Source organism: Apium graveolens, chromosome 6, assembly GCF_009905375.1.
Source record: "Apium graveolens cultivar Ventura chromosome 6, ASM990537v1, whole genome shotgun sequence".
In the NCBI taxonomy this organism is placed as follows: Eukaryota; Viridiplantae; Streptophyta; class Magnoliopsida; order Apiales; family Apiaceae; genus Apium; species Apium graveolens.
In genome coordinates this window covers 292,520,824-292,665,002 of record NC_133652.1, presented here as the reverse complement: position 1 = coordinate 292,665,002, position 144,179 = coordinate 292,520,824, and the positions used below count along the sequence as shown (strand labels likewise).

Sequence of the window (144,179 nt, the reverse complement as noted above, 5' to 3'; positions counted from 1 at the left end):
TGTTGTGTGCAGGGAAAAAGAAAGAAATTGAAGACAAGAGTGAAGATGTAGGTATGGGGGATATGTTTAGTGATGATGTGGGAGAAAGAAGTAAGGAAAGAGAGGAATGGCAGAAAGGGAACAGAAAGAAGGCCAATGCAAAAAGAAAGATGGTAGATGAGACTGAAGAAACCCAATCAAAATCCAAACCACTACCTTATATTCCTGAACCCATTGTGCCTAACCCCTTCATAAATATCCATGGTGAAACAATCACTCCTAAGGAGGAACCAATTGATTGGGACACCATCAAATTGTCCACCTTCTTAACCACTTCTCCACCAAAGAAACAGAAAAGGAAAATCAAATCAACACCTCCTCCAACCTCAATCAAATTCACTCAGAAGCCTAAGCCTAAGCCACAAGCCTCTAAGGATGATTATGTTCACATTTGTGACATAAAAGAATTTTCAGACATTGAACTCTATCTGGATGAGCTAGAGGAAGTAAGGGGAATAGATGCCTACAGACAACTACCAGAAAGACTAGTGTTCAAATACAAAGGAAGTGGGGAAAGAACTTGGCCTCTCTACAGGATTCTGAATGAAGGCTACTCTACCTTGGTTAGAGTCTACTCAGCCATAAAAAGGGATTCTGGCTTTACCAGGACTGCCAAGACTGAGATTCTCAACAAGATTGCCAACATAAGGAAGACTTGGTGGGAGCCCAATGCCTTGCCTAGAACATTACTCATTCAAGAAAGAGGAATTACAGTTCACAAATCACCTCATTGGTTGATGGAGTTTAGAGACAACAAATGAGTCAGAAGATTTTTCAGACTTGAAGATCAGCTCAAGATTGCCAGTAATGAAACTCTCAAGGATATGCAATCTAAGTTGGACATCAATGAAGAAGATGAAGCTGAGTTCTACAGACAACTTCAACTTCAAATAGAGGAGAATGACAGGAGGCTAGGAATAGAAAATAAGAGATCAAAGGAAAATAAATTAATCTGCTCAGGCTAAAGGAGCACCCTTGGAAACAATGTAATTCTTCAATTCTATCTCAGCATACATATTTTTGCAGCACTTTTGAATTTCTGCTTTATTACAGTTAATATGTTTGTCAAGTGTTCTATTATCATCAAGCTAAACCCAAATTTATGCCTACAGTTCTAGTAGACATAAATAGGGGAGATTGTTAGGAATATGTGTATTAGTTTGATGATAAGTTAAACAAAACACTTAAGTAGAATTCTAGTATTTGTAGCCTCAACGGATAAGACCATCTTGGCTATCTGTTGAAGGAGTAGCTTTACTTAGAAATATGTTTAGTATTGTAGCACATTTCATTCTCTGGATTCAAGTTGTAACTCTTAGACGTTGTAGGAAATTATCAGTCATGTTGACTACTAGTGGATATGCAAATATGAGGGCTAATTGTAAATATTTCATGCCTTGTAATTTTGTATAAGTGAAGAAGTATCAACTGATATTGAAGACCTTCAACAGATAAGAAACAAAGCTTCAACGGATGTCTCTAAAGCTTCAACGGATAATATCCATCAACGGATAAGTGCTTCAACGGAATAAGACTTCAACTGCTAATGCATCAACTGGATAAAGTTTCAACTGATAAAGCCTCAACAGATAAGGGATCAACGGATGAAAGCTTCAACGGATGCTTAGTTCAATAGCAGTTGATAGTGACAATTCATAAGCTGACAGAGGCACATGGGTTGACTTTAGCTATTTTTCAAGTTTTGCTTGTGCTCTTTTGTCAGTCTTTAGCTTTTTGGCTTCTTCCTTCAACCTTCTGGTTTCTTCCCTCTTGGCTATTGAGAATTTGGGATGTCCTTTCATCACACAGATGCTCTTTCCCTCCCTAAAGATAATAGCCATACTCATCCTTTCAACCACATCCATGGTCTCATTGTGCTTTATGATACTTCTACCCTAAAACCTTGTCTTCATCAGGCTTTGGAAGAGGAAAGTCCACTTCTTTCATCTGAGCAAGGCTTAGAGGATTCTTTGTAGAGTCCTTATTGGATCCGTTGTTGAGTCCTTGAGAACCATAGGTTTCATATTCTTGGAAGAAGTTTCTCCAACCTTATTCCTCCTAACTGGCTTGAGCTCCAAAATGATTGATTCCACCTTTATGTTATGCTTCACAGATTGTGATTTAGAAGTTGTAGAACCAAAAATTTGTTGCATCTTTTCATCAATTTTCCTCCTTTGCTCTTTGACTTGCAATTCAGATGCTGCTATCTGGATTAGATCAATTCCATCAAACTTTCCTTTGATTTGAATAGTTGGTGAAGTGGTGATGGCAGGAACTAGCACTTGAGATATTTGAACTGTTGTTGATGGCTCTCCTTCCTCTTCCCTTTTATTCTCCCCCTTTTTGTTATCATCAAGGGTAGGGGTCAAGCCTTGTGCTTTTGCCAGCTGCATTAGTAGATTTGTCTGAGTTTGTTGATTCTGAAGAATGGTGACCATAGAGTCTTCAATGATCTGAACTCTGTTTTCCAATCTGGCCAGCCTCTTGTCAGCATCAGATTCTTTCCTCAGTCTCCCCAACAAATCTTGCATAGTACTATAAGGCATGACTGAATCCAACTTCTCAGCATTGTAGGATTTCAGATCAGCAATGTCCTACTTGAGTTCATCCACACTTAGATTCTGTTTGAAATGCTGCAACTGCAAAAGATGCAGAGAGTCCAGATGAGCTTGAAGAATTGCCTTGGTACCAGCATCTGTAGTCTCCTGAAGGGCCTTTTGAATAGTCATTACTTGCCTGACCAAGGTGACACCAAATTCTCCTGGTGTAGATGCCTTTGCCCATACCCAATCAGGTAGATCTGGAACAGAACTTGGGCCTGCTTCTCCCCCTAAGTTCATGCTCTCATCCAAAGAATTAGAGTCATCATCATTAGAATTTACTCCAAATTCTTCAGATGGCTCACCAGCTTGAGAAGGCAGCCTGTTAACAGCAGCTTTGTCTCTGAGAAGAGATTCTGAAGTGTGTACAATGTTCAAAGTCTGTTCTGCCTCCACATTGCCCTGAGTAGCCAACAATTGATAGGCTGTAACAGGGTGAGTAAAAGTGTCAGCATCCAAGGAAATGTTATCAATTACAGCTTTGTAATGTTGCTGAAATTGTCTTTCCTTTTCTGCATCATCCACTATCATTAACTCACTAGCAATGGCTGGATCCACCCTTATAGCTTCTGTACCTGCCTTTCTCTCATTTTCTCTATTTTCTTGCATCAGGGGCTCCCCCTGGCTCACACACACCTTCACACCCTCACCCTCACCTTCTAAGGTGGCACTCCCCTCACTCACTTTTGCCATGCTGGAAGAAATAACATGCATATGGTGACTCTCAACCTCTCCTTTTACCTGGGAGCAACCTAGCCTCTCACTCAAATTATCACTCCTTTCCCTCAAACCTAAAAGTGATTGTACAGTAACCATGTCCTCTACAGTTGGAATTGTTTCTGTTATATGAGTAGAGACCATCAACGGATAGGGAGTATCCGTTGAAGTGGAAACTGATGATATCAACGGATAACTGCTGTTAAGCTTATCCGTCGAAGAAAAACCACTCGTCAACGGATGAGAGATATCCGTTGAAGAAGGAAAATATGCAGATATTGAAAGTGACATAATTGTTGAATCTGTGTGAATTGTTTTTAAGTGAGGTGACACAGATTCTTCAACTATATCTGAAAGAATTGGCTGATGATCCAACAAATCATCTAAAAGATGATGATCATAAGGTTTTGAGTGGGGCTCATCCCTGAGTTTTAAGGAGGGAGAATCATGAATTGATGTGAATATCATATCCACATCCAGAGAGGGTGATGGAGAGTTTGATGATTGATGTGTTTCTATTATGAGAGAATGGGGTTGTGACTTCACATTTGTTGGAGTCACATCAAGCTGAATTTGAGAAGGCAAAGATACTAGGTGGATGTATCTGTGCTGTGTGTGCCCCCTGTGTGGAAACTAGGGTCTTGGCCTTCTTCTTCCTTGAAAAGGCTTTGATTGGTGAATGTGTGGCTCCAGTGTCCCTCCCTCTTTGTCTGTGTCCTGGTGGGACTATTTTCAATAGCTGCATCCTTTTGGGAGGATGCAACTAGGGATGTGTTTGACTCCTTTTGAACCACCACAGTCTTTTGAGAGACTGTGGCTTGGCTGGCTGGGGTACCACTCACCTCTCCCACCTTATCCTGGGGGGTTTCTTGATGTTCACCCCTCCCCTCACCACTCATACCCTAGTTCACTCCCTTCAGGGTTTATGATAGTTGTTACAACTGTTGTCTTTTGAGAAACAACAGAGGTGGTTTTCTTTGACTTGTGTTTTGAAATTTTAGTTTTGGTGGCTTTGGTAGGAACCTGTTTGGACAGAGACATAGATTCCATTGCCACACTGGAAGGCAAAGAAACAGTGGGGTTGGAAATATTAGGAGTTATTGAAGTGTTTACCTCACTTACCTGTGGTGCATTCATGATTGACAAATATACCAATGGCACCTGGCTGTTGAGGTTGATTCTCAAAAGGTCTGCAATGACCCTTTTCTCTTGTGCCCAGCATTTGAGTTTATTGCTCTCATTAGATATAACCAGTCCTTCAGCAACATGGTTAGCCAATAACATAAAGAATCTAGCATAGTAGATGTTATGTGGTCTATTAGCTTTGTTACCTAACCTGGAACCTAATTCTAGCATGACATAGTTGCTAACATTAAAGTACCTATCAGAAACTAGCATATAGAGCATATTAACAAGAGATGAAGTTATGGCATCAAAATTGCTAATCTTCCCAGAGAAAACCTTGATAAAGGCATCTCTAAGAAAACTCTATTCTTTCCTAAGGCCCTTCCTTCTAATACTACCTAAGCTAGCAGAATCAAAAGCATAGCCTATGGAATCTAACATAGCAGATACATCTTTATCAGTGTGTGGTGTCATGGCATTATTCTCAGGCAACTTAAAGCAAGACTGTATATCATCACAGTTAATGCAATAATCCTTACCTTTAAGAGAGAAGGCAATAGTCATATATGTGGAGTTGAACTCTGCAGTTGTCCAAATCTCTTCATCTACCATCTTTCTTTTTGTATTGGCCTTCTTTCTGTTCCCTTTCTGCCATTCCTCTCTTTCATTACTTCTTTCTCCCACATCATCACTAAACATATCCCCCATACCTACATCTTCACTCTTGTCTTCAATTTCTTTCTTTTTCCCTGCACACAACAAAATCAATCAAGTTAATTTTGGTACCCAAGTTTCCTTTCCAATCATCGTGAGTGAGAAAAACTCTTTCCTTTTATTTGAGCAAATCAAAATACTTCTTTTTGTAATCAACTTGCTCAAATTTCTTCTTATCAGAGGTTGGCTTCCTACACTCACTTGTAAAGTGTCCACTAATGCCACAAGTTATAACATTTGAACTTGGATTTGTCCACCATGTTTTTGTTTGGCTTAGTGAATTTTGTATTTTTCCTGAACTTCATCTTTGCAAACCTCCTGGACAGAAAAGCCAGATGTTCATCAACATCATCAGAGTCATCCTGACTGGAATTGTCTTCATCCTCAGCTACTTGCTCTTTACCCTTGCTTGATTCTGATTTGCTTGTGCCAATTTTGAGACTTGGCATTGTCTTCTCCTCATTCCTGGCTTCAATCTTCTCACTGTCAGCTACAAGTGCAACTGTTCCTCCTTTTCTCTTTCCCTTTTCCAGCAGCTCATCCTGCTCCATTTCAAGTTCATAAGTATTCAAAATTCCATATAATCTTTCAAGTGTGAAGTTCTTATAATCTTGAGAATTTCTCATAGAGACAGTCATAGGCTTCCATTCCTTTGGTAGACACCTCAGAAATTTTAAGTTGGAATCCTTGACTTGGTACACTCTGCCATACAGCTTCAATCCATTTAACAGTTTCTGAAATCTGTAGAAGGTGTCATTTAATGATTCTCCTTCTTCAAAGTGAAAATATTCATACTGTTGAATAAGAAGCTGCATCTTGTTCTCTCTAACCTGCTCAGTACCTTCACAGATGATTTGTACAGTATCCCAAACTTCCTTTGCAGTTTGGCTATTGATGACATTGTCAAACATATCTTGATCTAAGCCATTAAACAAAATGTTCATGGCTTTCTTGTCCTTGCGGATTTCTTCCATGTCTTCAATGTCCATTCTGCTTTTGGCTTGGGAATGGACTGTCCAACAGCAACTGTTGCAGTAGCAGCTGTGGCCACTTTGTGAGGGATGTGAGGAGCATTTTCAATACAGTTGATGTAGCTTTCATCTTGAGAAAGAAGATGTAAATGCATCTTCACTTTCCAGTGATGATAATTATCTTTTTCCAGGACTGGAATCTTTATCCCAATATCCTTCCTACTCATGTTGATAGCAGGAGGATTCTTCTGTGCACTCATGATGTTAGCAGAATAGATCTTTAAACTCTTTGTATGTTAAGAGCTTGCTCTGATACCAATTGTTATTCCCAGTGGACTAACAATGAGATTTACAGAAGGGGGGTTGAATGTAAATCTCAAAACTTTTTCAAGTTTTGAGTAGTTTCTAAGGCTAAGTGTTTCAGTGAGCAAATGTGTGTGAATGGCTTGAAGATGATACAGACAGATATATATTCAAACACAAATGTAAAGAACACAAAGAACTTAAAAACTTTTCTGGTGGATTTGTTGTTCCACCAGAGATGTGTTATTTCAGAAAATCTGTGATTCAAAGAATTAAATCACAGCTGCTTCCTAGTACAAACTAGATGATTTTCTCTCTGGATTTTTCTAAACAGCACTTGAAAATTCACACCTAATTACTAGCTGCTACTTGGTTTATATATCACCAAGTTTACAAGTGAAGACAAAATTGTAAAATATAATTAAAGAGGCTCTTCACATATTTCTTCTTCATTTCTCTATCCAATGCAATTTGGGTTTAGCTGTTGATCTTTGAATACTCTCTTGTTTGCACCAGAATGGAAATGCTGCATTTTCTTGATTCCTCCTAGAGGCTGCCACATTCCAGTTTGTCTCTATCAACCCATGTGCCTCTGTCAGCTTATGAATTGTCACTATCAACTGCTATTGAACTAAGCATCCGTTGAAGCTTTCATCCGTTGATCCCTTATCTGTTGAGGCTTTATCCGTTGAAGCTTTATCCGTTGATGCATTAGCAGTTGAAGTCTTATCCGTTGAAGCACTTATCCGTTGATGGATATTATCCGTTGAAGCTTTAGAGACATCCGTTGAAACTTTGTTTCTTATCCGTTGAAGGTCTTCAATATCAATTGATACTTCTTCACTTATACAAAATTACAAGGCATGACTCCTATTTGCATATCCACTAGTAGTCAACATGACTGATAATTTCCTACAACATCTAAGAGTTACAACTTAAATCCAGAGAATGAAATGTGCTACAATACTAAACTTATTTCTAAGTAAAGTTACTCCTTCAACGGATAGCCAAGATGGTCTTATCCGTTGAGGCTACAAACACTAGATTTCTACTTAAGTGTTTTGTTTAACTTATCATCAAAGTAATACACATATTCCTAACAAATTCTATCTGAAGCCCGGGCTTGTTCGTCTCTGTAGAGCCTGATTGCTTCAGCAAGTTCATGGCTTGTTAAATTAGCCATATGCTCCTCTGCAACCGGAGCATTGGTGTACTTGTACTGATTGAGTTCTATGACATTTCTGGCATCCCGGGGTGTTACTAGCCTTTCCAAGACTGGGGTGTGCTGTGTCAATGGTTGCTCCTGGAGGGTCTCTCGATCTCCCCCAGGTTCACGAGCCTGAGAGTGGTCCTGATCCTGGACTTGGGTACTGGCGGAGGGCCTACCAGCCGTACTTTTTCCTGCTCTTGACATTACCACAATTGTACAAACAACTGACCAAGATTTGAGGCTACAAATGTGGATCCGAGGTTTCTTTTTTGAAGACTACAAGAAATTTCCAGAATAACAGCAAACAAACTTTCTGGGCTTTGCTAACAATAATACCAAACAAGAACAGCAGGCTCTAGAACACAAAGGAAAATATGCAAGCTAAAACAGTTCCGGGTTTTAAAATTATCAAGACTATTAAACCCCAAGTTTCAAGACTATCAAGTTTATCAAGTCCTAAACAACCAAAAATTAACAAACAAGAGCGGGCTCACACAAACCTGGCCTAAAGTAACGAGCTCACATAAACGTGGCTAAAATGAAAATTCATATTCAAGAAAGGGTTTGGTTGTTTATATTCTTACAGGCTTAAAATTGGACTCTATTAAGAGTTTGCTGATGAAAATGAATCCAGGGGCACCGAGACCTAAGGATGGAGCCCCCCTCCTTCTAGCGCCAAATGATAACTCCGGTGAGCGGGCGGCTCCGTCCGACGTCGTTCCTGGACCTTCTAGGTTGGGATGAGGTGTAACTGTTGGTTGGGCGCCTGCAAAACAACACCAGAAGGGGGGTTTGGCTCCCACGGCGCCTCCGGTGTAAGAATAAGAACAGGGTTTTGGAGAAGATGAAGGTGTATGTATGTGAATAGAGAGGCTGTTGTGTGTGTGTATGGATATGAGAGAGTGAGTGTGCAAGAGTGAATATATTTTTCTAACCCCCAAACCCTTCAGCCTTGGGGGTATATATAGCCCCAAGGTAGGGTTTAGGGGTAGTTACCTCTAAATTTGGGCCGTTGGATCTTGGGAGCGGAGGACGCCTGGCTTGGGTGGATTGCTTACACGTGTCCAGAGGAGGACCACCTCCAGAGTGTCCTAACGGCCTTCTGATACGCGCCGCGCTTGTCTGGTGTGTTGGTTGTTGATAGCTGTCATAGTCACGTGCCCATGTACCCTTTCTTGGCGGGTTGTGGGATGCGCATGTGTTCGATGGGACCCCCCTCACGGTGGTCTTAGTTCTGATCCGGATCAGGGTATGCTGGTGGATCCGGATCCGGGTAATAGGATAAACCCGGGCCTCGGCTCCAATATTTGATTGGCCTGGGGGGGGTCTTAGCTGGTTAGTTGAGCCTGTATTCCTTTAGTTCAGGTTGACGCCTATCCGAGTCTCTTATTCCCTATCAATAATCAACCTCTTGATGTTGGCTATTTGTTGAACCACTACAGACCTATAAGAAATCTGTAGAAAAAGTAATCATTTATTACCATATTGAAGTAATATATTATATTCATAACAACATAAAATTTTAATAACATACTATTTTTAAAATATTGTTAACTAATATAGCAAATACCATCGAAGTTCAATGCCTTACAGGTTCAACAAATTTTACATATTTTCCTACAGATCCAATTTAGCCAACTAATTATAGCTAACACCGTTGAATTTCAATGCTCTTACGAGTAGAAAAGGCAGGAGCAGGCTTACGATTCTGGGTTTCGCGTCGCTTTCGTATTTTTAAACGAGTTAATTTCAGGTTAAACTAAAATTATTTTAAATTAAAAGAGAATTGAATTTCTAATTGTCAAGGAATAAAATTCTAAAATTAGATCATATCAGGCCTGTTAGGTCACACTTTCACTGTAGAGGGGGTGAATACAGTGTTTATTACAATCAAATCAAACTTCAAGAACTTATGTAACAGAAAACAAACTTTATTGAAACAATAAACTCTGTTACAATCTGGAACTGTTATCTCTCAGTGATGAACAAAATATCACGAGAGCTGCTAGGGTTACAGTAAATAATATTCTCGATAATGATAACACTTATAGTATAAACCCTATGTCTGTGTTTATATATTACACATTTACAAGATAATCGCTAATTAATATGGAATATAATTCTGCTTCCTAATATATATCAATCAGATATCTTTTCTTCCAAGTATTCCATTCTTTACGGAATTCCTTCTTCATGCATATCTCTTCTTATGTTTATCTTGATCTTCTTAACTTTAATCAGCTACTGTCCTTATCTGATCGTCCTTCAGCACTTAAATTCTGATATCTATCTCCTGATGCTTATCTCCTGATAACATAAGTACTGATATCCCTTAAGTCCTGACGTCCAGTATAAGTACTGATCAGTTAAGTACTGATTTGTCCTGTTCAAATAAGATCTGAAATCTAAACATAAAATATATTAGCCATGACATTATCAAATATATCTAACAATCTCCCCCAACTTGTAAATTAGCAAAATATACAAGTTTAACAGATATTTGATGATGTCAAAAACATTAAGTACAAATGCATGAGAATTAGACAAGATAACTACAACCTACAGTCCTTAAAGCTTTTACCAATTCAACTTCTGATAACAACTTTAGTCTGTATACACATCAGAATTTAAGCAGTTGTAGATCTTTGACTTGGCTTCATCATTTTCTGATCTCTCTGATGTCAGGAGTTGTTCTGAGATAATTCTTCAACAAACATTTCTCAGCATATCTGAGTTCATCAATCATTCTCCGTTTGACATCTTTAAGCTCTGCAGTATCTTCACCAGTTTGAAATATTGCAGCTCTGAGATCATTAATCTTTGCTTTTCTCAACTCCTGATCTAGTCTTATGACATAAGCTTTGTCAGACTCTAGATTAAATTCAAGCTCCTTAATACCAAGATATGTTCTGATCTGTGCAGTATTAGGCTTCATATCAACAATATCACCATTGTAATTTCTGTACTTTGGAACATATATGCTGTCAGACTTAACAGAATAAAGTCTTTTCTGTCTCTGAATCTGTTCTTTCAAATAGTTTGCATCAGTCCCTGTCAATCTGTCATCCACTTGAAGTAAGAATAATACATGCTCCAATTCTTCAAAATACTTCAATGGAATGGCATTTTGTCTTATATGATAAACCCTACCATCTGTCATGAAATACAACAAGATGTGTTCCTTCAAGTAGGTATGGTAAACCATTTGTACAGATTTCAATTGATTCAATCTTTCAGGAGTTGCTCCAATTCCTGGTTCACTCAAGGAAGTTGGATCATTGGTAGTGTTGTGTACTCTTCTTTCATCAGCACTTCCCAATCCAGTTTTATCTCTTGCTTCCTTTCCAGTAACTACTCTAGCTTCAAAACGACTTGCAGTAGTCTTCAAAGATTGAGTTTGTTTTGCCTTAATGAATCATGGTAGGAGTGTTTTTGATCTTCCTTCTGATATCAAGTTAACTTGAGCTGTGTCAGAGGTTACTTGCTTCTTTTGAATATCAGAACTTACAATTTCTTGACTCTGAACAACTTGAGCCATGTCAGAGGTTGTTTTAAGAACTTTCTTGAAGTCAGAGCAAGATTATCTTTGTCATCAGTAATTTCTTCATCTTCAGGAGGTACATAAACTTTAACAGGTTCACCAACCTTTTCTTTACCCTTGGATCTTGGATCTATCTTTGGTTGTGATTTAGCAAATGTTGCTTCAGTTTGTGCCTTTTCTTTAATCACAATACCTTTCAGTTTTGGAAGTGACTTTTTACCAGAAGCTTCAGATTTAGATGTGGTTTTCTTTGATTTAAGTCTAGCTTCTTCTTCCTTTAAACTTTCCAAGTCCATTCCTGGATTTTCTTGAAGAAATAACTGTCTTGACATTTCTTCATCAAGATCTAGAAGTTCATCAGAATTTATTCTTTTACCAGTATCAGAACTTATTCTCTTCTCAGTATCAGAACTTATCCTGTGACTTGCAATTTCAGCATTTCTTGATGAGAATCTTTTACCTTGACTATGACCTCCACCCATTCCAGAGTTTCCTTGGTCATCTTTTTCATCATCCTTTCCTTGCAGTATCTTGTCATCCTTGCATTTGGACTTAATCACTTTCTCCCCCTTTTTGGCATCAGCAGGAAGTAGAAGAGAGATAAGCAATTCCACTGAAGATTGGATTTCAGTCAATTGTGATTGCTGAGAAGCTTGATTTTGCAGAATTTGATCAATCTGTGCTTGTTGACGATCTTGAGTCTTCTCAATATAAGCAATCCTGTCAATAGAAGGTTGAAAGAACTTTTTCTTATCAAGTTTCCAAACTTGTTCCTGCTTGATAAAGTTCTCCTGAATCTTGTGTATTTCTGCATGAGTGGTTGAATGAAGACCTTGTAGATGTTTAGTACTCAATGCAGTGACACGAAGCTGGATTTTGAAATCATCAGAATTTAACATTTCATCAGCTTTAGTCAAGTGCTCAGTAAGATGTAACGCAGATGGAATACATGAAACTGAGTTCCATTCCTTAGTCCACTCCTGACCTGCAGGAGTTTCACTCCAAGGCACTGGTGGTTCCTCTGTAACAAACTTCTTTACTAGTTCAGACTTAGAAAGAGGAATGTGTCCTGAAGGACCTGCTGCATCAGTATTTGCAGTTGGAGCAGCATCACCAGTATCTCCAGCATGTGCAGCATCAGAACTTATAGAATCAGTATCATCTGATATAATAGCAGTGTGAGTAGTAATGGAGGCGTCATCATCCTCTAATTGCTGATCTGATGCTAAGTTCTGATCAACAGCCATATCCTGATGCTCACCTAAAGTCTGATCATCAGTGTCTAGATGCAGAGAAGGTGACGTAGATAATTCCGGAGTTTGAATAGCATCAGTAACAGGTGTTGGCAAAAGATTTGTTGCTGTTGGAGCTTCTAAGAAAATTACTCCAGGCACAACTAAGTGTTGATCAGCATTATCAGCACTTGTGCCTTGATTACCAAGAGACACAGATGGGAAATTAGCCTTGTCAGATACAGTTTCCTGAGATGGAGTAGATGGAGAAGAAGTAACTGGATCAAATTCTTTTTCTTGTGAGATCAGAGATTCCTGATCCCCTTCCTTAGCTGCTTCCTCCTCATCATCTGAAACTGGCCTTTTTGCCCTCTGTTTCTTGTATTTCCTTGGTAATTTAGAGTCCTTGGAAGTTTCAGGAATTGTCATTTTTCTAAGCCTCTTGATAAGCTTAGATCCTCCAAGTTCAGAATCCTTCTGAGAAATCTTTTTCTCAGCTGCAGTTACCACAGGTTCTGAAGAAAGAATCTGTTCCTCAGAATCTGATTCATCTCTCAAAGTAATCCTCCTCTTCTTCTGAGGTGTTTGAGAAACAGTCTTTGTTCTCTTTGACTTAGAAGATGTAAGCTTCACATAAGATGTAACAAGAGTGAACTGAAATCATTCCAAGTTCATTTACCAATCTTGTAAAGGTAGCTTCACACAGTGGTTTTGTGAAGATATCTGCTACTTGTTGATCTATGGGAACAAAATGCAATTCCACTGTACCTTCATCCACATGTTCCCTGATGAAATGGTACCTGATGCTGATGTGCTTTGTCATAGAGTGTTGAACTGGATTACCTGTCATAGCAATAGCACTTTGATTATCACGGTAAATAGGGATTTTGAAATATATTAACCCATAATCCAGTAACTGATTCTTCATCCAAAGAATCTGTGCACAGCAGCTTCCTGCAGCAATATACTCTGCTTCTGCAGTTGATGTGGAAATTGACTTTTGTTTCTTGCTATACCAAGAAACCAATCTGCCTCCAAGAAATTGGCAGCTTCCACTTGTGCTTTTCCTGTCAATTTTGCAACCTGCAAAATCTGCATCTGAGTAACCTATTAATTTAAAATCCGATTCTCTAGGATACCATAATCCTAGATCAGCTGTTCCTTTAAGATACTTAAAGATTCTTTTTACAGCTGTTAAGTGAGGTTCTCTTGGATCTGCTTGAAATCTTGCACAAAGACAGGTAGCAAACATGATATCTGGTCTACTAGCAGTTAGATAGAGAAGTGAGCCAATCATACCTCTGTAATCAGTAATATCTACTGAATTACCAGTATCCTTATCCAGTTTTGTTGCAGTGGCCATGAGAGTGGATGCACTTGAACAGTCTTGCATTCCAAATTTCTTCAGCAAGTTTCTGGTGTACTTAGATTGACAAATAAAAGTGCCTTCTTCACTCTGCTTGACTTGAAGGCCCAGAAAATAACTAAGTTCTCCCATCATACTCATCTGATATCTTGACTGCATTAGTTTGGCAAACTTTTTGCAAAGTTTGTCATTTGGAGACCCAAAAATGATATCATCAACATAAATCTGGACCAAAAGTAAGTCCTTACCATGGTTGAGATAGAACAGTATTTTGTCAATAGTTCCTATGTTGAATCCACTTTCCAGAAGAAATTGAGCTAAAGTCTCATACCATGCTCTAGGAGCTTGCTTAAGTCCATAAAGTGCTTTATCAAGCCTGTAGACATAATCTGGATGTTTGGAATCTACAAAGCCTGGAGGTTGTTCAACATATACTTCCTCCTCCAATTCTCCATTGAGAAAAGCACTTTTCACATCCATTTGAAAGACAGTAAATTTTTTGTGAGCAGCATAAGCCATGAATATCCTTATGGCTTCTAACCTAGCAACTGGCACAAATGTTTCATCATAGTCAATTCCTTCCTGTTGAGAATATCCTTTTGCAACCAGCCTTGCCTTGTTCCTTGTAATTATGCCATCACTATCAGTTTTATTTCTGAATACCCATTTTGTACCAACAACAGATCTATTCTTAGGTCTTGGCACTAAGGTCCAGACTTTGTTTCTTTCAAATTCATTCAACTCTTCCTGCATTGCTTGCACCCAATCAGCATCTTGAAGAGCTTCTTCCACTTTCTTTGGCTCAGACTGAGAGAGAAAAGAATTGTAAAGACATTCATTAGAAGTACCTGTTCTAGTTCTGACACCTGCATCAGGATTTCCAATTATCAAATCAGGTGTATGTGATTTTGTCCACTTCCTTGCAGATGGAAGGTTTTCTCTAGAACTGGAAGCTCCCCCATGATTCATGCTGTCTTCGTTTTCATTTTCTGATGCTCCCCCTGAAACTATGCTCTCTGAGTTGGATTCTTCAGCATTTAGATTTTCAGCACTATCAGTACTTGGCTTATCAGAACTTGACGAATCAGAACTTGAAGAGCCAGATGTGTGTTCTGATGCTTCTTGAGATGTGATAATATCTTGAGTATGCTCCCCCTGCATTGGTGCATCTTCCTTTGACGTAGTCACCACAGTTTCAATAACATCAGAGTTTAATCCATCAGAGTTTACAGTATTAGAACTTAGACTGTCAGGATTTAAGGTATCAGAATATGAATCTTTATTTTCAAATCTCAGCTGATCATGATCAATGCAATCTTCAAGTCCAGTGATCTTCTTGTCATCAAAAGAGACATTGATAGATTCCATGACCACTTTTGTTCTCAAATTATAGACTCTGAAGGCTTTTGTGGAAAGTGGATATCCAACAAAGATTCCCTCATCAGCTTTTAGATCAAACTTGGATAGCTGTTCAGGATGAGTCTTGAGAACAAAATACTTACATCCAAATACATGAAAGTATTTCAGATTTGGCTTCTTGTTCTTCACCATCTCATATGGTGTTTTTCCATGCTTGTTAATGAGTGTTGCATTTTGAGTAAAACAAGCAGTCTGCACAGCTTCAGCCCAGAAATAGGTTGGAAGCTTTGCTTCTTCAAGCATTGTTCGTGCAGCTTCAATGAGAGTTCTATTCTTCCTTTCAACAACTCCATTTTGCTGTGGAGTTCCAGGAGCAGAAAATTCCTGCTTTATTCCATGATTTTTGCAGAACTCTTCCATTATCAAATTCTTGAATTCAGTGCCATTATCACTCCTCAAAATTTTCACAGAATCTTTGATCAATTTATCCAGATGTTTGACATGATCAATCAGGATAGATGCAGTTTCACTTTTTGTGTGCAAGAAATACACCCATGTGTATCTGGTGAACTCATCTACTATGACCAACGCATATTTCTTCTTTGCAATAGACATGACATTCACTGGACCAAATAGATCAACATGAAGTAGATAATAAGGCTCAAGAATTGATGATTCAGTCTTGCTCTTGAATGAAGATTTTCTTTGTTTGGCCTTCTGACATGAGTCACAAAGACCATCAGGAGCAAACACTGATTTTGGCAGTCCTCTCACAAGATCTTTCTTGATCAGTTCATTTATCTTGTTGAAGTTTAAATGAGAGAGTTTCTTGTGCCAATTCCAGCTTTCTTCAATTGAGGCTCTACTCACTAAACAGATTGCAGAACCATCAGAACTTGTTGAAAGCTTAGCTTCATAAATGTTACCACGCCTGAATCCCTTCAGAACAACTTTTCCTTTAGATTTACTAACTATTTCACAATGTTCTACAAAGAAATCAACATGATAACCTCTGTCACAGATTTGACTTATACTTAGTAAGTTGTGTTTAAGTCCTGAGACCAGAGCTACATCTTTAATGATGACATTCCCAGGATTGATATTGCCATATCCCAAAGTTTTTCCAATGTTGCCATCTCCATAAGAAACACTTGGGCCAGCTTTCTCCACAAAGTCTGATAGCAGGGCCTTATTTCCAGTCATATGTCCTGAACATCCACTGTCCAGAACTAAAATATTTTTCCTGTTGCCCTGCAATCAAAAAGACCACTAATTATTAGTTTTAAGGACCCAGACTTGCTTGGATCCTTTGGCCTTTTTAGGTTTGTTAACATTTGCAGCGGATTTAGCATCAGATTTTATGTTAACAGTTTTCTTATCAGAACTTATACTACCAGACTTTGAATCAGAACTTACACTAGAAGGAACAACAAAAACTTTCTTTAAAGAAGGTTTTATTTGATAATAATCATAGTACAAACTATGATATTCCTTACAAGTATAAATGGAATGCCATAAACTACCACAATGAAAACAAGGATTTTGTGGTTTGTATCTAACAGACTGACTCTTAACTCCTGATTTTGAAGATAAGGAGTTAATATTCTTATTCTTCCTGCAAAAAGAAGCCAGATGGTTAGAACTTCCACAGTTATGACATGCTTTCCTAGGAGCATCAGGAACAGATTTATAGTTATTGCTTTTATTCACACCTTCCTTTCCATTCCTGTTTTTCCTAGGTGATTTTACCTTGTTTGCATTCTTAACATCTTTCAGCTTATGCTTAAGCTGCTTCTTTGTCATTAAGCCTATGTTAACTTCAGCTGTCTTTTCCTGTTTTAGTTTGTCAGAAGCTAATTCCTTTTTAACTTCTGATTTCTCATTTTCAGATTTTTCAGTTACAAACTTAACAGGTTTTAACTTCGGATTTTGCTTATCAACAGGCTTAATTTCTACAGTTCCTTTTTCATTTTTATTTTCTCCATAACCTAAGCCCTCTTTCCAGTTTCCACTGCTTAGCAAATTTTGAGTTGTTTTGCCAGAGTTAGTCCAAGTCCTAATAATCTCTCTCTCCTTTTCTAACTCAGTTTTTAGAGATACATTCATTTTTAGCACTTCATCCCTAATATAAAAAGCATCATCTCTATCCTTCTGAGTTTGATGGAACATGACTAACTCTTTTTCTAAGAAATCATTTCTTTTCCTAAAAGCAAGATTTTCAGAAGTTAATCTTTCACATGTTAAAGTTTGATCTCTATAACTAACAAACATGGTTTTAAGATATCTTCTCAACTCATTAATATCATCAGTATGAAAAGCATAAGTAGTCTGAGGTACCTTTGTTTCAGCAGCTTCAGAACTGCTCTCAGAACTTGATTTATCAGCATTTGCCATCAATGCATAGTTCTCCTCACTTTCAGAGTCCGAGGTGTCTGTCCAGCTTTTCTGCTTTGTGACAAGAGCTTTGCCTTTGTCACTCTTGGTCTTCTTGCAATCAGGAGATATGTGGCCTTTCTCACCACAATTATAACATTTAACATTGGCGTAATCTCCTCTGTCAGACTTTCCTCCTCTTCCTTCAGATCTTCTGAAATTCTTCTTATCAGAACTTATGCCTTTCCTGGAAAACTTCTTTCCCTTCCTGAACTTCCTGTATGCAATCTTTGTGATTCCTTTCACCATAAGAGCACACAGCTTCATCATCTCCTCATCAGCATCAGTTTCAGGCAAGCTTTCAGAATCTGAGTCATCATCACTCTCAGAACTTGATGACTCAGTATCAGACTTTATGAAAAGAGCTTTACCCTTGTCTTTCTTTGAGGAAGGTGCTTTGGGGGATTCCTCTTCAGCCTTGAGAGCAACTGTCCTTGACTTTCCTCCTTTCCTCTTGCTTCTTTGTTCCATCTCAAGTTCATGAGTCTTGAGCATTCCATAAATTTCATCAAGAGTTGTTTCATCAAGATTGTAGTTGTCTCTTATTGTTGTTGCCTTCAAATCCCAGCATTCAGGAAGAGCTAACAGGAATTTTAGGTTGGTATCTTCAAGATCATACTCTTTATCAACCAATGACAAATCATTCAAAAGTTTGACAAATCTATCATATAAATCATTCAATGACTCATTAGATTTTGAGTCAAAATGTTCATACTCTTGAGTGAGTATTGTCTTCCTGTTCTTCTTAACTGTTTCAGTTCCTTGACACCTTGTCTCCAGTGCATCCCATATCTCCTTGGCAGTCTTGCAGTTGATTACCCTGTTTGACATTACATTATCAATGGCACTATGCAGTAAGTGTCGTACCTTGGCATCCTTAGCAATAGATGCTATATCTTCAGCAGTGTAATCACTCTTTTCCTTTGGTACAGTCTTTGCTGCTTCACCTGCAACTACAACAGCGAGCTTGGTAGGTTTGTGAGGCCCTTCCTTGATTCTATCAAGGTATTCTGGATCTGTTGCTTCCAGAAACATGGTTATCCTTACCTTCCATATGGGATATTCAGATGGTCTCAATATGGGAACTCTGATAGTCTCATATCGACTTTGAATTGATGTCTTTGATGATTCCTCAGTGTTTATTACAATCAAATCAAACTTCAAGAACTTATGTAACAGAAAACAAACTTTATTGAAACAATAAACTCTGTTACAATCTGGAACTGTTATCTCTCAGTGATGAACAAAATATCACGAGAGCTGCTAGGGTTACAGTAAATAATATTCTCGATAATGATAACACTTATAGTATAAACCCTATGTCTGTGTTTATATATTACACAGTTACAAGATAATCGCTAATTGATATGGAATATAATTCTGCTTCCTAATATATATCAATCAGATATCTTTTCTTCCAAGTATTCCATTCTTTACGGAATTCCTTCTTCATGCATATCTCTTCTTATGTTTATCTTGATCTTCTTAACTTTAACCAGCTACTGTCCTTATCTGATCGTCCTTCAGCACTTAAATTCTGATATCTATCTCCTGATGCTTATCTCCTGATAACATAAGTACTGATATCCCTTAAGTCCTGACGTCCAGTATAAGTACTGATCAGTTAAGTACTGATTTGTCCTGTTCAAATAAGATCTGAAATCTAAACATAAAACATATTAGCCATGACATTATCAAATATATCTAACAAGGTCAGTCGAGATAACCAAGTCATTTTTGAATTTTGTCCAGTAAATCATGTTACGATTTGGGTTCGGTTCATTTCAAATTTCTGATCGTGTCTGATTTACCACTGTAATTACAACGAATACAAATTCTTTTATCCCACTTAAAATCAGCCAAATACATTATTAATCCATTTTTGTTAACTTAAAAGTTTATTTTACTCGAAAAATCTTGTCGTCCCAGGTTCTAGGTTCGATTCTCGCTCAACTCCGAGATTTGTGAGGACAAATACTTAATTATAAGGCATATAAGCTAAATTAGTAAAAAAAAAAACTGTTGGGGAAGCAGGTTTTTCGTGAAACAACCAAACATACCTTAAACAGGACCAAATTTGAAATTTTGTACACCTTAAATAGGTATATTAATAGGTTCTATCTGTTAAGTGAAAGATCATCCCCACCTTATCCATCATAAATTTATCGAAAAGATAAATTACAGATACTACTGTATCTTCCAAGAATACAGATCTCATCGCATTGAGATAAGTGTGGCCTTGTCCAATTGCTACTAACTTAAGTATAAATTTGGGGAATTAGCAAAAAAAAAGTATAAATTTGGGGACTTCAAAAAAAATTAAGTATAAATTTGGGCCCGAGGTTTTGAAACATTTTATAAATCACGACTCTGCTGAAAATAAATATATAATTAAAGACCGTGTTAATATTTCTTTTAATATATTTTATAACTATAGATTTAAGTTTTATTAAGACCACCTTTTTGTTGCAGATTACTTATGTTTTACAAGTAAAATCCTGCATATAAATATTGTAAAATATATTATTTTGCGAATCATATTATACAAATATCATTATTTTATTCAAAATCTTAAATATCATATTTGTACCGTGTGTAAAACAATACAAAATGTTTTATTCTACGAAATATGTTTAGTTTGCAAAATATTTGTTCAGTTTACCGAATATATACATTCTATTTATTAAACTTAAATAATCTTTAACAATTTTAATGAATTAGTGATATTCATATATCATATTTCACAAAATAATACTCCCTCCTTCCCACTAGATTTTTTACATATTTTTTCCTAATACTTGACACGCATTTTAAGGCTACTATAAAATATAGTTCTATAATTTATTTTTAGAATTTTCTTTTTCTGTATAAAAGTTTAAATATTATATTTTTATTTATTTATTTTTTAAAATTATTAGGAAACCATGTTTTACGGGAATCTTAAAATACATGCCGATTTCGTGCCCCCAATATAAACTACCCGTGAGACCGAGGGAACATATTTTATAGTGTTTTGATTACCGAACGACTCCGACATCTCCTGTGAAATAACGTCGTCCTCTTGTAACATAAACCTAAAAGATACAGTTATTTACAAGATTGTACCCAGAAAAGCAAGCAATTTCTATGAATATACTCCTATATGCATAGGATAAGCATAACTCTTTTTCCCACATTTACAGTCTTCGAAGTTTCAATGCATCCAATATCATAGGAGTTCACAAGTCAACTAACCCAGTTCCAAATTTTTGAACGTAAATTAATTTGATCATAAAAATAAAAACTCAAATAAGACAAAAGAATCGGGATGGAGAGATGTGTACAGACACAATAACGGATCTTAATGCAAGTTCAGAATCCCAAGTTTGCTTAGTTCGTTCGTAGCACTCAGATTCATGATTCCAAGTTTTCATGTAATTATGCACTGAGAGTGCATCACAACTCGTAACTATGTTTTATACTCATTATTATTATCAACATGGATGATATCTTTCTACTTTCAGGCTCTCATCCAAATTTTCATACATGATACGGTTTGGATACGATTAAATTACAAAACTTCAAACATAATTTGGATGAAGCAAGATGTTCCATATCCATATTTTAACGAGAGTTGTCAATTCGATATACGACACGATAAAATGACACGGTATATATGGACATGTGTTCAACTTTTCGATACACGAACACGAAAGTATACGATACAAAATAAAATAAAAAATCTAAAATATGTGTTTATCATTGGGTACACGACGACATGAACGAAAGTACACGAAATAAATAATTTTATTAAAAAGTATTTAATAAATATAAGTTCTGTTATAGAAATCGGCCGATTTTTCAAAAATCGTCGATAAATCGCTCAAAAATCGGTTAAAAATATTTGTCCGATTTCTGATAAATCGCCGATAAATCGGACGATTTTTAAAATTCGTCCGATAAATCACAAATCGTTACCTCAAATTTGTAACACTGAATATAAGATATTGACATATTCATTTATATAAATATACATATTTTTGTAATATATCATGTATACATACACATAATTCATATATTTAAAAATATTATTTTTATAAATTTATTTATTTTTCTACAAGAAAGGTACACAAAACATAAATGTGTTTAGCATTCGGTATACGAATGTTAAATGCGTCGCATATGGGTCTACCCTTCAATACACGAAACATGAAAGTACACGAACATCGCGAGAGTTGTAAAATGTTTCTTAGCAAGAAAATGCAAAAGCATATAGCAGTCACAGACTCACAGCTAAATGAGCAGTTAGCTCCCTCTTTTTCATATTATTTGCGTCCTTCCAATCCATAAAACGTTTCCACCATCTAAACTTAAATTCTTATTCAGGAAAAGAAAATCATAAAAGTAATCGTAGAAGTCTGCCGTGGATTCATCAAAACAACGGTATACGTAATTGGTTACTCGGTTTGCTAAAAAAATTTCCGTCGAGTTCGTTTATAGAATTTGTGATTGAAACGGTAGCTACGTATGAGTAATCTGAAAACAAAAATATAATATGAGTACCTTGCGAGCAAACAGAGGCCCTTGCTCCATGCCTTCAACAGAACTCAAATCTTGCTACCTTTTCATGGCTAAGCACATGTGGATGCAATAACCATACTAGAAAACAAAAGTATCATGGTTAGCATAGGATCAAGGAACTTGCAAGTTGCTAAAGCTATATATAATTGAATGCTACAAGTTCATTTGTATACTTTGCTAGTATAACTACTAGACTTGGTATGAAATTAAGATAAGAAAACAAATGGTCTTAATTTCTTTTCATATTTAGACATAGATTAAGTTCTAAGACTGCTCTAATAGCTTGCTTCTCGGGTGGCTTGCACCCTTGGTGGTACTCTCAAATAACTTCAGATTCTCGGATTGAAACCGAGCGCTTAATCTGAAGCCAGTGCATCATCTGTCTTTGTGCACTTCCACTAATAAGCAGATTTATTTATCTGCAACAAGATTTTTTGTCTGCAGATTCGAAATCTCACGAATGCAGATATGAAAGCGTTTTTCTTCATGCATTTTTTGCTTTTTACAGTTGTTCTTTCTGAAATCGCGTTCACCTATAATGGTTTTAAGAATGCAAATTTGAGCTTGGATGGAGATGCATACCTTTGGCCTAATGGCATATTGGGCTTGACGCATGATAAAGCAATCCTCATCGGGCATGCACTGTATCCATCTCCTCTACAATTCAGGCAGAAACAATCCAATGATAACAACGGATATTATGTTCCAACATTCAGCACCACTTTTGTATTCTCCATCAACCCTAAGCATCCTGAAATTGGAGGCCACGGCATCGCCTTCGCTCTTTTGTCCAACAACAATCCACAGGGCTGCCTTGCAAACCAGTACCTGGGCCTTCCAAATGAGACAAGTTTGGCAAAATATTCTACTCGAGTGCTAGCTGTTGAGTTTGATGTTGTTCAAAACCTTAACCTCGCGGACATTAATGATAATCATGTCGGAATAGACATATCCAGCATGATATCTAACATTTCTAAACCTGCAGCTTATTATTTTGACAATACTACCACCCCCAACACCATAAATCTCAAAAATGGTGAACCAGTTCAGGCTTGGATTGATTTTGACAGCCAGGAGATGCTGCTGAATGTTACCATAGCTCCTCTTGGTGCTCTAAGACCACGCATGCCACTAATATCTTTTCCAATTGATCTCTCATCGCTGTTAGATGACTACATGTATGCCGGCTTCACTGCTTCCACAGGTCTGCTTTCAGCCAGTCAAAATGTCCTAGGATGGAGCTTCAGAATTGGTGGTAAAGCACAAGATTTAAATTATTTTCAACTTCCGTCTTTAGATAAACCAGTGGAGGTAGTTCAAACAAAGGGATTTATTATCGGTATTACTTTGGCAACAATTACCCTGGCCTTTCTGATTCTACTTGGTGTATTACACATCATACATCAGATTAGAACCCAAGATGATACCTTGGAATATTGGGAAGTGGATTATGGAGCCTGTAGGTTTAATTATTCTGAACTTGTTGCAGCAACAAACGGATTTAATGAAAAAAACCTTATTGGGTGTGGGGGATTCGGAAGAGTCTACAAAGGAGTTATCCCCAGCACAGGGCTCGTAGTGGCAATAAAGCGTATAGCTCAGGATTCACGGCAGGGGATGAGAGAATTTGTAGCAGAGATCACAAGTATGAGAGGGCTTAGGCATCGTAATCTAGTTCAACTACATGGATGGTGCCGAAAACAAGACGAGCTGCACCTTGTATACGACTATGTGTCAAATGGGAGCCTTGATGATCTATTGTTCAACAAAAATGAGCAGGAAAAGAAGCTACTGACTTGGCAAGAAAGATTCAAGATACTCACTGGTGTTGCACGCGCATTGTTATACCTTCATGAAGAGTCTGAGCAGATGGTAGTTCACAGAGATGTGAAGCCAAGCAATGTCCTAATAGATGCAGATCTCACTGCAAAACTTGGAGACTTCGGTTTATCCAGAACTTATGGCCATGGTCTGAACCCGCAGACAACCCACATTGTAGGAACACTGGGGTACCTGGCCCCGGAACTGACCAAAACAGGCAAGGCTACAACAGCTACAGACGTGTATGGTTATGGAGCACTTATGCTAGAGGTGGCATGCGGAAGGAGGCCAATTGAGCCACACAGAATTTCTGAAGAACTGGTATTGGTAGACTGGGTTAGAGAACTGCACTCCAAAGAAGAGATTCTTCGAGCAGTTGATCCTAATTTGGAGGAATACAATCAATATGAAGCTGAGCTTGTACTCAGTCTCGGACTGCTTTGCGCTCATCCTAATCCTAATCACAGACCTAGTATGAGGAGTGTTGTTCAAGTTTTGCTGGGCGATGCCAGCCTTCCTATGCTGCCTTCAAATTTACACCTAGAAAACGCTGGAGTAATAACAAATTATTCAGTTATCTATGAGGATGATTTTGCTGATTCAAGTGACATAGAACCATCATCACAGAGTACTAGTTTCTCAAGGTTTAACACATTGTCATCTGATAAGAGATCTACAGCAGTTACTTTGTAAACATTGTGTTCGTCAAAGCAGCGTTCAGAATTCCATTTGGACACAATTCTTTGTCAGTTGCACAGTTTCAGCCAAAGAATATACTCCAACCAGTTATATGCATTTGCTTTACTACGTAAAATGCGAATAGTCACATAGCTTACCATTTCACTTTTCTGAAAACAGTATTTCATTCATATGACATGCATCCACATGTGTCAGCACAGGAAACTGGAACAAAATGCCAGAAGCTTTATATAGATATCACACGTGAGGGGAGGGGGGGTGTAATTTTCTGAAAAGAAAATGCCATAATTTACTGGAGATGGTTATATGAGTTGTTTCCACATAATCTCCACAATATTTCTTTTATAACTTTGACCATCCATGTATCACAATGTGTCCCTACTCTTGCTCAAAAAAAAGTTTATACTCGTAGTACCTCCTATTTGCGATAAAAGTTAAGGGGTATATTATGTATCACCACTTTATAACTTAAAAGTCAGTTGATTGTACTGTCTTGCGAGTGGGATATTTTGCATCCGTCATGCATATCAAACAAATAAGCAACAAGCAGCTCCAACTCGGGAATCAACTAACAAATGGAATGCTTTATCTTATAAGCAGAATTTTCAGGGGGGGCAATATATCTTTAGATGTGCATTTAGTTAAGTCAAATGCCATCCAACTATAGTGTATAGACAACTTAATTTTCAGTAATTAGCATACAAGCGGGTCTTTTTCCTGTCAGTAATTTCAGGGAGGGGAGAGTTGGGGGCTGCCTTTGGCTTGAAGGCCACTTCAAATGCCCCCTAGCTACTTTGTACATACTCTGGTTCATTGTTCATAGATCACTAAGTGCACAATATAGGTGCAGCTTAGTAAAAGTGAAAATGTGAAGAGTTTTCATATTGATAGAACTATCTCGTGTCATATTAAGTTATTGCATTTCAATCTTCCAAAGCACTCTAGTTATGGAGATGAACTGATTCTAGTGATATATGCTTAAGATTACTTCAAAACAAGATGAGAATATATTTATCTAACAAGGTAGACTAAAATTATCTCTTCAAGTACAGCAACCAAATATATAGTCATGCAAGGTATTTCATATATAAACTAAACTACAAACTGAAGATAGCAAGAAACTGGGGCTCACAGGTTTAACAAGATATGGTCTTGAAGTAACAAATCTCCATTATGTATGATAAGATCTAGCACTTTAGAAGGAATTATGGTGTTAAACTGCGCTTCTCAGAGTTAAGCTGCTCATGTATCTGTCTGAATTTCTCTTTAAGCCTCTGTATCTGCAGATAGGCAACCACATAAACACAGAAACATGGGTAAAGGAATATAAGAAAAACCAATATACAGGAGAAGATCACAATAACAAATTGGGAGAAGTTACCCTTTTCAGCTCAATTTCGGTGTCTCTCTTTTGTTGACCAAATGAATGTCGCAAATTAGTGATATCGAAAACATTATCCAAATTGTCTTCAAATGCAGATTCTAAATCCTCTCGAAGAAGTGCAGGCAACTTGTCTACAACAGGGCATTAGTAGAAAGCAGTTGAACTGCAAACAGAGATAATGCAGTCCTTCATAATAGACTCAGAAATGCCAACTTTAGATAGACCAGAACAAAGTAAAATCAGCCAGAGAAAACTTGAAAACAACATTAAGTGCAACCATCAATTTGATACATAAAGAACAAATAAATAAAATATGTGAAACAATCGGAGCTTCTTCGAATTGTTTTTATCAGTTAATTACTGATTTCCCTCATCTACCAGTTCTAAAATGATCACTATATGAAAAGCTGTAACATATGAACAAAGAACAAGAAGAATAAAAACCTACCTTAAGTTCAACAGAAGCCAAGAAATATTCTCTAATGCCATGGAATATCTGTTGTACCAAAGCATAAACAATTCTTTCGGATGAAGGAGCAAGTCTCCTATTCCACAAGGTGCTATCTAAAAGGTCTGCTAGCCTTGTCTCCGTTGTTTGCATATTTGTGCTAGAGTCAATAGCTGAAGCCAAATGACTAAGCTTCACATCTGTCCTTACCTTAATTTCCTGCTTATCATTGGGCACAGAACTAAAAGAGGAATCTTGTGATATATAGGAAGGCAAAGAGTTGCCCCCTATAACAGACTGTTCATTTCCACCAAATGAGTCTAGGAACTGACGTAAGCCAGCACGATTCTGCAAGTCATGGAACCAGGTTAAAAGAAAGATTAGCACAGACAAACAAGGTACAAAAAAATAATAATGAGAAGTAAATAATTCTTCATAACATAAGACAACTCCGAGTTAAAGTTTTTTTTTCCCCAAAAAAAGTTTAGATTGGGCATGTCAAAACTATATATATGGCAGAGAAAGAAAACTAGAAAACAATAACTAAACCGTAGTACACACTGTTATATCGATTAGTTGGATAATTAGGGATTAATCGGAGCATTATTAGGTTATAATTTAATATTTTTAATATTTTATGATATATACATTGGTAGACAATTACTGCACTTCACATATTATTTATTAATTAAGATGCATCACTACAATAGAAATGATATCAATTTATGCTGAACTTGAATGATCCTCTCTTTTATATATAGATACATTAATAAATGTTATAGTTCAGGAAAATTCGGGTGTAGGCTTGATTTAGACATGATCGAATAAATAAAGGACCTTTTGGGGATTGCTCAAAGTCAAACCATTCAAGGATTTTTAGAACACTTCCACATTAATATAATGCTAGATCCATATGTACATCAGCAAACATAAATGTTATTGTTACACATCTTTCAAGAAAATGTACATACTTCCGAAAATGCCAATCAAATGTTAAAGAATACATCCCAAAGTATCGTAGAGCCTACCTTGTTGTGGAGAGACCAGCTCACGTAACGTGTAGTGCTCACTAAGTCTTCCATGCACCTGGAAAAGATACAATGATAAAAGAGATATTGACTCAGCTATACACACTAATTTAATTTTTATTTCAAGTAATTACAGTAAGTATTTAAAAATCAATATGAGCGATTGAACTTTTGCCAAGTAGAAAATATATGCATATGAGAAGAATTAGAGAAACTGAAGAGCATACATATAAAAGTAAGCCGATGATACTAAATGAACTGAAAGCAATCAATTCGTACAGTTGCTAAACCATACAACCATAAATTACCTAGGAGCAGAAACACAAAAAACATCCAGAATACAATTTTTGCCAGAACTAAACTAATAGTGGGAGTGGGACATATTTCTCATGCATAAAGCTGGAAAAATCAACAAAGGAATACCGGTTTTACCTTAATGTAACTTTTAACTAATTACTGGTCAACGGATTTTTTTTTCCGGATTTCTAACTTATGACTTAAACCTGACTTGTAACTTGAATTTCTGAAGGTTGAAAATATGCACTTGTTTCTGTGATTTCTATTTATAAAATTTGATTTTGACAACTACAATAAATACTGTTGGGCCTCAGCCCAGGGAAAGAAGAACCGGGCCCAACAAACTAAGGATCGTATATAAGTTTGAAATCAGATAGTTGTTGATTATGTCCCAACGAACTTTACAGACGATCCCTTAGCGAGCCTCTGCTACGCTGCAGGAAAACAAGTACAAAACGATCAATGACGGGATGACAAACTATATGCACATGGCATCACAATTGCTTAAGGCTTTCGACTCATGGACTCTAAGTCATATTAACAGATCCATCAGTCAATGGGCCGATGCCTTATCAAAATTGGCCATCTCATCTACAAAATATCACCCAGATCCTATATATAAAAGAGCTATCTCAACCATCCACAGAAGAAACTTCCGTCTTAACCATAACATTCATGGATGATTGGCGAACTCCCATCATACAATTCATCAAGGGAAGCCTAGCGGAATCTGACGAAGTGCAGCGAAGAAGAATCACCTTCAAAGCTAGAATTTTTTGCCTAAAGGATGACAAACTCTACAGACGATCCCCTTAGCGAGCCTATGCTATGACTGAAATCCATTCAGGAATATGCGGCGATCAACATGGAAGGGAAAAATTAGCCCTAAAGACAATAAGATATAAGGTATTTTGGTCAACTCTAAGAAAAGAATGTGAGGAATTCTCCAAAAAATGCAAGTCATGACAAATGTATGACCCAATGAATAGGTCGTCAATCTCGTTCAACCCCGTGACATCGCCATGCCCATTCTTCATGTGGGGAATTGATCTGGAATAGACATCCATCTAATCTTAGGGGCCCTCCACATCTTGTCAGAAGAATTTGGCGTGTGAACAACAGAACCGCCATCAGGCGAACAGTAACGAGACAACTCTCCGGCTCAAGCAGCTTTTTGGTGTAATGACCTGGGACAATAAAGGCAATTGATCAGCAAAGAACTTAGTAGTCGCAAATAACTTAGTAGTCGCCTCGTCCATGGCAACAACGGAAAGAGAAGTTTGAACACGTAAGCCTCCTACAACATCCGCAACATGACTGTCAGAAACGCTGACGTCAAGATTACCACCCCTATCAATTCAAGACTACCAAAAGATCCAGAACTTCAGGAACAAGAATGGTGTATCGAAACTATGCTCAACAAAGCCAACCCATTATAGATATCATCAAGATTGGGGTTGAAGAGGGGAAAACTATCCTCTTGGTCACGGATTCGAATCTCACGGGAGGAGAATTTATGATTATGCCTCCTGAGTCAGAGCCTGTCGCTTAAATGCGGTTTACCTTGGTTCACGTGATTGCAGACTATTGCGTGAGCCCGTAGGGTTTACCCAGGTGCACACCCGAAGGGTAGCGGCTGCAGGGTTACCTATGATAAAAAAGAAAAGAAAAAAGATCGGAGTTTGGATCAATTACAGTGTGGGAAGATTAACTACCCGCAAAAGCCATGATTATGGGGGCAAAAATAATCAAGATCCCAAATTGTAGGTATTTCATATAGTTTGTCAATAAAATACCCTAGCTAAGTTCCTGTCGATTATTCTTACAGGTCAACAAACTAAGTTCTTGGTAGTTCATCTTCACACACCATATGCGATCCAGACCCTAAGATTGGATGGCAATCTATTCCAGATCTTTGGTTCTTGTATGGTTTTCGCTTGCACATTCATCCATTTTTCTTGATTGTTTTAGAGACTTTTAATTGTGGTATTGGCCAATTGGCTCCGAATACTGTTATTCAAATTAATGGATTGATAGCTCGTTGTGAGGAGTTGGGCGAATATGTTGTTGTCGATATATAGGGTTTGACAAAAAAGTCAGGGGTGTGCGAAACTTGTCGAGGCTCCGAGTTTTCTACTCCGGTTGGCATCCCATGTTTGCTTGGTATGAGAAAGGAGAATCGGGGAAGATTAAACCTGGGAAGAAGCTATGCAACACCCGTATGCACTACTTGAGTCAGATGGGCACGATTTCACCCTCGAGTTTATTTAAATACTGGGGGGGACGCATCACCCTTTTTAATGATTCTGAATTTTTGAATGCTCATTATTTTGTAAGGTTTCGTATTGCCATATATTTTCTTGTGTTTACTTCTACTAATATGAATGCTTCTAAGTAGAAACTAAATGGCAACAAGTGTTTTGGGGTATTAACTCTCGGCTTGTAATAACTTTAATCTGATGGAATTATTTACTCTAATGTATTAATGTTTAATTTCGTTTCCGAGACTATAATATGTGTGAGTGAGTATTACTGTGGGGTTATAGTAATGGGACAATTATAATTCAGGATATGTGTTCTAAATTTGGATTAAAGACGGTGTGGCAACCTAGATCTCCGACCCCGGATTTAGGGGCGTCACAAAGGACCTAGATTTACACAGTGTCTGTATGTATAATTGGAGTATTATTTAAAAACTAGCTAAATAACCCATGCAAGACACGAGAATGTTTTATATTAATTATAATTTTAAAAAAATATATTATATATCTTCATATTTGTGACAAATGAGTTTTATGATAGTTTATCTTGACATAAAAAATAATGTATTGTTTTAATTTCTACTATGATAATTCATAATGAAAGATGACAATCAAAGAGATATATGTAATTGATATGGATAGAAAATACATCCTAAAGACACATTATATATCGCATAAATTACACTAGACCTGTCTGGTCCGAACTTGTAGCAGACTCAAGACGGCCCATGTAGACAAGGCCCACCAGCTGACAAGGTCCACGAACACAAACTGTTCACGAACTAGGCCCAATACGGCTGGAAGAGCAGAGACATGTGTCCTGAACGGACTCAAAGTCCTACACAGAAGGTTCTGGAGTTCCTTCCCTTATAGGACTCTTAATCACCATCTAAGTTGGAGACTTGTCCACCAATTCTCCCAACACAAGTCTAACCCTAGACTCATCTCTATATAAAGGGCTCTACCCTTAAACCTAGAACTACGTTTTTGACTTGATTCTCTATCACACAGAGATATGTAGGGCATCTTGCAAGGACCGATAGTCCCGAACGCAAGAGCAGCCATTAAAACTCGAAACACACAAACCCTAGCTAACGCACTCTAGTTTTTATTCCACAACATTTGGAGCCTTAAGTGGGAAAATCAAAAACCATGGTGAACACGCGGAGCAGAAACAATAGTGGAACAGACACTCCCTGTCCCATCGCGAACAATCGCGTCAGTGATGGAAGTACCACCGCACTCAACATATGCCTCCACCCAAGGAGGAACCCTGGTAGGGGCAACTGAGGCTCAGCCACAAGGGACTAATCCCCCGGCACTTCAAGGGAAGAATCCCCAATTTCAGCAGTTACATGCAACTGTGAACTCTCAACCCGTTGGGTATGAGTACTCGATGATTGTGACTACTAATCCCCCTTACGGGATGCCTCTATACCCCGAAACTGGAGGAAGTGGATACTCTAATAGGAGTGAAGCACAAGGGCGGACGCCCCAATACATACATGGCTTGGCACCTATTCCGGAGGATCAAGAATTCTCTGGACCATATACTTATAGAGACTCCAAGACATCGAATGATGACGGTGCTCCAAGAAGGAGGCGTGTTGGCGAGGAGCCAATGACTAATACTGAACAGCGCCCTAGGAGCACTCAAGGGACGACTCCCCAAGATGTTCAGGAGAGGATCAGGGCTCATGAAGCTGAGATCCAAAGGCTGAAAAGCGACCTGGAGACGCATCTGACTCCAACTCTCCTAGACCCCCACTTGCTCCGAGGCGGAGGGATCCTCCTCCAATCATAGACCTGGATGGTCCAATACCAAGAAGGGCTGTTGCCCCAAGGGCTGATCCAAGTGATCTTATGCCCCTAGGAGATCCTGATGATCCAAATCCACCATTCACTGATGAGATAATGAATGCCCGCATCTCAAGGAAGTGCAAGATGCCCACCATCAAAGCATACGATTGTACTGGCGACCCTGCTAATCATGTCAGGACGTTCTCTAACGCCCTGTTGCTACAGCCCGTAAACGACGCTATTAAGTGTCGGGCCTTTCCTCAAACCCTATCGGGTATGGCTCAAAGGTGGTACAGCCGTCTACCCCCAAACTCTATTGGATCCTTTAAGGACTGGAGTCAAGCTTTTATCAAGCAGTTCATAAGTGGTAGAGTGCACGAGAGGAGTTCAGCCTCTCTCATGGGTAGGGCTGTCAAAAAAATTCGAAAAATCCGATATTCGTCCGAAAAATCCGTACCCGTATCCAAGAAAAAGCGGGTATTATCCGTATCCGAGAAAAAACGGATATTATCCGTATCCGAATTCGAGATACTCGAATCCGAAACTAAATTTATATGTGATATTTAAATTATATAAATATAAAATTATATATAATTTAAAATTTATTTTTTTAGTTTATAGTGTGTGTAAATGTATTAAATAATACGTTTATACGTGTAGAAAATATTCTATAATCATCGTCAAAACGGTAGGGGCAACAACAAAATTCAAAAAATCCGATATTCGTCCGAAATATCCATATTCGTATCCGAGAAAAAGCGGATATTATCTGTATCCGAAATAAAGTGGATATTATCCGTATTCGAATCCGATGATTGCGGATACGGATATAGGCATATCCGTATCCGAATTATCCGTTTGACAGCCCTACTCATAGGCATAGTCCGAGGAGCAAAGGAGTCCCTAAGAGAGTATTTGAATCGATTTACGAAGGAGGCTGTAATAGGTGGGAGATGAACAGTAAAAACACTGTAGCAAAGTAGCCGTGAATAGTAGACAGTGAATAGTAAGCCGTGAATAGTAGACAGTGAATAATAACTAATGAATAGTAGACAGTGAATAGTAACTAATGAATAGTAAAAGGTACATGAATAGTAAAATGAAATAAAATTTGAAGGTTAAATGAGACCTCTGGCAAGAATAAATAGAGAAACGAATAAAGAATATAAATCTAAAATAATAGCAACTCTATTAATTTTATTTATAGTAGAAAACAAAGCAACACAACAGATGTGTAAGAAAATTTTATACAGACAATTAATAAGAAGGAATTTGACTTATGGAAGATTTGAGGATACGATCAATTCAGTATATAGCTGATAAAGAACCAACATATAACAGGCTAATAAATCAACATATTGAAAGTTGTAAGATAAGCATGCAAATAATAAATGAAAAATTAGATATTATAGCTATGTCACGAACAATGTTGGAAGAAAGAGATGAAAAAATTAGGAGACTAGAGGAAGAAAATCTTTTATTAAAACGAGAAAAATTTATTAAAGAAACTAATTTAGAAATCCAAATAAAAGACTTAAAAGAAGTATTAACTGAACAATATAGATTAATAAACGATTTGAGACAAAAAATTAAAAAATGAATTGGACAGATCCAAATGCAATAACTAGAAATAATAGAAAACTAAAGCAATTATTAAAAAATCAAGAAAAATTAGAAATAGATCTGGAAAAATTACTAGAAAGAAAAAATAAAATACAATGGACAAGAGAGAATAGCGAAGAAATTATGAGAATTTACCAACAACTTGGAAATATGATAATAACATTTAGAAATGATAAACTAAGAATATAAGGACTTAAAAGAATAATTTTAACAAATAGTATAACTGGATAAAATGTCATTAGAAGAAATAAGTGAAAAACAAGATATATATTATCAAATGGATGAATACGAAGGAGGAACATCACAAACCCTAAGTTTTAAACCAGATATATATAATCAAATTCAAAGTGAAACAGAAGAATTAACAATAAAAAAGATATTCAAGACATCATATTTTGAAAGAAATAAGGAAGTTAGGTATATAGCCCAAAAACATGAGAATGTAATAGATATAGATACAATAAATGAAAAAACAAGAATAAATTTAATTAATGTTTTTGAGATCAAGTTATAAGTATATTCTAACTCATCTGTATGAGTGGAGTTCATTAATGCTATATACATTCCTAAATTCTAATCAGTTATTCTCCTGCTAATTTCTTGTTCTTCATATACATTATCTAAGTCTAAAAAGTATCCATTCAAGTTTACGCCTTGTGACATTGATCCTATGAATTCTTTAAATTCATTATGTTGTCCTATTGGTGTGTGTTTTGGTATTGTGTTCCTATATCTTGTTATAACTTCCATATTATGGTCGGTTATTTCTTCTTCCGGGTAGTTATTCATCTCCTCATTTTTTATTCCTTCAGTTTCTATATCAGTATAATTATTTTTATCTTCTTGGTCACTATTAGATTCTTGTTTTATTACTGCATTTACATTTTTCATTCTTTCTAAAGCTTCTATTATATTTTTATTTTCTATTTCTATTTCGAAATTTTCCTCATAGCTACTGTTATATTCTTCTATTATATTCACCGTTTTTCCTAAATTATCTTGTTCCGATTCACTAGTACTTGTATTATTATTTGTAGACACAGTACTAGAAACTTCACTTGTATCCTTTTTTTTCCTTTTAACTTATTTAATTGCTTTTTCAATATTTCTATTTCTTTTTTATTTTCTTCTGTTTTTTCATTTAATTCCTTTTTTGTTTGTCTTAAATCTCTTTTTACCTCTTTTAGTTCCTTTTTAGTTTCTTTATATTTATTTTTATATTTTTTATATTTTTCTAACCATTCTTCATTAGTATTTAATCGTAGTTTTTTATTCTCCGTTCTTATTTCTTCTACTTCTTCCTTTTGTTGTTCTAATTTTGACTTTAAATATTCTATCACAGTTGTATTAATCTTAAACTCAGCTTTAGTTTCACTAGTTGTTTCTTTTTTTAATGGTTCATACTTATATTTTTCTCTTTCTAAAATTTCTTTCCCATGATTCTTTAAAAATGTTATCACATTATATTCTTTTTGTTCTTTAGTTTCCATTAGAACTTTCCTTTTTTACTAAGTTGTCCCAAATTATCTAATACTTTTCCTATTGGTTCAGATATATTAGGTTTCATTTTACTTATATCTATCATCATTGGCTCATTAACTCTTCTCCATGCATTTATGACTTTTAGTTCTGGCTTATTTGTAATTTCTTTTTCTGGTATAATTTCTTGTTTTCCTTCTTCTAATTTTATTAACTTGTCTAGTATCATTTTTAAAGTAGGTATTTCAGAATTATTCCATAAGCTTGTTAACTCTTCTCTTATTATTTGTCTCAAATTTTCTTGATTATCTTGTTTTTCTATCAGTCTCATTATTGCATTTAGTTTTTCCTTAACTATTATTTCTTCCCATAAATTTTTTATAAATTCTGAGTCTGACATTTTATTACTTGTTGATTCGCTTCTTCCAACCATTTCCAACATCTATCCAATATTTACTAGTATTTTTACTCTGTTCTTCTAATTTCTTAATATCATTTTCTAACTTTGTTTGTCTTTCCTTACATTCTAAGTATTTTATTTGTGAATCTATTTCGCTCTCTAACATACTCTGTATCTTCTTTAACTTTTCTTTCTTATTTCTTAATTTTTCTTGTATATTCATAGTTTTTCTATAAATCTTTCTTTTCCTTGATCTAATATTTTTATTCCATTATTATTAATTTTATAATTTATCATGTTTAAGAAGTCGCTCCCTAATAATAATTCACTCGAACTATCATATTCTATTACTCCTATATTTATATTATATTCCAAGTCTAATATTTTAAATTTTAAATTAGTACATTTAGTAATAAATATTTCTCTATCATTTTCTGCATATCTGTAAGTCTGAGTTTCTATCCATTTACAATTTTCTTCATTTACCTTGCTTATATGAATAAAACTTTTGGTAGCTCCTGTATTAATTTCTGCTATACAGTCTCTTGTTATTGTTTCGTCAAATATTATTATTTTTATTTTCAAACTATCAGTATCTATCTTTATTAAATCTATCTTTTTACTCGTCATACTCATTGATCTAATTAATCTTATAAGATTTTGTTCTTTTCTAGAACTTAATCTAGATCCTTCTAATATTGGTTTAATTCTTTGCCTTGGAATCATTTGTCTATTACTAAAATCTATTGTAATTTCTTCTGGGATTGTTATTTGAGATTCTTCTTTATGTTCAATTTTTTCTAATATATCATTATATAACTTTGGTACTATTATTCCTAATTCCGTTTGTTTCTTTACGTGATGGTTTCCAGTCATAGCATAAACCATTTTGGTTTCTATACTAATAACTTTACTTCCTTTTTGCATTTTTATTCCATCTAACTTATAGTATAATGTTAAAGATCTTTCTTTATTTTCATCCCTTAGTGATATACTGAAATCGGGTTGTATTATAAATTTTAATTTCTGATATATCAAGTTTCCTTTATTACCGCTATTAATGAATCTTGTATATTTCCTATTATTCTATCATCCAATACATATATTGGTATAGGAGTATCGATATTTTTCTGAAAATATGCTTTTATTGTAAATTCTATTGCTCCAAAATATATATTTTTTAGTTTATTTGCTTCCTTTTGTTTTAATTTGGATAATTCTCTTTTTATTAATCCATCCGTTATTAAATTTATTCTTGTTTTTCCATTTATTGTATCTATATCTATTACATTCTCATGTTTTTGGGCTATATACCTAACTTCCTTATTTCTTTCAAAATATGATGTCTTGAATATCTTTTTTATTGTTAATTCTTCTGTTTCACTTTGAATTTGATTATATATATCTGGTTTAAAACTTAGGGTTTGTGATGTTCCTCCTTCGTATTCATCCATTTGATAATATATATCTTGTTTTTCACTTATTTCTTCTAATGACATTTTATCCAGTTATATTATTTGTTAAAATTATTCTTTTAAGTCCTTGTATTCTTAGTTTATCATTTCTAAATGTTATTATCATATTTCCAAGTTGTTGGTAAATTCTCATAATTTCTTCGCTATTCTCTCTTGTCCATGTTATTTTATTTTTTCTTTCTAGTAATTTTTCCAGATCTATTTCTAATTTTTCTTGATTTTTTATTAATTGCTCTAGTTTTCTATTATTTCTAGTTATTGCATTTGGATCTGTCCAATTCATTTTTTAATTTTTTGTCTCAAATCGTTTATTAATCTATATTGTTCAGTTAATACTTCTTTTAAGTCTTTTATTTGGATTTCTAAATTAGTTTCTTTAATAAATTTTTCTTGTTTTAATAAAAGATTTTCTTCCTCTAGTCTCCTAATTTTTTCATCTCTTTCTTCCAACATTGTTCGTGACATAGCTATAATATCTAATTTTTCATTTATTATTTGCATGCTTATCTTACAACTTTCAATATGTTGATTTATTAGCCTGTTATATGTTGGTTCTTTATCAGCTATATACTGAATTGATCGTATCCTCAAATCTTCCATAAGTCAAATTCCTTCTTATTAATTGTCTGTATAAAATTTTCTTACACATCTGTTGTGTTGCTTTGTTTTCTACTATAAATAAAATTAATAGAATTGCTATTATTTTAGATTTATATTCTTTATTCGTTTCTCTATTTATTCTTGCCGGAGGTCTCATTTAACCTTCAAATTTTATTTCATTTTTACTATTCATGTACATTTTACTATTCATTAGTTACTATTCACTGTCTACTATTCATTAGTTACTATTCACTGTCTACTATTCACGGCTTACTATTCACTGTCTACTATTCACGGCTTACTATTCACTGTCTACTATTCACGGCTACTTTGCTACAGTGTTTTTACTGTTCATCTCCCGCCTATTACTGGCTCTGATACCAATTTCTGGGGTAGGTTTCTTTTATGGATCGTTTATATATCTAATAACCCTAAATAGGGAAGGCGCATTATCAAGGTTATCACGGCGCCAAGTCGACCCTCAACGCCCGAGTACCTTCGAGTACCTTCGTGAAGACTAGTCGATAAGTCGCCCGACTAGTTGTAAAAAGTCGACAAAATGTTCATTATACATATAATACTTGATTTAATATATAATATAATTGAACATGTTAGTTTTATAATTTAAATCAAAAGTAATATAATAGCAAGTTCAAAATATGCACGGTACACCATAATTATTGTTATGAAGACCCCAAGTCGGGTTACGAGACTCTTGGGCGACCTTCACGTCAACTAGTCGACGACAAGTCGGGCTTCGAGACTCTCAACACCCGAGTATCTTCGCGTCGACTAGTCGCTGACTAGTCGTCGACTAGTCGTCTTCGTGATAACAATGGCCATGATAGCCCTACAACAAGGGACTAGAGATGAGTTCTTTAAGATGTCCCTGGCTAAGCGCCCTCCCGAAAGCATGCTGTAGCTCTAGGATAGAGCCGGAAAGTATATCAAGGTGGAGGAGAGTATGAAGAAGACGACTGTGAATAATGAACATACTGGAAACAAGAAGGGGAAGATGTATCAGGAGTATGATGCCAAGGACAAGTATCCACGGATTGACAAAAGCTCTGACTCCTCTTCTAAGAAGAATCAGCAACCAAGGTTCACTGAATATGCGAGGTTGAACGCTCCAAGGAGCCAAATTCTTATGGAAATTGAGAAAGACAAAGATTGCAAATGGCCGAAGCCACTAAGGGGAGACCCCGAGAAAAGAGACAAAAGTCGATACTGCAAATTTCATAAAGATGTTGGTCACGATACTGACGATTGTAGGCAACTCAAGGATGAGATTGAGTATCTGATCCGAAAGGGAAAGTTCGGACGTTTCACCAAGGGTGAAGAAGCCGGAGGCCAAAAGAGAGATAATGATCGAATAGACGACGATCGAAGTACACTAATCGGCCCTAATCTGAGCTAAATTTCACTAATAGGCCCTAATCTTTAAATCCTGAAAATTTAAATTTTTTGATTTTTTTCCATTTTTTTCAACTTATTACTCAGAGTCAAGTATTCTACATACCTCGCCATGCCCTTCTTACTCTTGATTGTCCATGAAATTAATTTCATGGTTACCCTTGAGTTCCTCATGGCTTGATTGGGGGATCGTTTACTATATCTGATAAACCTAAAGAGGGAAGACACACAGATATATAAATCATAAAATATGTTTTATGAATTATGTTTTTATGATTGCTCTACAATCCATAATAATTTAAACATGACAGTTATTTCTATATATTTAAGCATCCTAACATAGTAATCGTATACCACAAACAAAAATCATTTAAACAATTATAAAGTTGATGAATCAAGAACAGCTCAATGGAGTCCCTGGTGAATGCTATGCCCCTATTTCGACTTCCCCGTCATCTTGGGCTTTGCAACTTCAGGCGTCTCAACAGACTATCTACCGTTCCTTGCTTCTTCATCTTTATAATTATTATAATAGTAGATGTTTATTGGGTACTTGATCTATATAAAATTCTGCTTATAATATATATAAAACTGTATGTTATCTTGTTATAGATTGCAGAGATGAGGTTTTAGCTGGCCATTAATGTATAAAGAAAAGAGATTTGTATAAGAAAACTAAGAGAGAAAATAACTAAGCAAGTGATCGATTTCTAAAAAAAAACCCACATTTCTTTTGTTATAATTCTCCTCTTTTATAGAGGCAGAGATTTCTATTACATGATATTTTTTTTCTGACATATTATTCTTTCTGTTTCCTTCTTTTTCTTTCATCCATTCCATTTTCTTTTCTTCTGTCTTCTGTTTCAACTTTTGCAATTTTTCTTTTGTCCCGCTTTCTCTTTTCCTTGTGTCCACTTCTTATGAATTATTCCGTCTTCTTTTTCAACTTTTGCAATTTTTCTTCTGTGCTTTTATTCTTCCTGCTTTCTCTTTTTATTTCGCCCACTCCTTTGATGCCTTCTGTCTTTTGTATGGAATTCCATAATTTTTGGCTATTTATATTTGCTAATATATTACAGTCACCAATTTTCATTGGGCCGTAGAATCATATATTACAGTCAGCAATTTTCATTGAGCCGTAAAATCATATATTACAGTCACCAATTTTCATTGGGCCGTATAATCATATATTATAGTCACCAATTTTCAATGGGTCGTAGAATCATATAGTACAGTCACCAATTTTCATTGGGCCGTAGAATCATATATTACAGTCACCAATTTTTATTGGGCCGTAGAATCATATATTACAGTCACCAATTTTTATTGGGCCGTAAAAACATTTTCTAATATGTCTGATATAGAAACTTGAGGTTTTGGTTGTTCCAATAAGAATGGATAAAATATTTAGAGAAATGAATAATTTTATTATTGTATATATAGATGATATATTAATATTTAGTGACAATCTAACAGATCATTCAAAACATCTAGAAATATTTATTCAGATTATTAGAAAACATGAAATCTTATTATCAGAAAAGAAATCAGAAATATTTAAAAACAAAATAAAATATTTAGGATATATTATAGATTCTGAAGGAATTCAACTACAAGAACATATATCAACAAAAATAAAGAATATTAAAGAAACTTTAGAAAATAAAAATGAAGTACAACAATTCTTAGGAATAGTAAATTACGCTTCAGATTATATAAAAGACTCTTACCAAAATTAAGGAAACCACTACAAGATTTAATAAAGAAAAATAAAACTTTTGAGTGGAAAGAAGATCATACAAATGTAATAAGAATACTAAAAATAAAGGTAGAAAATTTACCTAAACTACTATTACCCAAAGATACTGATCAATTAGAATTATTTACATATGCTAGTGATATAGGATGGGGAGCAGTATTAGTAACTTTTGGAAAAGACGATATTGATAAAGAAAACCCTTTAATATGTGGATATGCAGCTGGAACTTGGAAACTTAATGAAAAGAATTATCATATTAATGAAAAGGAATTATTAGCGGTAAAATTAGGAATTAAAAGATTTCATTATCATCTATTACCTGTAAAATTTGTTGTAAGAACAAATAACACTTAAGTAGAATCATTTGTATTCAATAAAATTGATTCTTTACCAGAATTAAATAAGAGAAGAAATTGGCAAGCATTCTTTAGTTATGATTTTATTATTAAAAATATATCAGGTACTAAAAATATTCTTGCAGATTTTCTTAGCAGAGAAAATGGACAGGGATAATAAAATATTCAACCGATGGAAATGCTACTAGAAGAAATCAAGAGGAAGAATGAACAAATTGCAACCTTGACCCAAGAAGTTAATAACCTTATAAAAACTCTTTAAGGAGCTATAAAACTTACCAAAAATATTACACCCCAAACTTTTGTATCAAGACTAGCTACAACTCCTTACAATATCAAGAATAATTCATAAGAAGTGGACACAAGGAAAAGAGAAAGCGGGAATTTTTTTTTTTTGCAAAAGTTGAAAAAGAAGACAGAAGAAAAGATAAAGGAATGGATTAAAGAAAAGAAGAAGAAGGAAACAGAAAGAATAATATGTCAGAAAAAATATCATGTAATAGAAATATCTCCCTCTATAAAAAAGGAGAATTGTAACAAAAGAAGTGTGGGTTTTTTTTAGAAATCGATCACTTGCTAAGTTATTTTCTCTTTAGTTTTCTTATACAAATCTCTTTTCTTTTTACATTAATGGCCAGCTAAAAACCTAAGCTCTGCAATCTATAACAAGATAACATACAGTTTATATATATATTATAAGCAGAATTTTATATAGATCAAGTACCCAATAAAAATCTACTATTATAATAATTATAAAGATGAAGAAGCAAGGAACGGTAGATAGCCCGTTGAGACGCCTGAAGTTGCAAAGGCCAAGATGACGGGGAAGTCGAAATAGGGGCATAGCATTCACCAGGGACTCCGGTGAGCTGTTCTTGATTCATCAACTTTATAATTGTTTAAATGGTTTTTGTTTATGTGGTATACGATTAATATGTTAGGATGCTTAAATATATAGTAATAACTGTCATGTTTAAATTGTTATGGATTGTAGAGAAATCATAAAAACATAATTCATAAACATAATTCATAAAACATGTTTTATGATTTATATATCTGTGTGTCTTCCCTCTTTAGGGTTATCAGATATAGTCCCAATCAATCTGGTAGTGAACGTTCTGTACACATTCTAGTGAACGTTTTGTACTCGTTCTTGCTGAGCGTTCTATGTTCTATTGAACTTGTTGTTATGGGAAGTCTTATACTTCATTGAACTTGTCCAAACTTCCTTCATTGAAATTTAGCCTAGATTAGGGCCGATTAGTGTATATTAAGCGTAATTAACTCGAATTAGGGGGAATTAGTGATTCGTATGATGAAATTAACCCAGATTAGGGTTGTTTAACCTATTCGCTATTGTAATTAGTGTGAATTAGGGATAATTAGCATCTTACGCATGCTGATTAATCCTGATAAGCCCCGATTAGGGCAGATTAGCCTCGACTAAGGCCAATTAGTGCGTTCTAGCTTAAAATTAGGCTCTTTGAAGCCTAGTTGGCAGCTTGTACATGGAAATTAGCCCCGATTAGGGCCGATTAGCCCCGATTAGGGCCAGTTAGCACCTTTCACCCTATAATTAACCTTGACGAAGGTTAAGGAATGATAAATGCTCGCTTTTTAATACTGGTTAGGACCATTAAACACTATCCAAATAGTCTGTGCAAAGGCATTAAGTGTGTATACTCACACTAATAAGTCGTTGTAAATGTGTAGGTCGCTCCACACTTTACGATAAAACGGCAATACCCATATAGGGACGACAGCCATGAAGGGCCGATACCCGAGAAGGGCTGATACCCATGAAGGGCCGATACCCGAGAAGGGCCGAAAGTACCCCGAGTCGCGAATAGACAATTATAACTTCCACGAAAACTCGAGCAGTATGCACGGAAGTTGGGGTGCAATGATATGGATAGAAAATACATCCTAAAGACACATTAAATATCGCATTAATTACACTTGGGCTTCTTGTCTAAAGTCCAGTACAGACCTGTCTGGTCCGAGCTCGTAGCAGACTCAAGACGGCCCCTGTAGACAAGGCCCACCAGTTGAGTTCTCATGAACGTTCTGTGCTCCAACAAACTCGTTCTCGTGGATGTCCTAATCTTCACAAAACTTAGTTCTTCTGAGAGTTATCCCTTCTGAAAATTTCCAAAGGACCTCACAAGAGGGCCTCTGGAGCAACCTTTGAAGGCCTCAGGGGTCTCCTACAGGAGCTCCTGGTCGGCCAAAAGGCCTCAATTTGATGGTTGGTCGGCCATGACCACTACGGAGGCAAATTGTGGCCGTCTTGGCTCTGCTACGGAGGCTCCTGATTGGCCAAAAGGCCTCAATTTGTGGGCTGGTCGACCGGGAGCAAGAGCAGTCATTAAAGCTCGGAGCTCACAAACTCTAGCATTAAATACTAACGCACTCTAGTTTTTATTCCACAACAGTAATGTTATGACATGTGTATTATCTGTTGTATAACTTACTTTTTTTCAGTTGAAACAAATTATGATTACTATATAAACTGCTCTTTATATTGATTTGCATGTGTATTCTGAAAAAGTCATTCTGAATTATGACAAATTCCTCTACATTACATTAACAATCATTGACATAGCATTTACGTAAACTCCAATTAATCTTTGTTTATGTTCAGTTTTAGTAGAATGCATGGTTGTCACGGCGCTAAGTCGAGGCGAGTCGATGGACCTCCGGCTAGTCGATTAGTCGATCAGTCGTGGACTAGTCGTAGACTAGTCGACCAAAACAAATATAACTATAATTAAATATAATATAACATATAAGTATATTTTTTATAATTTAGACTTCTAAATTCCAAGTTTCTAGTATATACCAAAATATTGTAGATCAGATCCTTGTATTTCATATCCAAGGATGAGGACTTGTCACAACTTACAAGTCACAACTTTGTTAATTATTATAACTTACAATTAAAACTAAAAAGTACATACATACATACATGATACATATATGTATATAAATAATCATATCCGTATACATATACACACATAATATATATGTATAGTTATAAAATATCATATTATACTTATACTGTCGTACATATATGTATATAACTATAACTATATATATATATATATGAAGGAAGAAGAAAAAGAAGCTTAATGTGAATTTAGGTTAAAGAAGATTGGAAAGTGGAAAAGCTCAGTATATGTCATTTAGGGCTGGGTTGCACAGTTTCTCTTGTTAGATTAGAAATTAGGGTTGAAATCTCTGTTAAAATGGATTTGAACAGGATTTGAGCCTTTAAAATAAACCAGTCGATGACCTGGAACGACTAGTCGGCTCGACTAGTCGCTCGAAATATCTGATTTTCTCCAGTCGACAAGTTCAGTCGACTTTTAAATCTCGACTGCTCGACTAGTCGTCGACTCGAGCGCCGTGACAACCATGGTAGAATGATGATAGGTGATAACTACTACTTTCTTATAATAATTCTCAATATCGTTACTATTAAGAATATCTTACATTTTTCAGTGTTTAAGTTCATTAACACTAATAGTGTTCTTTTACGAATATAATCAGTATATCAAATAAATACCCTAAATATAATAAATTTTAAACTTTTTTCTGGTAATATAAATATTGAAGTAGTATTGATTATATGTAATAATATTTAAAGTAATAAATGCAAGTATACTAAATTAAATACAATTAATACACGCGTATTAAATAAAAATTTCATAACATATAATAATGACGGGGCAAAACAATAATTTAAATAGGATGAAATTGTCTCACAAACCGCCTAGTTGCTCTATAAAAATATATATAATAGATGTATCTGCATATTGTTTTGTACAGGTTCATTTGTTATGCATAAGTGCATCCAGCTGTCCAATACATACGTCAAGCCAGAGATGTATTTATATTTTATACTTTTAGTACTACTTATGTTCGTGTAATACATCTAAGGTTATGAACATTTTTTTATTTAAAAAGATTTTGATTAGTTTCTTATAATTATTCGTAATAATAATTAAAAAATATAAATGATGAAAAATCTAATTTATTTAGTTATATATAAAAAATAAAAAATATTTTAATTATATCGTGTCCGCATACCGGTGTCCAAATTCGGACGGTGTCCCACTGTCCAAAATTTTCAAGATCACCAAGTCCGACACTCGGATATGTGTCATACCCGACACTCTGTACCCAAGTATGAGTAACTTAGGTTGTCTAACCCAGCCTACGAGATCTGACTGTGACCGAGTTGGCCGTTCACCAGAGACTGCATCGTCCTCTTGCTGAAACAGGATTTACGGTGGTAGATCTATTACCACCTTCATTAGGGTGTTTTTTGTTGTCGACCATTATCCTCATGGACATGCTGGTCAACAACCACCTTAGGTTGAAAGCTACAAGCTCCTTCTAGCGCCAATGTTTGTGCCCAAGGAAGCCAATCCCTTTTCTGAACCATCTCTTTCCTATTTATGAGTCTCCCTTTTGGGCTTTTGGGCTTGGGTCTTTTATCCTTTCTTGGACGTGGGCTTGTTCTTCCCCTGGGCTGAGGCCGAACAAATACTATCTATTAATAACTTTTTTCATTGTTTTTGATAATTTATAACTTATATATCAATTTTACTAACTAAAGAGATACGGGGGGTGTTCAATTTAATGTACTTATTTCTCAGAAAGAGCACCACCTGAAATAGGTACTTATTTTCATATATAGGTACTTTTTATGATATTAGGTCCAACAAACACACCAATTGAAAAACTGGGTTTTCTTATAACTTAAGACAAAACTTGAAGTAGTGGATGTGGAGATTAGGGTTTAAGTTCACAAGAGATGGTCATACTTAAGAATAGATTTAGCTCTTATCCTAGTCAATAAAAGCAAAGATGAATACTTTTGGAGTTTTAGGAGATGTGCTAAATAATTTCAATCCATCTTAAGACCGAAATTAGCATTTAACAAGTACCTCTATACAAGTTAATACATATACACCATATTATGATCTTTATATGTATCTACCATAAAAAACTGATATCTCCTTGTTTCCTCATTTCTCGGAGTAACATAGGTTTTAATAAGGTGACTTTAGGAAAAATTTCGATAGTTAACATTAGGAACATTTGGGTTACTCTTGGGTACTTGGGGTTGACCCGAAATCAACCCAATATTTTTGGGTAAACCTTTTGATTAAGCAGAACCCCGTCCGATTCTGAAATTGCCAGACCCAAATTCGTAATTTTCATGTCAAATTCACGTTCTAAAATATCCTGACTATGATAGCACCTACTAGATAATGTTTCAAGAGCTAAGAAGCTCGAAGATGAGAAAACTTAAAAGATTATTGAATTTGTGAACAAGTGAAGACCAGCGATCACTAAAAAAAACTGTTTAACATAAGCAGCACCGAATGATACTAAAGTCTAAATATCTTAAGATGAAAATATCTGCACATATCTTATTTGTGCTGATATGAAATGAAAATGTTAAAAAATTCAAGAGAATTATCACAAATTTAATGTGCATTTGGCAATTTATGATGACAAACGGGTCGGTCAAAACGGGTTTTACAAATACCAAACCCGAACCCGTTGAAAACCCGAATCTCTTAATCCAAATCCGAACCTATGGGTTTCGTACAAACCCGAACCCGACGGGATCCGTTCGGGTTCGGGTTTAACCGAAATTCGAAACTCAGCATATGCAAAAATCAAAATAATTAGCACTTTAAAACAAAGTATTGGGCAAAAATAAAGTATTGATTCGATTAAAGTCTCGAATCTCAATTCAAACATCGAGAAGAATCAATTACAAATTTAGGGTATTCAAAAGAACAAAATCTAATTTAAGAGAAATCTATGTCGATGAAAGAGCAATTTGAACTTGATTCAAACTCCGAAGAGCGAAGATGGCGGAGTGGCCGAGCAGAGTATAACACAGAACATCCAGGTCTCTTCTAATGACGATGAATTTTTTGGATATAATAAATCTTTTAATTTTAGAAGTCAATAATAACTACTACCTCCGTCCCCCACATTTTTTTACATTTCTTTTTCACTGTTCGGCATGCATCTTAAGGCGTATATAAAGTATAGTTCCGTAACTTATTTTTAAAATTTTCTTTTTCTCAATAAAAATTTAAACATTGAACTTTTATTCAGAATAATTTTTTTAAAAAAATAATTTATGGAACTATAATATATGAGTTTTAAAATGTGTGCCGAACCATCCCTCTCAAATGTATAGATTTGAGAGGGACGGAGGGAGTAGTATATACTACTTAAAAACATGAGTACATGATTATACATATATATACATATATATATATAATTATTTATAGATTAATACGGGTTTCGAGTAGGGTTAGGTTCGAATATATTCGAAACTGGTTTCGGGTTTTCGGGTCAGATTTGGAACGGTATGCCTTAAACCCAAACTTGAACCGAAAATAGTTCGGGTTTAAAAATTAAACCCAAACCCGAACCATGCGGGTTCGGTAAAAGCCAATCGGATCGGTACGATTTGGGTATCCATCGGATCGGCATAAATTGCCATCCTATTTGCAATATGGATGGTAACAGCATAAACAAATTGATATCAAGAATAAAGGCTAACTTGTCACGGCATGATCTTTCAGTAGATTCTGCAAAGTTGTTGAAGGCAGAAGCAACACGCCTTAGAAACACTTCGTGGCCACTCAAAAACTCACCATCTTTCTGTTGGCATTGTACAAAATTAAAATATTTGTTCGCACTAACAATTCTGACTAAGAAGTGAACATATCAATAGAACACAGACCTGAAGAAGATAAACAGAAATAGGAAGTAATCTCTTCAGGATGTGCAGGAGCCTGCTGCCCAACTGTAAGTAATGAAATAAAATTTATATACTTTGTCATAAAGATATAATGTCAAGTCATGCATAAAAATCAGAATCAATCAAGAAGGTATATGATGTATTATGTCCAGCAACGTGATAAAGCTGAAAGTTCTAGTCCTAGATTAAGAGATCACTTGCCCGCTCAAAATATAAGTAGACATTCAAGGATCATGCTCTTCGAACACATTTAGAAAGCGAATAGATAAAATCCAGGATGGGGGGTCGCATTGAAAACTCTGACCAACGTATTAGACTATTGAGTAAATGCTTGCATGAATAAATGATAATTTCAATGATGCAGAAAATAGGTCCCCCGCATTAGTGAATTACCTGCTTGATCCCCGTCCATATTTTATGTTCTCATTAATTGACTATAATTCATACCTACTTCATCCCCGTCCACATTTTATGTTCTCATATATTTGACTGTAATTCATACCAGGTATCCCATCAGCATCATAAGTCGAGTCATAACCATATAATTACACAAGTCATCCTCCAACATGAACACCAACTTGAAAACACATAACAGTAAAATCGCATTGCTCAATACTCTAGATACTAGAAATATTCAGTACTTCAGTCAGTCAGCAAGACTAGGGACACACTTCACTGATCTCTTTAGCATATTCGGAAAAGAAGGACAATTGTCTTGAGTTCAAGACAACATGCACATAAATGCCTGCGCATCACTTTTTTGGCAATATCGATGTGGTAAAATCTATGTTACCCCTACTCTTTATTCCATCTCAATTCTGAAGTTCTTGTGTCAAACTTTCGACATTTGGACATGGGATGGACACTGCTACTTCATTTTGGGCCAATAAAAATGCAAATTTTACAAAATAATTCCCAGTCTGGTACTTGAACATGGATTGATGTTGGACAATTTTCACAGAGTCCTGTAACATGGGGAGTAAGCATTAAACATACCATCTAAAATCCACTAACATATATACCCATATCCAAGGTCATTGGTTCAAGAATATGCTCTAATACATGTGTAGGCCCAAAACAAGTATGCACAGATATATATTCCTATTGGTGTTTATCCTCAGCATGATTAGACATAAGTTTTCTCCCTGACACTAACTGTAACTACATTGCTTTAGCACGCTTGTGTTGTACTTTCCTATATATACTGTTCCACAAGTTCTTACTAACTTTAGAATCCCCAAAATGTTCTAGGAGATAATCTTCTCTAACAAGTTAACATATGCCTAATTCTATGCAACATGTAACTCCATACAGTCATGGATAATGAGGAGATGGGGCAACAAAAATCCTATGAAACGGTAAGGAGTTGACCACCTGATGAAGATAAGGTTCAAATGTATCACGAGCTTTTGCAACGGCAATGACACAAGCAGTCCTGCAAGATCAAGAAGTGATAGGAAAAACATTTGGAATGAGGTACAGACAAAAGAGGTATCCAACAACTAAAAAGAGGCTTAAATGTGAGATCACCTTGAGTAGTTGGTTCCATCATGAATATCCTCCACTCCACATGCATTTACAATTTCTTCACGTGTAATTGGAGGACATTTAGTTCCGCCAACAACAAAACGAAATTCAGCCATTGCACGATGATACTGAGCACCACCATAAAGACGCATGCCTGCATTCTGCGTAAAACAGAAATTAATATAGAATTTCAAATAAATTGGAAGGCAAAATTTCAGTGTATGTATTTTGCTCTCTGACTCTGATTCAGTGCTGAAGAAACTTAAACGTCTTAATAGACATGCAAGAACTTAAATTAAAGAAACTAGGAAAAGACCACTACAATGTGTTCAACTTTTGATGACAAGAACAAGAACTAATGCATGCCCATTTACAAGACAACCCTTCGTCCAATAAACACCCGAATTGCACTTCAACATAAACATATAAACAAGTTCGTGGACAGCCATACTAGAGATGCTGCTGACTTTGTGTTGTTGAAGGGATCTTATGGTGCATTCTGGGTTGGCTTTTTTCACCACAACAAAATCTTCAGATCCTTAAAATTCTTTTAATAGACGAAGTACAAGGTATAATTACCTTGTGGGCAAGTCCCACACATGATAAAATGAGTAGATGTCAACAAAATGATGATAGTCCAATTGAGTGGGAAAAGATTTATGATAAAGGTATCCATAACATGCATCTGTATGCAGTAACATAACTCAGAAAATAGTGGACATGTAGTATCAGATATATTCGAATTCCAGGGCTTACTGGTATTAGCTTGTGGGGAAACTGAAGACCATCAGTAGCAATAAATGCCCCTCCATTCGCTCTCTCATCTTGTAGTGTTTCCCCTACAATGAAAACATAGTGATGACAGAGTTTTTAAAATGTTTTAGCAGACAACGAAACTGGTAGATGAGAAGAATCATTTTGGAATTAATATGATCCGATAATGCTCTTATTTCTATAACATTTAAAACAGGCTATCGTGTTGAATAGAACACATGCTAAATAGTTCAAGGCATTTTTATAATCTGGCCGCATCTAGACAGTTTACCAAATTTATCTGGAGGTGCAACCACAGTCCCTTTCAGTAATAGCGATAACTGAGGTAAGAAAGAAAACATAGTAAGTATGTATCAAGTATCACAAAAAACACCTGAAAAATCTAGAGGTGAAACAGTATATTTGAATTAGAACTAGAATCATGGTTAAAGCATAAATTACCCATAATTTACAGTATTAAAAGTCCAAAAGCTACATAAAAGGTCACTCTACTGAAATCCTGATTCTGGCATGATTCTTTACTCGAATTCTTTAATCATGTGCATGCTAAAGTGCCTATATGATTAACAGATCAACAACAAAAATTGAGACAAATGTAATTTTATTGAGCAACTTAATTCGGTTGTTTATTGATGAATACATTCACGATGATTTAATTTTTTTGACATTTTGAAACTGCAAGCAAAACTTGCAAAATTTATTAACAATATAAATTAGGAAACTAGGTTTATATAATACGGAAATCAGTAATCTTGATAGCATGACAACATCAAGTCACAGATAGACCCAAACCTTAGTCAGGAATAGATCATGGAAAGTTCTTCCTTTTTCCTTGAGTTTTAATTCATCCAAAGTGCTAAGAGGTTAAAAAAGGAGAAGCGGAAATGGTGAGCGGTGCCCCAAAATGATCATAAAAACTGTTGCGTACTGGAACTAAAGCAATAGGATGCTTGCATAAGCAAAATACAAACCCGAGTTCCTGATTTATTTCATTTAGCTTTCTCGTGCTGCTCCTGTATTCTTTCTCGAGAAGTGGAATGATCAGTGGGACGCTATCCATGTACCTAGTTGTGATTTACAGCTATAACCATGAGTCTTATTCTTTAATTTTCAGAATTATATGAGGCATATTAGAGATAAAGATCATATTGCTCTAATTAAGATTTTTAATGGTGCATTGGAAATATCTCTTTTTTCTTAATAGATTAAGTAAGAAAGACCTATCTACCTTTTCTGCAGTAACTCCTCCAAGAACAATCTAAGGCTGCTTACACCTATTCTATTTCTTTCTTGCTTCGATAGTGACCTGCCCAACTTATCCTCCAATTGTGTCACATCTTCCATCTCCCTCAAAGAAATTGCCTGCAACAAGAAACCAGTAGGTTACAGAGTAACCAATCTGTTCCAAATTTCCCAAGTCAAAGATACTAATTTCCCTAGCAAGTACTTTAATTTCAGTACACCTATCAAATAGAGGATAGATTATTAATATAGAGCACGGAAAATAGTGGTCAAACATGAAAAAGCAATCTACTTTAAAATGATAGCAGTGCCGAAGTAATCAATTAATATGTTGTTAGTAAAATATATTAATTTCTTGTGCCACAACATCTATCATCATAGATATTACAACAAACAATGACTTCAATTAGCTACTAAATTGACTCAAGATTCTGGAGTCCCCCCGAAAACACTCTCTACTGGGAGTAGGCGCAAGGTCCATGTATGTCTTACCCTCCTCGGGTCCTACATCCTAATGGGACACACTGTTTGGTTTGTTTTGGTACTGACCTGACATTTTAGCTTATATCTATGGGCTTTTACTTCCAAGGTACTCATGCTAGCAAATGGAGCACTCACTTGTACATGTTACCAACAAACTATTAGTCCACATTCTGTGAGACAATAATTATATACTGATCTCGACAACGTAAGCTTGCTTTATAAAAAATAGATTGGACATAAAGATAAGTTGTTACATAATAGTACACATATAATTTAACTGAAGTATACACCTGTTTAAATTCATCATTGGATCTGTAAACAGATTCATGTCCAGAACCGACTCTTCCAGAAGGCACAGATGTGAAAAAAGGAGAATCGCCTAACATGAAGCCATCAAGAACGCATACAGGAGGTGAGAGAAAAACCTCCACATCTGAAGCACGTGCAAACTGAGGTATTTTTGTGTCAAGCTTTGTTGAGACAACCACAGTCCTCGCAAGTTCAGGATCAATCTGTAAATAGTTAGTGGAAACATCAAGCTTTTGCTTTTAACGTGAAAGATCCAGAGATGCTCAACTCAAAACCTGCTATAGATCTATTAATCACACAAGCCCTCCATTCTTGATTACTAAATCACTGAAAAACGTCTAATGTGCAGTATACTAATTCTTGGATATAGTATGGTTTTTATACAATTGTAAAAAATAATTCCGACTATGCAGATATAATTAAGCAAATCTGAGATGGACATACTTGCATTACCACCCTACGTGTAGTTGCATTGCTCCAGTCATTGCAATCTTCAAGGCATAATATGATGAACTCCTTATGCTGCATTTTTGCACGCACTAGGGATTCTACTGCACGAGCTTGAGCCTGCCACATAAGCCATTAAATTGACCAACATGCTGCCTCATTTAGTTAAATCAGAGAGAAGTAAATTCTTGAATTGACTTGAACCTGTAAAGCACGGTTTTTTCGACCAGGTGCAGGAGCAACAAGCCCCGGGGTATCTATAATGGTGAGATTTGGACAAAATTTATATTCAACTTTAATAATTATCTCCTTTGCAGAGAATTGGCATGGTTCATTCTCCAACCTCATGTTTTCAGCTTCAATGTAAACCTGCACATTTTTTTAACACAAAGAACTTCTAGTTACCTATAAAGTCAAATAGTAGAACTAAAGAACCCAAAACTTCTGCTTACAATTCTCGAGAAATGAACTTCTTTCGCAATATTATAATACACATCCCATACTTTCGCACTCAACAATTATAAACTATCACACTAACTGCTTTTGTAATTTTAAGTTTCCTTTCCAAACTGTGCCCTAAACATTTCCAATAATGTACATTTAAAATACACGTAATAACACCATAAAACACTTCCAGCCATTTTACTACATAAATAATGTAACTCAATTTCTACCACGTGCAACAGTCAATACTAATTCATCTCTATCTAACAAACCTAAACATTCCGTAACAAAAGATTCTCTAATTTCAGAAACAATTAGTATAACAACTACACAATGCATATAGATAACAACTCCAATTCTCCAAAATTACACAATCATACACAGTGTATACACAATTAAACCTCAATAAATGTATAATTATTCGATAATCGAGTTTGAGATATACATTGTCCTATTATGTTTGTTTTATTTATTTATCGAGTTTTAAAATTCAAAACGAGATAATGACCTGGAGGTCGAGAAGAGACTTGTGTTGTGAAACGGAGGGATCGGAGTCGGAAAGAAGGTAACAAAGAGGAGAATGACAATCAGGATTGAACTTCATATGAAGAGTGATAGGTCTACGTGTTTTTGTACCACCACCGACATGATTGAATTGAAATCCCATTAGTGCTTCAACTAAGGCACTCTTGCCGTCGGTTTGGTGTCCGACGACAAGGACTGCCGGAGCGTCGAAAGGAGTCTCGAGCTCTTGTGCTAAGGCGTGGAGCTCGTTGTAGGCTTCGTAGAGACTCGATTGGTCTTCGTAGTCGTTTAGGTCTGGCATTTCTTGTGAGGATTGTGAGTCTCCAGACATTTGGGAGAGGGAGAGAGAGAGAGAGAGAGAGAGAGAGAGAGAGAGAGAGAATGGAGAGAGAGAATGGAGAGAGAGAGAGAGAGCAAGAGAGAATGGAGAAAATGAAGAGAGCGGAGAGAGAGAGAGAGAGAGAGAGACTGTGTGTGAGTGAGAGAGTGTGTGGTGTTTAGTGTTGTGGCATTACAGAAGAGGTTTTGTTTTGTTGTGAATGCTGTGTGGGGTTTTGTCTGTTTACTCTTTTTGAATTTTGTTTGATATCCACACTTGAGTTCTGTGTTGTTGGAAGTCGGACTATTTATCATCATTTTATTATATCGTTTTTATGAATTATTGAATTTTGTCTATCGTTGAAAAATGCAAATCACAAGTGTGTAATGAAAATCCTGTAGGAGTACACTTATGCTGTTGCTCATCTTCCGCTTAAACACCTTGATATGTCATGTCTATAGATATGCGAATTGCCTCACAGTTTAGCGCGGGCGACATATTCTATGCCAAGTCTTACGGAGTGAACGGTTTCTGCTCCAGATTTTATCAGTTTGATTGATTCTGAAAAGTTTTAATGCAAGTGCGTTTTTGTCAAAAAAAAGGCCCTAACATTAACACTGAATGCTGCTACGACTTAAACTTGGGATGATGAAGTTTAGATGTAACCTCCAGCACCAATATAGTGCACGAGTATACAACAAACTACCAGAACCAGGTATCAGACACCATGGTGTATACTGCAGTATACTGTACCATATTATTGATAATTCGTGTTGTCTGCTTGCAAGTTTCAAGCTAAGATAAGCAAAATAGGCATCTATATCTATAAAGAACGGCAGAAAGCATAGCTAATAATATGGTATAATCCTTCAAAGCAACGCTGCAATTCTACTTAACGTACTTCTGCTGATCAAACCAACAATTGTTCAATCTTGAGACAACCAAATTCACTCAGAAACACGAGTCCGAAGCTCTATAGCGAAATTATAAAGCAAGCTTTGCTTGGACAACCACCATACTAGTACTCAATTCCCTTCGTCCAACTCATTGCAAAGTTCATTGTATAGCTGACTTCATATGTGATATATGGTCTATATAAGATGTACAAAAGCAGGTAAAACTGTGCCACAAAACATTGCTTCAAGGGATCTAACACATATGGAAGATTTATGTTCTTCAATCTGTCTAATAGAGGTGGGAAATGAGTTTTGTTTGGAACATGGATTTCTCTACCTTGGGCAGAACGCAGCAAAAACAGGCAACGTCTTACTCTTACTAGAACCATAGAGCACGCTGTTTATATAAGCATCAACTTCTTCTTTTGATAGAGCTTTGTCAGTGGAGGAAGAACAAGGCAAGGCAACCTCAATGCCATCATCTAAGGGAGACCAGTCACTACTAGCAAAAGTGAAGCTTTCAGAGCGGTTCGTGGCATTCTGTAGTTTAATAGGTGAGACTGTTTGTGTTGTAGAATAGCTCTTTCCAGCACAGTTCATGGCTCTCTCCAGCTCGATAGGTGAGACAATTCGAGCTCTTGAAGGAATCATACTGACTGATGAATCTGTAGCTGAAGCAGGAGAATTGGGTTGTGAGACTATTTGTGCTGTCGGAAACCTCTTTCCAGCACAGTTCACGGCTTTCTCTAGCTTGATAGGTATGACAATTTGAGGTTTTGAAGGGATCGCCCAGACCGGTGAATCTTTTGCTGATGCAGGCGAATTGTTCTGTAAGGCTGATTGTGGTGTTGAAGGGCACTTTCCAGCACAGATCATGGCTTTATCTAGCTGGATAGGCAAGACAGTTTGAGTTTTTGAAGAAATCACGGAAACAGGTGAATTAGTTGCTGATGCAGGCGAAGTGTTCTGTGAGATTGTTCGACTCATTAAAGAGGTCGTAGTAAATGGAGAATCTGTTCCAGATGCAGGCGACGTGTTCTGTGAGATTGTTCGACTCGTTAAAGAGGTCGTAGTTAATGGAGAATCTGCTCCAGATGCAGGCAAATTGTTCTGTTCATGACTGAAGCGACACTTAGAACCATATGAGCCTGAGCCTGGGCCTGAGCTATATGACTTGCACATCTGAATCTACATGTACCAAAAGACAGTCGTTTTAGTCGATGAAGTAAATATAGTCCAAAAGTTAGCAACACCATCTTTTTAACAGATGATGAGTTCATTTCTACATACTACCAAGATGACTATCTCTACCTCTGATTTGCTCCTGTTGGAAAATCGAGTTGGGCGCAGATCTTCCTTTCCATGTGCAAACTGTAAAATATGGACTTAACATGGTTAAAGGATATCAGACAGTAACAACTAAGACAAAGCAAAACCAAGAATCTGCATGAGATGTAATCATGCTCGGGTACTCTCAAGCAATTAAGATGTAAGACTTATTACATTCTGTTCTACGTGATTTGCTTAACGATAAGAGTGGTTTGAAACAGCAGAATAGGCAGCTTGAGGGATATGAATCATTAGTAGTAAATAAATTTAGTTATACGATCTAAAACATAATTTTTCAGTTTATAGTAATTGATGCCGTGATATTGAAAAGGGTTCCATTTAGTCTCATATGTTAAATTTCAAATACAGTTGCGGAATAGACTTACAAAACCAAAATGTATTAATCCCTAAGCGTAAAATCTGCATTTCATTCATTCTATAGGAACTTCTCTGGGACTCGACTCAGACTCAGACTTGGTTTCATACAATACAAAAACAAAACAAAAAAATCAGAATTTGATTTTATATAATGAATTTTATCTGCAATTCACAAGCCATATATATTTGCTCACAAAAGCTCTACTATACCAAAGAAAAACTTAAGGCTTAAAATAAACTAGCTTAACTACTCATTTCATCTCTGTCAAGCATCACACAGTCCTTGTCTCCCGGTAATAACAATATGATGAAGCACATTGTGCCTGACTGATGTCAGCTCATTTCCAGAGTACTGACACTTCTGCTGAGACTGACACACATTAGTACTCTTTAAAACTAATAACAAACTACTCCTAAAAAATCTAGTACTGCAGAGGTATACAACAGGTGATAAGCTGCCAGACAATTAAAGAAGGAAAAAGTGGAATCTAAAAATACCGTAGTTAATACATATCAAAATTTAAACTTCACAATATTGGTTATACAGTATGATACATGTAAAATGAGACTCTGTAGATGACATAGTTAGAGCACTATCCATTGACTACATTGGTTTGCTTGTTAATATATAAGCTAAACAAGTGCACAATCAATTTTTAGCAACAGTTTTATATTTTAGTTGTAAACCCAAATTTCAACACTATACCAAAGTCATTTTTTGTTCTCTCTCTCTCTCTCTCTCTCTCTCTCTCAGTTGCTGGAATGGATAGATTCACAAATGATGAACACTCTTTAAGTCTGATATCACAAATGTATCATCAGATTATGCAATTCAAGTAATGTAGTAAAGATGAATTTCTGTAAAGAAAAGTAGTAAACAGCACTTCACATGCCAAAATTCTTGTTCTAAATAATTGACACTATTAAACATAAGGGATGATCAATCTCGTCAAAGAAACCGTAGACTTCACTTTCCGAAATTCTAGTTCCCGAGTATCCAGTTGATCAGCTTAAGTTGATTGAAGGAATCTATATTAAAGGACATTCTGCATACCGAAGTAATGATCATCTATGTTTAAGAAACTATGCTTTTCGCATTTCAAATTTATTGTTCAAGCCTAGCTTAGACTATCATTTTAAGCAACAGAAAAGCTCTTCCATTTGCAAATATGCTCAATATTTGACTTGCAGTATGCAAATGTGAAACATAAGCGTATATAAAGATAAGACCATCATTTATATTACCTGACATTTAGCTCCATAGCGACAACTACCAAAATCCTCCCAAGACCGACAAATCTCAGTCTTATAAAAGCTTTTACCACCAGAAGACGATGATCCACCAGAATCAGATGTAGATGATGAAGACCTAACCTTACTAGCAGTCACTGGTCCTACCAGAACCCCGTCCATCACAATCACATCCTCCTCCACCTTGACCGGAGTCTTAAACATCGTCTTTGGAGAAATCTCCAAATTCTCAATCGAAGACAAAGGAGATCCTCCAGATCGGTAGTACCTGACAATCGGATTTTCCAGATTCTCTAAACTACTCAGAACATTTGGATTTGCACGCAAATCAAAACCAGGACCTCGCTGTGGATGATTACTGTTTACACGAAGAGGCGAGTTGCAGAGAGGTGAAATTCCGCCACGCAAGGCCATCACTTTATGAAGCTTAGAATTGTTATCTATATAAATCCTTTCCATTGAATTTCTGTCTAGTCACTACAGATACACAAACAAAACAGAAATTCAATAAAATGCTTTTAATTAAACTAAACTGCTACATTTTCATTTTGTCAAAAAAAATGCTACAATTTCATCAAAGCAATGCGTTTATCAACGAATCTGAAAAATGCGCATATAAGTATACAATTTTTTGAGCTTTGAACTCACGCCCAAACTGTGATATGTCTCTCTCTCTCTTATATATATACAATTTTTGAGTTCTGAACTTGTGCCTAAATTGCAATCTCTCTCTCTCTCTCTCTCTATCTCTCTCTATCTATCTCTCTCTCTCTATCTCTATCTCTATCTCTATCATATATATATATATATATAAATCCACAATTTTTTGAGTTCTGAAATCGCGCCTAAATTGCAGCAATCTCTCTCTTTCTCTCTCTGTCTCTATCGCTCTCTCATATACATAAATACACAATTTTTTGAGTTCTGCACTCGCGCCTAAATTGCAATCACTCTCATAGACTCAATCAGACAATTCAAAGCTCGAATAACATGAAATTCGCCAAAAATCGAAGTAATTCGCGTATAAAATGCATACATACAAACATATATAGATGATTGCACAAGTAATATACATGTAGATAACAGCATTATCATATATACACAAAAACACATAGAGAATGATAAGATGAAATCGGAATTGAGAGAGACGGAGAGAAACAGAGAGCGAGCGGGAGAGAGAGAGAGCGAGAGAGAGAGAGAGAGAGATGACCTGGATTGACGAAGCGAAATGAAGAAGCTGAGCTACTAAGAGTTTGTTTGTTGTGGTCTTGTGGATGATCAATTTCATGGAAGGTTACTCAAAGGACTGAAGCTTGACGTTGCTTTATATACTTTTATTACACGTACACGTGGCAATTAGCGGGTTTCGGATTTTTTGAACATCTATATTCTCAAGTATAGCAAATATATTACAGCCAGATTTTAAAATTAAAAAACTAATTCGAAAAATATTAGGACCTTAAACGAATCGAACTTCAGAAAAAAATACTCGATTTAAATAAGTTCAATTGAATTAAATTTGATTTGTTTCTGTTAACAAAATAAGAATACGTTTAGATTCGAGTAGAGAATTATGCATGTAGGATTCATTTTATTCCAGAATAAACTTTTTTAAATTAATTCAAATATGATTACATTTATTTAAGTAGAGTTTTATGCATGTAAAATTTATTTTACTCGAGAATGAACTTTTTTAAATCGATTCAATTTGATTACGTTACGAGTCGAGGTTGAACATGATTTTTATCCCAAAAAAGTTATGCTAAAAAAAAGAGAGAAAAGGATAGAGAAATGCTTAAATCTTGAACAAACAGAGTTTAATTTTTTGGAGAACTTTGTTTTCCTTTAGGATGATTCTTCCAAAAACAGAGAAGATATATCAATAGCCATCAAGAATTTGGCATTTCATTTTAAATTCTAATAGTCAAGGAGCTTTTCAAGTTCCCTATATGAAGAACATGCATTCCCAGTGCCACTTTTCTGTTCCCAGTCTCATCCACCATGCTCAAATGCTTGCAAACATCTACATTAAACTTAACAACTCCTTGTGCTTGCGGTGTCAAATGCACCTTCTCAAACCCCAACAAGTGTTTCTGTGGTGCATTGTGCACTGCTGGAGGACTCGAAAACAAGAACACTGTGTGGCTTCCGCTTATTTGTCCTGCATTCTTTACTCTTAGTTCAATGTCGAAAGCAATGTTATTGCAACTCTCCTCTAAGGCGTCGATGGACTTGCACCTCGATGACTTGCAAGCATGGCCTTCGGCTAGTGGAACTGCCACAAGGTTTGGTGCTTTTACTAAGTGATGACTGAATTCTGAGTAGCTTAGTCCGTCTCCAAATGTGTATATGGTCGGTCCTGTGTAGAATCTGTAAGTTCTGCCTGGATAGCCCGTGGCAGGATCAGGTCTCATGTTCATGTTTGTCATGTTGACCTTGTTAACATATGATTGTGGATACCATGTCATAGGTAGTCTTCCACCTGCAATAAGAACACAATGTTAAAAGCGTTGACATAAAATGTTTGATCTGATTTGTGTAGGATTATTTGAGTTTGATGGACTTGCTTGGATTGAAAAATCCGAAAATAACATCTGCTATTGCAGCTCCACCAGCTTCACCTGGGAAACCAACCCACATAATGCTAGTGATTTTAGGATCATCTTTAGCAAATTGTACATCCATTCCACCTCCAGACATTATTACAAGAATAACAGGTCCTTTTGATGCCTTTGCAACTTGTTGAATTAGTAATGTCTGTTGTCCAGGAAGTGTAATGTCAATCCTATCGCGAGATTCAGTTTCAATAGATTGGTCATCTCCTACTATCAGGACTGTTGCATCTGCTGTCGAAGCTATTTTTGTTGCAGCGTCAACTTGTGCTGTTGCACATGCTACATTGGCACAACCAGGTGCATACAATGTTGGAACTAATGCTGTTAGACCTTGCAAAGGAGTTGTATATTTGCATGGAGTACCTGCAAAAAATACACAATGAAGAAGTATTTTTAGCGACTACTATGTAGTAGAAATGCCATATTTTTCTAGATTTATATGCAACTGAAATTTTCAGACTCAAAAAGATAAATATACAAAGATCAACTTATGCATACACTGCTTGAAAGTCGAAAATATCAGTAGACATATAGATGATACCTTCATAGTTTGCAATCATGGTTTTTGTGACATTGGCATTAGGTCCAATTACTGCCAAGGACTTGATGGTTTTGATAGATAGTGGAAGCGATCCAGGGCTGTTCTTGAGCAGCACAGCGCCTTGTCTTGCAGCTTCTCGGGCGAGTTCTTGGTTTGCGGGGGTGCACACATCTTTTGGACCTAGTTTGCCATATAGTTGCTTGCTTGGATCACCATCAAAGAAGCCTAGTCTTACCAATGTTGCAAAATTATTTGTGACCGCATTGTCTAGGTCTGCTTCTTTTACTAGCCCCTCTTTAACTGCATTTTCTGTATGTTTTGCTAGAAAATCCCCACAGTTGAGGTCCAAACCAGCTTTTATAGCAATTGCTGCAGTCTCCTGTGGTGTCTTGGTGTAATGTTGAGAATTAAACATCACATCTAACGAATCACAATCGGAACTTATGTATCTGCAGAAACCAAATTCAGACGAAATACTGTTATCACTTGAACTAACTTGTATGCTAGATAAAAGAATCCAGCAAAAATGTACTATTGTGCAGTAAGATTGTAAATTTTTTGTGCTCGAGAAGAGTCTACAGGGAAGGAAGGGAAAGTTACCCGTTGAGTTTCCATTCACCTCGGATCACGCCTGCCAGTAGGTCTGGATCCCCACAAGTAGCCTTGCCATTAACTTGGTTGTAGGAACACATGACACTAGCAACATTTCCATCAATAACACAGCTCTTGAATGGGGGCTGATAAGTGTCATCCATATCTTGTTTTGTCACCTAAACAAACAATCCTAAGATTTTAACTAAACTTGCAAAATAACAAGATTTATTATACATAGAGAAAAGCAAGCTTTTTTTCCTCTTAAATTCAAAAATTACCACAGCATTGAAATGATATCGATCGATCCCTTTCCAATTATCAACATCATAAGCTGTATAATGTTTGCAACAAGCTCCAACTTTAAGGCGCTCTTTATCACCATCATCTCTTTCTTGTAAACCTTTAACATACGACGAACCATATTTACTAGTAAGTAAAGGGTCTTCTCCTGGTGTTTCGTGACCTCTTCCCCATCTAGGATCTCTGTAGATGTTAATGTTTGGTGACCAGTATGTTAATCCAGCTAAACCAACATTGTACATTGCTCTTGCTTCATTTGATACCGCCTGCAGACATTCATATCATCGTTGTTTACATCTCCTCTTTCGTTAAATAACAAAAAAATAAACAACACCATAGTTCCCTTCTGTGGTTCTGATTTAGTGTACAAAGTCATTGTGTACTTGTACTATCGTACATGCTCTAAAAATCCGTAAACTGTCTCAGGCAGTAAAGAGGTCCATCTACTGCTTAAGCAGAGATTCATTAGTTAGTATAGCAGCTTGAGTGTTGATTAATTAGAAGTCTGATGATTTTTAAACATGGAACAAAACTTAGGCGCTGTTAATAAGTAGACGTTTATGATAACAAGATCGTATGCACTCAGTGCACAAGTCTCCCGTGCAACAAAAGTTTGAAATGAAGCATAGTTAGGTGCATCAGAATTACAAACTGCAAGCTGTATAATACACATAGACCTGCATTTGGTATAACTCAAGTGGTGACTAACTTTATAGCAAGTTGAAGATAATAAAATTTACTTCATCATTCAAATTTATTGTAACTTGAAGTTAAATGAAAATCACATGATTATCTGAAACCTTCCCTTTCCAAGAAGGCAAAAATTATGGCTCCACTTACTTTGTAAAAGAAAAACATGCCAGATAAACCAACAATGATTGCATATAGATTATAGATAAGGCCTCCACATAATACTAAAATGGTTAGATCACAATAGGGGAATATAAGGATTTTTATAAGCTACCAAAACAAGAAAAGAGTCAAAAACCTTCAAAGTCAGCAAGAATGTCCTGAAGTAGTTAGATCTTATGTTGAAACTTTATCAAAGTTCTTAGCTAATGCCACTCATAATCCTTATGCATATGAAACTTGGTCATTGTTAAATATGTAAGGACGATAAATTTTAACCGTAAACGATGAACAATGCATGAACCAATCTGCAGAATCATCCCCAGAGGCTTCAGGCAAGGTACTCATCCAGCTCCAACACCTCTTGAAACTAAACAATGATTATGGACATCTTTATTTTTCGGGCGGGCATTGCAGCCGGCAGGGCCGGTTCTCGGGTAAGGCGACCAAGGCGAGCGCCTAGGGCATCACATCGACAAGGGGCACCAAAATTTTACATACATGTAGTATACATAACATAATTTTATCTATTTACATTTATTTGCATGCATTTTAATGAGCATTTCAGTACAAAAAACATTTATTTATAATTTTATCGTTATTTACAACTAGTATCGTTTGAATAGCAAAAAAATTTCTTAGCAATCTTAAAAGAGGGGCACCATTTCTATGATTCGGCTAGGGCACCCGAATGTATAGGGCCGGCCCTGGCAGCCGGCCCATGTTAGCCACATAATGTATGGTTTGTAGGCACCAACCGGCACCACCACTCACATTTGGATCTAAATCATGGAAATAATGCTTAGAAACTTGGAAATCATTCAAGTTTTTTCATCTGTCAATCATTTTCCTAGTATAAAATACACAAAAAAATTCAAAAAATACAGTTGCAAAAGAAAATATTAAAGATGCTGCATTGTTACCTTCCCAATAGCTTCAAATAGTGAACTATTGAAAGAAGCTGCAGTGCAGATGACCTGAGGGAAACTAGTAGCTCCGGGAACAAGACTCGAGAAATGAGTCCCCGGACCAACATAAGAAACCCCATGTAAGGCCTCAGACCACCACTCATATTTCGGCACTCCAAGCCTACTAGCACCACCTGCATTATTCACCAAGTTGGCGATTTTCTCCTGCAATGTAAGCCGCTTCACTAAATCACTCACTCTGCTTTTCACGTCCAGTTTCTGATCACAAAACGCGTAACTCGCCACTGCAGGATTCTTCGCAACATCACAAGCAAAATTAGCAGAAGATTGCGCTAAGACCTGCCTCGACGGTGACCAAATTTGAAGAACGATTAAACAGAGCACTCGAAAACAGAGCAAAACAGAGGATAATGCTCTGTTTTTCGAGGACACCATCGTGTAAAAACAGGGTATCCTCATAACAGAAGATAATATAAAAATGTGAATGGTTGATTGATTAATGTGTAGTGATTGTTATATAGTGGAAGTGTGTTATATAAGTAAATTATAATGCATGTTGTTTTTTAGTAGCCCGTGATAGATAGATATAGTTAAAGAACCAAAGATAGTTTGTTACTATGTCTCTATATTATATTTACTACACCTTTTAGATAGAATCTACACTCTCTTAGAAATTTTGCAGAGTAGATTCCAAAACTTAAATTCATGTATGAGATAAGTAATTTTGTGTGATTGTAATTTTTCACCAAAATGTATGATAATCTATCAAATGGTCCAACAATGTTTTGGTAGTTATGGCATCTAGCTCTAATGATAGGATGGATGCCAATTTGTGTATATCATGTAGAGGTTGATGGTCTATTTTAGTATCCGAGAAAAAGTGGGTTGTATAAATTTAAATACTTTCGAATATATGTCTCTACTAAAACTCAATCCTGTATTAATACAAGGAAGAAGAGAAAAATACTCTAGGAATGTATAGGTTAATCATTGGTTGTTTTTATCTCTAGTGTTATGGACTTTGGGTAATAGAGGTTAAGAGATTTAGTTTCATGGCATGGGACAGTATCGGAACCAGAATTCAATTAAAATGCGGGGCTAAAAATAATTTAAATATTAAATATTCATTATGCTAATAGTTTAATGTTCTGTAATGTTTCATATTCTAACGGGGTTGAAATAAAGAAATATACTAGTTTTCGGTTTTCGGAGTCTAGTCAGACTTCAGCCTAATCCCTCGATTGCTCCATCATTTCCTCCCTTAGAGGCAGATTCGGGAGTACAAATAACTTATAAGCCTAATCCCTCGATTGCTCCCTCATTTCCTCCCGTGGAGGCAGATTCAGGAGTACGAATAACTTATAGTCAAAGAAATGACATAGCTACTGAATAAGAGTATGAGTTTACGGGGAGTCATAACGGATTCTTAATCCGTTAACAGCTATTGTTGATAATCTAAAATATAATTTAGACCATCATACCAAGAAAGAATTTTCGGTTGCGTGACAACCTCCACTTTTTTTTGATAACTAATCACAAAGACATAGACATCAGAAGTCGAACTCGTGACCTCCCGCAAGAGAGACACGAGCTCAACCATGCACCAACACTTTGGGGATACACAACCTCCACGGCTCCACTGTTGCAGCATAATATATTATATATGTGATCTGTGTAAGAGTCTGTAAGACTGTAACTCTCGTGAAAGATTAAGAAAAGCTGAATTTGGTAATATCAGTTCATGCATGGACTTGATCAACATAAGTTTCAGAAACAAAGGTGTGCAGAAATGGTAAATTTACACACACAAACACACACACTGAGTCTGGTATATTGCCTTGGTTTGTGTATGATTGTGTCAGTCAAGTTGCGGCTTGTGAGAGTGTAAGAAGTAAGAACCCCCCGTGATATATAGCGGTGAACCAGCTGGTTATATTTTGTATCCATGTATGATTTATCCATATATATTCATATTGTACATTTGTACTATTTTTCACCACTGTCATAGATTCAGACCCTTCTTGGGTCCGGGCTTTTTAGCATTTTGTACCTTGCACAATCCTCCTCCTTTTTGAGGTAATATGGGCTTGAGAGCCGCAGACGATGAGATAGCTTAGCGGAGATAAATTTGTTTTGGAGATAAATTTATTTTTTTGAGGTAATATGGGCTCTTTTAGCATATTGTACCTTGTTCAATCCTCAAAGTAACATGTACTAGTCGATGAGATTGCTCGAGAGATAAAGGGTTATTTCTTATTTTCTCAAAGTTCATTTTTCGCTCATCCCAAGATTTATTGGAATGAACATTTATAAGGTGTAACCTCTTGGGCAATTCTGATAAGAATTTATTGATTTATAAGCCCGTAACGGTTTATTTACGAGTGTTTGTCGACCCAATTTATGGGCCTATTTGGCTACTAGCTTATAAGCTACTTATGTAGCTTATAAGCTCGTAACAACTTATTGATGAGTGTTTGTCGACCCAACTTATAAGTTGAATTTACAACTTATAAGCTCATAAGTGGAAAGTTGGCAGTAACGTACTTTTTTCCAACTTATTTTCATTTTTTCACTTTTTTCTAAAGTTTTGATTTTAAAATATAAATTTTTAAATAATTTCTAATTTAAAATTCATGAACTAAGATAATTGTATTTAACAATTATTTATTTTAATTCATTTAAGTAAAAAAACTTCTGACTTATAAATAAATTTATCCAAACACTTATAGAACTTATAAGTATTTATCAACTTATCACTTATTTCGCACTTAATTATTTTAAGTCATAAGTTACTTATCTTAAGATTTCCCAAACGGACACTATAAGTTGAATTTACAACTTATAAGCTGATAAGTTGAATGTTAGTAACGATATAATTTTTCTCAACTTTTTTTTTATTTTTCATTTTTTTATCAATTTTAGTTTTAAAATATACTTTTAAAATGTTAATCAAACCTAAATTATATAAATTAAGATAAGTATATTTAAAAATTATTTATGTTAGTTTATTTAAATAAAAAAAATTATGACTTATAAGTTAAATTATCCAAGCACTTATATAACTTATAAGCATTTATTAACTTATCACTTATCAGTCACTTATTCGATTTAAGTCATAAGTTACTTATTTTAAAATTTCCCAAACGGGCACTTGACTTAAAATGAATAAGTAAATTATAAGTGATAACTAGAATAATACTTATAAGTTAAATAAGTGTTTGGATAATTTTAATTATGTCGGATTTTTTTTTTCTTAAATGAACTAAAATAAATAATTATTAAATATAATTATCTTAATTCTTCAATTTGAAGTTAGATTAATATTTAAAAATATATATTTTAAATCTGAGATTAATAAATCAATGAAAAATCAAAATAAGTCATAAGTTGAGAAAAAATATGTCGTTACTAACAATCAACTTATCGGCTTATAAATTATAAATTTATAATAAATTTATAAGTTGGGTCGACAAACGGTCGTAAATAAGCCGTTACGGACTTATAAGCCATAAGTGACTTATAAGCTCGGCGCCAAACAGGACCCAAGTCTAATAATTCAACGAAATAAATATGCACCAGGTAAGAGCGAGCTTTTAAATTGTTGACGAGAATCGAAATCGAAAATACGAAAATAAGAATAACTTAAAGATACTCAATTCTAACACATATAAGCCTAGTTATTCAAGAAAAATACATAAAAAATAGAAGTCGTTAGAACGTGATTAAGGGTTTATCTCTTGTTATTTTTGGTTCTTAATTTGATTCTCGTTCAGTTACGAAATTTTCATAACTACCAAAGCAATGAATTAGGGGAGTGCTGAGAACGAGGTTTTCATTCCGACAGGACCGACACTAGTTCAGTTGGTATGTAAATGATGGTTTGCGTGGATAAGGATAGACTAGTGAAAGGTTCGGAGATTAGACAAGCTAACTGATTTGATTAGGTGTGTTATTATCAAATCAATCATGCACATTCTGATTACTTAATTGCTTATGTTCTACGTAAAAGGGCATGCATTCAAATATTTTTTTGTAGAACTTTCATGTTTCATCTTGGACAGAGAGTTAGCTTCCTCCGTCCCTCCCAATGGTTATCGTTTTTGGGAGAGTATTCGGCACGCATTTTAAGATGAAGAGAAAGTATAGTTCTTTAACTTTTTTTAAAATTTTTATTTTTCTGAATAAAAATTTAAACATTCTATTTTTATTCAGAAAAAGAAAATTTTTAAAAAAAAATTATAAAACTATAATTTATATTATATTATAATAGATTATGTCATTATTGGATCTGGCTATATATATGTAATCATGTCATTATAATGTTATTATATTATTTTATATAAGTTAATTATATGTTATGAATTAACCTTGACAAGATTGAAGTGACGAAACATAAATTTAATCTACGTAAAATTGAAATAAAGAATTTATAATATCATCAGTGCTATAATATCCGTTCAATTAATGATAAGCGGAATAATGTGATAGAATAATTAGAATATGTATAATAATATGTGTATAACTTATGAATAAATAATAAGAGAGTGTAGTGTAAAGATTTTTAGGATTTCAACCGGCTAAAATAAATAAAAACGAAATTGTAAGCTGAAAAATCAAATAAAATTCTTAGGTCTAAAAAACGAAACCACGTTCGTAGATAATTTGTCCACTCTCAAATGCATAAGTTACACTTGAATCGAATACAAAAAATATCTGGAGTTTTGATGATATAGATCTAAAAAATAAAATAGACAAACGAAATGAATAGAATCATTCCTCAAAATTGAAGATTATTCAAGAAAACAAAACAAAACAAATTGAATAATTTGAGATTTTTAATCGAAAATCGGTGAAAGCTGCCACCGAATATTTCTTTTTATTCTGTCCCTTAACTTTTTCACATATTTAAAAATCCCAAGTGTATAATAAAATAATTGAAGTAGTATAAAAAAGGTTTATTCACTATATTATAAAACATCTATGTCTAACATATATCAACCTTGTAGTATATTCAAAAATAAAAATCGCATGTATAAATGACTAACATAACTATATTGTAAATTACATGTTGAGGCTATAACACTTTAGCACGAGTTCATTGAAATTGGACGAAAATATTTTTGATTCTATTATAACAAGTTTTAGCTATTGTACGCCCATAAATATAATTTTTTTAATATAATAAATGGATAAGTTTTAAAAATAGTCAATTTAATCGATAAAAAATGAAATATAATAACTAAAAACAACTAAAAAGAATGAGGAAATATTATAGATAGAAAACCTAGGTCCCATCATTTTATGGGTAATTGCACTAAAACTGATATACAGTATCTATACCATTTTTTAATTTAATATAAAATATTACTCCCTCCGTCCCACTAGGTTCTTAACGTTTCAAATTAAAAGTTCGGCACGTATTTTAAAACTCTTATTTAGTATAGTTCCATAACTTATTTTTAAATTTTTTTTTTCTGAATAAAATTTCAAACATTAAATTTTTATTCAAAAAATTAAAATCTTAAAAATAAGTTATGCAATTATACTAAATAAGAGCCTTAAAATGCGTTGCGTGTCCAACTCTTCATTTCAAATGTTAAGAATCTACTATGACGGGAGTAACTATTTACTTGATTTTGATTTGATATTGACATGATTCCTCAAATGAAATAAGGTATAATTTTTTTTAGTATATTTTTTGACAGGGAAATAAAGTATATTTAGTTATTGTCGATTTGATATAATATGGTTGGGCGAAGGTACCTAACATTTAATTTGATTGTTTATTTATTTTAGACTAACAAACTGATTAGAGATATGGATGTACATAGTGGACGATGTAAAGATAAAGTTAGCACACAAAAATAGAATTTAGAACTAAAAAGTGTAATGTCTGTCAGTTTGTTATTTTTAATCTAGCCAATGTCCTATGATTTTTCTTTTTTGGTCATGTGAGGGTTGTTGTCCCTCAAGTTTTTATATTAACCTCCAATTATATTCGATAATCATATAAGGTAATTAAGAACTTCATATTCCCTCCATTCCACTGAAATGTTTACGTTATTATTTGACACGCATTTCAAGTTTTCTATAAAGTATAATTTCATAACATTTTTTCAAAAAAAATTTAACAAAAATTTAGACATACAACTTTTATTCAAAAAAAAAAAATTAAAAATTATTATGAAACTATACTTTAAACGAGTATTGCAAAACTTGCCGAAAAGTAACGTAAACATCCAGTAAGACGGAGGGAGTATCTTTTACTATAATTTTTTTTTGATTACTACTGGATGAACAATATAAGGGAAATTTGTAACATACTTTTTTTCTCAATAATTAAACTTATATGTCATAAGTCTTAATATAACTTAAGTGATTAAGAGTTTATCCTCTGTCCAGGTTCTAGGTTCGATTCTCGCTCAACCCGAAAATTTATGAGAACAGATACTCATTTGTAAGATTATAAGGCATACTTGTCAAAAAAAAATTTCGGAGGCGAGCGAGAATCGAACATAAAATATAAAATGACAAAAAATATACTCTTAATAATCATTGCATCGCGTTCCATAAATGATTTTGATAATATCATATTACAATAAGTAACTTTGATATAACGAAATATACCCCAAATATATAAATGAGTCCCTATCCACAACCATAGTTGGATAGAGACCACTTACAACCAACAAATCAGGACTGTTGAAGCAAAAAACGGATGACTGGGATCCGCCACTGTCGCTATGTTTCGTTGCGTCAGCCGCAATGAAACATTGTGGCATGACCCACATACTCCATTTCCCTTTTTGCCCTTTATCAATATTAATTCATTTATTAATACTTTTTTATCTACATAAATATTAATTTAATAAGATATTATTATTAATATTTCTGATTAAAGATTGTATATTAAAAAAATACTATAAAATATTTTTATAATAAATTAAATATTATATTTAATATTCAATATTTTAAAAGTATTGAAACATTAAAATGAAATTAATATATTTAAATATTTAATAATAAATATTAAAATAATAAATAAAAATATTTAAATATTTAAATATTTTAATTATTCAATATTTTTAATAATAAATGAAAATATTTGAATATTTGAAAACATTAGTAATGTTAAATATTATATAGAATATTAAATAAAAATAAATCTAGGACCGCAATGTTTCATTGCGTCCCCGCAATGCTTCACGCAATGAAGCATTGCGGTACGCAATGAAACATTGCGGTAGTCGTTTTTCTTTACACACAGATACACACAGAAACTAACATTAAATTCAAGTTTCTGTGTATATCTTGGAGGCATGTATCTCCATTGACGAGTTAGAGAATAGTCTCATTTCCTTGTACTCGGTGTCAAAATCGGCTTGAACCCCCCGTAAATATTGTGACTCCAAAGCTTTTTGTGAATTCTCAATGAATTCTTTCAAACCGGTCGACGCTTTCACATACTCATCAAAAAATGAATTCATAGACTCGCTCCTTGAGGTGGTTGTCATACCGGCGGCAAAATGTTGTTTCGTGAAAGCAAAAACCCATTGCCGTCTAATTGCATACATATCATTTAGCCAATTGTGATTTTCAAGATCATATTTCTCTTTCAAGTCCTCCCACCTACCTTCAAATTCCGTTGGTGACAATGACTTGTAGATACATGCATTAAAATCCGTCTTGAACTCCGAGTATTGAGTATACAAAGTAGATAGTTTCTCGGGAAACTTGCTACTAATATGCCACTTACAATATGTATGGTTGGTGTTAGGCATAACCTCGGAAATGGCATTACTTAAAGCGATGTCTTGATCCGTAATAATGGTAATAGGTGGCTTGTTATCGACCGCTTCCAACCAAGTCTTCAAAACCCATCTATAAGTAGTCTCTTTCTCGTCCCTTATAAGTGCAAATCCAAACAAAATATTTTGGTAGTGGTGATTCACTCCCGTAATTGGAATAAAAGGCATGTCATACCTATTAGTCCGATATGTCGAGTCGAAAGTTATCACATCTCCAAAATTCTTGTACGCGTTAAGCGAACGAGGATCAACCCACACCAAACCCCTAATCCGATTCTCCTCATCCACATCCACTCGGTAGAAAAAATTGCCATCACTTTGTTTTTGCAAGTCTCGTAACAAAACCAATCCACACTCCGCAGCACCAGAATCAAAAACCCGTCTTCGAATGTCACGTATTACATTTCGTACGTCTTGAGCGGAAAACCCAATTTTTTCAATACCACCACACGTCTCACTAAGTAAATTCATCACTTTCGGGGTCTCGATACCCGATTTGTTGAATAACTCAATCAAAGATCGGGTAAACGGATCTATGTTGCGTGATCTTTGCATGAAATTTACCTTATCCGATGTAACCATAACATGATTGTGCTCTAGGTTGACCTTGATTACTTCCCATTTGTTTGAGCTTATTTTGTGAGCAACACACATACGAGCACCACAACAAGTTCGAGGAATAACATCTCGAGGTCGTTTCCCTTTAGCCCTATCTTCAACTTCCAAGGGTTTTGGACCCAATTTTCCACCCTTTCGACATATATACAAACGTGACGATATACCACCATTTCTTGAATGTTTATGACTACTTCGAATAATTATCTCAAACCCTATACTTGGACCATAACCTCGATAAAAACTTTCCGCTTCATCCAACGAATCAAATATCATACCAACACAAGGAACTACATCATTCATATTTCCAATAAAATTTTCATCATTAATTTTATCATCATTATCGCCATTAAAAGAATCATTACTATCATCGGAATCACCGTGAACATCGTGATTCTTCCAACCGAAACCACCATCATCATCACTATGCGTTTTTCGCTTCCCCGGATCATTAACTTTATCTTCAATACTATCAACATCTATTACTTCATCATCATTAAAGATTTTACGATAAACCCTCTTTTTTGTGTGGGGGGTAACATAATTAAAATCGTTATGATCACTAGATGAACTTGAATAATCAAATAAATAAGAAGCCATTAATATTGCTTTCAAATAAATAAATAAGAAGCCACTAACCTTTTTTTTCAGAAGAATAAATTTGAGCCAAATGTTAAGCAGCAGTAAAAACAGCAGTATAAGATCAAAGTTACAGACAAACTAAGGTAGGTGTGTGCATTAAATGCACGGCCGCAATGTTTCATTGCGGTTGCGGCACTGTACAAACCCACAAGCCAACAACTGTAAATATTTGCAGTTTAAAAAAACTGTACAACGTACCCCAGCAATGTTTCATTGCGGGTGGAAGTGTCCACCGCAATGAAATAATGCGGTTGAGTTGTTTATTTTTGTTATTTTCTTTAAAATTAGAAAATTAATCAAAAAAATTTATAAAAAATAGTTTCTAGACTTATTATATTTCATTTAATATGTTAAATGTTATTTTGAAAATATAAATATTTATAAGAGTAACTTAATTATAATATGCAACTATTTTCCATAGTTTTGTGAAAATTTTGCATAATAGTTATGTCAAATGATATTTCTTGACATTTAAGTTATAAAATACAAATTTTGACGATCCAACTATATGGATGTTAAAATATAATGATTATAATAATTAAGAAAAATTATTTCTTAAATAAAATGCGGCAGGTGACCGAGTTATTTTTATATAGTTTGTTACCAAGAAATGTTTAACATTTTGGGGGCTAAGTTGTTTTATATTTTTTATAGATAACGAAAATTCGATAAATTTTCAGTTTTTTAGTTTTTCACATTTTCAAATTTTAGCATTATATTTGTTTATTAAAATTTAAAATTGATAAAATAAATTGGACAAGTACAAGAAAAATAAAACATTAAATAATTTATATCATTCAAATATAAATGGAGTACATTCAAATATTTTTTCAAAAAAAATACATAATAACATTTTATGTCGACGAGAATGATCAAACTTTAACGGTGTTGGAAGAACCGCCTTTATCACCCTTATCGTCGTCTTTCTTTTTCTTCGACTTTTTCGCCTTCGCTTTAGCTTCATTTTCCTTTTTTTTTCTTGCGCTCAAGCGCCATTTGAATACGGCGGAGAGCTATTGCCATGTCTTCTTCTCCTTCGGGCCCGTCGTAAGGAACACCATCGATAATTACCTTATTATTGTCAAAATCATAGCAGAAAACCATTTTTCGGAAAACAGAGAAGATAATGTTGAAGAGAAAATGTAGAATGAAAATAGAGAAGAGAATGTTGAAAAAAATTGAGATGAGGCAGGACTATTTATAGGTGAAAATCTGAATTTTAAAATTCACAAAATTAAATTTAGCACAGAAAAAATTTTGCTGAAAAAATTTCATTTGACTGTTGAAATTGCCGCAATGAAGCATTGCGGGGTGTCCTAACAGCCGCATTGTTTCATTGCGGTGTGTCGGTCAAGCTTCTGCTCTGTTGACCAGTCAATTCTTATTAATATTGGCACATAAAATAAGTTTTGCACAAAAAAATAGTTTTGACTGTTGCCGCAATGAAGAATTTTGGAGTGTCCTAACACCCGCATTGTTTCATTGCGGTGTTTTGGCACATAAAATAAGTCAATTCTTATTAATATTGGCACATAAAATAAGTTTTGCACAAAAAATAAGTTTGACTGTTGATAAATTTTTTAAACTAAAATAACTCAATTCACTAAAAAGTATAAAATTAATAATATTATTTTTTAAACTAAAATAATTCATAGGATAATTTAAAGAAAAAGTACAGAAAAAATAAAATTGATAAATTTATTATTAAAATTGATAATATTTTAAAATATTACCACTACTTATATTTAATGTTAACATATTTTAAAAAATTAATTACTGTTGAACATTAATATTATTTTTATACTTATATAAATAAGTTAAATATTAGAATAAGCTAAAATAGCATTAAAAGTTAAAGAGAGGGGCAGTTGGGACATTAAAAACTGGAGGTCTGCCCAACAATGAAACATTGCGGAGTGCGCAATGTTCCCTGTGCATGGCGACATGCCGCAATGATTCATTGCGGAAGTCAAGACCCGCATTGAAACATTACTTCCTCCCGCAATGTTTTATTGGTGTGGGTTGACTGACTGTCCCCCCAACCCACGTTGGTTGCTGATTAATTCTCTATATAAATAAACATCACTTTACACGTTACCACCTGCTGGAAAATATGGGTATAAGTCCCATATTGGTAAGTCATATTTTTGAGCATTATGACTAAAAGATGTGTGAGATATGATGATATTCTCTTAATAATGGAAATTATTATTTTCCATTAGAATTTGGCTCAAATATTATGGCATAAATTAATTTGATTTTGTTTCAGATTAATTGATATGGTGTATGTCTTGATATATTTAATCTGATTCTGTTTCAGATTATTTATGGAATAGAGTAGCTTGCAAGTATTACACCGATTCCATAATTAATGATATTTAATTATGGAAAAGAGTAGCGCACAAGTCTATCTACACCTATATAAACACCTCTAAGGCGTTAGGGTTAGACACACCAAAAACATATTCGCCTCTAAACACAAATCTCTCTCTCTCGGTGATAGTTTCGTGCCCGTTCAAGCTCGCTGAAGGTGCTCGTTATCCGTAACGCCGCCGCTACCTCATTTTATCCTGTGAGGCTATCGACTCGCACATACGGTGAGAGGCGAAATAGCTTTAAGGAGACAGTTTCAACTGGACTCGAGGATCTCTCTTCTGTTTATATCTTTTCTTCCTCCGTTTGATTTCGTTTACTCACGCACACACTTGTTTGATTATTTGTATTAATCGCAAATTGTTTTCACAATCTTAAAGCTATTTTTTTTATATACATCTGTGACTGATACATCTGTATCTGCTTGTTTTGTTGAGTAACCGATCGATGGAGAACCAAACTGTGAACGATTCGATGAACATGACGGCTGATCCCAACGCACAGATCACTGGATCTGATGGGGTTCACCAGCAGCCGATTAACCCTAACGCACGGATCGTACGATCTGATGGGGGTCAAACGCCTGTTGGACATGTGCCTTCGGAACATGTGCCTTCGGGACATGTGCCTTCGGGACATGTGCCTTCGGGACATGTGCCTGTGGGACACACTGTCCTTGGACAGTTTAGTGTTCCTCTTGGACAGATATCGGCAGGATTCACTCCTCCGATCATACCTGCGGTGCCTACTGGTGTGCATACACCTGTAGTACAGACGCACGTACCATCTGTTCCACCCGTGGTGCCTGCTGGCTGCTGCACCTGTTATGCCAACTGTGCCTGCTGCACATGCTGAAAAACCTGAAAGTTCAACGGAACGAACTTCAAACGTTGGCAACAAAAGATGCACTTTTATCTGACCACGTTGCATATGGATCGCTTCCTTAAGAAAGAACCACCGTTGCTCACTGCTGAGAGTAACATGCAGACTGTGTATGCTGCTGATGCTTGGAAGCACTCCGACTACATCTGTCGGAACTATGTGTTAAATTGTTTGTCTGACTCGTTGTATAACGTATATAGCGCGAAGCCAACATCTAAGGTCTTATGGGAGTCACTTGACCATAAGTATAAAACCGAGGATGCTGGGGCAAAGAAGTGGATTGTTGGCCGCTTTCTTGATTATAAGATGGCAGACTCTAAGACTGTGGTCAGTCAGGTGCAGGAACTGTAGGTGATCATTCATGACATTCATGCTGAGGGAATGGTCATAAGTGAGTCTTTCCAAGTTGCTGCTGTTATTGAAAAGCTTCCACCTGGATGGAAAGATTTCAAGAACTACCTTAAGCACAAGCGAAAGGAGATGTCTATGGAGGATCTTATTGTTAGACTTCGTATTGAAGAAGACAACAGAGGGTCCGAGAAGAAAGTTAACGTTGCCACTGAGAAGGCAAACATGGTGGAGCATGCTCAAAGCTCCAAGCCCAAGAAGGCTAATTCTGGTAAAGGGGCAAAGCTGACACCCAAGGGAGGGATTTCGAAGTCGAAATTTCAAGGGAAGTGCTACAACTGTGATAAAGTTGGTCATAGGTCTTCTGACTACAAGAAGCCCAAGAAGCCCAACAAGAAGAAAGAAGCAAACATGGTAGAGAATATCTCCAAGGAGATGGGTGACATAGACCTCTGTGCTACGGTCTCTGAAGTGAACCTAGTCGGTTCTAATCCACGTGAATGGTGGATTGATACTGGTGCTACTAGGCATGTTTGCTCAGACAAGGCGGTTTTCTCTAGCCTCAAAGCTTCCGATGCTGGTGAGAAGCTCTACATGGGGAATTCAGCAACTTCTACCATTGAGGGTGAAGGCACGGTGATCCTGAAGATGACCTCTGGGAAGAATCTGACTTTGAAGAATGTACTTTATGTGCCTGATATTCGCAAGAACCTTGTATCTGGTTCTCTGTTGAATAAGCATGGCTTTCGCATTGTAATAGAGTCAGATAAAATTATTTTGTCTAAGAGTGGTATGTTTGTAGGCAAGGGTTATTTAACTGATGGGCTTTTTAAGCTCAATGTAATGTCCGTTAAGGACGATAATGAAATGAAGAATTCTTCTGCTTACTTGCTTGAGTCTCCTAATTTATGGCATGCTAGATTAGGACATGTAAATTATGACACTTTACGACGTTTAAGTGCAAAAGAATACATACCTAAACTTATTATCGATCCAAAACATAAGTGTGAGACTTGTGTTGTGGCAAAATTAACGAGATCATCATTTAAACGTGTGGAAAGGAACACCAATGTGCTAGACCTAATACATAGCGACATATGTGATTTAAAATTCGCTCCAACAAGAAGAGGAAACAAGTATTTTATTACATTCATTGATGATTGTACAAAATACTGCTATGTATATTTGTTGAAAAGCAAAGACGAAGCTATAGATAAATTTAAAATCTATAAGGAAGAAGTTGAGACACAACAGACTGAGAAAATCAAAACGATACGAAGTGATCGTGGAGGTGAATATGTTGAACCATTTGGAGAATTCTGTTCACAACATGGTATAATCCATGAGGTCACTGCACCATACTCCCCTCAGTCAAATGGTGTGGCTGAAAGGAAGAATCGCACTCTGAAAGAAATGATGAATGCGATGTTGTTAAGCTCTGGGCTTCCACAATCGATGTGGGGAGAAGCCATCTTAAGCGCAAATAATATTTTAAATATTACGATGCGCAAGAATAAGGATGTAAGTCCTTATGAAATGTGGAAGAAAAAGAAACCAAGTTACCAACACCTGAAAGTATGGGGGTGCCTTGCAAAGGTACTGATCCCTACACCGAAGAAGGTGAAGATAGGTCCTAAGACTGTGGATTGTATTTTCATCGGATATCCTCCACATAGTACTGCATATCGGTTTCTTGTTCATGAATCCAAGATTCCTGATATTCAAAAGAATACCATTATGGAATCAAGGAATGCCTCATTCTTTGAGACGATGTTTCCCTGTAATCCAGGAAACCAACAACCTACGACGTCTAAACGATCTCATGAGTCTGTAGATGACGATAATGAGAGTGACGAAAGTGAAGACGAAAATGTGGGGGTAGTGAGAAGGAGCAAAAGACAACGAACGGAGAAATCCTATGGGTCTGATTTTATGACCTATTTGCTCGAAGAAGGTGACCCAAAAACCTATAAGGAGGCGGTTACCTCACCTGATGGACCTATGTGGAAAGAGGCCATCAAGAATGAAGTTGATTCAATTATGCAGAATCATACTTGGGAACTAGTGGACTTGCCAACTGGTTGCAAACCATTAGGTAGCAAGTGGGTTTTCAAGAAGAAGTTGAAAACTGATGGCACTATTGATAAGTATAAGGCCAGACTTGTGATTAAAGGATACAAGCAACAAAAATGCCTTGATTATTTTGATACATATTCTCCTGTAACGAGAATAACGTCCATAAGGATGATGTTTGCTATTGCTACAATGCGTAATCTAACTGTACATCAAATGGATGTGAAAACAGCCTTCCTAAATGGGGACATAGATGAGGAAATCTATATGGAACAACCCGAAGGGTTTGTTATCCCAGGACAAGAAAGAAAAGTTTGTAGATTGGTGAAATCATTGTCTGGTTTGAAGCAAGCGCCTATGAAATGACATGAAAAATTTGACGAGGTCGTGCTGGCTAATGGCTTCAAAATCAATGAATGTGATAGCTGTTCCTATTACAAGGATAACGAGAGTGGCTATGTCATGATGACGCTATATGTAGATGATCTACTTATTGCCGGAAGCAATGATAAAGTGATCAAATCTACCAAGGACATGTTGAAATCAAGATTCGACATGAAAGACATGGGACTAGCAAATATAATTCTGGGAATTCAAATTTCTAGAACATCAGAGGGTCTCGCATTAAGTCAACCACATTATATTGACAAGATCCTTGAGAAGTTTCTTAAGGATGACTTTGAGAAAGCTAGGACACCTGTGGATATGACTTTGCACCTATCCAAGAACAAAGGTGTAGTTGTTTCCCAATTCGAATACTCGAGGATAATTGGTAGTCTGATGTACCTCATGAGTTGTACAAGACCAGACATTGCATACTCAATTAGCAAGTTGAGTAGGTTTATGAGTAATCCGGGAGCTGATCACTGGAAAGCGATTATAAGGGTACTAAGGTACTTGAGGGGAACTCGAGACTATGGACTGCACTATGGTAGATACCCAGCAGTATTAGAAGGATATACTGACGCAAATTGGATATCTAGCAAAAAAGCACTTAAGTCTACGAGCGACTATGTGTTTACATTAGCTGGAGTGGCAATATCATGGAAATCCTCAAAACAAACGGTGATAACTCATTCCACGATGGAAGCTGAGTTTGTGGCACTAGATTAATGCGCCGAAGAGGCTGAATATCTACGTCAGTTTCTGGAGGATATTCCAAGATGGCCAAAGCCTGTAACTGCAATAGGGATTCACTGTGATAGTCAATCCGCTATTGGCAGAGCACATAGCACGATGTATAATGGAAAGTCTCGTCATATACGACGACGACACAGTTCCATTAGACAATTGATCTCAACCGGAATTATCACTGTTGACTATATACCGTCAAAAGATAATATCGCGGATCCACTAACCAAAGGGTTATCAAGAGAAGTGGTTGAGAAATCATCGAGAGGGATGGGCCTTAAGCCTATTGCTTAATGGCATCATGGTGGACACCCAACCATTGCTGACTGGAGATCCCAAGAACTTGGTTCAATGGGACAACTAAATCATGATGACCAAATCACTGTGGGGGTAACCCCTGGCCTGTTCCTATGATGAGGAAACAGTGAGACCCGTAAGGTACGAGGTTAAGCTTTGAGCCTTTAATGATCTTTGTGAATACATGGAGCTCAGGAGTGAACGCATGGAATTCAGTTGAGTAAACGCGGGTTACTCTATAAGATAAAGATCACCTATGTGGGAGAGAAGTGGGGCCGCTTCAAAGGAGAATTGCGAGGCACAATTCTTTAGAAACTTCTGCAGAACCAGGACGATGTTCCATGGCCAAAATGGACATACTCATGAGAGCTGAACGAGTCAGAAACGATATAGTGATAAGTATATCATCGTTTACATAAACGGTCGAACAGTTCAAGGACAAGCACGTCTACTGTCTACCAGTAAAGTCGGTATGCTTACTCGAGCGAAGGTTCAAGGAGCATTCTCTACCTATCGTATGCTATATCTGATCGAAGAAACTATCACCAAGTCAAACTCCGTGTCTGTCTGTCTGTCTGTCTGGTGTGTGCTACTAAGATCACCAATCTCACCCATGTGGGGGATTGCTGGAAAATATGGGTATAAGTCCCATATTGGTAAGTCATATTTTTGAGCATTATGACTAAAAGATGTGTGAGATATGATGATATTCTCTTAATAATGGAAATTATTATTTTCCATTAGAATTTGGCTCAAATATTATGGCATAAATTAATTTGATTTTGTTTCAGATTAATTGATATGGTGTATGTCTTGATATATTTAATCTGATTCTGTTTCAGATTATTTATGGAATAGAGTAGCTTGCAAGTATTACACCGATTCCATAATTAATGATATTTAATTATGGAAAAGAGTAGCGCACAAGTCTATCTACACCTATATAAACACCTCTAAGGCGTTAGGGTTAGACACACCAAAAACATATTCGCCTCTAAACACAAATCTCTCTCTCTCGGTGATAGTTTCGTGCCCGTTCAAGCTCGCTGAAGGTGCTCGTTATCCGTAACGCCGCCGCTACCTCGTTTTATCCTGGGAGGCTATCGACTCGCACATACGGTGAGAGGCGAAATAGCTTTAAGGAGACAGTTTCAACTGGACTCGAGGATCTCTCTTCTGTTTATATCTTTTCTTCCTCCGTTTGATTTTGTTTACTCACGCACACACTTGTTTGATTATTTGTATTAATCGCAGATTGTTTTCACGCCACCATTACATACATTTAGAAACCGGAACCCTAGTGATCTCTAGTTTTGTAATAAACTTACATGTAAATCTATATATTCTGATCTCTAGTTCTGTAATAAACTTGCATGTTAAATATTCTGTTGGGACAGGATACTTTGTCCTTTGTTTCTGTAATTTTTGAGCACTAAACATGTGCATCAAAATGTACAATTAGATGCAACTTTAGGATTATACACAAAATAAACCCCATGTGCTTTAGTTTATTACATATGTATTGTAATAGGATCATTTGGTACAATACAAATCACATGTTACAATCAATATGTATTTATCTTTTACCACAATGTGCTTGACTTGAGAGTTTATGAAAAGAGACAGAAATGACTAGGTCAAAGCATTTTCGTACGGCCAGTTTGTCTCTTAATGTTTGTAAAACTGTAATGTATGTTTATTGAGCCGGCCTATTGAAGCCCATGATTCCTGAACTGTATGGTGATACTAGGTTCATCTTACGTCTCATCCTCCACAACTCTTGTTATCACATTTTAAAGCATTATGTTGGGCCTATATCCCATATTTAAGTACAGGTAAAGCCCAATCTGACCAAAAGTTTAGCAAACAATTTACAAGTTGCTGATGAGCCTAGAGTGTATATCATTTAAAAAAAAAAGAATTAAGATAGAAACAACAAAGTACCAACTGATTTCTAATATAAAAATGCAGATGAACGAACTTAAATAGAAATGTTGCTAGCCATATATATATATATATATATATATATATATATATATATTACAAAGACGACACCACCTAAAAACCCGGACATATCGTTTTTGTTATAGTTTGAAACTAACAAGACTATGCACTTCACACGGCTAAACCTAAAATATTTCTTCCTTTCTACAGAACAGACCCCAAAATTATCATTTTCTCCCGCAAGTTGCAACTAGTTATAATTTAAAATTTCATCAAGACTATGAACTTCACACAGCTAAAGCTAAAGCAAGAAGACACTTTGATCCCGAAAAGGTTCATCTTCGTCCGCCGGTTGTCACTCGTGGTTTGGCCTTTACCTCAGACTCCTGCACAATAAGCCAGCAAAGACGCAAGCCAATAAGGTAAATGAATGGCTAATGTATGTGAAAAGAAAAGCTTCCTTCAATCACAACTATTATATGGACATACCTGCGTCGCGTGTAGGTATATAGAGGTCTTTGCTGTAGCTGGATTATGATTTTCTGCACCCTTGCTCCAATCATAACATACCTGCAAATAAAAAATACCATAAGAAAATTAAAAGATTTGTCAATCCAACATTAACCGGAAGGGGAATAATAAAGAGCCTTATTACATACCGCGTATGCGTATATTGAACCATCATTGTTGAAAGTGCTACAGGGAATAGGATTGCTGCACTTATTCATAGCCTGCAAGGAAGATCATATCTATATGGTTAGAAATTGATAAAAGAATCTACCACATCAGTTCTGAAAAATATGCTTTTTTGGGGATAAGCGATTACATATAAACTACAGCACTGCTACAACTAACATCTAAAGCACAGGTCCAATTACCAAAAGGGGGCGGGGAGTAAAAGACTGGGAGGCTAATTTCTCACACCATGTAAATTTCTTTACTTTTTACGGCATATAGAAGACAAACTGTGTAACATCGCGGACCATCATAAATTCTTAACTACAAGGAACTATGTACTCAACGACAAGGAAAATAACTAACTTGAGATGAAGAAAATTTAAGAAGCAAGACATAATCAGAGGGAAAGACCAGATTGGATTGAGGGGACATAAATAGTTCAGTGCACGAGATACACACGGGAAGCTAATAAGAAAAAAGAAAAAGAGGTAGTATCTATCAGAAATTCCGTTGCATTTACATCATAGAGCTCCAAAGAATACAGACTCCTCTAATAGAAAATACAATTCCAAGTAAAAGACTTGACAACATACACAAAGTTCTGATCTGCCCTCTTACTAAAATTTCTGATCTTACTATAATAATGCAACATATTAGACAGAAATCACTTGAACAAACATCAAAACTACTCGCGAGGTAAACGATCAAGTTGTAGGGCTCATTTTGACATAATTTTAAAGCTCAATCAATCTGAACTATGTCATATACTCATATTGCTGCAATAATATAACAATCCCAGGAATGTAAGTTAACTACACACGCACTTAATACAAGTTATACAACTAAAACTACTAACTAATCTAACAAACAATAAACATACTTCTATCTACAGTAAAGTAGTGAACTACTAAACAATTCTGATAAATCCTTAAAAAAACAAACCAGTAGAGTTATACCTTAAGCCTCTGTTTGCTATCTTTATCCCAAAAGTTGAAAGTACCATCAGACCCAGCAGTTGCAAATGTGTGATGTACCTAAGACAGAAGAATATGAGATTCTTGGTAAAGTATAAATAGAACTATAAACAGGAATGTAAGAGCACTAAGAGTTTAATAGACAAAATATATATATATATATATATATACATGAGGAATGTACATCTATAATCCTCATCACTGGTTTAACAAACTACAGAATTATCATTGCAAATTAAAATATACAACATGATGCAAGGATCTGAACTGAGTCAAGCCCTAAGGTTCTTCACTTTACATCGAATCAAACCACATGCTTTAAGCAGGATACTTAACACAAACCCTACACCACAAGGGGGCCCCGTGGTTCGACAATGATTAAAAGGACAGGTAGAATAGTAGACACTCCAGCTTACTAGAAAGAACCACTATAACTGGCAAATAAAGTACAACAAATAATCTAGGTTTATAAAAATTGAAGGCGATGTAAAATATCCAAAAAACCAAGTCAGAATCTTACAGGATGAAAATTTAGAGCGTTGACTGAGTAAATATCATTCCCATCTCTATGACATTTGAAAGTGAAGTTTTTAGTTTGTTGTTGATCATCTAGATGATGGACACCAACTCTCCCTTCAATTGAGCCAACCTATACAGTGCAGATATAAAATATAGAAAACCAAATAAACCCTAAAACTGAGAACAAAATCATTCACATATACCATTCACAAACAAAAAATAGGAGCATCAGAGGAACTAAATTGAGGGGCAAAGAGCTTATAAATTCATGCCTATACAGAAACAAAAACTAAATATAGAGGATCACACAACTGCAATTTAACCCTGATTTTCATTTTGTCGCGTCTTAATTGACTCGTTTTCTTTAATAAGCATTTTCTGGTTGAAAGCATCCTTTGGCCAATCCTCCTCTCCCTCCTAACTGGTATACGGTGTAGATTTCATATTTAAGGCAATAGACATTACACAAGAAACAATGGTGCACCTTAAAAATTCTAATCAAATCTTGGCCTAATATTAAATGATGGATACACTAGTATCTCCTTTTGAGTGAAGAATAAAGTACGACAGAAAATCCATTTAGTATAGTCCCTAGCTGTCAGAATTTCAACAATTTAACACTCTCCACAATGCTTACAAATTATATATACTTGGTATACAGTAAACTACAAAGCTGACCTCCTTCCACATACCGAAACTACCTCTATCATGTTCTATTAATACAAAGAAAAGGATCAAAGAAATTATAATAATCAAATTCCTAGTAAAACGTCATTTTGAATACATTTTCACATTTTAAAATTAGCGCCTGAAAAGTAACATAAATAAAAACCAAGCAGATTGTATGACATGTCATATTCAACTTTAATGCAATAGCAATTTTAAAATGGCAAGTGTAAGCATCAATACAGAAATTTTCAGTTATAATAAAACCAGCAACGCCATAGAGGGCTAAGAGGGAATATGATATTATTGTAGAGAAGATGAATCAAAAACAATACTGATTATGATTTAGATGCAGAACTCGACATCTTAACACTAAAAATCAAATGTAGAGGTAGAACTTAGGCTGACTCACAACCCTGTATCCTAAGTTCATATCATATAAACAATTATGTCTGATATGAAAATTAGAAGCCAACCAGATATAAGTAAAAACATACCAAAAAACCTTGCTGATCTGGAAAGGCAGCAACACACCTTGTCTGGTACTTTAGAGGAGAACTTATTCTCTTAAACTCATTCTGTTGCATGATGATTAAGTAGTTTATGTATGTAAAGTAATTCGAGATAGATATTGAGATTGTAGTTGTGAAATAGGTTAAATTGTAATGCTCGAAGAGAAAATATACCTGAGGATTTTGCAAGTTATAAACTATAAGATTTCTATCTGCTGTGGCAACAACCATCAGAGGATGTTTTACTGTAAGAGCATAGCAGCGCTCAGGAAGTGCTTGAACATGTGCTGGGTTAGGTTGTCTAAGATCCCAGTATCTGAGGTAGTACATAGTAAAAAGATATAATTAACAGTTTGCAAAAATATTTGCCAGAGATGTATAAACTGATCTTAAAACAAGATATACTCATTTCTTTCATATGAGATGAGGGAGTGTTGAGGACATACACTAGGCATCAGTTAACTAAAATATGGCAGAAAGTTAGAAGCGAGTATGTACAAATAACGGATCCTGCTAAACTTCAAATCACAGCAATAATAAGTACATTGACAAGGAATAATACATATATATAACCACAGGCATGAAAGAAAAAACAAAAAGGCAAGCGTTGAAAAAGGTCTCGATCATTATTGTTAAATGTTTTTTAGGCCTTATCTAATTTAGTATGGCTATCCACGTAACGCTTACAACAAAATGATCCGTTGGCAAAGTTATTACATGCATGTACAAGAAATACAATTGGGAAGCAACACACTAATATCTAAAATCACAAGAGAGGTTTAGCATATGGAAGCAACAGTCTTAAAAAATAAACAAGTTCAAAATTGTTCTAATTAATTTAGAAACCTCGCACTGCCTGAAAATTAAATGTAAATGTACCTTAGAGTTTTGTCCCAGCTTCCGGTCACTAACAGGTTTATCTCAGGAATCCAAGCAAGATCCTTAATAGCAGCATCGTGCATTCCCACAGTTACTGGCTGGCCACCAGATGATAGTTGCCACATCTTAACCTGTTTGTCGCAGCCCCCAGTAAAAACGGTAGTTCCATCATCTTTCCAAGTTGAGCACAACGCCTTGATAAATACATTAAGCAGATCAAATAAGTTAAACTAGTCAAATCAATATTAAAGAAGTAGTGCAATTTTTCGGGTGTGTTACCGGCTGGTCATGTGAGATTTGTGCCTTGCCTACACTCCCAAGATTGTTTCCGCTCTTCATCACCTCCCAGCATCGCACCTATATTATTATTCACCAAAAGCACATGGAGTAACTCTACCAAAAGATAATTGGATAATTAAGCCATCAAGAAGACACCGCACGAAACAAACCTGATTATCCCATGAGGTTGCCACAAGAAAATTTCCCTTAGGGCTAAAAGAGAGGCTCGACACCGAATCAGTAGGCTGGTTGTGTCACCTACACATTAACAATCACATACATATCTCATTCAACACATGTAACAACAAAAACACGATATATTCCTAAATTACCATATGCATATACACTCAACAATTTAACATGGACTTTCTAGTTTCTACATTATAAAGCTTTCACGTGTACTTTTAAACGCTCGTTAATCAAACATAACCCACTTAATCAGTCTACATTACACATCAACAATCACATATATACTACATTCAACACTTAATAACATACACAAACACAATATCACACATCCTTTATACAATTATACACAATATACTTAACAAGCAACATCAACTTTCTGTAACATTATCCAACATTCGCCTCGACTTAAACACTCACTAATCAAACACAACACATTACACACTTAATCACACTAAACAACACTGCAAAAATACAAAATCACACAAACACCAAAACCTCATTAAACTAATCGCCTCTGTTATCAATAAAAACTGACAAAATTTCTACTATAACCTAACCTAACAAACTAACAACAATTTGATGAAGTTAATGACATACACAACCACAATATCATAAATCCTTTATACACAACGCACTAAAACTTAAAATCAACTATCTACATTACTTTAACATTACCGAACATTCGCCTCAACTTAAACCCTCACTAATCTAACAAAACTCACGTAATCACTCTAAACAACACCACAAAAATTAAAAAAAAAACGAAAACACACACAAAAACCTCGACAAACTAATCGCCTCGGAACCGCACAACTTCATCAAACTATCAACACTAAACTAACAAAATTCTACTATAACCTAAAGCCTAGACTAACAAACTAACAACAATTCGAGAAATAATCAATAATAAACGATCATCAACACAAATTTACAAAAAACAGCAACAGAATCAAAATTTTAAAGCAATAAAGTACCTCAAACGATTTGTTAGGGTTTGTATCAACCCCGAACGACATTATTAGCTTCAATTAGTAACAAAATCACCTGCAAAATCAACAAAATGAGAGAGAGAGAGAGAGAGCGGGAGAGAGAGAGAGGGAGAGAGAGAAGTGTGTGTGTGTTGTTATGTAATTAAGCAAGTTTATAGAGTTAGTTTACCAGAGGATGTGAATATTGTTATTGCTGTGAATTTGAATGAGATTATTCATGTGATGAAGCAGAGAGTAAATTTGTGTGTGGGTATTTATAGAGAGGGACACGCGTAGCAAGAACGCTATGGAGTCGCTTAGTAAATAAGCTGTAATTTTTGGAGGAGGTAAGGTAACTTCTTCTGACCGCTTATGGGTGGCATGAAAGTTAAGCTACATATATATTGGTTTTTTTTAGAAGAATGAAATTTAAAATATAATAATTTTATTAGCTTATATAGTTATTAAATAGCTTAGTAATTGTTTGGTTCATGATATGGTATGAAATTGTAATCAGAAATCAGGTTAATATGAAATATATTGTGCTCGTTTGGGTAATTTTAAAATCTATAATTTATAATTTAAATTGAATAAGTGACTTATAAGTCATAAGTTAATGATTTTTTATAATAAGTGACTTGTAAATTATAAATTAATGAAAATTTATAAGTTATATAATTATTTGGATAATTTTACTTATAATTCAGAATTCTTTTACTTAAATGGACTAAATTAAATATTTTTTAAATATAATTATCTTAATTCTTATATTTTAAGTTAGATTAACATTTAAAAAAAATAAAACTAAAATTAATCAAAAAACAAAAATCAAAATAATTCGAGAAAAAGTACGTTGGTACTAACATTCAATTTATCGGCTTATAAATTGTAGACACAACTTATAAGTTGGGTCAACAAACACTTGTCCGTAAGTTATTGCGGGCTTATAAATCATTGCCCTGACTTATCATATTTGTCAAACAGACCTCTTATGGGTTTGATTGAGTGGTGGAATGAATATGATTAAAATAAAATATTTTTAAATTATTAATTTTGATAAATGCAAATATTAAAATAATTAATTTTTTTAAGTTATTGAATTAATTGACAATTGTATAAAAAACAAAATATTTATTTAATTTCTCGTACCCAAGTTTCGTACACACATCTCCATATATCACTAGTAGGGCTGCACATGGGCTAGGTTGGGTCGGTTTGGCCGTTTTAATAACCCAACCCATTTAAAACGGGTTACAAAAATATCAACTCATTAAACTTAAAAAAATTATGAAACCCAACCCTATTAATTATGTGATGGGTTGGGCCGGGTTGGGTTGGGTTAATCGGGTTAATCTAATCAACATACATACGACAAACACCAGCCAACCTAATTTAATAAAATTATCATGTATTTGCAGTGGTAAAATGATAAGGTGTTGCTATTTAATTGTTATCGAAAATAAAACTATTAAAAAGAAACAGGAAGAAGGAACTAGTATTATTTAAAAATCCTGCTTACACTATACCATAAACAGCCTATCGTTACACCAAAAAAAGTGTGAATCAAGGTCAAAAAGGGTTGCTGAAAGTGAAAAAAATGGTTATGGTAACACTTTTTCGAAAAATAGGATCGTAACTAGTATCAGTGCTACCATAGGGGTATATGGTAACACTTTTTCAATTTTTGGTAACACCGGAAAAAGTGTAACCATAGGACATCTTTGCCTACACTTTTATTGTTTTGGTAACATTAAATTTGGTGTAAATATAGATCTATGGTAACACAATTATGGTATTTTTTATATCATATTTGGTGTAACCATAAGGCTATGAAAACACCATATTAGTTATTGTAACACTAAATTTTGAAAAATAAAGTTATCAATGGATATAACTTGTTATCTATAGTTACACTTTTATGTGGAACCTTTTAAACTTTTACCTACACTTTTAAATCTATACCTACATTTTTTTTAGTATTCACCAACAGAGAATATGAACAATTTATATCAATAGCTACACTTTACAGGACTCTTTGCCAACACTTTTGAGGAAAAAAAAGCAATATAATATTTGAAAATAGAACTTCCCCATTTCAAAGTTTACCAAACATTCATCAACAAAAATAATCCAACAACCAAAACAACCAATTCAAGTACCACAAACCACCAACAAGTTCCAAGCCTACTAACCACCAATCATACCAAAACAAGTACTCGAAACTAAAACTAATAGACCACATCAAGATCATGATTTACAATATCAAACCAAAATAGAGTTCAACTGCATAAAGTATTATTAATGATCAGACTCAAATGACTCTGATGCTTCTAGCGACTTGTCGGACTCTGCTGCTGCTTTTGTCGAATTGTCGGACTCGTCGAGGCTGATCTTCAAACCTGGATTCTGCTCTGCCAATTTTTTCATCATGTCTCGAAACTTCAGTTCAATGTTTGTCATCCATCTCTTTCTCGATTTCAGCCCGGATTTTAGCATATTCATGCTCTGGAACCAATACTATACGTGTTGTTCCTGATGAAGCCCATGATGAAGCCGCCTTTTGTTGTTTTTCCTGTTTTTTGCGAACAAGCCTTCCAATCAGGTAAGACGGGGTCCTTTCTTTGTCACTATGAACCAGCTTATTAGTAGCCTCGGCACCTTCAGTCTGTAGAACTTTTTGGACTTTGGCTTAAAAAAAGGCGAAATCAGAGCTCATAACATACGCAAATAAGCCAAAAAAAAGTGAAATTGATGTATGAAGTAATTGACTGACTTTGAAATTAAAGTGAACTTGAATACCAGAAAAAAGGACTTACAATTTTTTCGTTAACCTCGGCAGCCACCTCATCTGTTATCTTGTACTTGCGCTTCGCATCTCGTTTACGTGTCTCCAAATAGACATCAACATCAAAAAATTTAACAGCTGTTCCGCTTCATCGTCATCAATACTGTTGGGCGATTTATCAACTTTTTCAAGCAGCTGAATTTCATAAATTAAAATAATAATTCAGTGCAGGAGAAATTTCAAAAATTACTCATGATGATTAGAATTAAACAAAGTGAGTGAAAATATATTTACCAGGTTGCTTCTAACTTGGGAAAAAGTCCTGGGCCCCGTGGTATGTGGCCCTCTAACTTTTTTACGTGCTTCGACATTCCTTTTTGATGTCTCCTATGGGAATTAGTGGAGAGCATGGGTAGGTTCGGCTCGGTTTCCAGATGAAATCGGAACCACAACCATATATCTTCAGTTTTTAAAATTGAAAATCGTAACCGCCGGTTCAGATTCGGTTTCAGTTTCAGTTCAAAAATTCCCGGTTCGGTTATAATCGGTTCAGTTTCGGTTACAAATCCGGATGAAATTAAAATTAGAAAATGACAATACAATTATAAATAAAAGAAATACTTAATTCAAAATTTATTTCAACATTTTAAGTTTTACACAATGTACCAAATTTACATTGGTTGAGAGATAAGAAACATGAACTTCATATATATTAGCAACTGTAGTAGTAATACTAACAGTTCAGCAAAATAGAATTTTTTTACAAAAAAGGTGATAAACAAGGCCTCCAGATTGACACTTTAATGAAAAGTGATAGAAACAAGGTACACTATATTGATACATTTATGCTTGGTTAACAGTGATAACTAATATATCTATGTAAACAAAACAAAGTTTTAGTTTTAGATCTTAGGCCTAATGAATTAATTCTGGTTCGAATGATAAAATCTTAGATATTTAAAATTGTTTAAGCATTCATAAAATTTATATAAATTATATATAAATAATATATTTATTTAATTATTTAAATATTCAGTTCGGTTCGGTTTTAACTAATAACCGGAACCAGAACTATGAAGTCGGTTCGGTTTTCAATCTTTCGGTTTCGGATTCGGCTTTATTTTTCCCGGATTGGTTTTTACCGGTTTTTAGCGGTTTCGGTTCGGTTTCGATTTTATTTCGGTTTTTTGCTCAGCCCTAATGAGAATAAAGCAATCAAATATTAATGGTATTTAATGACAGTGGGCACATAAAATAAGGAATCTGGAATTAATAATTTATATACCTTCACTTTTTCATCACCCTAATAAGTTAATAGAATCTTCCAGTCTTCAAGAGAAACGTCCCTCGGCCTATGCTTCAACCTCTCCTCATCCGTAGCATACTTGGTGTAATAATCTCGCTTAATCCGACTTTTGTTGCTCCTAAACTGATCACTCATGGTTGTAAAAACCCATGACTTAGCCTCTTCCGGAATGATAAACTTGTCCTGCAAGTATGTTACATAAACTGAATAAAGAATGTTAGATATATTTGAGATATCATGTCTAATATGTTTCATGTTTACTTTTCAGATCTTAACAAACAGGAAATATCAGGACTTACGGGAATCATTACTTACTGGAAGTCAGAAGATAGATATCAGAACTTAAGGTCATATCGAAACTTAAGTACATGAGGACTTACAGTTAAGGATGGAAGCTGATTTACAAGATAGAAGATCGAGACTAAAACAAAAGAAGATATGCATGGAAAGGGTTAGAAGATATGAAGACTTGTATAAGATATATGATTGATATATTTTAGGAGACAAAATTATATTCCATATCAAGTAGAAGTTATCTTGTAACTGTGTACTATATATACACATACACAGGTTTACACTATATATGTTATCACTATCGAGAAGATCATACATTGTAACCTAACAGCTCTCGTGATATTTGTTCATCACTGGAGAGAACAGTTCCATTATCACAGAGTTTATTATATTGAATATATCTGTTTACTGTTACTTGTGTTCGAAATCAATTTGATTGTATTAAACACTATATTCAACCCCCTTCTACAGTGTTGTGTGACCTAACAATTGGTATCAGAGCTTATCTGTTAACACACATACAGTAAAGATCCAGAACAATCATGTCTGAAGAAGCAAAAACTCCAACCAAGCCCACTAAAACTGAAGAAATCAAAAGACTCAAACCTACAGTCGATATGAGACTATTAGGGTTCCCATACTGAGACCTTCCGAGTATCCCATATGGAAAGTGAAGATGGCTATGTTTCTGGAAGCTACAGATCCAGAATATCTTGACAGAATTAATGAAGGACCACATAAGCCAACTAAGCTCTCTGTTGTAGTTGCAGATTAGCCAGCAAAGACCATACCAAAGGAGAAAATTGAGTATACAGTTGAAGATATTTCATCCATTGCCAAGGATGCAAAGGTAAGGGATTTGTTGCATAGTGCCATTGATAATGTCACGTCAAACATGGTAATTCATTGCAAGACTGCAAAGGAGATATGAGATGCTTTGGAGACAAGATGTCAGGGAACTGATACAATCAAGAAGAATAAGAGGGTATACTCATTCAAGAGTATGAGCACTTTGACTCAAAAGCTGATGAGTCATTAACTGACTTATATGACAGGTTTGTCAAACTCTTGAATGATCTGTCACTGGTGGACAAGGAATATGATCTTGAAGATTCAAATCTAAAATTCTTTTTAGCTCTTCCTGAAAGTTGGGATTTGAAGTCTACTACTATAAGAGACAACTATGCTCTTGATGAAACTACTCTTGATGAAATTTATGGTATGCTCAAGACTTATGAACTTGAGATGGATCAAAGGAGAAAAAGGCATGGGAGAAAGTCAAGGACAATTGCTCTTAAAGCTGAGGAGGAATCCCCCAAAGTGGTTGTCTCAAAGAAAGGCAAAGGAAAAGCTCTCATCATAAAGTCTGATTCAGAATCATCAAGTTCTGATGATGATGATTTAGAAACTGAAAGTTTACCTGAAATAGATGATGATGAAAAGATGATGAAATTGTGTGCTCTTATGGTGAAGGGTATCACAAAGATAGCCTACAGGAAATTCAGAAGGGGAAATAAGTTTTCCAAGAAAGATGGAAGTTCTGATAAGAAAGGGTTCAAAAAGTATGAAGGAAAAAGTGCAAAGTCTGACAAAGGAGACAACTCAAATGTCAAATACTACAATTATGGTGAAAGAGGCCACATATCTCCTGACTGCAAGAAAGGAAAGAGTGACAAAGGCAAGGCACTTGTCACAAAGAAGAAAAGCTGGGCAGACTCTTCAGATTCCGAGAATGAGGTGAATTATGCTTTAATGGCAAATGCTGATGGCAACCCTGAAACTGCTGAATTGAAGGTACCTCAAACAACTTATGCTTTTCATACTGATAATATTACTGAGTTGAGATTATACCTTAAAACCATGTTTATTAGTTACAGAGATCAAACTTTAACATAACATGTGAAAGATTAACTTCTGAAAATCTTGCTTATAATAAAAGGAATGACTATTTAGAAAAGGAGTTAGGTATGTTCCATCAAACTCCGAAAGAAAGAGATGATGCTTTTTATGTTAGAGATGAAGTGCTAAAATTGAATCAATCTCTAAAAACAGAGTTAGAAAAGAAAGAGAAATTATCAGGACTTGGACTAACTCTGGCAGAACAACTCAGAATCTATTAAGTAGTGGAAACTGGAAAGAGGGCTTAGGTTATGGAGATGATAAAAGTGAAAAAGGAACTGAATAAATTGAGCCAAGTGTTGTTAAACAGACTGCTAAGCCAAAGGTGAATCCTGTTAGGTTTAAGCCACAAAATCCTTGTTTTCATTGTGGTAGTTTATGACATTCCATTTATACTTGTAAGGAATATCATAGTTTATACTATGATTATTATCAAATAAAACCTTCTCTGAAGAAAGTTGCTTTAATTCCTTCTAGTGTAAAGTCTGATGCAAAGTCTGATATAAGTTCTGATAAACAGCATGTTAGCATAAACTCTGATATTAAATCCGCTGCAAATGCTAACAAACTTAAAAAGGCCAAATGATCCAAGCAAGTATGAGTCCTTAAAACTAACCATTAGTGGTCTTTGTGATTGCAGGGAAACAGGAAAAACATCCTAGTACTGGATAGTGGATGTTCAGGACATATGACTGGAAATAAAGCCCTGCTCTCAGACTTTATGGAAAAAGCTGGCCCAGGAGTTTCTTATGGAGATGGCAACATGGGAAAAACTCTGGGATATGGCAATATTAATCTTTGGAATGTTATCATTGAATCAGTTGCTCTTGTCTCAGGACTTAAACACAATCTGCTGAGTGTGAGTCAAATCTGTGACAGAGGTTATCATGTGGATTTCTTTAAAGAACACTGTGAAGTTGTAAGCAATTCTACAGGCAAAGTGGTTCTGAAAGGTTACATGCATGGTAACATTTATGAAGCCAGACTTTTAACAAGTACTGATGGTTCTGCAATCTGTCTGTTGAGTAGAGCATCAATCGAAGAACGCTGGAATTGGCACAAAAGACTCTCTCATTTAAATTTCAACAACATAAATGAGCTTGTAAAGAAAGATCTTGTGAGAGAACTGCCAAAATCAGTATTTGCTCCTGATGGCCTTTGTGATTCATGTCAAAAGGCAAAATAAAGAAAATCTTCTTTCAAGAGCAAAACTGGGTCATCAATTCTTGAGCCTTATCACCTACTGCATGTTGATCTATTTGGTCTAGTCAATGTCATGTCTATTGCAAAGAAGAAATATGCTATGGTTAAAGTGGATGAGTTTACAAGGTACACTTTTGTGTACTTCTTGCACAAGAAGAATGAAATTGCATCTACTCTAACTGATCATGTCAGACAGCTGGATAATTTGGTCAAAGATTCTGTTAAAATTATAAGAAGTGATAATGGCACTGAGTTCAAGAATTCAATCATGGAAGAGTTCTACAAAGAGCATGGAATCAAACAGGAATTTTATGCACCTGGAACTCCACAGCAAAATGGAGTTGTAGTTGTTGGGTTTCGAGGCATAAAACGCAGCGGATAAACGTAAATAAAACAAAAAAAATTCGAAACCCAAAAACAGGATCCATGTATAATTGTGGGCGGATTATGGAGATAACGAATCATACCTTTCAAGAGCTTAACTTTCACGAACTCAATGGAGATCCTAGCTATCACGCTTTGTGTCTACCTGTCGGAGAAACACCTCTATGATATCCACACGAGCACCTCCAAGAACGTCTCACGAACTTGACTATGAATGGATGTACTAACCTCCTTCTTGATGATCCTGAATTGCCTCTGCCTCTCTTTGCTGCTAGGGCTTTCTCCAAAAACGTACAAGCCTCTTTAACCTATCATTATGTATTTATAATGGCTGATTAAAAAGGCCCATAACAGCAAAGCCCAACCCTAGTAGGTATTGGATTAAATAATAAAAACGAATTTCTATTATTTAATTAATAACTAAGTCATACTTAATTATTATGGGCAAAAAACATTCCTTTTAATTCGAATTTATATTATCTCAATTAAGTCTTACTTAATTATAATAAAATTCGAATAATCATCAATTAATTTAAATTCATAATTTAAATTAACTATTCCATTAAGTGCTCTATTTGTGCGACCCTATAGGCTATAATTTAATTGGCAATAATTTTATTCTCTAATAAAATTATAAACAATGATCGGTATCTAGTAATACATCATTGTTACCCAATTAAACAATAATTAAATCGTGATTAGATAAAACCTTTCGTGATTAATATTTTTCGTGTAATATAATCTCTTTAACCATACATATTATAGATTAAACTCGAGGCATGTATTTAGTCATCCTCTTCAATATTTAATCCGGGTTTACTTGATCCATGAGTAGATTATCAAGATAAATCATTATTTGAGCATGGCCATGCTTTTATAATCTCACTCAATCAAGAGGCCAATAATATCTCTCCTAATTATAGGAGGGTTAAATCCTTTATCTATCATTCATATTTCTCATACGACTCATGATATACCCGATGTCCACTTTTATCATCACCCGATCAAAAGTAACTTTTAATGTAGTCAAAGTATATTAATTCTCGTATAGAAATATAATGATTTCAAGTCAAGGATCGTTACACCATTATCACTATGAGTCTTTCTTATGACTTTATTAAACATGAAGAATCTCACTGTGGGTCTGTCCAGTACCATGTACTCTCACATGTACCTATGTATTGACTTTAGTATCCACATATTTATAACCAATGAGATATGATTATCTTGTCAAACAACATACTAGTCTATCTATGTATTATTATTGTCCTATAATAATACTCGACTAGGGACCTTTAAGAATATGATATATTATATAATCTCAAGTTCAAGTCATGTACTTAAACTATACAATGTGTATCATGATTCTAAGGACATTTATTATGCTAACAAAATATAGCAGTAATTAAGGTCATAATAAATACATTTATTGAATGATCAACTGACATAAAGATTTAAAAGAATAATGTATTGCCTCTAGGGCACCTACACTAACAGTAGAAAGAAAGAACAGGACTCTCATTGAAACTGCATGAACTATGCTTGATGAAGCAAAGCTACAAGCCTACTTTTGGGCTGAAGCTATGCAGACTGCTTATTTTACACAGAATGCTACCTCATAAACAAGCAAGGAAAAACATCATATGAGATGGTGAAGAAAAAGAAGTCAAATCTAAAATACTTTCATGTATTTGGATGTAAGTGTTTTGTTCTTAAGACTCATCCTGAACAACTGTCAAAATTTGATCTAAAAGCTGATGAAGGAATTTTTGTTGGATATCCACTTTCCAGAAAAGCCTTCAGAGTCTACAATTTAAGAACAAGGGTTGTCATGGAATCTATCAATGTATCTTTTGATGATAAGAAGCTTACTGGACTTAAAGATTTCAATGATCACGATCAGCTGAGATTTGAAAATGAAGACTTAAATTCTGATTCTGTAAATTCTGATGACCTATACTCCGATCTTGTAAGTACTGATGTCATTGAATCTGTGGTAACATCTCCAAAGGAAATTGCACCTGTCTAGGGGGAGCAAGCTGAAGATCCTACCACATCTCAAGACTCTCAAGAAGCATCAGAACCTGTTATTGGCTCTTCAAGTTCTGATTCATCTAGTTCTGATGAGCCAAATTCTGATAATTCTGGAAACTCTGATACTTCAAATCCTGAAGTATCCAAGTCAAATTCTGAAGTCTCAGAGAGCATAACTACAGGGGGGCATCAGAAAATGCTGATGGAGACAACATGGATCATGGGGGAGGATCCAGTTCTAGAAGTCAACTTCAATCTGCAAGGAAGTGGACCAAATCACATACACCTGACTTAATAATTGGAGATCCTGAAGTAGGTGTCAGAACTAGAACTGCAACATTAAATGAATGTCTCTATCATTCTTTTCTATCTCAGACTGAACCAAAGAAAGTGGAAGAAGCTCTTCAAGATGCTGATTGGGTGCAAGTAATGCATGAAGAGTTAAATGAATTTGAAAGAAATAAAGTCTGGACCCTAGTGCCCAGACCAAAGAACAGATCTATTGTTGGCATAAAATGGGTGTTCAGAAATAAAACTGACAGTGATGGCATAATTACAAGGAATAAAGCAAGGATGGTTGCTAAAGGCTACTCTCAACATGAGGGTATTGATTATGATGAAACATTTGTACCAGTTGCTAGATTGCAAGCCATAAGAATCTTTTTGGCTTATGTTGTTCACAAAAAGTTTAAAGTCTTTCAAATGGATGTGAAAAGTGCTTTTCTTAATGGAGAATTGGAAGAAGAGGTCTATGTTGAACAACCTCCAGGCTTTGTAGATTCAAAATTTCCAAATCATGTCTACAGGCTTGACAAAGCACTTTATGGCCTTAAGCAAGCTTCTAGAGCATGGTATGAGATTTAGCTCAATTCCTTATGGAAAGTGGATTTCACAGAGGTACAATTGATAAAACAATGTTCTACCTCAACCATGGAAATGACCTACTTTTGGTACAGATATATGTTGATGATATCATATTTGGTTCTACAAATGCCAAACTCTGTGAAAGATTTGCAAAGCTAATGCAGTCAAGATATCAAATGAGTATGATGGGAGAATTCAGTTATTTTCTGGGACTTCAAGTCAAGCAAAATGAAGAAGGTACTTTTATCTGTCAATCTAAGTACACCAGAAATTTACTGAAGAAATTTGGAATGCAAGATTGTTCAAATGCATCCACTCCCATGGCCACTGCAACCAAGTTAGATAAAGATACTGGTTCATCAGTAGATATTACTAACTACAGAGGTATGATTGGCTCTTTACTCTATTTAATTGCAAGTAGGCCCTGATATCATGTATGCTACCTGTTTTTGTGCAAGATTTCAGGCTGATCCAAGAGAACCTCACTTAATAGCTGTGAAAATAATTTTCAAGTACCTGAAGGGTACAGCTGATCTAGGATTGTGGTATCCTAGAGAATCAGATTTTAAGCTAATAGGTTACTCAGATGCAGATTTTGCAGGATGCAAAATAGACAGGAAAAGCACTAGTGGAAGCTGCCAATTTCTTTGAGGCAGATTGGTTTCTTGGTTTAGCAAGAAATATAAGTCAATTTCCACATCAACTGTAGAAGCAGAATATATTGCTGCAGGAAGTTGTTGTGCACAGATTCTTTGGATGAAGAATCAGTTACTGGATTATGGGTTAGAATTTTCTAAAATACCTATTTACTGTGATAATCAAAGTGCTATTGCTATGACAGATAATCCAGTTCAACACTCAATGACAAAGCACATCAGCATTAGGTACCATTTCATAAGGGAACATGTGATGGAAGGTAGAGTGGAATTACATTTTGTTCCAACAGATCAACAACTAGCAGATATCTTCACAAAACCACTATGTGAAGCTACTTTTACAAGACTGGTTAATGAACTTGGAATGGTTTCAGGTTCTTTCTCTAAATCTGCTTAGTTTTTGTTCTCATGCATAAGACTTTATGATCAGTGTTTACAGATTGTCTTATCTTCATGTAATATGTGCTTATATTGAAATTCATTAAATGCTGATTGTTATCTGATTTGAATCTTTATACTCTGATAAGTGTTTTGAATGTTCTGTGACAATTCAATCCAATGAGGATAACTGTGCTAGATGTTGACCTAGTAGTCTTTAACATACTAGAAATCCCATGTTTGAATTAGTTGTTCATGTGGAAACTTATTAACACAAGCAAATTCTGATATTGAGCTTAGTCAAGTTTACTTTGTGTATCTTATTACTAAGTCACAAACTAGATTCTTGCTTCTTATCTGTCAGATTCTGATGTCAGTAAATCTTAAGGATGAACTAAATGCTGATAAGCCTCACTTATCAAAAGAAAAGAAAAGCAAAGAAAATAAAAGTCAGGTACTCCTTTGAGATATAGAGTAAATAATGTGGAAGGGAAGACCCAAGTGCATTGCTAGTATTAAGTAATATGCATTAGAAAAGCAAATAAATTTTTCTTGGTGACTTTTCACATTCTCTGATTACTAGAGAAATACTCTGATAATAGCATAAATTCTGATAAGCAGTTGTAACTCACTTACACTGAGAAGCCAATGTAAAAAGGAATTTCAAAAGATGCATAAAATGAGCATAAACAGTTGAGGTGGACTCTTGCATAAATTTGTTCTATAGTAGACTTCATGATTGATGACAGATTTTAAGCACTTTTATTAGTTATGCCTTATTTCTAAGATGTACTGAAGTTTATCAGACTTTAATCTTTATCTGATATTCTGCTGAATGCACAGACTATCACTCCACATGAATGATGAACATTACTGTGGTGATTAAGTTGTTTTTGACAAACAGTTAAGTGTCATTTGCATTAATTCTGAGGACAAGTTCTGATGGAAGTTCTGATGATTAAACTCTGAAAAAAAACAAGTCAGTATTTGTATGAAGAATCATAGAAAAAGATATTCACTTTTTGAGTTGATAAGCCATATTCTGATGATTGTTAAGTTCTGAAAATAGTTAAGTTCAGATATTAAATTCTGATGGAATCCTTGATGCTTACGTGGCATTATTCTTTACTTGACTTATTTGTGGTAAATACTGAAAGGGTCATATTTAATCAGAATATATTTAGGTGAGATAAAAACAGTCATAATCATTAAGGGTTAGTGGTAAACGTGTTTGTCCTGAAAAACTGCATGTGCACGGTAATTATTGCTTATTTCTCGTGCCCATTAACTCCTGCTTTAACTTTTTACTGATTGTTATTATTATTACACATCGGTCTAGGGAGACGAGGCATCATTATTTTTACTCTTATTGTTAAACAGTCCTCGCGTCCCTTGGTATTCCATTGGCTATTTAAACCGACAATTCATCTCAGCCAAATCATCTTTCATTCTCACACAAACTCATACTCTCTCTTTTACTTCTCATCATTTTTCTTCTTCATAAAAATGGTTCTTTTCAACTTGTTTATGAACTATGAAAATTTCAATATAGAGTTTAGTTGTGATGACTAGCAACAGGAATGGCATGTCACCGCCATTCCTGAAGTGATCTGGAACTCTGTTCCATAAGAGGTTCACACAGACCTCATGTTCTTTTTGATGGACTATCAGCTCCATCTTGATCGTTTGGAAGAAGAAAGGAGAGAGGCTCTTCTTCAGCAAGAACGGATCATCCGTCTTGCAGTGCTCTTTGTTAGCAGTAGGGGGAACTAGTCGATAGGTTTTCTTCTTGGACTAAGGCTGTTGATGTTCACTATCTTAGAATAGGATTATCTTGTAATCTTTTGCATGTAATCTATAAATTTCATGAATGTACTCTTTGGATATTTTAATGAAATTTCTTTTGATTGCAAGATTTAAACTCTGTTTATCTCGTATTATGTGAATGTGAATGTTATCATTGAAACCTATTAATCTTTACTTCATCCACTTAAATTGTATTTCTTGATGAATGTTTTAATTAAAGTTGAGGTTACTAATAATTTGTGCTGATTTGACAAACAACTGTTGAATTTGAATCGACATATCCTAAGTTACAAGTATAATTGAAGCACGGGTTCATGCATCAGAACCTGTGATAGTTGAAGCTGAGAATGTTACTTCTCAGAAAGAAACTGCAGCTCAAAGTTCTGATACTTTGAAGAGGAAATCTGTCAGTTCTGTTGCTACTGAAGCAACTCCTTCATTGGCAAGGAGATTGAAGAAAATGAAGTCTAGAAGGTATTTGGCTAAGGCTCCATCAGAAGATATTGAAGAAGCAGAGGAAGGGGATCAGGAATCTCTGATCTCACAAGAACCAATTATCATTGAAGCTCTTCCAGCTCAAACCAAAGACACTGTTAATGATATAGTGGTTACCCCTCCTGTCTCTCCTATTAAAGCTACAGATGATGCTAAAGAATAAACTGAAAACTCTGAGATAGATATTCACAATTTGAATATACCAAATGTTCTTTATCTGGAAGCTCCATCTACAGAAGCTCATCCATCTACAGTTAACTCTCCAATCTTAGATACTGAGAGATTATCTACACCAATACTGGAGATAAATTCTGATGCTCAGAATTTAAATGAAGTTGTTCCTGAATCTCCAGTTGCTTCACACACTGTTGTACTGTCAGAACATAATGAGTCTTCCTCAAGTTTTGAAGACAGTGTTTCTGTTGAGACTCCAGTTCCCATACTAGGCAAGGAAGCATTGGTGAAGAAATTTGTTGAAAAGGAAGCACCTATTCCTTCGGAGGATACTCACAGAGGTGTGGAGTGGACCAAGAAGTGGAATGAATCAGATTTTATTCCAAGCCCTATAATTCTGACAGAGTATATTGCTAAAGCTGATGAGTTACTCATAAATGCTGATTTCAAGACACAACCCAAGATCACAGCTCTGTCTACCAAACATCTTCAAGGTCTACTATTCTTCTACTCATGAAAAGGTTGATACACTAAAGGAACATGCAGATAAGCTAGATCTACAGATCAAGCTTGAAAAGAACAGATATGTCATACCTACTCTTGAGAAAATTGAAGCCATTGAGAAGATTCAAGAGAAGCAACAGGCCCAAATTGATGAGGTCCTGACTAACCAAGCTTCTCAGAAAGCTCAATTGGATGAGATCCAATCTTCAATTGAACTTCTTCTCTCTCTCTCTCTCTCTTACTTCCTGATAATGCCAAAAAGGGGGAGAAGGTAGTTAAGTCCAAATGCTCACCTACTGAAATACTGAAGAAGAAGGATGACAAAGGTGATGACCAGGGAAACTCTGATAAGAGCATAGGTCAAGGAAAAGTTCAAGGAAAATCTTCTACACGGAACAAGTCAAGTTCTGATGCTGTGAATGCTAAAAGTCTGAAGTCAAGTTCTGATAAGTAAAGTCTGATGTCAAGTTCTGATATTCTGATTCAGTCAGGATCTAAAGACTCTCAGAAGTTTTTACAAACTCTGAAGCTAAAGGGGAAGCAGACTACTGTTTATTACAAAGATCCTAAAATCCAGACACTTGACGAGGAGATAGCTAGAAGATTATTTCTAAAACAAATTCCAGGAATGGATTTGGAAACTCTCAAGGAGGAAGAAGCTAGATTTGCAGCTGAGAAGACAAATCTAAAGTCTAAAGCTTCTGATGCAAAGAAACCTCCAAGGCCTAAGGAAAAAGGCATTGTGATCAAGAAAAAGTCAAATTCTGAGGCTTCAAAGTCCAAAACTAGATCACAAACTGAGATTGATCCTAAATCAAAGGGAAACGAAAAGGTTAGTGAACCTTTAAAGATTCAGAAAAAGATAAGTTCTTCCATTCCTGTCTATCAAGCTACAATGCATGATGATGATTTGATAGAAGATGAAACTGTTCAAACTCTGAAGAGAAGAAAGTTAATTGAAGAATCTAAAAAAACCTCTGACATTGCTCAAGTTGTTCAGAATAAAGAACAGCTAGCTACAGAAGAAACAACAAATTCTGATCAAGCTATCAAGATATCAACTACTGACAATGCTCAAGTTGATTTGAAAAAAGATGACAATTGCTGATAAGAAGAAGCTGTTATGGAAGAAAGCTACTCCAGTTGAACCAAAATCTAATCTTATGATTAATCAACTCGCAATATTTGGGTTGAGAGCCAAGCAACTTAGAGATAGAGCTTGGATTAGGTTCTGATGAAGAGAATATACAAATAGGAGTAGAAGTTACTCTAAGAGATCCTTTCATGTTGATAGACAAACCATATGCACAAATCAAATAAAAGCACCTTGACAAAGTGTTGTCTGCTCAAATTGTGATAGATGCTCATGATAAAGAAAATCTAAAAGAGAAATTGACTTATTTCTCAATGATGGGAGAACTTATAGACTAGCTGATACTGATGTGCTAAAGAAGTCTGTCAGAGAGCTTCAACATATTCACTATCTTCTGGAAGTAAAATCTGATATTATAAAAAGATGGTCAGAATACATTTTGAAGGCTATAACAGATCTACTCAGAATCTTTGATACAAAGGCTTCTCAGTACATTCCAATGATTACTGAAGATGATGAAAGAGAAATTCCTATGCTGAAGAACTCTGCTAAGGTGGAAGTTATTCAGAAAGGAAGATGCTTATGTTATAATGAAGACTCTTCACATCCTAGAGTTATCAGACTTGGTGATGGACTTGAAAGAACATCAATTCAAACTCTCAAAACAGCCATTTATCAAATTGGTGACAGTAAAGATGAAGAACTGATGCAGGTCAAAGCACAATTAGTTGAAGTTCTGAGAAAAGCTGAAGATAAGCTGGTAAAAGATTTTGTTAAGAATCATTATGGATTCAGATTGATCCAGTGATGTTGGTAAAGCTACAAGGACTGTAAGTTGTAGTTAATAGTCTTATTAAACTCTTATTGCATTTGAACTTAAATGTTTTCGATATCATCAAATCTATTAACATGTATATTTTTGCATAATTTACAAGTTGGGGGAGATTGTTAGATATATTTGAGATGTCATGTCTAATATGTTTCATGTTTAGTTTTCAGATCTTAACAAACAGGAAATATCAGGACTTACTAGAATCAGTACTTACTGGAAGTCAGAAGATAGATATCAAAACTTAAGGTCATATAAGAACTTAAGTACAGGAGGACTTACAGTTAAGGAAGGAAGCTGATTTACAGGATATAAGATCGAGACTAAAATAAAAGAAGATATGCATGGAAAGAGTTAGAAGATAAGAAGACTTGTATAAGATATCTGATTGATATATTTTAGGAGACAGAATTATATTCCATATCAATTAGAAGTTATCTTGTAATTGTGTACTATATAAACACATACACAGGTTTACACTATATGTGTTATCACTATCGAGAAGATCATACATTGTAACCTAGCAGCTCTCATGATATTTGTTCATCACTGAGAGAGAACAGTTCCATTGTAACAGAGTTTATTATATTGAATATATATGTTTACTGTTACTTGTGTTCGAAGTCGATTTGATTGTATTAAACACTGTATTCAACCCCCTTCTACAGTGTTGTGTGACCTAACAAAGAAAAACACACAAAATAGGAGCACAACAAATAAAAAGGCATGAAATTATAATAACTTCACCTTGACATACTCCCACATCAGTTCCTTTTCGAGAACTTCATGCTAACTAGCAGAGGTAAGAGACATAAATTGCCTAAGGGTTGTCCCCAAAACGTTTCTCAATTCAGCACTTGAATTCTTCCCTCCACACGATATAGGTTAAAATTTATCGTTCAGGGTGACAACTAGTTTCGCAGTGCTGTTATGAACACGGTTCATTTTGGTCTTTCCTCTTTTTCTTTTTGAAGCTTCCACGGGTGTATCTCCTACTCGTAATTATCAATTAGACTCAGAAATTCTTATGATACAACTAACTGTCTAACATGATCACCATTTAGAAAAAAAATAGTCTGACATGATGGAAATGAACCAAACTTGATTAAATGAAAAAAATTACCTGATTCTGACAGTACTTGTTGCGTTCCAGACTCTCCCTCCGGGATCTCCTTCTGAATTTATAGTTTCTCACGTTCTCGCAATTGATTATAGGCAACCATGGAACCAGGACCAAATTTTAAAGCTTGTAGCCTTTCTTTTTGTAGTAGGAACATGTGCATCATTTTTCTATCAAAATGCAATTAAAAAAATTACAACCTTCTCAAAATATAATCTATTGGTTTGTTAGTTTTTATTTAAAATATTTTAAATTATAATCACACATAGTTTTCAATTTTAATCTTAATTGCCTTTGTTAATTTTAATCATAGCTTTCACACATAGTAAATTAAGATGCACTTAATTAGTACAAAAATTGCTTTAAAAGCGATACCTCGGCAGGAAGCGTCTCCAGAGTTGCTTCCTTATTCTGAGAATCATCCACCAATTTTGCAGCTTGGCCATGAGTTCTTGGGCCACCAGTAGTGCTCCCAGGTATAACTCTCTGTCTCTTAGTCTTTTTATTTTTCTACAAGTATTTTATTAGTTAGTACCTTTGAAGTGACATTATCATCCTCCTCATTCTCACTTTCCCGAGCAGGATCATTACTCGGGAGGTAATCACTTTCACCGCATCTTCATTAGCTTGCTTCAATTTCTCTTTTGCCGTTTCACTAGCTGACTTGGTTTGGACTAATCCAAGCGCAACAAGCTTCTCTTTAATTTTTGCAATATTTATATTCCTTCGCATTTCGTACTCGTTGCATCCCTCACCTTCAACTGGCTTTACCGTCTCTTTACTTCCTCCGGATTCTACTAAACCAACTTGTCCAGCACCAGTTCCGCTTCCATTTACGTCATTCACTACAGCTTTTGGACTTGGTTCCACTGTTTCACGATTCACATCTTCTTGACTGAACTGCCTTACGATGACTGATCTTCTTTCCTTTTTAGCATTCATGTTCTTCATTCAACGTGTTTTCTCAACATTGATGTTCTGTAGTGTCATAAAAGTCCTCTTCTCTTCATTCATATTTGTTTCCTTCACTTTAAAAGGGATGGACTTTGGCCTTACAATCACGTGCAGCTGCATTTGCCTCATTGGCGGCACATCTGGATCGATATTGGTGTCAAGGTAAAAATCAACTTCCGGTCTCCCATTAATAAACTCAGTTACACCTCGATCATCTGTTACAAGCTTCCGGCCTCTCTTCTTGATGTACACACCTCCAATCTCATCATATTTTAGGTCCTTAACAAACTTCATCAGCACCGAGTAAGAGAAATAATCATGTTCCACGTCATATACCTCGCACTTGTCACCAACATACCTAGTCTTCATGAAATTACCCTTGTGGTGTAATCGAATGGTAACCTTGTCACTGTCCATCCTATAAGAAATAAGCCAGTAAATACATTAGTCGATGCATAAAATGAAAAATACAGATTAAAATGCATAAAATGAAAAATACAGATTAAATATGCATAAAATGAACAATGCAGAATAAAGATGCATAAATGAAAATTGCAGATTAAATATTGAGATTAAATATTATAAACGGAAGATCTTTAAACAGCTGATCAATTATGTAGCAGGCTCAATTTAAAAGCAAGAAGCAGCCATGCATATTAAGGCATCTGCAAGTTTTAGCCTTGATAAAAGAAGAGCAATTATATACAAGAGGTGATGGTCAACATTTCACCAGACTAAACTTGATTTTCATTTTAATGAACTGGACTTGAAATTAAAAATGCTTAAAATTAAATCTCTGAATCTAAAACAGGTATAAACAGGTATACTATTAGCCATATAGGCTACATGTTTGGTTTATGGTTTAACGATTAGTATTGGATACGATTATCAGAAATACATACAACTGCAAACTGACATAACAAATTTCTAGTTTATAACTCTGTTTAATACTAATTAACACTAGCATGGATGCTCGCTTCGCATGGCGTTGGTTTTTAAATAAATTAAGAGGACAATCAAGTGATTACACAGAACTGTTTTTTCAAAATTAGGAGTTTGGATGCGTAATGTTATTTTTTTATGAGGATGGCCAGGAAATGGAAGAAGGTTAAATGAATGAGATTACATTATTGTGAAAACCGATTAAAAAGGATTGAGTACGACGATTTTGTACTTATTGTTTTTTTTGCTGGAGTACTCCCTCTTCTTTGTTATTTTTGGTCCGTAATGGAACTTGAGAATGAAATAAGAGTGATACAGTAGTAGTGCTAAACATAAAGTGGTATGTGTAGTATATGGTTAATGTCATAACACAACTTATGTGGGAATCAATTACCAATTTAAAGCATTTCGTTATACTTGAAAATAATAAAATTTATTACATAAAAGTTTAACCTCCTCACTTTGAAGGTTGGAGGGAAAAGTAGAAGCATGGGGACATAGAGTTTCACATTGTACAGGATGCAAAATGCAAGCAAAATAGATTGTGGAAATCATTAGAATATGATTCTCTGTCCTCTACTGGTTTCATGGATTGGGTTTCTGTTTTGTTGCTGGAGACCGAAAGGTAAGATTTGACATCACGTCCAGGTGGTAGCTGCTGGTTGATTCCTGTAAAAGGCAGTCAAGCGAAGAACGGTATTGAGAATATACGTTGTTTAATACTGACAGGGGAAGGTTGGGGTATAATGCCTTACCGTTGTTGTCTGTTGTTGCATAGAGGCTCTGGCCTCTGTTAGATGTTGGTTTGTATCGATGAAGGCTGTGCAAATTTTTGTTGTGAAGTATATTTTGGCCTTGTCCAATACATTGAATTCCTTTATGATAAGTGATGTGGATCTCTCCACAAATAAAGAAAGAAGAAGAAGAAAAGGGATAAGAGAAGAAGAGGATATTTCAAAAGAACACGATCAATCCAGAAACGTGAACTTTGAATCTCAAATTGCTTAGATCAATCCAGAAACTAAGTAATTCGAATCTAACCTTCAAAACAATCCAGTAATTGAAGTTTAGAGGGAAGAAAAACTACTCATAGTTTATCTCAAAACAAAAGTTTTATATCATCCATTGTCTCCCTTAAAAGATTACATGAGAAGGGTATTTATAGGCTTAGACAATAACCCAAACCCAATAGGATTCCGAGAGAAATTCAATATCAGCTTGAATTAGCCAATATCTGAATCCTTCCAGGAAACAAATTTAAAAACCAAATCCGAATAGAAAAAAGATAAAAACCAAATCCAAATAGGAAAATAAAATCCTAAGTGCTTAAAACAAGAAAAACCCTTTCAAGTGAAAGGTAAAAACTTGCAAGCAAAATTCGAATTAATAATTATATAATAATCAACTACTTGTCCAACTTCATGTATCGCTCCTTTATTTCTTGTTGTCCAAGTAAGCTGCATAACCCATGTTTGCATCCTCTCCAATTGAACATCACCACAAGTACGCATAACCAAATCCAAATTAACATATTCATTCCTTGATCCTCATCATTCTCCTCTCCTTTGAAGAAAACTCGTCCTCGAGTTCTAAAGTATTTAAGAATAAGCACATAACGAGGTGATTTCTCGTAGAACTTGAAAGCCTTAAATTTCAATTCCATCAGCAATATCTTTGGAAGTAAACTCGAAAGAATAAGATAGTTTGATGAGATAGGTGAATTCAACAAGTTCTCTACCCCCAGAAAATCATTGTGTTCCACTAGGATAATGCATTTTCCCTTGTATCCAACCTCTTTAGTTTCGAACGTCTCCTTTAGTATCTCTTGTCCTTCAACAATCTCGTCATGCACAAATTTAGGAGATGCATCTATCTGATCTTTTTCAACAATCAAGACTTTCTCAACAAGTGATTGTCTTTCTTCATGCTTCTCTATTATAGCTTCTTTTGTAACTGGTTCATCCTTTTCATCCAAACTTGATGTAGTCGCCACATGTAACACATGGTAATCAACAACAAGATCCGCGACATTCTCCACACTGACAAAGTCTTCTTCTTTAGTTTCTTTTGAAAGAGTAAACTCGTGAAGGAAAGACTTCAATTTCTCATCTTGTTGAAAAGATTCAAATTCCAAAGCAAGATTGCATACATCATTAAACGAGATATATGGACTTGATTTAACCTTTCGATAAATAGGCAAATTCAATCCACGAATAAATCTTCCAATTTTCATTGTTTCCGTCTCCTCCAAGTCACAAATAAGACGCAATCTATAAAATTCAGAAGTATACTCGGAAACACTCATAGTACCTTGAGAGAGGGATGTCATCTTCATTATACATTCGAATTTATAATGCAAAGGAATATATTTTGCATGAAGTTTCTTTTTCAGAGATGTCCAAGTCATAATCTTTTCTTTTCCAGATCTAACTCTTTTTGTGTTTAGATTATCAAACCACAAGCCTGCTTTCTTTGTAAGTTTAAGCGCTGCAATCTTGAATATTCTCATCTCAGTCCAACCTGTATAAGCAGAAATCTTGTCGACTTGTGTAACCCATTCAACAAAATCATCTATGCTACCCAAACCTGTAAAATAACCAAGATCTATACCAGGATCATAGACTTCATCACTATCTTTCACCTTAATTAAAATTTTATCCCATGCATCAAACCTCGATTCCGTTGAATTAACAAGATTTTGAGTACGTTTATCAATCTCATCCAATTTTCCAAGTAATTTTCTGAGCAATTCATCCGTAGCCATAAGAAAAATCTGGAAAAAAAATTGGTGAACAGTGCCCGTGAACAGTGCCGATGAATAGTGCCCGTGAACAGTGCCTATGAACAGTAATTTTGTGAACAGTAACCCCCGGGGAACAGTACTCGTGAACAGTACTCGTGAACAGTACTCGCGAATAGTAATTTTTTTTTTTTTGAAACCTAGATCTCCCAACAATTAAGAAATTGGAGAAAAAACCTTGGCTCTGATACCAAATTGATGTGGATCTCTCCACAAATAAAGAAAGAAGAAGAAGAAAAGGGATAAGAGAAGAAGAGGATATTTCAAAAGAACACGATCAATCCAGAAACGTGAACTTTGAATCTCAAATTGCTTAGATCAATCCAGAAACTAAGTAATTCGAATCTAACCTTCAAAACAATCCAGTAATTGAAGTTTAGAGGGAAGAAAAACTACTCATAGTTTATCTCAAAACAAAAGTTTTATATCATCCATTGTCTCCCTTAAAAGATTACATGAGAAGGGTATTTATAGGCTTAGACAATAACCCAAACCCAATAGGATTCCGAGAGAAATTCAATATCAGCTTGAATTAGCCAATATCTGAATCCTTCCAGGAAACAAATTTAAAAACCAAATCCGAATAGAAAAAAGATAAAAACCAAATCCAAATAGGAAAATAAAATCCTAAGTGCTTAAAACAAGAAAAACCCTTTCAAGTGAAAGGTAAAAACTTGCAAGCAAAATTCGAATTAATAATTATATAATAATCAACTACTTGTCCAACTTCATGTATCGCTCCTTTATTTCTTGTTGTCCAAGTAAGCTGCATAACCCATGTTTGCATCCTCTCCAATTGAACATCACCACAAGTACGCATAACCAAATCCAAATTAACATATTCATTCCTTGATCCTCATCATTCTCCTCTCCTTTGAAGAAAACTCGTCCTCGAGTTCTAAAGTATTTAAGAATAAGCACATAACGAGGTGATTTCTCGTAGAACTTGAAAGCCTTAAATTTCAATTCCATCAGCAATATCTTTGGAAGTAAACTCGAAAGAATAAGATAGTTTGATGAGATAGGTGAATTCAACAAGTTCTCTACCCCCAGAAAATCATTGTGTTCCACTAGGATAATGCATTTTCCCTTGTATCCAACCTCTTTAGTTTCGAACGTCTCCTTTAGTATCTCTTGTCCTTCAACAATCTTGTCATGCACAAATTTAGGAGATGCATCTATCTGATCTTTTTCAACAATCAAGACTTTCTCAACAAGTGATTGTCTTTCTTCATGCTTCTCTATTATAGCTTCTTTTGTAACTGGTTCATCCTTTTCATCCAAACTTGATGTAGTCTCCACATGTAACACATGGTAATCAACAACAAGATCCGCGACATTCTCCACACTGACAAAGTCTTCTTCTTTAGTTTCTTTTGAAAGAGTAAACTCGTGAAGGAAAGACTTCAATTTCTCATCTTGTTGAAAAGATTCAAATTCCAAAGCAAGATTGCATACATCATTAAACGAGATATATGGACTTGATTTAACCTTTCGATAAATAGGCAAATTCAATCCACGAATAAACTTCCAATTTTCATTGTTTCCGTCTCCTCCAAGTCACAAATAAGACGTAATCTATAAAATTCAGAAGTATACTCGGAAACACTCATAGTACCTTGAGAGAGGGATGTCATCTTCATTATACATTCGAATTTATAATGCAAAGGAATATATTTTGCACGAAGTTTCTTTTTCAGAGATGTCCAAGTCATAATCTTTTCTTTTCCAGATCTAACTCTTTTTGTGTTTAGATTATCAAACCACAAGCCTGCTTTCTTTGTAAGTTTAAGCGCTGCAATCTTGAATATTCTCATCTCAGTCCAACCTGTATAAGCAGAAATCTTGTCGACTTGTGTAACCCATTCAACAAAATCATCTATGCTACCCAAACCTGTAAAATAACCAAGATCTATACCAGGATCATAGACTTCATCACTATCTTTCACCTTAATTAAAATTTTATCCCATGCATCAAACCTCGATTCCGTTGAATTAACAAGATTTTGAGTACGTTTATCAATCTCATCCAATTTTCCAAGTAATTTTCTGAGCAATTCATCTGTAGCCATAAGAAAAATCTGAAAAAAAAATTTGGTGAACAGTGCCCGTGAACAGTGCCTATGAACAGTAATTTTGTGAACAGTAACCCCGGGGAACAGTACTCGTGAACAGTACTCGTGAACAGTACTCGCGAATAGTAATTTTTTTTTTTGAAACCTAGATCTCCCAACAATTAAGAAATTGGAGAAAAAACCTTGGCTCTGATACCAAATTGATGTGGATCTCTCCACAAATAAAGAAAGAAGAAGAAGAAAAGGGATAAGAGAAGAAGAGGATATTTCAAAAGAACACGATCAATCCAGAAACGTGAACTTTGAATCTCAAATTGCTTAGATCAATCCAGAAACTAAGTAATTCGAATCTAACCTTCAAAACAATCCAGTAATTGAAGTTTAGAGGGAAGAAAAACTACTCATAGTTTATCTCAAAACAAAAGTTTTATATCATCCATTGTCTCCCTTAAAAGATTACATGAGAAGGGTATTTATAGGCTTAGACAATAACCCAAACCCAATAGGATTCCGAGAGAAATTCAATATCAGCTTGAATTAGCCAATATCTGAATCCTTCCAGGAAACAAATTTAAAAACCAAATCCGAATAGAAAAAAGATAAAAACCAAATCCAAATAGGAAAATAAAATCCTAAGTGCTTAAAACAAGAAAAACCCTTTCAAGTGAAAGGTAAAAACTTGCAAGCAAAATTCGAATTAATAATTATATAATAATCAACTACTTGTCCAACTTCATGCATCGCTCCTTTATTTCTTGTTGTCCAAGTAAGCTGCATAACCCATGTTTGCATCCTCTCCAATTGAACATCACCACAAGTACGCATAACCAAATCCAAATTAACATATTCATTCCTTGATCCTCATCATTCTCCTCTCCTTTGAAGAAAACTCGTCCTCGAGTTCTAAAGTATTTAAGAATAAGCACATAACGAGGTGATTTCTCGTAGAACTTGAAAGCCTTAAATTTCAATTCCATCAGCAATATCTTTGGAAGTAAACTCGAAAGAATAAGATAGTTTGATGAGATAGGTGAATTCAACAAGTTCTCTACCCCCAGAAAATCATTGTGTTCCACTAGGATAATGCATTTTCCCTTGTATCCAACCTCTTTAGTTTCGAACGTCTCCTTTAGTATCTCTTGTCCTTCAACAATCTCGTCATGCACAAATTTAGGAGATGCATCTATCTGATCTTTTTCAACAATCAAGACTTTCTCAACAAGTGATTGTCTTTCTTCATGCTTCTCTATTATAACTTCTTTTGTAACTGGTTCATCCTTTTCATCCAAACTTGATGTAGTCTCCACATGTAACACATGGTAATCAACAACAAGATCCGCGACATTCTCCACACTGACAAAGTCTTCTTCTTTAGTTTCTTTTGAAAGAGTAAACTCGTGAAGGAAAGACTTCAATTTCTCATCTTGTTGAAAAGATTCAAATTCCAAAGCAAGATTGCATACATCATTAAACGAGATATATGGACTTGATTTAACCTTTCGATAAATAGGCAAATTCAATCCACGAATAAATCTTCCAATTTTCATTGTTTCCGTCTCCTCCAAGTCACAAATAAGACGCAATCTATAAAATTTAGAAGTATACTCGGAAACACTCATAGTACCTTGAGAGAGGGATGTCATCTTCATTATACATTCGAATTTATAATGCAAAGGAATATATTTTGCACGAAGTTTCTTTTTCAGAGATGTCCAAGTCATAATCTTTTCTTTTCCAGATCTAACTCTTTTTGTGTTTAGATTATCAAACCACAAGCCTGCTTTCTTTGTAAGTTTAAGCGCTGCAATCTTGAATATTCTCATCTCAGTCCAACCTGTATAAGCAGAAATCTTGTCGACTTGTGTAACCCATTCAACAAAATCATCTATGCTACCCAAACCTGTAAAATAACCAAGATCTATACCAGGATCATAGACTTCATCACTATCTTTCACCTTAATTAAAATTTTATCCCATGCATCAAACCTCGATTCCGTTGAATTAACAAGATTTTGAGTACGTTTATCAATCTCATCCAATTTTCCAAGTAATTTTCTGAGCAATTCATCCGTAGCCATAAGAAAAATCTGAAAAAAAAAATTGGTGAACAGTGCCCGTGAACAGTGCCGATGAATAGTGCCCGTGAACAGTGCCTATGAACAGTAATTTTGTGAACAGTAACCCCCGGGGAACAGTACTCGTGAACAGTACTCGCGAATAGTAATTTTTTTTTTTTTGAAACCTAGATCTCCCAACAATTAAGAAATTGGAGAAAAAACCTTGGCTCTGATACCAAATTGATGTGGATCTCTCCACAAATAAAGAAAGAAGAAGAAGAAAAGGGATAAGAGAAGAAGAGGATATTTCAAAAGAACACGATCAATCCGGAAACGTGAACTTTGAATCTCAAATTGCTTAGATCAATCCAGAAACTAAGTAATTCGAATCTAACCTTCAAAACAATCCAGTAATTGAAGTTTAGAGGGAAGAAAAACTACTCATAGTTTATCTCAAAACAAAAGTTTTATATCATCCATTGTCTCCCTTAAAAGATTACATGAGAAGGGTATTTATAGGCTTAGACAATAACCCAAACCCAATAGGATTCCGAGAGAAATTCAATATCAGCTTGAATTAGCCAATATCTGAATCCTTCCAGGAAACAAATTTAAAAACCAAATCCGAATAGAAAAAAGATAAAAACCAAATCCAAATAGGAAAATAAAATCCTAAGTGCTTAAAACAAGAAAAACCCTTTCAAGTGAAAGGTAAAAACTTGCAAGCAAAATTCGAATTAATAATTATATAATAATCAACTACTTGTCCAACTTCATGTATCGCTCCTTTATTTCTTGTTGTCCAAGTAAGCTGCATAACCCATGTTTGCATCCTCTCCAATTGAACATCACCACAAGTACGCATAACCAAATCCAAATTAACATATTCATTCCTTGATCCTCATCAATAAGTTTGATGGTGGATTTCTTGTTAACCAATGCTTTCAATTCTGAAGGGAACGACTTATCTTCTCCCATCTGAAAGTATAGTAAGAAGTTAGTGGTCTTTGGAATGAGGCATGAAATCATAGGTAAAACTATTAGATGTTACCTATTTGAGGAGGTGCACAACTCTTTTTCCAATGACAGCTCTTACTTGCTGGTCATTCAGTATGATGTCAATGCAACCCGTGTTATCTGATGCCTTTACAGTTACCTTGAATCTATGTATATTGAAGAGGCCGAAGAAGGTATTAATTTCCTGTCAAATGTAGACATAAAATTCTGTGGTAGAGAAGTTTGTAATCTGTCACTTACATCTTATCGGGGCAAGGCAGGATAAGATTGCAATGCATACAGTATCATTGATCTTCCTCAAATTCTATTTCTCCAAAGCATTATGTGCAAATTGTCTTGTACCATGGATCGGTCTCTTCGACCACAATGATAATGAGGTGTGCACAAATTTATCTCTGCAAGTACATAAACTGTAATATTGAATGAAGAAAGAACTGGTACTTGTTTAGGTTTGTATTACCATGATGTATTCATTCCCCAGGCTTATAATCCTCGCAACATTAAGCATTTCCACCGCTGCATGTTTGTCCATTGCATACAATTCTTGTTGGAAAGCAGGTTGTGTCAGTCTAATGATATTTGGCGAATGTTGAAATTGTTAGATGCATGACATTAGTGTAAGGATTATGTCAATCTAATTTCTTTACTTACTTCTGTCTTAGCTGCATCGCACTGTAATGATTGTAGTTTATATAACATTGAGTCCAACCTACACTTGAAAGATCGACTTGATCTTGGAAGGGAAACATTTGTTTACACATGCACAATGTATATAGAGAAGCGTCAAAAAATGTAAAGAGGTTATGGATTCAATAATACACGGAATAACTTACTACTTTCATACCATTCCACAATCCTACTCGGCTACTTGCAATAATCAGTATAGTAGGTTTTTCATGAACTTCTTTCATCTGTACATCAAACATTTCAGCAAATGTCCCAGAAAGTGACATTGATTGTGGACCTACGCATTATTTCCGGTTTATTTGACGATTAAGGACGAAAATAACCTACAAATTTGGAAATGAAACGTAGAAGGAAAATGTAACCTTCCATCGGTGAGTATTAGCTTAACTTGCTTCTGAGCATCATTAAATTTGTTAACCAAATGTGTGAGTGGCTGATAAAATTTCATAATTCCAATTACATCTGTGCATACAATAATTTGAAATTGTTAGTTTCAGTTCAAGGTTTACATGTTAAAAACATTTATTTATTGATTTCACCTGCCAAGTGAGTTGTTTGTTTTGTAAGCTCCATCAGCTCGCTATGATCATAGAAATCAAAAGCATTATTTTCAATAGTACATGTACTTTCCTGAATCTCTTTAATTTGAGTGTCTTTTGAGAAAACAAACTACACATCAGTTGCGAGGCATAAGAACTTGTCATCGGGTTTGTATGCCTGAACAACAAACTTCCTAATGATATAGCACTTGCCCACAGTGAACTTCTCTCTTAGTGTGTCATCTGCGTTTCCAGGGATGAAAGCGTGCATCCTGCTTTTCTGGGGGGTTTGCAGGAAATGGACATTATATTCTGCAGCTGTATGTATAATAGTAAAAGTTCATAACATACTTTACCTTGTCATCTAAGAGAATGATGTTGAAACTTTTGAAAATCTCGCCCTTTGTTGTAGCTCATCTCCAGAACCTTGTAACTCTTACTCTGATTTTCCAATCAAACTTCCCAACTTTGAGGCTAGTTAGGTCGTCAAACTTTGCTTTGGACATGTTGCTCTTCACAGGGTAGGTACAATGCTCAATTGTTTGGTGGTTGAAAGTTCTCTGCTGTAAATAACTTTCATTATAGTCAGAGAAGCATAATGTGTTATGTTTAACACCTACCACCATTTGCAATTATGTTTGTTTTGATAACAGCATTTACTTACCCACAAATGTAAATGATGAAGGAAAATTTTATTTATTTTCCTTTATATTTGATTTTGGTGTGCTTTTAAATTACCTATTTGTTTTTTCCAAATGGAAAAAATGAACAATTATTCTGTCACACTTTATCTTTTATAGCTTGCAGCCGTAGGTGGACAATTTTGTAAATCTTGTATTCTTGTAAGGTGTTTGTAATGTATGCTAATTTCTTTGTAATTACTTGTTATTTGGCGTTGGCAATATGGGCAACTACTTCTTTCATATCTTATCATAATTAAATGCATTCAATTACAACTGATGTTCTTAACAAAATAGATAATGACATTGTCTGAATAGTTACAACTACAAATATTGGCTTTACGTAGACAAAATTCCCCATGTAAATGAATCTCCTGAGTCTCTTCACTTAGCCTTCTTTTTCTGGAGAAAGTTTATTGATGGTCAGACAACAAAATTAGGGATATTATGACATGTTATCAAATGTCAAATTCAGGTTACATACTTTGTCTAATTTAGGCTCCTTCTTAATCTGACCTTCTTCATCAAATGGTACTGGTGCGTGAAGTTTCCTTGCTCGAACCTTCTTGCTTGTAGATTTGGCTGTGTTCAGGGCTTGCATTAATGTATCTTCGTTCAGTGATACCTACATGCAAGAAGGTAGTCATACATTAGACGTTTTTTAAACCTATATTATACTTTTCATGCTAATCTCTTACATTCATAGTTGACATTTCATTTGTCTCAACAGTTTGGTTAGAAGACGGAGTGAAGCTCCCACCAGATTCATTTTCGTTACCAATTCCAGTTGCTTCGTACACTTCTGAAGCTTTCATGACATTTTCCTCTTTAATGATGACCGTCATTTTGTATTTCTGCTTCTCAAACATTCTAAAAAATGGCGGGAATTGTTGTTCTCCCAGTTCCTACACGTGTAAATGACTGGTTTCAGTAAAATGTATGTATTAGTTTATAAAATTATAATGTTGGAGGTTAACCTCTTTGTCTGGAGAATACAGATCTTCAACAATTTTCTGTGAAATTTGAGCAATAGATTCGCGAGGTAAAACTATTGTCAACGATCCAGTGTCATCCAAGCATTTTGTTTCCAACCAAAACTGTATTACAAAGAAACTGATTATGCATGCAAAAACTGGTCAATGTTCATGGTATTGTAAGTTAATTACTTGTCATATTACCTTCTTCTGGGATGTGGTATGATCCTCTTACAATTTTGACATTTGAATTTGTCAACTATGAATGGAACTTCAAGGAGACATCTTGTGCATTTTGTTAGGTACCAATTAGCATCCTCATTAACCTTGTCAATCACAACTTCGCACACAACTTCCCTCTGAAAAGGAATATCATAAGTTAGTTCCTCTCCAATGACAATAACAATACCACCTAAATAATTACAGTACCTGAATATGTGTTTCAGTTAACAGACTAATATCTCTCACAGTTAGTGTCTGTTTGGTGTCTTCTTCATCAACATCAGACATTTCAGTCATTTCATCGCATCTGAAGGCATTGCATATCATAAATAGGAAGGTATATTATATTTTTTAAATTTTCTTAAGTAAAAAATTAACCTGTTTATGAGGTCATCAACACTGTAATGATCGGGATTGATAAAATCCTTGTTGCAGGGTAGTTTGTAAGGTGTGCTCTGCCTATATCCGTAATGCATATTATTACTCAGCATTTTAACTTAATTACGTAATACAAATCATTATGAGGGTTGTTAGATATATTTGATAATGTCATGGCTAATATGTTTTATGTTTAGCTTTCAGATCTTGTGTGAACAGGATAGATCAGTACTTAACTGTTGATCAGTACTTATACTGGAAGTCAGGACTTAAGGATATCAGTACTTGTATTATCAGGAGATAATCATCAGAAGATAGATATCAGAACTTAAGTGCTGAAGGACAATCAGATAAGGACAGTAGATGATTAAAGGAAAGAAGATCGAGATAAACATAAGAAGAGATATGCATGAAGAAGGAATTCCGTGAAGAATGGAATACTTGGAATAGAAGATATCTGATTGATATATTTTAGGAAGCAGAATTATATTCCATATCAATTAGCGATTATCTTGTAACTGTGTAGTATATAAACACAGACATAGGGTTTACACTAGAAGTGTTATCATTATCGAAGTTATTATTCTATATAACCCTAGCAGCTCTCGTGATATTTGTTCATCACTGAGAGGTAACAGTTCCATACTGTAACAGAGTTTATTGTTTCAATAAAGTTTGTTTTCTGTTACTTAAGTTCTTTAAGTTCGATTTGAGTGTACTATACACTGTATTCACCCCCTCTACAGTGTGTGTGTGACCTAACAATTGGTATCAGAGCCTATCTATTAACATACATACAGTTAAAGATCCAAACACAATCATGTTGGAACAGAAACTCCAACTAAGCCTACTAAAACTGAGGAACCACCGAAGACACAAATTCAGAGTCGGTATGAGACCATCAGAGTCCCCATACCGAGACCATCTGAATATCCCATATGGAAGGTAAGGATGACCATGTTCCTGGAAGCAACAGATCCAGAATACCTTGATAGAATCAAGGAAGGTCCTCACAAACCAACCAAACTCGCTGTTGCAGTTGCAGGTGAAACAGCAATAACCGTACCAAAGGAGAAGAGTGATTATACTGCTGAGGACATAGCATCAATTGCTAAGGATGCTAAGGTACGACACTTACTGCATAGTGCCATTGATAATGTAATGTCAAACAGGGTAATCAACTGCAAGACTGCTAAAGAGATATGCGATGCTCTGTAAACAAGATGTCAGGGAACTGACACAATTAAGAAGAACAGGAAGACAATACTCACTCAAGAGTATGAACACTTTGACTCAAAGACTAATGAGTCATTGAATGATTTATATGATAGATTTGTCAAACTTTTGAATGATTTGTCATTGGTTGATAAAGAGTATGATCTTGAAGATTCAAACCTTAAGTTCCTGTTAGCTCTTCCTGAATGCTGGGATTTGAAGGCAACGACAATAAGAGACAACTACAATCTTGATGAAACAACTCTTGACGAAATCTATGGAATGCTCAAGACACACGAGCTGGAGATGGAACAAAGAAGCAAGAGGAAAGGAGGAAAGTCAAGGACAGTTGCTCTTAAGGCTGAAGAAGAATTCCCCAAAGCAGCTTCCTCAAAGAAAGACAAGGGTAAAGCTCTTTTCATAAAGTCTGATACTGAGTCATCAAGTTCTGAGAGTGATGATGACTCAGATTCTGAAAGCTTGCCTGAGACTGATGCTGATAAGGAGATGATGAAGCTGTGTGCTCTTATGGTGAAAGGAATCACAAAGATTGCATACAGGAAGTTCAGGAAGGGAAAGAAGTTTTCCAGGAAAAGCATAAGTTCTGATAAGAAGAATTTCAGAAGATCTGAAGGCAGAGGAGGAAAGTCTGACAGAGGAGATTACACCAATGTTAAATGCTATAATTATGGTGGGAAAGGCCACATATCTCCTGACTACAAGAAGGTAAAGGGTGACAGAGGCAAGGCTCTTGTCACAAAGCAGAAAAGCTGGACAGACACTTCAGACTCTGAAAGTGAGGAGAACTATGCATTGATGGCAAATGCTGATAAAGAAAGTGCTGAGAGCAGTTCTGAAGCTGCTGAAACAAAGGGCAACAGGAAAAATATTCTAGTTCTGGACAGTGGATGTTCAGGTCATAAGACTGGAAATAAGGCCCTGCTATCAGACTTTGTGGAGAAAGTTGGCCCAAGTGTTTCTTATGGAGATGGCAATATTGGAAAAACATTGGGATATGGCAATATCAATCTTGGGAATGTCATCATTAAAGAAGTAGCTCTGGTCTCAGGACTTAAACACAACCTTCTGAGTATAAGTCAAATCTGTGACAGAGGTTATCATGTTGATTTCTTTGAAGAACACTGTGAAATTGTGAGTAAATCTAAAGGCAAAGTTGTTCTGAAAGGATATAGACGTGGTAACATTTATGAAGCTAAGCTTTCAACAAGTACTGATGGCTCTGCAATCTGTCTGTTAAGTAGAGCATCAATTGACGAAAGCTGGAATTGGCATAAGAAACTCTCTCATTTAAATTTCAACAATATAAATGAACTGGTCAAGAAAGATCTTGTGAGAGGATTGCCAAAAATAGTATTTGCTCCTGATGGTCTTTGTGATTCATGTCAGAAAGCCAAACAAAGAAAATCTTCATTCAAGAGCAAGACTGAATCATCAATTCTTGAGCCTTATCATCTTATACATGTTGATCTATTTGGTCCAGTAAATGTCATGTCTATTGCAAAGAAGAAGTATGCGTTGGTCATAGTGGATGAGTTCACCAGATACACATGGGTGTATTTCTTGCACACAAAAAGTGAAACTGCATCTATCTTGATTGATCATGTCAAACATCTGGATAAAATGGTCAAAAATTCTGTGAAAATTTTAAGGAGTGATAATGGCACTGAGTTCAAGAATTTGATAATGGAAGAGTTCTGCAAAAGCCATGGAATAAAGCAGGAATTTTCTGCTCCTGGAACTCCACAGCAAAATGGAGTTGTTGAAAGGAAGAATAGAACTCTCATTGAAGATGCACGTACAATGCTTGAAGAAGTAAAGCTTCCAACCTATTTCTGGGCTGAAGCTGTGCAGACTGCTTGTTTTACTCAAAATGCAACACTCATTAACAAGCATGGAAAAACACCATATGAGATGGTGAAGAAAAAGAAGCCAAATCTGAAATATTTTCATGTTTTTGGATGCAAGTATTTTGTTCTCAAGACTCATCCTGAACAGCTATCAAAGTTTGATCTAAAAGCTGATGAAGGAATCTTTGTTGGATATCCACTTTCCATAAAAGCCTTCAGAGTCTATAATTTGAGAACAAAAGTGGTCATGGAATCTATCAATGTCTCTTTTGATGACAAGAAGATCACTGGTCTTAAAGATTTCGTTGACCATGATCAGCTGAGATTTGAAAATGAAGACTCATATTCTGATACTGAAAATCCTGACAGTCTAAGTCCTGATACTACAAACTCTGACGGATTAAACTCTGATGTTATTGAAACTGTGGTGACTATGTTAAAGGAAGATGCACCTATGCAGGGGGAGCATACTCAAGATCCTACCACATCTCAAGAAACATCAGAACATGCATCTGGCTCTTCAAGTTCTGATTCGTCAAGTTCTAATAAGCCAAGTTCTGATAGTGCTGAAAATCTAAATACTGAAGAATCCAACTCAGAGAGCATAGTTTCAGGGGGAGCATCAGAAAATGAAAATGAAGATAGCATGGATCATGGGGGAGCATCCAATTCTAGAGAAAACATTCCATCTGCAAGGAAGTGGACAAAATCACATATACCTGATTTGATAATTGGAAATCCTGATGCAGGTGTCAGAACTAGAACAGGTACTTCAAATGAGTGTCTATACAATTCTTTTCTCTCTCAGACTGAGCCAAAGAAAGTAGAAGAAGCTCTTCAAGATGCTGATTGGGTGCAAGCAATGCAGGAAGAGTTGAATGAATTTGAAAGAAACAAAGTCTGGACCCTAGTGCCAAGACCAAAGAATAGATCTGTTGTTGGTACAAAGTGGGTATTCAAATACAAAACTGACAGTGATGGCATAATTACAAGGAATAAGGCAAGGCTGGTTGCAAAAGGATATTTTCAACATGAGGGAATTGATTATGATGAAACATTTGCACCAGTTGTTAGGTTAGAAGCCATAAGGATATTTTTGGCTTATGCTGCTCACAAAAAGTTTACTGTCTTTCAAATGGATGTGAAAAGTGCTTTTCTCAATGGAGAATTGGAGGAAGAGGTATATGTTGAACAACCTCCAGGTTTTGTAGATACCAAACATCCAGATTATGTCTACAGGCTTGATAAAGCACTTTATGGACTTAAACAAGCTCTTAGAGCATGGTATGAGACTTTAGCTCAGTTTCTTCTGGAAAGTGGATTCAACAGAGGGACAATAGACAAAACACTGTTCTACCTCAACCATGAAAAGGACTTACTTCTGGTCCAGATTTATGTTGATGATATCATTTTTGGATCTACAAATGACAAACTTTGCAAGAAGTTTGCCAAACTAATGCAGTCAAGATATCAGATGAGTATGATGGGGGAACTTAGCTATTTTTTGGGCCTTCAAGTCAAGCAGAATGAGGAAGGCACTTTTATTTGTCAAACCAAGTACACCAGAAACTTGCTAAAGAAATTTGGAATGCAAGATTGTTCAAGTGCATCCACTCCAATGGCCACTGCAACAAAACTGGATAAGGATACCGGTAAATCAGTAGATATTACTGACTACAGAGGTATGATTGGCTCTCTACTCTATCTAACTGCTAGTAGACCTGATATCATGTATGCTACCTGTCTTTGTGCAAGATTTCAAGCAGATCCAAGAGAACCTCACTTAACAGCTGTAAAAAGAATCTTTAAGTATCTTAAAGGAACAGCTGCTCTGGGATTATGGTATCCTAGAGAATCAGATTTTAAACTAATAGGTTACTCAGATGCAGATTTTGCAGGTTGCAAAATTGACAGGAAAAGCACAAGTGGAAGCTGCCAATTTCTTGGAGGCAGATTGGTTTCTTGGTACAGCAAGAAACAAAAGTCAATTTCCACATCAACTGCAGAAGCAGAGTATATTGCTGCAGGAAGCTGTTGTGCACATATTCTTTGGATGAAGAATCAGTTACTGGATTATGGGTTAACATATTTCAAAATCCCTATTTACTGTGATAATCAAAGTGCTATTGCTATGACAGGTAATCCAGTTCAACACTCTATGACAAAGCACATCAGCATCAGGTACCACTTCATCAGGGAACATGTGGATGAAGGTACAGTGGAATTGCATTTTGTTCCCACAGATCAACAGTTGGCAGATATCTTCACAAAACCATTATGTGAAGCTACTTTTACAAGATTGGTAAATGAACTTGGAATGGTTTCAGGTTCCTTCTCTAAATCTGCTTAGACTTGTTCTGTGTTATCAGACTTTATGCTCAATATTTACAGAATTAATCTCATTGTGTATTCTGTGCTTAATTGCTAAATATTTTTAAGTACTGACTGTTGTCTGATACATATTTCTCAACTCTGATAAGTGATATGTCTGTTTCCGTAATTATTCAATCCTATGAGGATAACTGTGCTAGATAACTGACCTAGTAGTCTTCAATAAACAAATGATTCCATGGAAGAAGTAATTATTTCAGTGGAAATCTTATGACACTAGCAAATTCTGATAACTGAGCTTAGTTCAGTTCACTTTGAATATCTTATTACTAAGTCATAAATTAGAATAATGCTACTCATCTGTTAAGTTCTGATACTAGTAAAACTACTGAATGTACTAAGTGTTGATAAACCTCCCTTATCAAAAGAAAAAGCAAAAAGATCAAAGAATAAAATCAGGTACTCCTTTGAGATCTAGAGTAAAAATGTGGAAGGGACGACCCAAGTGCATTGCTGGTATTAAGTAAATATGCATCAGAAAAGCAAAATATTTTCTTGGTGACTTTTCACACTCTATGATTACTGGAGAAATACTCTGAAAATAGCATAAATTCTGATAAACAGTCGTGACTCACTTACACTGAGAAGCCACTGTAAAATAGAATTTCAAAAGATGCATAAAATTAGCACAAAATAGTTGAGGTGGACTCAAGCATAAACTCATTCTTCAGTCGGTTTCAGGATAATGACAGATCTTTAGCAAAATTTTAGTTATGCCTTATTTCTAAGATGTACTGCAGTGAATCAGACTTTACTCTTTGTCTGTTTTTAGCTTAATGCACACACTAATCACTCCATCTGAATGATGAAAATTTCTGTGGTGGTCTATGTTATTTTCGATAAACAGTCAGTGTGTCCTTATTGCACAAATTCTGAGGACAAGTTCTAAGTTACACGTTCTGATGATTAAGTTCTGACGTCCATAACTCAGAACTTGTATGAGTATTTACTAAGATGGGCATTCCTTTTTCGACTTAAGAAATTATGTTCTGATGACTGTTAAGTTCTGGTATAGGTCTAAGTTCTGATTTCTCAGTCTAATCCTTTACTTGGCTTATCTTTGAATAAAATTTGATAACAGTCTCAATTTGTACTCGAATATGTTGAAGTAGAAGATTAATAGTCACTGTGATTAGGATTAATGGTATTTGTACTTGAACAGACCACTGTTTCTTGTGTCTTGTGTGGTCTAGACCATGCTTCCTCTTTCCAATGACTGTTATTCTTTTTCAAAGTCTAGGGAGACGAGGTAGAATTAATTCTACCTGTCAGCATTAAATATCTTTGCATCTCTTGGCATTCTCTTGCCTATATAAGCAACCACTTCACATCAGTCTTTCCATCACATTCTTCTCACACACTTATCCTCCTTCTTCTGTCAAAAACACAATGGTTCGATACAACATGTTTTTTAACACACAAACCTTCACAATGGAGCTCAGTTGTGCCGAGTGGCAGCAGGAGTGGCATATAACAGCCATTCCTGAGGAGTTCTGGGACTCTGTCCCACAGGAGGTGCTGGCTCACCTTCTATTCTTCGAGATGGATTATCATCGCCATCTGGAGCGCCTGGAGGAGGAAAGGCGGGAAGCTATCCGTCAGCAAGAGCGAATCATACGACTCACCATCTTATTCGTTGATGATAGGAAGAGGAAGATGACTTAATCTTGTCTTCTTCCTGTTCTTCTTCATCCTCAGCTTTGTCAGGCTTCTTAGCCAGGACTAAAGCTGTTGATGTTAGGATTAGAAGCTTAGGGAAAATCTTATATAAGTATTGATGTAATTTCCATTTCATAAATGTATTGACTTGATATATTAATGAAAACTGTTTTTACTTCAAGATTGTGTCTCTGAGTTATTATATCTTGTGTTGATAAATCCTGATTGATATTCTGATGACCATTTAAATTGTACTTTTAGTTAAGTTCTGATTCTCTGTCAGCACTTATTCATCGACATTATCTCGGTCATTTTTAACATGATTTATTTTCAGAATATTAATGTTGCAGTGCCAAATAATTTAATCAGTGATAACGGGTTAAAATTTGAATTGTTTCCCTTGATAAATGGAACAGTTTTTCCTTGAAACTCGGCAAATGGGTAAGTCATGATTACTGCTTTCTCGAGCCCAGTAACTATCCGTTATTACTGCATATCTGACAGGTGTCCAACGGTAATATTTTTTTTATAAGTACAGCAGATAGAAGATTTCTTTAATCTTTTTAATTTCTTCATCTTCTATCTCTCTTCTTACTTTTACTCTCCTTCACTTTACTATTTCCGTTGTTTTCATACAGATATTATATCAAACACCTATCAGGCATACTTAACTCTAATTTTTTTCACATGGCACCAAAGGATTTAATCATTGATGGAGCTAAGTTTGTTCCAAACAACTATGCTGCAATTCTTGATCATGCTGAAGCTCCATCTGAATTGCACTTTGTGCAAGATCTTCTTGCACATAGTGAGGTTGGGTACGCCTTAACTCAGCCTGAATTATTTTCAAGTCAACAAGTTCTGAGGTTCTGGAGGACTGGCGTTTTTGATGATGGTGGTAACCGTGGAACTCCCAGTATTATCTTCCAAGTGGGTGATTCATCTTTTGTAGTCACTCCTGGTACATTACGCAGGGCTTTACATCTTCCAGAGGATTGTACTTTCTCAGTTCCAGAGGACTCAGCCCTTAGGGAGTTTATGGCTGCATTGGGATATGAAAAGAGTCTGACGAAACTTGGACAGTTGAAACGGGCTAATATCAGAAGAGAATGGAGTTTCTTCTTTGATTGCATCACCAAAGCTTTTGGAAATAAATGTTCGAATTTTGATGCTATTCCCATTATGAGTCAGCACATCGGGTATGCAATTATCAATCAAACTCATTTTGATTTTGCAACTGCTTTAATTGGTTTTATTGGGGATAGGATGACAGAGGATCGAGATGTTGTTTATTTTGCTAGATTCTGTCAACTTATTTACACTTATTGTACTGATGAACCTCAGTTAGTCAGCACCCAAACCCCACCTTTTAAGGTTGCAAAAAGGTACTTTAATGATCTGGTAAATGCTGATACTAAGAAGAAAATGGTTAGACCATTACAGATTCCTAAGTTTGTAAAACAGATCCTAGTAAATGCTGATCCTGATACCTATAGATCTGTTTACTCTGATGTTCAACCACCTCCAACCACCCAAAATCCATCAACCTCAGTACCTACCTCTCATTCTACTCAACCTACCCTCAGAACTTATCTCAAATCCTATCTCTCCACTTCACAGACTGCTCAACCTTCTTCTTCAGCACCTACTGTGAAGCCTACATCCTCTAAGCCAAAGAGAACAAAGACTGTTTCTCAAACACCTCAAAAGAGGAGGAGAATTACTTTGAGAGATGAATCAGATTCTGACGATCAGATTCCTTCTTCAGAACCTGTGGTAGATGAAGCTGAGAAGGCAACTTCTCAGAAGGATTCTGCAATTGGGGGTTCTAGGCTTCTCAAGAGGCTTAGACGTATGACAGTTCCTGAAACTCCCAAGGAATCCAAATCAACAAGGAAGTACAAGAAACAGAGGGCACAAAGGCCAGTTTCAGATGATGAGGAGGAAGCAGCTAAGGAAGGGGATCAGGAATCTCTGATCTCACAAGACAAGGAATTTGCTCCAGTCACTTCTTCTCCATCAACTCCATCTCAGGAAGCTGTATCTGACAAGGCTAATTCACCTTCTGTGTCTCTTGTTGATTCAGGCACAAGTGCTGAAATTGATATTCAGAACCTGGTTGTGCCTGAAATACTTTTCTTAGAAGCTCCAACAGCAAATAATCCTTCCACAACACCTGTTACTGATGTTGTTCAAACTCCTGAGTTATCACCAACACCTTCTCTGCATCAAGATGCTGATGATCAGATTTTAGGTGAGCATCAGGATATGGCTGTTGATCAGAACTTAGTATCAGATCAGCAATTAGAGGATGTTGAAGCCTCCATTGCTACTCACACTGTTGTCTTATCAGAAGATACTGATTCTCTAAGTTCTGATGCTGCAAATGTTGGAGATACTGGTGAGGCTGCTACAACTGTAGATGCTGATGAAGCAGGTCCTTCAGGACATACTCCTCCACTGACTCTTCCTAAGTCTGAACTGGTAAAGGAGTTTGTTATCAGGGATGCACCAGTACCTTGGAGTGAAACTCCTGCAGGTCAGGAGTGGACTAAGGAATGGAACTCGGTTTCATGTGTTCCAAATGCTTTACATCTTGCTGAGCACTTGACTAAAGCTGATGAAATGTTACATTCTGATGATTTTAAAACCCAGCTTAGAGTCACTGCATTGAGTACTAAACATCTACAAGGCCTTCATTCCAACACTCATGCAGAGCTACACAAGATTCAGGAGAACTTTATCAAACAGGAACAAGTTTGGAAAATTGATAAGAAAAAGTTCTTCCAACCTACCATTGACAGGGTTGCTTATATTGAGAAAACTCAAGAGAAGCAACAAGCTCAGATTGATCAAATTCTGACAAATCAAGCTTCTCAGCAATCGCAACTTACTGAAATCCAGACCTCAGTGGAACTACTTATCTCTCTTTTATTACCTGCTGATGCCAAAAAGGGGGAGAAGGTAATTAAGTCCAAATACAAAACCAACAAGACACTGCAAGGAAAGGATGATGGAAAAGATGACCAAGGAAACTCTGGAATGGGTAGAGGTCATAGTCAAGGTAGAAGGTTTACATCAAGACAAGCTAGTCACAGAACAAGTTCCGATACTGGGAAAAGAATAAGTTCTGCTGCTGGTAAAAGGATAAGTTCTGATGAACTTCTAGATCTTGATGAGGAAATGTCAAGACAGTTATTTCTTCAAGAAAATCCAGGGATGGACTTGGAAAGTTTAAAGGAAGAAGAAGCCAGACTTAAATCAGAGAAAATCACATCTAAATCTGAAGCTTCTGGTAAAAAGTTACTTCCAAAACCTAAAGGCATTGTGATCAAAGAAAGGATACATACTGAAGAAATTTTGGCTAGATCACAACCACAGATAGATCCAAGATCCAAGGGTAAAGAAAAGGTTGGTGAACCTATCAAGCCTTATGTACCTCCTGAGGAAGAAGAAATTACTGATGGAAAAGATGATCTTGCTCTGACTTCAAGAAAAGTTCTTAAAACAACCTCTGACATGGCTCAAGTTGTTCAGAGTCAAGAAATTGTAAGTTCTGATATTCAGAAGAAGCAAGTAACCTCTGACAGTGCTCAAGTTAACTTGATATCAGAAAATAGATCTAAAACACTCCTACCAGGATTCACTAAAGCAAAACAGACTCAATCTTTGAAGACTACTCCAAGTGGTTTTGAAGCAAGAGTAGTTACTGGAAAGGAAGCTAGAGATAAAACTGGATTGGGAAGTGCTGATGAAAGAAGAGTACACAACACTACCGATGATCCAACTTCCTTGAGTGAACCAGGTATTGGAGCAACTCCTGAGAGATTGAATCAACTGGAATCTGTACAGATGGTTTACCATACCTACTTGAAAGAATACATCATGTTGTATTTCATGACAGATGGTAGGGTTTATCATATAAGACAAAATGCCATTCCTTTGAAGTATTTTGAAGAATTGGAGCATGTACTTTTCTTACTTCAAGTGGATGACAGAATAACAGAGACTGCTGCAAACTACTTAAAAGAACAGATTCAGAGACAGAAAAGGCTTTATTCTGTTAAGTCTGACAGCAGATATGTTCCAAAGTACAGAGATCACAATGGTGATATTGTTGATATGAAGCCTAATACTGCACAGATCAGAACGTATCTTGGTATTAAGGGACTTGAATTCAATCTTGAATCTGACAAAGCTTATGTCATAAGACTAGATCAGGAGTTAAGGAAAGCAAAGATTAATGATCTCAGAGCTGTAATCTTTCAAACTGGTGAAGATACTGCAGAGCTTAAAGGTGTTAAAAGGAGAATGATTGATGAACTAAGATATGCTGAGAAATGTTTGTTGAAGAACTATCTCAGAACAACTCCTGACATCAGAGAGATCAGAAGATGATGAATCCAAGTCGAAGATCTACAACTGCTTAAATTCTGATATTTATACAGATTGAAGTTGTTATCAGAAGTTGAAATTGGTAAAACTTTAAGGACTGTAAGTTGTAGTTATCTAGTCTATTTCTCATGCATTTGTACTTAATATTTTTGACATCATCAAATATCTGTTTAACTTGTATATTTTGTTAATTTATAAGTTGGGGGAGATTGTTAGATATATTTGATAATGTCATGGCTAATATGTTTTATGTTTAGCTTTCAGATCTTGTGTGAACAGGATAGATCAGTACTTAACTGTTGATCAGTACTTATACTGGAAGTCAGGACTTAAGGATATCAGTACTTGTATTATCAGGAGATAATCATCAGAAGATAGATATCAGAACTTAAGTACTGAAGGACAATCAGATAAGGACAGTAGCTGATTAAAGGAAAGAAGATCGAGATAAACATAAGAAGAGATATGCATGAAAAAGGAATTCCGTGAAGAATGGAATACTTGGAATAGAAGATATCTGATTGATATATTTTAGGAAGCAGAATTATATTCCATATCAATTAGCGATTATCTTGTAACTGTGTAGTATATAAACACAGACATAGGGTTTACACTAGAAGTGTTATCATTATCGAAGTTATTATTCTATATAACTGTTAGATATATTTGATAATGTCATGGCTAATATGTTTTATGTTTAGATTTCAGATCTTATTTGAACAGAACAAATCAGTACTTAACTGATCAGTACTTATACTGGACGTCAGAACTTAAGGGATATCAGTACTTATGTTATCAGGAGATAAGCATCAGGAGATAGATATCAGAACTTAAGTGCTGAAGGACGATCAGATAAGGACAGTAGCTGATTAAAGTTAAGAAGATCAAGATAAACATAAGAAGAGATATGCATGAAGAAGGAATTCCGTAAAGAATGGAATACTTGGAAGGAAAGATATCTGATTGATATATATTAGGAAGCAGAATTATATTCCATATCAATTAGCGATTATCTTGTAACTGTGTAATATATAAACACAGACATAGGGTTTACACTATAAGTGTTATCATTATCGAGAATATTATTTACTGTAACCCTAGCAGCTCTCGTGATATTTTGTTCATCACTGAGAGATAACAGTTCCAGATTGTAACAGAGTTTATTGTTTCAATAAAGTTTGTTTTCTGTTACATAAGTTCTTGAAGTTTGATTTGATTGTAATAAACACTGTATTCACCCCCTCTACAGTGAAAGTGTGACCTAACAAGTGGTATCAGAGCCTTCTGTTAACACACATACAGTTAAAGATCCAAACACAATCATGTCTGACACAGAAACTCCAACTAAGCCTACCAAAACTGAGGAATCATCAAAGACATCAACTCAGAGTCGATATGAGACTATCAGAGTTCCCATATTGAGACCATCTGAATATCCCATATGGAAGGTAAGGATGACCATGTTTCTGGAAGCAACAGATCCAGAATACCTTGATAGAATCAAGGAAGGGCCTCACAAACCTACCAAGCTCGCTGTTGTAGTTGCAGGTGAAGCAGCAAAGACCGTACCAAAGGAAAAGAGTGATTACACTGCTGAAGATATAGCATCTATTGCTAAGGATGCCAAGGTACGACACTTATTGCATAGTGCCATTGATAATGTAATGTCAAACAGGGTAATCAACTGCAAGACTGCTAAGGAGATATGGGATGCACTGGAGACAAGGTGTCAAGGAACTGAAACAGTTAAGAAGAACAGGAAGACAATACTCACTCAAGAGTATGAACACTTTGACTCTAGGACTAATGAGTCATTGACTGATGTATATGATAGATTTGTCAAACTCTTGAATGACTTGTCATTGGTTAATAAGGAGTATGATCTTGAAGATACAAACCTTAAATTCCTGTTAGCTCTTCCTGAATGTTGGGATTTGAAGGCAACAACAATAAGAGACAACTACAATCTTGATGAAACAACTCTTGATGAAATCTATGGAATGCTCAAGACTCATGAACTTGAGATGGAACAAAGAAGCAAGAGGAAAGGAGGAAAGTCAAGGACAGTTGCTCTCAAGGCTGAAGAGGAATCCCCCAAACCACCTTCCTCAAAGAAAGACAAGGGTAAAGCTCTTATCATAAAGTCTGATACTGAGTCATCAAGTTCTGAGAGTGATGATGACTCAGATTCTGAAAGCTTGCCTGAAACTGATGCTGATGAGGAGATGATGAAGCTGTGTGCTCTTATGGTGAAAGGAATCACAAAGATTGCATACAGGAAGTTCAGGAAGGGAAAGAAGTTTTCCAGGAAAGGCATAAGTTCTGATAAGAAGAATTTCAGAAGATCTGAAGGAAGAGGAGGAAAGTTTGACAGAGGAGATTACGCTAATGTTAAATATTATAATTGTGGTGAGAAAGGCCACATATCTCCTGATTGCAAGAAGACCAAGAGTGACAAAGGCAAAGCTCTTGTCACAAAGCAGAAAAGCTGGACAGACACCTCAGACTCTGAAAGTGAGGAGAACTATGCATTGATGGCAAATGCTGATAAATCAAGTTCTGAGAGCAGTTCTGAAGCTGCTGAAACAAAGGTACCTCAGACTACTTATGCTTTTCATACTGATGATATTAATGAGTTGAGAAGATATCTTAAAACCATGTTTGTTAGTTATAGAGATCAAACTTTAACATGTGAAAGATTAACTTCTGAAAATCTTGCTTTTAGGAAAAGAAATGATTTCTTAGAAAAAGAGTTAGTCATGTTCCATCAAACTCAGAAGGATAGAGATGATGCTTTTTATGTTAGGGATGAAGTGCTAAAAATGAATGAATCTCTAAAAACTGAGTTAGAAAAGGAGAGAGAGATTATCAGAACTTGGACTAACTCTGGCAAAACAACTCAAAATTTGCTAAGCAGTGGAAACTGGAAAGAGGGCTTAGGTTATGGAGAAAATAAAAATGAAAAAGGAACTGTAGAAATTAAGCATAAGCAAAAGCCGAAGTTAAAACCTGTTAAGTTTGTAACTGAAAAATCTGAAAATGAGAAATCAGAAGTTAAAAAGGAATCAGCTTCTGACAAACTAAAACAGGAAAAGACAGCTGAAGTTAACATAGGCTTAATGACAAAGAAGCAGCTTAAGCATAAGCTGAAAGATGTTAAGAATGCAAACAAGGTAAAATCACCTAGGAAAAACAGGAATGGAAAGGAAGGTGTGAATAAAAGCAATAACTATAAATCTGTTCCTGATGCTCCTAGGAAAGCGTGTCATAACTGTGGAAGTTCTAACCATCTGGCTTCTTTTTGCAGGAAGAATAAGAATATTAACTCCTTATCTACAAAATCAGGAGTTAAGAGTCAGTCTGTTAGATACAAACCACAAGATCCTTGTTTTCATTGTGGTAGTTTATGGCATTCCATTTATACTTGTAAGGAATATCATAGTTTGTACTATGATTATTATCAAATAAAACCTTCTTTAAAGAAAGTTTCTGTTGTTCCTTCTAGTGTAAGTTCTGATTCAAAGTCTGGTAGTATAAGTTCTGATAAGAAAACTGTTAACATAAAATCTAATGCTAAATCCGCTGCAAATGTTAACAAACCTAAAAAGGCCAAAGGATCCAAGCAAGTCTGGGTCCTTAAAACTAATAATTAGTGGTCTTTTTGATTGCAGGGCAACAGGAAAAATATTTTAGTTCTGGACAGTGGATGTTCAGGACATATGACTGGAAATAAGGCCCTGCTATCAGACTTTGTGGAGAAAGCTGGCCCAAGTGTTTCTTATGGAGATGGCAACATTGGAAAAACTTTGGGATATGGCAATATCAATCTTGGGAATGTCATCATTAAAGATGTAGCTCTGGTCTCAGGACTTAAACACAACTTACTGAGTATAAGTCAAATCTGTGATAGAGGTTATCATGTTGAGTTTTTTGCAGAACATTGTGAAATAGTTAGTAAATCTAAAGAAAAAATTGTTCTGAAGGGATTCAGGCGTGGTAACATTTATGAAGCTAAGCTTTCAACAAGTTCTGATGGTTCTGCAATCTGTTTAGTGAGTAGAGCCTCAACTGAAGAAAGCTGGAATTGGCACAAGAAACTCTCTCATTTAAACTTCAACAAGATAAATGAACTGATCAAGAAAGATCTTGTGAGAGGACTGCCAAAATCAGTGTTTGTTCCTGATGGTCTTTGTGACTCATGTCAGAAGGCTAAACAAAGAAAATCTTCGTTCAAGAGCAAGACTGAATCATCAATTCTTGAGCCTTATTATCTACTTCATGTTGATCTATTTGGTCCAGTGAATGTCATGTCTATTGCAAAGAAGAAATATGCGTTGGTCATAGTAGATGAGTTCACCAGATACACATGGGTGTATTTCTTGCACACAAAAAGTGAAACTGCATCTATCCTGATTGATCATGTCAAACATCTGGATAAATTGATCAAAGATTCTGTGAAAATTTTGAGGAGTGATAATGGCACTGAATTCAAGAATCTGATAATGGAAGAGTTCTGCAAAAATCATGGAATAAAGCAGGAATTTTCTGCTCCTGGAACTCCACAGCAAAATGGAGTTGTTGAAAGGAAGAATAGAACTCTCATTGAAGCTGCACGAACAATGCTTGAAGAAGCAAAGCTTCCAACCTATTTCTGGGCTGAAGCTGTGCAGACTGCTTGTTTTACTCAAAATGCAACACTCATTAACAAGCATGGAAAAACACCATATGAGATGGTGAAAAACAAGAAGCCAAATCTCAAATACTTTCATGTATTTGGATGTAAGTGTTTTGTTCTCAAGACTCATCCTGAACAGCTATCCAAGTTTGATCTAAAAGCTGATGAGGGAATCTTTGTTGGATATCCACTTTCTACAAAAGCCTTCAGAGTCTATAATTTGAGAACAAAAGTGGTCATGGAATCTATCAATGTCTCTTTTGATGACAAGAAGATCACTGGACTTGAAGATTGCATTGATCATGATCAGCTGAGATTTGAAAATGAAGATTCATATTCTGATACCTCAAGTCCTGACAGTCTAAGTTCCGATACTGTAAATTCTGATGGATTAAACTCTGATGTTATTGAAACTGTGGTGACTACGTCAAAGGAAGATGCACCAATGCAGGGGGAGCATACTCAAGATATTATCACATCTCAAGAAGCATCAGAACATACATCTGGCTCTTCAAATTCTGATTCGTCAAGTTCTGATAAGCCAAGTACTGACAGTACTGAAAATCTAAATACTGAAGGATCCAACTCAGAGAGCATAGTTTCAGGGGGAGCATCAGAAAATGAAACCGAAGACAGCATGAATCATGGGGGAGCATCCAGTTCTAGAGAAAATCTTCCATCTGCAAGGAAGTGGACAAAATCACATACACCTGACTTGATAATTGGAAATCCTGAGGCAGGTGTCAGAACTAGAACAGGTACTTCGAATGAATGTCTTTACAATTCTTTTCTTTCTCAGTCTGAGCCAAAGAAAGTGGAAGAAGCTCTTCAAGATGCTGATTGGGTGCAAGCAATGCAGGAAAAGTTGAATGAATTTGAAAGAAACAAAGTCTGGACCTTAGTGCCAAGACCTAAGAATAGATCGGTTGTTGGTACAAAGTGGGTATTCAGAAACAAAACTGACAGTGATGGCATAATTGTAAGGAACAAGGCAAGGCTGGTTGCAAAAGGATATTCTCAACAGGAGGGAATTGACTATGATGAAACATTTGCGCCAGTTGCTAGGTTAGAAGCCATAAGGATATTCATGGCTTATGCTGCTCACAAAAAGTTTACTGTCTTTCAAATGGATGTGAAAAGTGCTTTTCTCAATGGAGAATTGGAAGAGGAAGTATATGTTGAACAACCTCCAGGCTTTGTAGATTCCAAACATCCAGATTATGTCTACAGGCTTGATAAAGCACTTTATGGACTTAAGCAAGCTCCTAGAGCATGGTATGAGACTTTAGCTCAGTTTCTTCTGGAAAGTGGATTCAACAGAGGAACTATTGACAAAACACTGTTCTATCTCAACCATGGCAAGGACTTACTTTTGATCCAGATTTATGTTGATGATATTATTTTTGGGTCTCCAAATGACAAACTTTGCAAAAAGTTTGCCAAACTAATGCAGTCAAGATATCAGATGAGTATGATGGGAGAACTTAGTTATTTTCTGGGCCTTCAAGTCAAGCAGAGTGAAGAAGGAACTTTTATTTGTCAATCTAAGTACACCAGAAACTTGCTGAAGAAATTTGGAATGCAAGACTGTTCAAGTGCATCCACTCCCATGGCCACTGCAACAAAACTGGATAAGGATACTGGTAATTCAGTAGATATTACTGATTACAGAGGTATGATTGGCTCACTTCTCTATCTAACTGCTAGTAGACCAGATATCATATTTGCTACCTGTCTTTGTGCAAGATTTCAAGCAGATCCAAGAGAACCTCACTTAACAGCTGTAAAAAGAATCTTTAAGTATCTTAAAGGAACAGCTGATCTAGGATTATGGTATCCTAGAGAATCAGATTTTAAATTAATAGGTTACTCAGATGCAGATTTTGCAGGTTGCAAAATTGACAGGAAAAGCACAAGTGGTAGCTGCCAATTTCTTGGAGGCAGGTTGGTTTCTTGGTATAGCAAGAAACAAAAGTCAATTTCCACATCAACTGCAGAAGCAGAGTATATTGCTGCAGGAAGCTGCTGTGCACAGATTCTTTGGATGAAGAATCAGTTACTGGATTATGGGTTAACATATTTCAAAATCCCTATTTACTGTGATAATCAAAGTGCTATTGCTATGACAGGTAATCCAGTTCAACACTCTATGACAAAGCACATCAGCATCAGGTACCATTTCATCAGGGAACATGTGGATGAAGGTACAGTGGAATTGCATTTTGTTCCCACAGATCAACAAGTAGCAGATATCTTCACAAAACCACTGTGTGAAGCTACCTTTACAAAATTGGTAAATGAACTTGGAATGATTTTAGGTTCTTTCTCTAAATCTGCTTAAACTTGTTCTATGTTATCAGTCTTTATGATCAGTATTTACAGAATTAATCTCCTTGTATATTCTGTGCATTAATTGATAAATGTTTTTAAGTACTGACTGTTGTCTGATACATATCTCTTAACTCTAATAAGTGATATATCTGTTTAAGTAATCATTCAATCCTATGAGGATAATTGTGCTAGATACTGACCTACTAGTCTTCAATAAACAAATGATCCCATGAAAGAAGTAATTATTTCTGTGGAAATCTTATGACACAAGCAAATTCTGATACTTGAGCTTAGTTTAGTTTACTTTATTCATCTTATTACTAAGTCCCAAATTAGAATAATGCTACTCATCTGTTTAAGTTCTGATTCTAGTAAAACTGCTGAATGTACTAAGTGCTGATAAACCTCACTTATCAAAAGAAGAAGAACAAGAATCAAAGAATAATATCAGGTACTCCTTTGAGATCTAGAGTAAAAATGTGAATGGGACGACCCAAGTGCATAGCTGGTATTAAGTAAATATGCATTAGAAAAGCAAAATATTTTTCTTGGTGACTGTTCACACTCTATGATTACTGGAGAAATACACTGATAATAGCATAAATTCTGATAAGCAGTCGTGACTCACTTACACTGAGAAGCCACTGTAAAAGAGAATTTCAAAGATGCATAAAATTAGCACAAAAACAGTTGAGGTGGACTCATGCATGAACTCATTTATCAGTAGGTTTCAGGATAATGACAGCTCTTTAGCAAAATTTTAATTATGACTTATTTCTAAGATGTACTGAAGTAAATCAGACTTTACTCTTTATTAGTTATTTAGCTTAATGCACACACAAATCACTCCATATAAATGATGAAATTTTTGTGGTGGTCTATGTTCTTTTAGACAAACAGTCACTGTGTCCCTTTGCACAAATTCTGAGGACACGTTCTAGTTATATGGTCTGATGATTAAGTCCTGAAGACTATAACTCAGAACTTGTATGAAAACTTATTAAGATAGATATTCCTTGTTCGAGTTAAGACATTATGTTCTGATGACTGTTAAGTTCTGGTATAGGTCTAAGTTCTGATTTTTCAGTCTAACCCTTTACTTGACTTATCTGTGAGTAAAATTTGGTAACAGTCTCAGATTAATTTCGAAATGTTGAAGTGGAAGATTAATAGTCCTATGTGAAACCTACATCTTCCAAGCCAAAGAGAACAAAGACTGTTTCTCACACACCTCAGAAGAAGAGGAGGATCACCTTGAGAGATGACTCAGATTCTGAGGAATCGATTCTTTCTTCAGAACCTGTTGTAACTGCAGCTGAGAAAAAGATTTCTCAGAAGGATTCTGAACTTGGAGGATCTAAGCTTCTCAAGAGGCTTAGAAAAATGACAATTCCTGACACTTCCAAGGACTCTAAATTACCAAGGACATACAAGAAACAGAGGGCAAAAAGGCCAGTTTCAGATGATGATGAGGAAGCAGCTAAGGAAGGGGATCAGGAATCTCTGATCTCACAAGAAAAAGAATTTGCTCCAGTTACTTCTTCTCCATTCACTCTATCTCAGGAAACTGTATCTGAAAAGGCTAATTTCCCATTTGTGTCTCTTGGTCATCAAGGCACAAGTGCTGATAATGCTGATCAACACTTAGTTGTGCCTGGAGTAATTTTCTTAGAAGCTCCAACAACAACAAATCTTTTGCCAACAACTGTTACTGATGCTATTAAAACTCCGGAATTATCTAAGTCACCTTCTCTGCATCTAGACACTGATGATCAGACTTTAGGTGAGCATCAGGATTTGGCTGTTGATCAGAACTTAGCATCAGATCAGCAATTAGAGGATGCTGACGCCTCCATTGCTACTCACACTGCTATTATATCAGATGATACTGATTCTATAAGTTCTGATGCTGCACATGCTGGAGATACTGGTGATGCTGCTCCAACTGCAAATACTGATGCAGCAGGTCCTTCAGGACACATTCCTCTTTCAAAGTCTGAACTAGTAAAGAAGTATGTTACAGAGGAACCACCAGTGCCTTGGAGTGAAACTCCTGCAGGACAGGAGTGGACTAAGGAATGGAACTCAGTCTCATGTATTCCATCTGCGTTACATCTTACTGAGCACTTTACTAAAGCTGATGAAATGTTAAATTCTGATGATTTCAAAGCTCAGCTTCGTATCACTGCATTGAGTACTAAAAATCTACAAGGTCTTCATTCAACTACTCATGCTGAAATACACAAGATTCAGGAGAACTTTACCAAACAAGAACAAGTTTGGAAACTTGATAAGAAAAAGTTCTTTCAACCATCTATGGACAGGATTGCTTATATTGAGAAGACTCAAGATCGCCAACAAGCACAGATTGATAAAATTCTGCAGAATCAAGCTTCTCAGCAATCACAACTGACAGAAATCCAATCTTCAGTGGAATTGCTTATCTCTCTTCTACTTCCTGCTGATGCCAAAAAGGGGGAGAAAGTGATTAAGTCCAAATGCAAGGATGATAAGACACTGCAAGGAAAGGATGATGAAAAAGATGACCAAGGAAACTCTGGAATGGGTGGAGGTCATAGTCAAAGTAAAAGATTCTCATCAAGAAATGCTGAAATTGCAAGTCACAGGATAAGTTCTGATACTGGGAAGAGATTAAGTTCTGATACTGGTAAAAGAATAAATTCTGATGAACTTCTAGATCTTGATGAAGAAATGTCAAGACAGTTATTTCTTCAAGAAAATCCAGGAATGGACTTGGAAAGTTTAAAGGAAGAAGAAGCTAGACTTAAATCAGAGAAAGTCACATCTAAATCTGAAGCTTCTGGTAAAAAATCACTTCCAAAACTGAAAGGTATTGTGATTAAAGAAAAGGCACAAACTGAAGCAACATTTGCTAAATCACAACCAAAGATAGATCCAAGATCCAAGGGTAAAGAAAAGGTTGGTGAACCTGTTAAAGTCTATGTACCTCCTGAAGATGAAGAAATTACTGATGACAAAGATAATCTTGCTCTGACTTCAAGAAAAGTTCTTAAAACAACCTCTGACACAGCTCAAGTTGTTCAGAGTCAAGAAATTAAAAGTTCTGATATTCAAAAGAAGCAAGTAACCTCTGACACAGCTCAAGTTAACTTGATATCAGAAGGAAGATCAAATACACTCCTACCAGGATTCACTAAAGCAAAACAAACTCAACCTTTGAAGACTACTGCAAGTCGTTTTGAAGCTAGAGTAGTTACTGGAAAGGAAGCAAGAGATAAAACTGGATTGGGAAGTGCTGATGAAAGAAGAGTACACAACACTACCAATGATCCAACTTCCTTGTGTGAACCAGGAATTGGAGCAACTCCTGAAAGATTGAATCAATTGGAATCTGTACAAATGGTTTACCATACCTACTTGAAGGAACACATCTTGTTGTATTTCATGACAGATGGTAGGGTTTATCATATAAGACAAAATGCCATTTCATTGAAGTATTTTGAAGAATTGGAGCATGTATTATTCTTACTTCAAGTGGATGACAGATTGACAGGGACTGCTGCAAATTATTTGAAAGAACAGATTCAGAGACAGAAAAGACTTTATTCTGTTAAGTCTGACAGCATATATGTTCCAAAGTACAGAAATCACAATGGTGATATTGTTGATATGAAGCCTAATACTGCACAGATCAGAACATATCTTGGTATTAAGGGGCTTGAATTCAATCTAGAGTCTAACAAAGCTTATGTCATAAGACTAGATCGGGAGGTGAGAAGAGCAAAGATTAATGATCTCAGAGCTGCAATATTTCAAACTGGTGAAGATACTGCAGAGCTTAAAGATGTCAAACGGAGAATGATTGATGAACTCAGATATGCTGAGAAATGTTTGTTGAAGAATTATCTCAGAACAACTCCTGACATCAGAGAGATCAGAAAATGATGAAGCCAAGTCAAAGATCTACAACTACTTAAATTCTGATGTGTATACAGACTAAAGTTGTTATCAGAAGTTGAATTGGTAAAAGCTTTAAGGACTGTAAGTTGTAGTTATCTTGTCTATTTCTCATGCATTTGTACTTAATGTTTTTGACATCATCAAATATCTGTTAAACTTGTATATTTTGCTAATTTACAAGTTGGGGGAGATTGTTAGATATATTTGATAATGTCATGGCTAATATGTTTTATGTTTAGATTTCAGATCTTATTTGAACAGAACAAATCAGTACTTAACTGATCAGTACTTATACTGGACGTCAGAACTTAAGGGATATCAGTACTTATGTTATCAGGAGATAAGCATCAGGAGATAGATATCAGAACTTAAGTGCTGAAGGACGATCAGATAAGGACAGTAGCTGATTAAAGTTAAGAAGATCAAGATAAACATAAGAAGAGATATGCATGAAGAAGGAATTCCGTAAAGAATGGAATACTTGGAAGGAAAGATATCTGATTGATATATATTAGGAAGCAGAATTATATTCCATATCAATTAGCGATTATCTTGTAACTGTGTAATATATAAACACAGACATAGGGTTTATACTATAAATGTTATCATTATCGAGAATATTATTTACTGTAACCCTAGCAGCTCTCGTGATATTTTGTTCATCACTGAGAGATAACAGTTCCAGATTGTAACAGAGTTTATTGTTTCAATAAAGTTTGTTTTCTGTTACATAAGTTCTTGAAGTTTGATTTGATTGTAATAAACACTGTATTCACCCCCTCTACAGTGAAAGTGTGACCTAACAATAACCCTAGCAGCTCTCGTGATATTTGTTCATCACTGAGAGGTAACAGTTCCATACTGTAACAGAGTTTATTATTTCAATAAAGTTTGTTTTCTGTTACTTAAGTTCTTTAAGTTCGATTTGAGTGTACTATACACTGTATTCACCCCCTCTACAGTGTGTGTGTGACCTAACAAGGGTGCCATTACCCATAACTTCATACGAACTCACTCTAGCACAGCTGATAATAATAATAGGTTCTTCCTCCTCAAGTTGTTGCAGAGCTTTGTCAATTATAATTCCAAATTCGTCAAACAAAGTGATAGACATGCAACACCTACGTAACGAAAAGCTGCTTAAGTAAGTAGCCCAGTATGTAATTATAAAGAACACTAACACATTGTCGAATTAGAAGACAAACCTCCCATCTACCAAATCAAATTTCAACCTTTGTTTTTCCTGACTATTTTTAGTTGAAGTAATGAGGGGTCTTCGGTTCTTCAAGTAACCAACCATGTCTAAAATTGAAAACATTTTAGTAGTAATAGGCGTTGTTATCAATTACAAAAATAGTATAGCATCCATACCTACTAAGAACCTATTGTCTGTTGCAAGTTTCTCAATTTCAGTCATATGGAAAAGATCAAAAGCATATTTTTCAATTACTAATCCCGGCTCAGTTGCTCTGCTTAATTTTGTGTCCTTGGTGAAGAATATGTGTTTTTTGTTTCTCACAGGGCGATATGTTCCGTCACCTAAAAAGTCCTTCACTTTAAAATTGTCAACTATGTAAATGCCTCCTTCAACCAAAGGGCAAGTCAACTTCGCACAATATTTTGCATTTGCAAAAGCGTGAATTTGCCAGATTTAAAGATTCATACCTGATATGCTGCGAACTGTAGGCGGAGCTTCAAAAAGTCTTCACCTAACTTCTTAATGTTATGTATATTTCCGGCTTCTTAATGGTGAGTAGATAAGTATGTACCCTTTACCTAATCATGATCTAGTTAGTGGGTAAGTTAGTACAGTAACACTACATGTCAGTTGGTTGAAGACTGCTTGAACCTGTGGCCAGTTATGGCATCATACATAGACCTGACAATTCGTTCGTGTCATATACTTTCGTGTTGTGTATTTTCATGTTTCGTGTACTTGAACGCCAAATACAAAACCGGCATGTTTAGTATTCGTGTATGTATACTTTCATTTCGTGTCGTTTCATGTCGTGTATGTCGTGTTAATTGAATATTAATATATATTAAATTTAATATTAAAATATAAGATTTTTAGATAAAAATTTAGAAAATGTATGAAAAATATATATTTAGATCTCAATTCTATACAATATAATGAAATCAAATAATATTTTAAAAATTAATATGCATACATTTATTATAATCCTACATATTATTTATAAAAAATATTAAAATTTAATTATAATATTCATTTATATCGTATACATCGTGTCGTGTACTCGAAGGATAAACACAAAACCGACACTACATCTCGACCGTGTACTTTCGTGTTCGTGTACTTTCGTGTCGTGTACTAAAAAGGCAAACACAAACACTAAATTTTCGTGTCGTTTTGTGTCGTGTAAGTCGTGCCGTGTCCAAAATTGCCAGGTATAATCGTACATGCTCCAACTTGAACTTAACTGATAGAGGGAGAGGTTTATACTTAAATTGAATAATATGTTATAACCTTAGGGAAGTAAAATATGTTAAACACCTAGCTTTCAAATTATTCTAATATATTTCCAAAATAACTTATATCTTATATAAGTATAATATATTCTAAGTATTGATAATATTCTAATTCAATTATAGTAATATGTCTATTTATTTATTTCATAACTTCGGTTGTCGTTTTTGTAGTACCGAACATATTATTTGATCAAAATTAGATTCTATAAATTATTCATTCTGGCATTATAAAAAAAAATTCAAATTTAATTTACGTTTTACACATTTTGTTCATTTATTTTAAACCAATGGTCAAAGTAATTTATAATGTTTGTACGTTGCTTCATCCAGTTCATTACGTCATTGTGATTTTTTGGAAATCCAAACGCCATCAATTATATAACTAAACCATGTGTTAATGATGTATAGCAAATTATAATTAAATTTTTTTTATTTATTTTTAACTTTTTGAAAAACACAATACCAATCTTAAAAATCGGAGCTAATAAATTATTGTATTATTTTTCATTAAAAAATTTATTAATTGCGTCATAACATTATTTAGAATTAATATTTCTAATTAAATCTGTTTCATTAAACTTATTAATTACTGACTTGGGATATCTTAATTTAATGAAGGAATCTAAAACTACAATTTTGCATTAATCTTTAATTTCTTATGCACGTAGCCACGTATTTTTATGTACTGTATTTGTAACCAGTCAAATACTTTGATGAATT

General features: G+C 35.4%; 4 protein-coding genes and 1 pseudogene across 4 annotated transcripts; all 5 read right to left on the bottom strand.

The window, feature by feature from the left end:
• Positions 1-25,674: 25,674 nt before the first annotated feature.
• Positions 25,675-54,088, bottom strand: LOC141668288 (dynamin-like protein ARC5). The gene is given in 18 exon segments (XM_074475106.1): positions 25,675-25,970; positions 26,072-26,215; positions 26,217-26,237; positions 26,523-26,870; positions 27,551-27,608; positions 47,615-47,715; positions 47,798-47,860; positions 49,190-49,250; positions 49,346-49,503; positions 50,099-50,181; positions 50,388-50,436; positions 50,909-50,972; positions 51,088-51,180; positions 51,345-51,478; positions 52,132-52,353; positions 52,595-52,717; positions 52,802-52,966; positions 53,550-54,088. Coding segments are annotated over 18 exon segments (2,310 nt in total). The 5' UTR covers positions 53,898-54,088; the 3' UTR covers positions 25,675-25,895.
• Positions 54,089-54,473: 385 nt separating this feature from the next.
• Positions 54,474-59,045, bottom strand: LOC141668285 (uncharacterized). Its single transcript, XM_074475103.1, has 4 exons — positions 58,950-59,045; positions 57,734-58,216; positions 56,093-56,152; positions 54,474-55,969 (listed from the first exon to the last, which is right to left on the bottom strand). The coding sequence occupies exons 2-4, from the start codon at positions 58,196-58,198 to the stop codon at positions 55,115-55,117; spliced, it is 1,380 nt and encodes a 459-aa protein (XP_074331204.1). The 5' UTR covers positions 58,199-58,216; positions 58,950-59,045; the 3' UTR covers positions 54,474-55,114.
• Positions 59,046-59,515: 470 nt separating this feature from the next.
• Positions 59,516-64,243, bottom strand: LOC141668284 (beta-xylosidase/alpha-L-arabinofuranosidase 2-like). The gene is made up of 6 exons (XM_074475102.1): positions 63,562-64,243; positions 61,768-62,055; positions 61,496-61,665; positions 60,896-61,344; positions 60,307-60,717; positions 59,516-60,221 (listed from the first exon to the last, which is right to left on the bottom strand). The coding sequence occupies exons 1-6, from the start codon at positions 64,024-64,026 to the stop codon at positions 59,650-59,652; spliced, it is 2,355 nt and encodes a 784-aa protein (XP_074331203.1). The 5' UTR covers positions 64,027-64,243; the 3' UTR covers positions 59,516-59,649.
• A 6,616-nt stretch (positions 64,244-70,859) lies between these two features.
• LOC141666229 (protein FAR1-RELATED SEQUENCE 5-like) lies at positions 70,860-72,590 on the bottom strand. The gene has a single exon (XM_074472223.1). It carries the CDS (start codon positions 72,588-72,590, stop codon positions 70,860-70,862), a length of 1,731 nt encoding a protein of 576 aa, XP_074328324.1.
• A 9,127-nt stretch (positions 72,591-81,717) lies between these two features.
• Positions 81,718-89,774, bottom strand: LOC141666228 (protein RAE1-like; annotated as a pseudogene).
• Positions 89,775-144,179: the final 54,405 nt, after the last annotated feature.

Excerpts from the sequence above, each read along its gene's own strand:
- LOC141668285 (XM_074475103.1), bottom strand. The coding sequence starts at position 58,198 with ATGGAAAGGATTTATATAGATAACAATTCTAAGCTTCATAAAGTGATG. Across the intron at positions 56,153-57,733 it reads GCTATGGAGCTAAATGTCAG|TTTGCACATGGAAAGGAAGA; the intron begins GTAATATAAATG and ends CATATTTTACAG. Across the intron at positions 55,970-56,092 it reads CCAACAGGAGCAAATCAGAG|ATTCAGATGTGCAAGTCATA; the intron begins GTAGAGATAGTC and ends TGGTACATGTAG.
- LOC141668284 (XM_074475102.1), bottom strand. The coding sequence starts at position 64,026 with ATGAGGATACCCTGTTTTTACACGATGGTGTCCTCGAAAAACAGAGCA. Across the intron at positions 61,666-61,767 it reads GATATCATTTCAATGCTGTG|GTGACAAAACAAGATATGGA; the intron begins GTAATTTTTGAA and ends TTGTTTGTTTAG. Across the intron at positions 61,345-61,495 it reads GGTGAATGGAAACTCAACGG|ATACATAAGTTCCGATTGTG; the intron begins GTAACTTTCCCT and ends TGGTTTCTGCAG.
- LOC141666229 (XM_074472223.1), bottom strand. The coding sequence starts at position 72,590 with ATGGCTTCTTATTTATTTGATTATTCAAGTTCATCTAGTGATCATAAC.